The sequence below is a fragment of the Sminthopsis crassicaudata genome, chromosome 1 (assembly GCF_048593235.1).
Source record: "Sminthopsis crassicaudata isolate SCR6 chromosome 1, ASM4859323v1, whole genome shotgun sequence".
In the NCBI taxonomy this organism is placed as follows: domain Eukaryota; kingdom Metazoa; phylum Chordata; class Mammalia; order Dasyuromorphia; family Dasyuridae; genus Sminthopsis; species Sminthopsis crassicaudata.
In genome coordinates this window covers 575,860,390-576,004,568 of record NC_133617.1, presented here as the reverse complement: position 1 = coordinate 576,004,568, position 144,179 = coordinate 575,860,390, and the positions used below count along the sequence as shown (strand labels likewise).

The window sequence follows — 144,179 nt, the reverse complement described above, 5'->3', positions numbered from 1 at the left end:
GTTGGGAAAAATCTATAGAAGGTTAAAATGATATTTTTTAAAGTAACATTACCATTTTCTCAAAGATGAAGGCAGAAATGTGGAAAATCTGTGCCAGAGAATACTTATATTTAAAAGAATCATCTGTTAACCTTAAAGATATTCCTAGGAGAATATTTTTAATGGAAAATAACACACATTTTTGTGCCATCAAAAAAGAAAAATTGGAGATACTGGCAATTACCAGTCTAGATACTTAGTTTATTAAAATTTGGGGAGTATTTTCAATAAAAACATAAGAGAAAACATTAATATATCATTTTTCATAATAGATCTCATCTTTAAGATTACTTGGCTGATTGGAAAATATAAACTCCCTTTACTCATTAATTTTAAGGAAGCATTTAACTTCAGAGATTGAACTGCATCCTTGAAAACTATCCTCAAGAGGTTGTCATATGAGACTCAAAATTACAGAAAATTCCCACTGTGAATATAACAAGATTAAATTTATATTATCTTAGCATTGGCATCAAATAAGGTGCTTAAGAAAGATAGATATATGTTCACTAAAAATATTTCTCAGCATCATGCAAAATATATATTGCATAATGGCCAAATAAATTGTTGATTGTTTTCTAAATATTGCCATTTACAAATGAAATTGTACTTACTGAATCAAGTCCCCAGAACACATAGCAGAACCTCTTTAGTAAAATGAAATCCACAGAGAATGATCCAACTAACCACACTAGTAAAACTAATTAGACAAAAAACTCATTACTCAGATTACGGAATAGAAAGAATAACAAACTTACTGAATTAAATCAATGTATGTATCTTTGATAAATATTTGTTGCTTGTTTTTTGGCAAATTATCTGAGAATAGACTTGAGTAAAAGGGGATATGGGTCTTGCTTTTATTTGGGAAATCATTCAGTGCATTCACTGATTATCAAACTGCTGATGTTTGTAAATGTCCCTCACTTTTAACACCTTTATTTCCTTAGTCATACTATATATCTTTGACTCAGATAATATCAACTTTGGAAAAATTAAAATTATAACTAAAATTTATAAGACAATGAAGTTACATAATAGGTATAAGGTAACTATAGAATGTCATTCGTTATGTTTCAAGAAAATGTTGAAAGAAGAATATCAAGGATATGAATGACCAAAAAATATAGGGTGGTCACTTATCAAGAATGAGAAAAGTTTGAATGGGAATTATATTGATGTTCTCAGAGGAACATTAAAGAACCAGAAGAAAGACTATTTTATATTGGATCACCATGAAGAATTTGTGATAAACCATGAGCAATAATTATAAATGATGAGATGCTATAGAAGAGTTATGATTTTCATTATTATAGGGAGCCCTCAGAATTAAAATTATAGATCCTGAGGATATATTGTATTCTTCCTATTTCCCTCCATTTCTATTAACAAATCTTATCCATCCAACTTTAAAGTTATTTACAATCTTTTGATTCTTTTTTCAAGACCTTTGTCATCTCACACATAGACCATTGCTTTTCTGATTTTAGTTACTGTGTTTTTCCCATAAATACTCTATTAATAAAATTTTTTAAATTAAATTGAACTTCCATCAGATCACTCAAATAGACCTATCATCTAATTAGTATAGATATGCCCTCATGTAAGTTCACATTAAGTGATTTGCCCAATATGCTTACTTTCTTGCTTTCTCTTGATATTATGAGGATACTGTTGGAGTACGCAGGCTGTTCATCAATTATTCCTGTCTTGCAGTGAGACAAACCAGTCTTTTTAACTCATGCCAGGTACTTTTCCAGTGCCTTCTATGTGATAATCATTTTCAATTTTTTAAAGATTCTATTATTCCAAGTTTCACAACTATGCAATATTAGTGCAAAGAAAATGAGATTTCCTTTCAGGAAGAAATTTGTAATCAAGAAATGAACTTTGCAACTTCCCTTCTCCTGTTTATCCTGTCATCTGTTCAGAATACATAAACTGGTAAGCTCCATGAGTTATCCATTAATACATGTTACATTCCAGACAATGAGTATTTTTCCTCCACATGACATAGATAATTAGGCCAGTCTTTGGGGTGGTTAAATATCTCTCCCTTTGCAGTGTTCCAAGTAGTGACATCTAAAACTAGGAGCATCTGAAGTACCTAACTCTTTATAAAGAATTCTTCAACTTGAAGTCTGGGCTAGATCTCATTCATGACAGTGGTAAAAACTTTTGACCAAGAACTTTGTCCCATGGTATGCCTTATCTGATATTAATGATTAGAGGCTCATTGGACATGTTTCTTTCTATTGTATCTTTCAGAAATCCTGTATAACCTTGTATTTAGGTGAGGCCACTCCCTGCAGGAAACTGTCAGGATACACTGGAGTCCAGTTATTGGAGGCAGTGTTTAGCATTAATAAATTAAATGCTTTTTTAAAGTCCATAAATAGTAGGTACAGTAGAAGGTTGTGTTCTCTACATCTTTCAGTTAATTTTAGGATATTAAAGAAGTGGGAGATCAGATCCCATGACTGATGAATGAAAAGAGTTGTCAGAATTTTATATGGCTAGGAAAGAAGGATGAAATTTTGGATTTTAGAGCCAGAAGAGACTTGTTAATGTCTGAGACCAGATTTATGTTCAGGTCTCCCTGACTTTAGGCTCAGCACTCTATCCAATGGAGCACCAGCTGCCTGTAGTAGGTGCATAACTGCTACTGTAATAGTACTAATAGTGTTTTCAGGTTTGCAAAGTACCTTACAAATATTATCTCAAGCTACCTATATCTATATAATAATCCTAGGAGGTACTTTTGTCCATTCATATCCAATAGTCTGAAGTTGTTTTGCTTTCATGACATACCTTTATTCTTTATAAGAGAGTCTATGTTCAGTGTATTATACTCTAACAAATCTGTTATCTTCTGATTCCCACAAAATAAGTTTAATTCAGAGCACTTAGATGAGTTCAGTAGATAGAGCACTGGCCCTGGAGTTGGGAGGAAGTGAGTTCAAATTTGACCATAGACACTTAATACTTAATAGCTGTGTGTCCCTGAGCCAAAGAAATAATAATGATTTCAATTTTTTAATATTATTTCATGTTTACTCTGACCATTTCCCCATGATTTTTTCCTTATAGACAGTATTCATGATAGAGAGAATAAAGCATTTGTATAATGCATAAAAGTTTACAATATAAAAGTAAAAATTCTTCAACAATCTGGTACCTATCTGAAATTAGTTGATCAGAGGGATTCAAAGAGTACTGATTAATATAATCAGTGTTGACCTAAGTGTCAAGCTCTGTCAGAGGCAAGAAGGTCACACATTGTGAAGACCGAGTTAGCACCCTAGATACCTTAGAATCAGATGGAATCAGGATAAGCAAAAGTCTTTGATCTTTATTCTTGTTCTTTTGGAGTAGCATTCCAGGGAATGGACATAGGAATCTCCACTCCTTCTTTCTCTCCACCTCGAAAAAGTAACTCCCCCTTGTCCTACTCCACCCTCTCATCTAATCTTACAATTCTCTATATACACCAACAGATCAAGCCAGCACAGAATAATGGGCAGGGCCATTCTCCAAGCATATGCTAATAGAGTATTGTCCAATTGGTAATTAGCCTTAAGTGCTCCTTTATCCTACCTCAGTGTATCAACTCAGTTTCAGCCCTTTACAACAGATGACTAAAACAATTCATGGGTGCTGTTCTTTAAAATGTAAAATGTAAAATGATGTTTAACAAAATAAATAAAAATACAACAGGACATAGGTAATATAAATTTGTGGTTTCCTAAGTCAGTCCCTGACGGGACCATGTTCTCTTCACCATTTTTAATCAATGACCTGAAGAAGATATAAATGGTATGTTTGTCTTCATCATTTTTAATCAATGACCTGAAGAAGACATAAATGGTATGTTTGTCTAAATGACATATTAGATAACAATAAGTATTTCATAAAAATTTCACTTACCTGGAATGATGAAATTTAATAAAATCCTTCACTTGATTTTCTCTTAATCACCAAATGTAATAGTCTTTTCTCATTCCTTAGCCTTTTTTACTTATTTGCCACTTTTGACCAACTTCTCCTCCTGGGAGCTCTTTCTTCTCTAAGTTTTGGTTACCAGGGAAAAGCTATATTTTACCTACATTTTTCTGGTCTGTGTCATTTGGGTTCTTATCTTCCTTTCCCATTTCCCAGCCCCCAACATGTTTAATAATATTCAAGTCATTATCTAAGAATGGGTCTCAAAATTTTTGACTTAATGAATCATTAAAAATTATAGAGTTTATTACTTTTTATAACATTTAACTGAGAGCTTCCCATGATCTACTGCATACCTAAAAAAGTTATTTATTCTCATTCCTGCCTTTTAGAGCCTAATGAGTACCAGATGTTTTTTCCCAACAGGTTGTCCTTCTCTACTGAACAACAAAAAGCTTATATCCATACAGTAATATATGCTGGTAAATTCTTTGAGACTCTTCATCTTTTTGCTCTAGCTCTATCTTTCTATTAGCTTTGTGACCTTGAATAAATCTTTTCTGAGACTCATCTTTAAAATATACTTCACCAAATTGTTGTAAACAAATGATTAGAATTAAGTTAATGGCCTTATTTCTCCTCATACCCTACTCTACATTTCCCATCTTTATGCTTTTGTACTAGATGTCATTCCCCACCCCCAATTATTTAGAATATACTTCCTCCTCAAATCCATCTCTTAGAAACCTTGATCTCCTTCAAAATTCAATGCAAATGCCAGCTTTATAGGAGGCCTTATCTTATTGCCCTCTCCCTACTACATAGGATCAGCTAGGTGGTACAGTGGATGGAAAGCCAGAGTCAGAAAGACTGAGTTCAAATCTGGCCTCAGATACTTACTAGCTGGGTGATCTAGATAGCAAATCCTGTTTACCTCAGCTTCATCTGTAAAATGAGCCGGAAAAGGAAATAACAAATTATTCCTCTATTTTTGCCAAGAAAATCCCAAATAGGATCATGAAAAATTGGATACAAACTGAAATTACTTGACAACAATGACATATATACATAGGGTCTTTCTTATAGAATATAAGTAACTTGAGGGCAGGAACTGTTTCATTTTCTCTATCCCCTGCACTTAGCATAGTGTCACAAAAGCACATACTAAGCTCTTACTAAAGGTTGATTGATTGCTTTCTGTAAAGGCAAACTTGTCTGTAGAACTGGTATATAGTATATAGCAAGTTTTAACAAATGTTCATTGAAAACATAACCCCAAAGTAGAAATATGAGAAGACGCCCCCACACTATTTCTTTGATGAAGTGGAACATTCATGGATATGGAACATTACATGCATGTTAAGACTTTTTCAATGTATGGATTGGTATTTGCTCATATTTTTTTCTCTTTTTCTTAATAAAATATTTGTTGAAAAGGATGATTCTCTGAGAGTGGGGAAGGGGAGTGATACTGTGAGAAATTTTAGTGATGTAAAAAATCAATAAAAAATTGTTTTAAAAACCAAATGTTGATGTCCAAGAAATACTTAGGAGTTGATTGTATTGTGTACAATATTCTTCCTCTTCCCCATTAGAAAGCTTTTTGAGAACATGGAATGAATGAATGAAAAATATTTACTAAGCACTTATTGAGTGCCAGGAATTAGGCTAAATGTTGTGGCTACAAATACAAAAATGAGAGCCTGCTGCCCTCAGAGAGTTTATATTCTAAAGGGAAGAGTCCACACATATATAAGGAGGTGATGGCCAAGAAAAGATGGATTTCTCCAGGAAGTCACTGGCATGGGAAATAAAACCATAGGGTTGCTAAATGACACCCCTGTTCCATAAGCAGTTGATAGTATTGATTTGAACTCAGTTTCCAGTAAAAAGTGCAGAGAGGGTTATTAGAATGATTGGCAAGAATTCTATGTCCTGAGCACATATCAAGAAACATGAATTTTGCCTTATCTAAGTTGTGTACTCTGTACAGGATGCACACTTTATAAAAATTTACAGGTTTCTCACATGTTGCCAGATTCTGACCAATCTTCAGTCTTTCTTCAGAGTTGATGATTGTTTTCAGAAGGACTTCCCTCAGATGTTTAGTTCCTTCTCAGTAATCTCTGATGAATCACTGAGATTAGGAGGTTGGATTGCTGCAGAGATATGTTGCTTAAAAGAATTCCATGGATCCTAGATATAGGTTGTTAGTACTGAGTACCTTGACATTTGGGGACCTTAAGGTTTCATACAATCTTACATTTGATAGAGTATGAAGCAGATGTGGGGAAATCCCCAAGAAATATTTCTTTACAAAGAAATTTCGCTAAATCTATGTCCACTTCTTCTCAAAGGATAATCAGGAACCATAAATTAAATGGTTCCAACAAATGTATTTTTTTAAACAACTTTTTTTTTTTACAAATCCAAAAGACTGATTTAAATTCTCTTATCATTGTTTAAAATTAGGCTAATAGTTGTATCAGCTGGGTTCAACAGAAATCTGTCTTCTTGAGAAACTATTCTTAATCTAAAGACCATCTATGCTGAGGTTAAACATAGCATTCAGGGGTGCTGCTCTAATGACTTTAGGATCATCCCTTTTTTCCCCTGGAGGATGAATGTTTCTGTTGCCAAGTGTACAAAACATATTCTAATGCCTATTTCAGTTCCTCAACAGGAAAAGAAATTAGGCAATATTATTACCATGAATAATAATGTACCTTAAATCTGACCTGTTAATTTTTAAATTCCAGCCTCTATGATGTTATTAGAGTTCAGTAGCATTTTAATTATATTCATGAAATGTCAAGCCCATGTTGCAACAAAAGACAGTCCTGCTAAAAATCCTTAGTTCCCTAAAATGAAGCTATCTCACAAAGATAACGTTTTTAAGCTAAGGAAGGAAAATCCATTTGAGTCTTGCTAATAGCTTATGTTCTGATTCCTCCTCCTTTCCTGTAATTTATCTTTGGAAGCTTTTCACTTGGATAATTTTTTCATATCTGTTTCTAAAGGAGTAGGTTTTCCTAACTCCAATCATTCTTTCAGCATGGATCCTAAAAGAAATCACTGCAGTTAATTCCAGTGACCAATCCTGGTTTAAGACTGAAGCATTCCTTTTCTCTCTAAGCAGAGGCAATGAATTTGTAACAGCCTTTTATAATAAGATGATCATTTTAAGGCTACCAGTATAGATGACTCTCTAAAGTCTACTTGGTTCTTTCATCTTTGGTTTGGGGGGTAAAGGGTGTTTTTGTTATTTTTAGATGAGAAGTTCTAAATTCAGTTACAGTTGCTCTGAATCCTCATTTAGGAAAATTCCTAACACATATGCAGAGATTGGGCTTCTGCCTTAAACTGAATTTATCTCTAATTAGAGTTCTTTGTGAATGAGGCCAAAATTAACTTTACTGGAAATATTTGGGTAATTAAAGCTGATAATATTTAATATTTGTGGCTAGATAGGCATCAAGAGATGAAGTTTGGGAAAGAACTGACTGGAGAGGACTTCACTAAGCTACAGTTCTCTAAGCTACCTATAGAGACACTGACTTTCAATATATGTTCTGGACCACATCTCAGTTTTCCCTTTTTTCAACCCTTCGGGTCCAGAAGCTCAGAATTTCTTAATTTGAATAAAAGGGAACTGGGGCTTATTTATAAAGTGACCTATTCTCTCAGAAGCACACAGTTACTTTAATTGATTCAAAGTAGTTCTGATGGATTAGTTCAGTCAAAAAGTGTCACATCTAATCAAAGCACCAGAACCAAAGTTATCTATCTCCACCCTTACAAATTATAAGTAAAGAATGGCATTTTTAGACAGGTCACAAAAAGAGGAGTCTGGGGAGATTTTTTTAAAAAAAGCATTAACATAACTTTAAAATATTTACTATTCGAAATGAAAAAGAAAATCAAAAACAAGAAACTGGAAATAGTTCATAAAGTACCACAAACAAGGCAGTTTTGTTACTATGTTAATTTAATATATACTTTAAAACTATGATGTAACAACGTCAGGAGTTCACATACTTTGTGATGTTTGCTGGATATTGTTACGTTCATTAAAAAAAAATTAGAAAAGAATTAGATTTAAAAGAGCAAGTACTAAAGGTCTTTGGGAAGAAAGCAAGACTAAGAAGAAGAGCACTCTCAGGACACAAATTTACCCTTAACGAGGGTTCATCTTTAACGCATGCGCCTTAGCAACCGCTGTTTCCATCGAACAGCGGCGAATGTTTTTCTCGTTGCTGTGGGTGGAGTCTGGTGACGACACAGACACCTGGGCCTATTTAAGGCCGGGTGCAGCAACGGTTGCTGTCCAGATCGGTCCTGTGGCGGTGGTGGTGGGACGTTTGCGTGAACGGTTGATTTTCGGAGTTGTTGGTTCCCGTCAAGACTCCTACGGTCGCGATGGCCCGTAAGTGTTAGCGGATCGGTTGCAGAAACCCTGAATACAACATGCCGAGGTGGCCCCTTCCCCGGGCCGCTGCCCCGTCGTTAGCATCCTTAAGAGACTGCCCTTCGGAGCTGGGGGAAAGGACCTTACCGACTCGGTGACCCCGAGCCGACCCTGGGCTATACCTCTCTTATCCCTAAGGGCTCGGTCGGGTTTCGAGGCAGGATGCAGACCCAACTCTGCAGTCTTACGCTCCTGGGGGAAGGAGAGTAGCTAGCTGGGAGGGAAGGAAAGCTGGGCTGGCCCAGAGCATCCATCAGAATGCAGGACCCATCAGCCCCGGTTTCAAAAAGCGACAGTTCCAGTTTCCTCCGGTTCTCCCTGGTCCCCATCCCCTTTACTTACGGACTTAAGAGGTCCAACTTGTCATTTTCAGCTTCAGCTCTTTGAAATCCTCTGTGGTGCGTCAGTCCTTTCCCTGGTTTCCCATTCATTTTAGATGTAAACATTTAATAAACCGTTCCCTCTAAGGTAGTATATTGTCTGAGCCTCACCTAGACAAGGGAATGAAGCAAGAGCGATGGGATGAAAGAAGAGAAATGTGGCCCTATTGTATATGGTGATCTGTTTATAGATTATGCCTTTCTAAAGCCATGATGTAACCAATAGTAAGAATAAAGAACCAGGCTTGTTTCTCTCCCACGATCTTTTTCTCACCTTTAAGAATTAGAAGGACTTTTTTTTTTTTTTTTTTTTTTTTTTTTTGGCGCAAGCCAAAATGTAAAACATTCTATGTACAAGTTAAAAATCTTAAACATTTTCGTGGGAGCACTGACCTCGTAATAGGACCTTTTCTAATTAATTTATCATACTTAAAAGTATGTCTTGACTCCTGCCCACTGCAATCAGGATGCATACAGAGTATGGGGTTTGGTCAGAGGACCTGGACTTGAGTCTTTTCTCTGACATTTAATTATTGTGTAATAATGAACAAGTCACCTAATTTCTCTGGGCCTTAGGAAGTAAGGAAGGAAAGAAGCATTTATTAAGTACCTGAAGTGTGCCAAGCACTGTATTATCTCATTTGATCCTCACACAGGTAGGTGCTATTTTTACCCCCATTTTATAATTGAGGAAACTTGAGGCAAATGGCAAGATTAGTGACTTGCCAAGGTTATAAATTGCTAGTAAATGTCTGAGGCAAGATTTGAATTCTGATCTTCCTGATTCCAGGTAATGGGCTGTAGTCACTGCATCACTTACAGTGAAATGTTACATTAAACTAGATAACTTCTAAAGTCTGTTCCAGTCCTCAATCTATGATGAACTTTGAATCATTATGAATCATTTTAAGAAAGGATATTGTAGCAGTAAATGTTAATATTGTTTATAGTCCAGTACTCTTATGTTATGTTTTCATATGTGTCTACTAATTTTTTCATATCTGAAAGACCTGCTGGCAATTCATACTAAAGATTCACATAAATGTCCTTTAAACAGAACTAAGAATATAGTGGGGGTTGAAAGTATGAGTCTTACTTTTTTTGTAGGTGGGAACCAGCGGGAACTTGCCCGTCAGAAAAACATGAAGAAAACACAGGAGATTAGCAAGGGAAAAAGAAAAGAAGATAGCTTGTCTGCCTCCCAGAGAAAGCAAAGGTAAGTTTTTGTTTTTTAATGGGGGTTATCAAATTAACTGTGTATTCATTTCACTCTTGCCTATTTGTCATATCCCTTTATCTAAACCCTTTATGGCTGTAATAGGGGAAATGCCAGGTCAAGTCCTTTTTCATTGCAGATTGAGGCTATGACTTGCTTGTCCACTTGGAATATTGAAACTGAAAATCAGAAGTGTTACACTTCTTTTCTAAATAGATGTTTAGATTGGTTTGTTTTGGTGGGAAATCAATTGAGAGTTAAGTGACTTGCCCTTTAGTCACATAGCTAGTAAGTGTCTGAGGCTGCATATTAACAAATCCTCCTGATTCCAAGGACAAAGCTTCTATCCACTGTTTCACTTAGGTATTTTCACTTGAAATCAAATAGATTTCATTAATATGTTTTGTAATCACTTAGATTTCTTCTTGTATTTCTTCCCTCTTCCCACGTAGATAGCTGTCCCTTATAATAGAGACGTTTTTAAAGAGGAAGAAACAAAATCAAATATATGAAAAATTATATAAGCAATGTACCTATATAATTGCAAAGAAGTGAAGGGAGTTGTCTTTTCATATGTCCCCTTTGTGAGGCAAATTTATTATTTTTAATTTCACTACATTTCATTTATACTTTTGTGGTGGTAGTGGTTCTTTTCATTTACATTTTTCTTGTTACATTTTGGCATGGCTTATTGGCTCTGTTTACTTCTTTGCAGTGCAATTATGTCATGTTCTCTGCATTTATGATATTTTTTCTTACAAGCATAGTAATCCATCAGGTTTATGTATGCAATTTAAGTATTGTTCAGTCAATGGACATATATTTAAAGTTTTTTGCTACCACATGGATTCTTCTAAATAAAATTAGCAAAAATGATTATCCATTGATTAAAAAGATTTTACAAAATAGCTCACAATTGTTCATTATTAAATGGGCCATACTATTATGCTTTTCTTCAGGCACTTTGTACCCCATATAAGATATTTGCACTCCATACATAGCTAATTTGTGTGCACAGATTATCTGTTAAGAGCAATAAATATCTTATGCAGTAAGTTCCAGGATTAATCACAATGTTAGGATGACTCTTCCATGACAGCACTGAATTAACAAATTCAGATAAGGTGGATTTGTTTTAAAATGTTTTAAGTATATCTGAGTCTTAAGTAATAGTGAGAAAAGAGTGGTCAGAATTAGGATTAAATTGTCCAAGAGATATTTCCTAAATGGATTTATCTTGATGGAGATTTTTAGGCACAGGCTAGAGGGAACAATTTGTCAAGTGAACAGGTTTTTTGGGAGAGTATGAATTGAACTTTTGATGATCAAATGAGGTTCCTGTCAGTACAAAAATTTTGTGATTGCATAACATTGACTATTGTAGCATGGAGCCCATTGGTTTAGACAGTATAATTTTTAACACATTATCTTGTGACATTTCATTTATATGACATTACTCATCAAATTAACACTTGAGTTTCTAATTAGTGCAAGCTCTTTAAGATAAAGTGGAAATAAGCACTTAATATAAAATAAACAAGTTAATAAGTTATGTATTTTAGGAATACAAAGTGAAGCACTCCATTCTCATAGGGAGTTTACAATCTACTAAAAGATTGAAATGAAAAATAAAGGAGAGGGGCAGTTAGGTGGCTCAGAGAATAGAGGACCAGCCCTGAAATTTGACCTCAAGACACGTAACACTTCCTAGCTCTGTGACTCTGGACAAGTCACTTAATCCCAATTGCCTCAGAAAAAAAAAAAAAAAAAAAAAAAAGAGCTTGCATGAAACTGTCATTTATTGCTGGCTAGAAAATATATTAACTTCAGTGGAAATTATAGTAATATCTTGTTGACTTCATTGTCCCTTCTGAACTCTTTTCTTTTGTGTCTGGACCTCGTGCTGCAATTTGATTTTTATATGGATGCTGCTACTGTCAATATGTTCTGGTTAATCATCTTCATTGTTTTACAACCATCACGTTACCACATGCTTAGTCACCCTCTAGTCACATTATATCCTTGGATGTTTTTTACAATTAGCAGATAAGAATTCACCTATCTTTATGGATTTCTTTATGGAAATGTGATTGTGTTCCTAATATCCACTTGCAAAAATAAAGGGATACATATTTTGGATTAACAAATTTAACTTTTGACATCTTTTTAAGAACTTGGGCTCATTTCCTGGCCTATTCATGAATGATGAGTTTAATCTAAAAGTGAAACCTAGTAAGGGGACAATGTTCTCAGGACATTAGTGAAACAAAATCTAATAAGAATTATAGTTGCATTAGCAAAGCAGTATATTTCCATTCTCATCTATTCTTTCTTATCAAGAACAACAAATGGGGAGAAAATTGAAATGTAGTTGCTTGTTAGTATTTGTTTTACAAATACCTCATGCTTTTAAAAAATGCATAAGAGAAAGGATATCTATGGAAAATAGCAAAATGTTTTTTTGTTTTTGTTTTTGTTTTTTTTTAATGGCAACCCATGTTTTTGTCTTTCATAGGGATTCTGAAATCATGCAACAAAAGCAGAAGGCTGCTAATGAGAAGAAATCTCTGCAGACAGGTGAAAAATGATCCACAGTAATTCGAAGAACCAGGTGGATCACAGGATCTGAAATCAAGAGTTTGTAGAATGACCAGCCATTAAATATCTAGCAGTTTATCATATCCTTAGACTCGTTTACTTCCTACTTATTTCTTTTTAGTTCATGATAACTTAAGATGCATGGTATAGAATAGTCTTCTAAGAAGTAGAACATTTCTTCATGCTTATAAAAATGATAAAAAAAATTAATGAATCCTGTGGTTCATATTAATAGCTAAATTATGTAGATAAGTAATTTGATACCAAAATTTAAGCTTTAAATCTTAAGCTTCAAATCTTTATTTCTGTAGTATCCTCATATTAACTTTTTGTTGGAAGTAAATTAAGATCCATTACAACTCTCCATTACAACTCTTATTATTGAATTTATAAAAATCAAGTTTCCATGTAAGAGCATGTTTGCATGAAATATTACCTAAATATGAGACTTCTCTGATTAGTAAACAAATGTTTTCACATCAATCTAAATTGGCATCTTCATATTTTCCATTTAACTTTTTAAAAGTTGGTAAGGTATGCTGACTACCATCTTTCAATCTAGTATTGACCTCGCCTATAAAATGTTACTTTCTGGAGAGAACAGGATACAGATCTAAGAGAGTCAGCATATATTAATAGATAGTGAAAATATAATTCTGGAGGAAGGAGTAAAATGCCATTCAGTGACATTTTTATTAAATTACACATGACCTTCCTCCTTTTTTACAACTGAAGAAATTGAGACCCAAGACACAAAGTTAATACAACCAGTAAATGCATAAGTTCCATCCCAGATTTGAGACTTTTTATAAGAATCCCATCTGATTCAATAATGAAAAGTTAATTTTTTTTTAAATGGACTTGTGATTTCATCTGTGTAGGGAATTCAATGTAAATATGCACCTGCTCTGCAATTTATAAGTCTCAGATTTGTATGAGGCACCTGAGATCTTAAGTCCAAAGTCACAAAAGCATGTATGTCAAAGGAGGACCTTGAATGTAGTCCATCCTGACTCTTAAGGCAAATCAGTAATCTATTCTACCATACTACCTCTCAGATTTATGATGGATAAAAAAAGAAAGCCATAACATGGCTACAGTAACTATTTGTGGTACAGTAACTATGTTCTAGAAATAGCTCAAATTATCATTTGTTCAAAATTAGACTGGTTGAGCATTAGAGCAAGAAAGAACTTCTGGCTTTCATATTAATATATGTAGTATATTGTCTCCTTCACTAACAAAATTTCTTTTTAAATGACTAGTCCACTATATTTCTGATAACAGTAAATGAAAACATGTGAAGTTAATACTTTAAAAGATGGCCACATAACAATAAGTTTACTGCAAAAACCCATTTTTAAAAAAAACATAACTTTTTTTTTTGTTATATGCAACCAAATTAGTGGGATGATAAAGTAACACTTATCTAGTTTACAAATATATATATATTTTTAATTCTCAGAGCTTTAGCTTTACTACAAGTAGGACACTGTTTGAGAATTGTGGAAACTGAGGCTGAGAGTACACAACTAATATATGTCAGACATAGGATTCAAACCTAGACCACCTCAGTCCCAAGTTCAGCATTCTATTATATATCATATTGCCTACCCCATAACCCAAAAAGCATATAGTAACATTTCAGCCTAAAATAGGTTGTGACATTCAACATAGGATAATTAGAAAAGGTAGAGGACTTTGTTAAAAGTATAGAAAAATAAGATTGGTGGAGCATTAGCAATACAAAATAGTCTTAATTTTTAATAAATTCAATGTCATGAATGGGAAACAACAGAAAGAGTGGTGGGTATATCTGAAGATAGTACAGGTTAGTGGAGGACTTCTATAGAAGACCTGAAATAGTTGTAACAGAATACAACATAAATTGACAAACATCAGCCTTTCTCTATAGTACTAACAGACCCCCAAAAGAAATAAGAAATTGCTTTCAAAATGAATATAAAATGCAAAAAGCATATGGAAGTTAATCTTCCAACTCCAGAAATATTCTTTAGAAAAGTAAATGAAGGCAAATAATTGGAAGGCTATGCCAATAAAATAATAATAAAAAAAATTATACCTAAATTTAGGGAGAGGTTCTTTATAGAATCAAGACAAAAATTCTTAAGGAAAGTGTGATAAAGGAAATAGAGCACTTGACTGGAGCCATGACCTGGGTTCAGCTCCCACTTTGACACACACTACATACTCTTTGTGTGACCTTGGCCATATTACCTCACTGGACATTAGCTTCCTCTTCTGAAAAAATAAGGGGGTTACATTGATGGCTTCTAAGGGCCTTTCTAATACTAAAACAAGGTTCTTTGTTTTTATGGAAATGAGATGCATCTTTAACTCAGTAAATAGATGTAAAGGTTTGGGAGAGAAAAAAAGGTGTAGATTGCCAAAGAAAATAAGAAAAAGTACAACGGGGACAGAGAAGTATTTCCAGTCTTTATTTTAAAGTAGTTGGTTACCAAAAGTACTTGAGTACTAAAAAAAAAATTGATGGAATAGTAGCAATAGAAAATATTAATCTAGTTATTCTTTTTGTTTTTTATAAATTTAAGATATTACTGGGAGAAGGGCTCCTATTTTGATTGGGAAGACTGGGAAGCAGATGAGAATAAATTATTTAAATCAATATTTTATATACCATAAGCTGAAAATAGATATTTGAACTGAATAAAAAAGAGATGGTTGAGGGGAAATTATAAACAAATAGAAAAGAAATCATAAAAGGCAAACTGTTAATCTTGATTTATCTAAAATTTTAAAAGATGCATTTGGATTCATCAATCAAGATGAAAACAAAACTTAAAAAAAATTTTAATAAGTCTTATGTATCCAACATTATTAGGAAACTAATGCAAATACATAGAAACACCAAGATACACCTTTACATGAATAAGTTTCTAAAGAACTGCAGCTTATAATCATTTCAAAAATTTCAAATTACTGATTCAAATTGAAACAACTTGAGATTTCATTTATTACTCTGTAGCATAAGATGATTAGATAGGAACAATCAATGTTGCAAGGGTTAGGGGAACATGGACACATAAATACATTTTCAAAAATACATTTTCTTGACATTTTTTTTCTCACATTTTTTCTCTCACATTTCATATTATCCTTTTATAATTCCTCAGTAAGCGAATCCCTTCTGATGAAGAAAATGATTAAAATTAGTTATATCAGCACAGCCTGATACTATATATTTTCTTCCATAGAGTTCCCCACCTCTGCAAAGAAACCAGAAAGGTTCCTTGTATTGTCTTTAGTTGTTATATAATTTTGCAACATTCAGACTTAGTAGGTTTTTTGTTCTTTGTATTTATATTTGAGTCATCATGAATATTTTCCTGGTTCTAAGCTGCTTACTCTTTTGTATCCATATAAATCTTCCTATGCTCTGTATTTCTTTTCTTACAGCACAGTAATAATCTGTCACATTCATGTACCAAAATTTTAGTCATACTCCAAATGGGCACCCATTTTGTTTACAATTCTTAATACTACTATAAAAGAATGTTAATGATTGATGAGCAATTCAAATGATGTGTCTTAGGAGAGCAATTTCTGCACCAAATGAGATTGTTGTTGGCATCAAATGTTGGGGTTTGGTTATGTAAAGAATTCACAATGGCCATTCTCTTTGGCAAAAGGTAGGTTGGTTTAGAAGAAAGGGGTAACATAGATACCAGGAATGGTAAATATGAAATAGTTGGGAAAGCATATAGTTAGCAAGGAAAGGGGACAAAATCCCCAGTGGAACTTATAATTAACCAGGAGAAAGGGTATATTCCATAAAGTTGGAATATGCCCTCAGCAGGCAAGGCTAAATCCTTAAGAGGATTTAGCACTCTTGATGAGAGAAAAGACACCATGAGGCATGGTGGGGTAAAATGAGATACCAAATAGCATAGAGTGAGAAGACACCATCTATAAAATTCTATATTTAAACTTAGCAGTATAATTTAGCTTCAAAAAAATTGCACGGGAAGAGATTTATATAAACAAAGATGAAATGGTCAAAACAGTAAGTTGCACAATGGCAATGTATCACTGGAAGTTGGTGCTTTTTAATGTGATGGTCCTGGAAAACATGATAAAACACATATACCTCCTTTCCTATGGTTAAAAATTGGCAAATTCCTGGTAGAATATTGTGTAGTTTGATGCAGTTACTGGGTATTTTTGCTTAATTGGTTTTCTTTGTTAATATGAAGGGTTGGCCTGTGGGGAGGCTAGAAATTAAGAAAATGGTATTTTTCTAGAAATGACTTATGTAAAGCAATCAATAAAATTTTTTTTCTTAAAGTGTGTTTGGTATAAGAATTTGGGGAAAATCAAATCTGAAATTTACAAAAAAAAAAAAAATGACTTATGTACTCTTTGACCCAGAGATTCAACTGATAAGCATAAACCCTCAAGGAGGACAATGATAAAAGGCTCCATGTATACCAAAATACTTAACAGCATCACACTTTCTAGTACCAAAACCTGGAAAAACAAGGGATCCATCTCATCAATTGGAGAATGGTTAAACATGATGGTACATGAAATGTAATGGATTATTAACACTGCTGTGAGAAATGAACAAGATGAATTCAGAGGGGTACAAAATGGCTTTTATTGTTGGAAAATCAAGTAGAACCAGGAAAACGAGGAAAGATCAAAAGATTGAATGCTGTACAATATAATGAATTCGTTGGCTCCAAGAAGGACACAATAGATCTTTGCAGAGATGGAGTACTTTTAGTACGCAACATTGTAATAAAAGTGTTTTCCCCAAAATTTTTAGGTTTATTGAACTTTGTTCCTCTTAGAGATACTCTCAAAAGTTCATTATGATTCAATATTTTTTAAAAGATAAGTTGAAAAAACATGAACTTTTAATTACAATGACCAATTTGGGTCCCAGATTAAAGTGGTCACTTTGTGGCATACAACTTAATTTCAAATTTCCTTATATATAAAATGAAATGGGACTAGAGATGGTCTTTGAGGTCCTTAAAGAGTTGTACACCTATGATCAGTTCGTTTAAACAAGCTTGGCATAGGTGTTTCCTGTCTCCTGTGCTAATTGCTCCAACAAAGAAAAGTAGATGAAATATAAATTCCCATGAAACCCAAAAACTTTTTGGAGTGATCCTGGATTGAATAAAAAAAAAAAAATCTTAGAAAAAAAAATTGCTTCTTTGAAATAATTGGAATCACCTTAATAGCAACAGCCTCTGATAAAAAAAAAAAAAGCAGTAAATACAACTGCCCAAGGTTAATAACCAGGAGATTAGCACAAGTCCCTTTATCTGATAAAGAACTCAGCAATGATAAATTGTAAAAACAAGCTTCTCCAAGTCCAGAACTACACAAAAAGCCTGATAATGGACTGGCAATTGACTTAAGAAACCAGTTTGAACTCTTAAACACATCTAAAGCTAGGCAGTATTCTATGCTCTATAAAATCCAGTTTTGCCCTTGATAACATCTGCAAAAGCCCTTTCCAGTCTTTTTACTCATTGCCCACCACTTTGATTCAGTGACACTGGCCTCAGTTGTTCTTGAGCTTTCCATCGCTCCAGGCATTTTTTTTTTTTTGGCTGTCCCTTTTTCTGGAATTTCCTCCATCTCTACTTGCTTCCCTGGCTTCAAGTTTGAGTTCAGTCTTCTACAGAAAGCTTTTTCCATCCCCTTTTGTTACTTTTTTTATTCCCAGTTTTTCATTTTCTATATATAGTTTGCTTGCACATATTTGTCTCCATTAGATTGTGAGCTGCTTGACGGCAGGATTTGTCTTTAACTGTATTCTGAGAACTTAGTGTTCGGCATAAAGGTAGTGCTTCATGTTTTCTGACTTAACTCCAATAAAGTGCTGGCAGTAGAGAAAAGGAGCAGGACTGAGGATTCTTAGAAACATAATTGAGGGGAGGGTATTGCAGGCATGGGGAAGGGATAAAATATCTTGTGTGAAGGAAAATAAAGTAGCCAATTTGTATTCTATAGGGTATGATAAGGAATAATGTATCCTAAATCTAAAAAGGTATATTGGAACCAAATTGTCCAAGGATTTAAATTCTAAACAGTGTTTATATTGATAACTAGATAATATAACAAGGAACATCTGAGTATCTTGAAATGGTCAGACTCTAGAAATATCATTTTGGCAATTATGTGGAGAATAAATAGGATGGGAAATTCAGGTGACATATAACTGTTAGGGTTAAAAAGCCTCTAGAAGCAAGGAATATGCAGTTCAAGGCATGTGGGAGGACCTGAGGGAGGAGAGGTTCTGAGGCGCAGGCAAGTCCTACATGGAGGTGGGGCACAGCCCTATGAGGCGGTGTCTGATTCCAGGTACCACGCCTCCCTCCTCCTTCTCGGGCCAATCCCATTATGCCAGGTTCCTAGAGGACCTCCCCCTTCTAACCACTTATGGGTTTTCAAGTCAAGAGGTGAAGAAAGCTTTATGGTAATTATAGGTAGAATTTTTAAGAGTTAATTGTTCGAATATGGAAGAAGGGAGAAAGGAAAGAGTTGGAGAATGAAAAAAGAAGGATGATTACAAGCTGTGGTGCTTTCAATCATGAAATCTGGAAAGTTAAAAGAGTTGAGAAAAAGTTACTTCGGCTAAGTTGACAAGTGACCCCATTTGGATTTTTTTGGCAAAGATACATAGGAGTAGTTAAATGGGGAAAACAGGTGATTTTGAAAATATGTCTGAGGCTCATGATTCCAAGCCTAATTCGCCTAGACGCCACCTAGGGCTCCCAATAATGATGGCCGATAGCTGCCACAGTAGTTGAATGGTTTTATAGATCGAGAGAGCTCTGGAACCTTAATCCGCAGGGCCACAATTGCAGTTACTCGAGTGAAAATGATAACTGGGCCCAGAATTGGACGAGGTCACCAGGAAACACAGTATTGGAGGAAAGAATGGGGCCGAAGAACCCCGAGGGACCCCAATTGTGAGGTGATCCAGCAAAGTAGCAATAACAAGGATAACAAGGGAGCGGTTTAACAACCACGGAGGGAAGTATGCAAGTATGACTGGGAAAGGCCTTTTTTGGGACCTTGGGGAGAGTAGGTGGAGTCGAGTTGGATGCTAGAAGCAAGGGACCGAGAAATGTGAGAAGGAAGAAAGCGGAGACAGAGTAAAGCTTTTGTGTTTGTTTTCTAAGCAGTTTGGCTGTAAAAAAGAGAATGACTTCGGGGACGGTGGGATCTACTGAAGACTTTAAGGATAGGAAAGTCAGGGTCAAGGTGAAGGACTGAAGAACAAGGAGGTAATGAGTTCATGGCGAGGGTGGGGGTGGGGGGGCGCGTAGGGAGGCAGGGAAGGAAATGGAATAGAAGACAAATTGAGGGTATAGGAAGAGTGGTTAGGTTACTCCATGGTTAAACTCAGTTCCAAGAAGAGATGAAGTTAAATACGAATTAGAGAACCTGGACAGTTAACAGTGGGACAGGATCGGTCGACGGGTTTACCTTCCTTAGCCTCCCCTTCTCTGACCTCTCAGCTCTTCTCCCACACCCACCAATGCCGCCCGTCTCCCTTCAAGTCCTACTGTTTTGTTTCCGCCGTACTCGACAGCGTACTTCCGCTTTCACGGAAGCCGGAAGCCGCGTGTCCTATCCCTATCCGGTCCGCGTTCCTCATCCTCTCCCAACAGCCTTAGGGGCGGGAGGAAACTGTCACAACCGGAAGTCTTCCAGAGGCGGAGCTGAGCCGTGGAGCCTGCCCCTCGAGTCACTCGCCATGGCCGCGTTGGGCAGCGGCGTCCGGGAGCACGAGGAGCCGGTATTGTTCCGCAGAGGTACCGGGCAGGTAAGGGAACCCGAGGCGGGGGTGGGTGGGGGTGGGGTTGTCCCGGGCGGGGGTGGCCGAAGGGTGGGACCGTGCCCCTGGCACAGGCTTCCCCCTCGGGGACCAACGTGCTCCATCTTCTTCCCGCTTCTCGAGGCCGCGGTCGTCTAGAGGCGAACGAGCCCGGAGCTTCAGGCTCGCGGCGGAGCCGGGATTCCTCGGCGAGGGTCTGGAGCTCACCCGGGCCACCCTCCCGGGGAGCGCAGCACGCACGAACGCTCCGGCGGCAGAGAGCAGTTCCTGAAGGGCTGCTCAGACGGAGTTAGATCTGGAATCACGCATGACCCCCCCCTACACTCCCCCGGAAAGTGACACTCAAGGACTTTCTGCCCCTTGTCAGCTTCGGGCATTCTCTGTCTTCTAACCTTCCCCCCCTCCGGTGCTCCTCGAGCTGAAATCTTATCTTCTGCAAGAGGGTGCTCCCCCTCTCCCGCTCCCCGCGGCCTTCTGCGAGATACCCCTCCCACGTAATCTTCCCTCGGCCTTCCCTCTTTAGAGTGAGAGCTCGGTGAGGACCCAGGCCCTTCCTTACGGTGCCTGGCGCCGAGCCGCTTAGTAAGAATGTTTGCAGATTGCAGCGGGGGGAAACGGGGGCAGCCTTATTTGGCTCCTGTTCCTTGCTCATTCCGATATGTTAGTTTGAACAGTTTCCTCAACTTTTAAATGAGAGTTGAAAGAAGCTACAGTTTTAAGGTTCTGTTCAACTGGAAATCTTAGGATCTTAAGCTGCCCGCTGGTTACTGATCTCTTAGTGACAATGAATTGGTAATTAATTGTATGTGTTGGAGATAAGTTCTAGAAAAAGTAAAAATTCTTCTATTTACTCGTGTGGTAGCATTTCTCCTTTCTATGTGGAGGAGAACCTTGTGGATTACATCTGTGGCCTTCCTGAGAAACTGCTTCTCTCCCAGGCCATACAGGGAGCAAACCGCAGAGCATCTTCCCTAACCCCATCCCGTTGCCTTCACTGAAATTTTACTCCATCTAATCATTTCTTTTCTCTCATGCATATTTCTAATGCACATTGCTTCTATCCTGAGACTGATTATGGAAATTTCCCCATCATTCATTTCTTCAACCCGTGGATTTGAGTTTCTGCCACCACTGTCTCAGATTATTTCTTACCTTCTATATATTTCTACAGCATCTGATGCTGTAGGTCACCTCATTCTTAATTTTTCTCTCATTCCTTGATGTCTCACTTCTGCCACCTTTTTAAAGCTTACTTTCTTTTTTGTTTCCTTCAGAATGCTTTACATTCTTCCCACTCTTTCATTTAAATTCAACAATCAGTTTATTAAAACACCTACTTTGAGCCTAGCTCCCTATCCTGGTCTCTGAAATTCAAAGCCAAACATGTTATGATCTCCTGGGAGGAAATAATATGTACACAGAAAAGTAAATACCAAATAAGTACAAAGTAATTGAACTAAACAGAACTCATATTCCACATGTGATTTGGCAAAGATAGTGCACAGCTGGACTGTGTCATTTGCATGTAACTGGAACTATGCTTCTATCAGTGCATCTTAAGATCCCATTAGCTCTTTGGCTGTCCAATCACACAGTTGACTTTAAATTAAGCTTTCAAGTTTTCCACCAACATCTTCATATCTCTTTTATGAAATACTTTCTAGCCGTATCTACTCTGTCTTTGTGAAGCATTGTATTGTTGTAAAACCCAAATACAAGGTTTTTACATTATCTTTGTTACATTTCCTCTTGATTTGACCTTTAAGAATATCTCTGAATTCAGATTCTGTACCTAGTGTTAACTGTCCCTCTTGGCTTTGAATCATCTGAAAATCATCCTGTCCTGTCTGTCCTTTTATCCAAATCATTGAAAAAAATCTTATTGCAAATTCATCACAAATTTTAGGGGCACTCTTCTGAAGATCTTCCAAGTTGATAATGAACATTGACAACTACAGTGAGGGGCCAGCTAGGTAGTGTAGTGGATAAAGCATTAGCCCTGAATTCAGGAGGACTGAAGTTCAAATCTGGTCTCAGACACTTAACACTTTCTAGCTGTGTGACCCTGGGCGAGTCACTTAATCCCAGCCTCAGAAAAAAAAAATACAGTGAGCAACTCCACAAGCTCTAAATACTTAATTGTATAAATTCCCACAATGTTAGTATGAAAAACTTTCTATGGAATGCTTTTCTCTGCCTCCTGGCTTCCTTCAAGTTCCAGCTTAAATCTCATTTTCTAAAAGAAGCTTTCTCAAATTCCAGTGCCTTCCCTCTGTTGATCATTTCCTACTTATTTCTGTATTTAGTTTATTTTGTAAATAATTATTTGCATTTTTTTCCTGTTACATTGTGCACTTGTCAAGGACAGGGCCTGTCTTGCCTTTCTTTTTTCTTTCTTTCTTTTTTTTTTTTTTTTTAAATATATCCCCTAAACAGTGCCTGGCAGGTACAGAGTAAGTACTTATTATGTTTATTGGATAATTTTGCTAAAATAAGGATTTCTTCACATGATGACTGGATAGTTAGGTGGCTCATTGGTTGGATTGATTGCTAATTGATATTGGAATTGAAAAGACCAAGTTCAAATTCTTCCTGCCTCAGAAACTTATTGGCAGTGTGACCCTGGGCAAATTCATTTAAAACCTCTCTCAGCAGTCTCTTCCTCTGTAAAAATGGGACTGATAATGAGCACCTAAACTCAGAGGATCATTGTGAGAATCAAATGACCTAATATATGTAAAGGGCTTAGCAACCTTGGAGTCACTATAAATGTGAATTGCAACTTGTTACTTTCCCCCCTTCTTTTTAACTGGACTGTTTCTCTTAAGATACACCCTTTTAGAATGATAATTCTTGAATTCATGAGGCTTCTCACTTCTCTGTTGCAATTATTGAGCATCTACTTAATTATTGGTTATTGAGTAGAACTCTTGGGGATCATTTTACTTAGTAGCAAATGTTTATTAAAACAAGATATGGACACAGGCAACATAATATGTAATTTGGCAGAGAAGAAAAAAGGAATACAAAACTTAAGTCAGATCTTTTGCCCTTTCTGAAGCTACTTTTGTATTCTTTCCTCTTAGTCACTCATGGTGTTCTATTGATGCTCCTAAAAAAGATCAGGATTTTTCTTCCCCTTTCTTCTTATTTCTAACTAAACTAGTTCAAGTCCTCAACATTTTTTGGCTATCCTTTCTAGATCCAGTATCACCTGTGCTTAGGCAGTAAATGTAGGCAGTTTAAAAAGCTTGACGGGAAAAAGAATACAGAATGATAGCATTAAATAGTATGATCAAGATAAATGTTTAAGGATTGAGGAGCTTCTGAATATGTTATGCAATAATCAGTCAGCAAGCATTTATTAAGAGTTTACAGTGTGCTGGGAAATAACAATGAAAAAAACAAAAAACAAAAACAATCTGTACCTTTAAAGAGTTTATAAAAATGTAGGAATTGGTCAATTGGGGGAAAAAAAAAAAACCTGAAGAATAAATGATTGATAGGGCTTAACTCCTGAAGGAAAAGGTATAGGATTGAGATTAACCCTAATAGGGGCAGCTAGATGGTGTAGTGGATAGAGCATCAGCCATGAAGTCAGGAGGACCTGAGTTCAAATGTGGTCTCAGACACTTAACATTGTGTGACCCTGGGCAAGTCACTTAACCCCAATTGCCTCAGCCCCCCCAAAAAAAGAGAGAGATTAACCTTAATAGATTACCTTTATCTTTGTGACTAAGGCCACATAGAAAGACTAGGAAAAGGTGTAGAGAGAGAGAGGTTGTGGAAGGAGGAGTAATAAAATTGAAGGCTCTAATCTTACTTAGTCTTTATTTTGAGAATTCTCACAAGAGATTGCCTCAACTTTTGTAGGAGGTAGATTTATTTGCTTGGGAAATAGGGTAGAAATTTTAGTAGAGAGTTACTCCCTGGAATAAGGGATAATAAAAAAATTTTATGTCTACATTTTCCAGTATATTTCTTCCCTCTTTTTTTCTTTCTTTTTTTTTTTTTCCTTTTTTTGACATTTTAATTGTTTTTTTTGTTTTTGTTTTTAACTTTCCCTAGTAGTTTAGCAATAGAAACTAGAAATAGCTGTGGTAGAGTTAGCCCAGATGATTTAAAAATTAACATGGTATGATCATCAGGAGATGAAGAAGGGATGAGAGGTTCCAAATTGGATAGTACTATCTTTTCAAACTGGTGTAACTCTGGGGTTAAGACTAAAGGAAGAAAAAGAATGGGACTGATTGAACTGAGACCAGGAAGGATAAAGGAACCAATATTTTGGTGGAGAAAGCTGGGAAGGAAATGGAAAGGTGAAAGGCTAGGAATTTGCGATAGCCCCAAACTAAGCCATTTCCAAATCATATCACCATGTTTACATATTACCTTACCTATCCAGCTTCCCCCAAGATCATCCCTGGAACCCTCCTACCCTGGCACCCTTTTTATATGTTTTTTCATATTAATTATGTAATTTCCTTGAGAGCAGAAACTATGTTGCTTGCTTATATTTATATCCCCAGCACTTAGCTCAGTAAATGCTATTTCCTTCATTATTTGAAAGCCTGTTAACAGAAGAAAAAGTAGGATTTAAACCTACAGCTGATAATCCCATAAAATCAGGGAAGACCTCAGGATATTTGTCATAGGGCTACATCTTGGGAAATATAGTTTTAAGCCAAATTTCACTTCTACTTAGTAATTATGTTGATTTTTAATATTTATTTTCAGTTTTGGTTTTGAAGGCAATATAATTCACGCTTTAGTAATTTGTACTGTTTTTTTCCCTTAGAGTGATGATTCTGATATATGGGATGATACAGCATTGATAAAAGCATATGACAAAGCTGTGGCATCATTTAAGGTATTAAATGCTTGTGTCTTTTTTTTCTTATTTAAGCTTGAATGTGTATTTATAAATTTAAATAGAAATCTTTATTTAACATTTTATTGTACATGCTCCACCCCCATTCCTACACCTCCAACTCTTCCTTATAACAAAAGAAAAAAAGTGTGTGTAACATTAAGTATCTATACTCAATTTCCTTTCTAGAAGTGAGTTTCCTCATCTCTTCTCCAAGCTAAAGATTGATCATTACAGTTCATTTTGATCCAGTTTTGGTTTGGACATTATTATAATTAGTGGTCCTGCAGGTACTTTTCATTTTTTCCCCCACTATTATTATATACATGTCTTCCCATTTTTCTGTTTTCATTAAATTAAATTAAAATCTATTTCTTAAAGCACAGTATCTTTCCACTACACTTATAAATCCTGCTTTGTTTAGCCAGTCCCCAATTCAATAGGGTTTGTTTTGTTTTTGTTTTTTGTTTTTTTCATCCCCCCCCCCCATCTCTGTTTTTGTTCTCCTTGAGTATATATACCCATTTAGGATCTCTGATGAAAAAGACAATTTGATGAGTTTTCCTGAATAATTTCCAATTGTTTCCATAATTGGTCCAATTTATAACTCCATGACTGTTTATATAGCCTCTCTAGTAAATTGTTTCCTTATCATCCCTGCCAATCTGGTGGGTGTAAAGTGAAACCCCACTGTTTTGATTTGCATTTCTCTTGGTGATTTAATTAAGGACACCACCGATCCTGAGTGCCTGGTTGCCATAGAATCTAGCAAGGGAATCCCTCAGCACCCAGAATTTTCAGGGTATTCTGTGTTACTGTACTTTGTCTTCTTTATAGGCATTGATTTCTTACCTTCAATATTTGGCATCTTTAACAGTGCTACAAAATTTCAGTATTTTCAACCTCTTCAGGGTCACTAAACCAGTTCAAACTTCATCTCTACTCCCTTTATGAAGAAGTCTGTTGGCCAGTGTAGTTTTTACATACTTTTGTATAATGTTGGTGGTGGTGGTTGGCATTTATATAGTGTGTACTATATGCCAGACACAGTGCTAAGCGTTTTTACAAATGTTATGTCATGTGATCATCATAAAAACTCTAGGAGGTAGTGCTATTATTATCCCCACTTTTTTCTTTTTCTTTTTTTTTTTTTTTAAACAGATGAGGAAACTGAGGCAGACAGAGGTTAAGGGACTTTCCCCAGATTCATGCAGCTAGTAAGTGTCTGAGGCTAGATTTGAACTCAGGTCTTCGTGATTCTAGACTTGGAACTCTTCCAATTGCACCTAGGTACCCCTTCCTCAGATTTTGTTTAAGACCCATCATTAATGTCATTTCCATTTGAAAGCTGAAAAATTATGACTCCCAACAACCAATTCAAAGCACATTTATTGAATTTTGCATTAACCTATCAGTAAAACTTGTACAAATGTATTTTTTCTTTAGAGTCTTTATTTTGCTTCAAGGTCCAACTCAGGTCCCTCTTTGTTTTGCATGTTCTTTTCTCCCATATGCACGAGCTCTCCCCCCACCCCCCCTATTTTTCTCTCCCCTTAGATTCTCTGCATATCTATTCTATAACCCAGCCCAGACCAACATGCATATAATGTGTATCCAGCATTTATATGGCCCAATAAAAAAGTAGCTCAAGGTCAAAAACTTTTTTCACTTTGGTACCAGTTGTCTTGCATTTAATATACTCCCCTTTTTTTAAATTAGTATTTTATTTTTCTAAATATATGCAAAAATGATTTTCAAATTTTTCTCCTCTTCTTCCCTTCTATAGAAATCAAGTGATCCAATGTAGGTTAAACATGTGCAATTCTTGTAAACATATTTCCATATTTATCAAGCTGTGCATGAAAAATCAGATCAAAAGGGGGGAAAAACAAGCAAACATGACAACAAAAATGAAAATACTATGCTTTGATCCATGTTCAGTCTCCATAGTTCTCTCTCTGGAGAGGATAGCATTTTCTTTTCCAAGTCAATTGGAATTGCCTTGAATTACCTCTTTGTTAAAAAAGAGCCAAGTTCATCACAGTTGATCATCACATAATCTTGTTACTGTGTACTATTGTTCTTTCTGAAATCAGCCTGCTCATCATTTCTTATAGAATAGTAATGGAATTGTAAGCACTAATAATCTCATAAATTATTGCTTGTTCTTTTTTGTCATACTGTGCTACAAGACCTATAACTTTAGTTAGCAATTAAGGGAGACCAGTTTGAATTAGTGAAACGTGGATTAATGAATCTTTTAAAAGAAATATTCTTTACAAACCATTCTCCAGTTGATAAATACTCAAAATATATGAACCTACAAACAGAATTTTCAGATGAAGAAATTAAAACCATTTTAGTCATATGAAAAAATGTTCTACGTCACTATTGATCAGAAAAATGCAAATTAAGGCAACTCTGAGGTACTACTACACACCTCTTAGATTGGCTCAGATGATAGAAAAAGATTTGGAGAAGATGTGGGAAATGGTGGAGTTGTGAGATGATCCAACCATTTTGAAGAGCAGTATGGAAGTATGCCCTAAGGGTTATCAAACAGTGTCTTTGATCCAGTGTCTCTGCTAGGTCTGTATCATAAAAAAGGGGAAAAGACGCACATATGCAAAAATGTTTTATAGCACCACAGTACTGGAAATTGAATGGATGCCCATCACTTGGGGAAATGGTTAAATAATATTGTCTATTAATGTTATATAATATTATTCTATAAGAAATGATCAGCAGGATGATTTCGGAAAGACCTGGAGAGAATTATGTGCACTGATACAAGAGAACATTATACATAGCAACAAGATTATATGATTATCAATTCTGATGGACGTGGGTTTTCTCAACAATGAGGTGATTCAGACCATTTCCAATGGTCTTTGTGATGGAGAGAGCCATCTGCACCCAGGGAGAGGATTGTGGGGACTGAGTGTGGATCACAACATAGTATTTTTACTGTTTTTGTTGTTAATTGCTTGCTTGCTTTTGTTTGTTTCTCAATTTTTTTCTTTTTGATCTGATTTTTCTTGTGCAGCATAATGTGAAAATATGTATAGAAAAATTGAACATATTTAACATATATTGGATTACATGCTGGATAAGGAAAGGGGTGGGAGGAAGGAAGGGAGAAAAATTTGGAACATGACAGGCTAGAAATGAAAAATTTTATGTGTTAAAATACTAAGATATCTACCATTATGCTAGCATGTGAAACCCAATGTTCTTATAATGCAGTAATAATTCCGTTTCAATTCATATTTCACAATTTTTCAACCATTAAGTGTGTCCACTTTATTGTTGATTGTTAGAAACAACAAAAATGCTGTTTTATTTTTCATATAAAGTTGGTCTTTGCATATGAAATAATAAGTTTTTAAATAGTCTAAAATATTTATAAATGTTCTTAAAAACTCATTCCTGATGCTCTTTGCTATGTCATCTATCTTAACAGCAAAGTGAGGGGGAGAAGTAGGTTAAAAATTGTGTTCTTTATTTCACTGGTTAAATGAGGAAAAGGATTCATAATCTGCTTGTCAATCTCCTGGTAATTAGCTGCTTTCTTTTAGTTAAGCTGTTCTTCAGATAACAAAACCAGGCTGTCCTTAAGAAAGGACTTGGTGCCATAATTCCTTGGTAGAGGCTGCCAGACTTTGCACTCCATTTTCATGATCTTCAAGAACACACAATTGCCTTTCATACTCAGGATTGTGACATGAAGGGAGAATTACTCCAAGTACAGAGCTAAAGAGAAAGGGAAAAAGAATTCATAGAGAAAGTAGCTCCAGAGATGAGTCTCAGTATAGGGGAAGAATTTCAGCAGGCAGAGTTGAGGTGAAGCAATAAAGCAGACAGAAGTAAACTATTGGGAGGAGAGGGGGAGTTCACATTGCCTGGAGAGAGGATGCTTGTATGTACATGCACATATGCTTGCATGAAATAATTAGGGGTTAGATTGGAAAAATAAGAATTTAGACTTTTTTGATTGACAGTGGAAAATCATAAGAGTTTTTAATAAAGATCTTGAAAAGGAACAATGAGAAAGATATCCGAACCAGGATAGAGTATTGGCATCAATAAATCAGGGAAACAGGAATGCTAAGCAATGTGAAATGGTTGTAACGTTTAACCAGAACAGAAGCATACCTAAGTAAAAGGCCAGTAGATATGACAAACAGACTGATAATTTAAAGGTTGGGAAAAGGGCCTTTATAGATCCTTCTCTTTGTATCCAAAGTCTAAAGTCATGCAGGGAGTAGAAAAAATTCATCTCACTGCTTATTCAGGTAGGGATCTTTATGCCACATTGCTTGCCTTCAAGAGTTAAAAAAGTTAACAGTTAATTTTGCTGTAGAATGGGCAAAATTGTCTGTTTTGTGCTTTAGACTTTGCCCTTCTGTGGGAAAGTATGTGTGCAAACCTGTTTGTGTGTGTGAGAATGTGTGGGTATATACCTCTGGAAGTTTTATACATATAAATCTTTGCTAGCGTAAAACTGCAATAAGACTTAGAAAAACATCTTTGAATTTCATAATGTCCCTTTTTTAAAACTTATTTTAATTTTTTAAGATTCCTTACTGACTTTGTAAATTACCTCCTAGATTCTTAGAAAATTAGAAGTAACTGGGCCTATATCCCAAAGAGATCTTAAAGGAGGGAAACAGACCCTCATTTACAAAAATGTTTGTGGCAGCCCTTTTTGGAGTGGCAAGAAACTGGAAACCGAATGGATACCCATCATTTGCAGAATGGCTGAATAAATTATGGTATATGAGTGTTATGGAAAATACTTGTTAATTGTAGGAATTGATCAGCGGGATGATTTTAGAGAAGCCTGGAGAGACTTACAAGAACTGATGTTAAATGAAATGAGCAGAACCAGGAGATCATTGTGCATAGTAACAACAATATTATATGATGATCAATTCTGATGGACATGACTCAACAATCAAATGATTCAGGCCAGTTTCAATGATCTTGTGATGAAGAGCATATACACCCAGAGAGAGGACTGCAGGAACTGAGTGTGGATCATAAGATAACATCCTCACTCTTTCTGTTGTTATTTTGTGGTGTTTTTTTTTTCTTATTATTAATTTTCTTTCCTTTTTGATCTGACCTTGTGCAGCAAGATAATTGTATAAATATGTTTACTTATATTGAATTACTTGCTATCTAGGGGAGGGAGTAGAGGGAAGGATGGGAAAATTCAGGTTTTGTAAGAGTCAATGTTGAAAAATTATCTGTGCATAGATTTTGAAAATTTAAAAGCTTTAATAATAATAATAAAAAGAAAAAAATTAGAAGTAGATGATGTCTTATAGATCCTGTAGTCCAATTCCCTGAAGGCAAATCACTTGCTCAGGGTGAAACAACTTGTTTCAGTGCCAACAAATCAAGATTTGTTGAGATGTTTGAAAGAACAGTTTCAATAGAGTGTAGGGTAAAGAATATTTTATAATAAGTTTATTAATGTAGTTTATTTTGTCCTGTTAATGAATGGAATGATAAAGATGTGGAAACCTTGTGCTTTGGAGTGTGACTTAGTAACCTGTTTGTAAGAGATGAATGGTAATCTAAATGTTTATAAGTAAAAGTAACATCTATGTTTACTTTGATAGAATGCTTTAAAGAATGGTGAAATTTCTGAAACCTCAGACAAACAAAAAAGTGCTGGACCCAAAAGAAAAAATATTAAGAACAGAAACAAGAAAAAAACTAATCCAGCACCATTGAAACAGGTATTTAAAAACATAAAGTTGGCTTTTTTAATGTATTAAGTAAAATGAAATTGTCGATTGAAAAAGTAATGCTTTTTTTAGCTCAACATAATTTCTGGCATTTATATAGTGATTTAGGATTAACAAAGCATATTTTATATACATTGTCTAATTTGAGCTTCACACTAATACTGTTTGTGTAAAAGTAATACTCTTATTTGAGATCACTGAAGCTTTTAATTTAAGCATAAAATTGCTTGCTCCTTTAGGAGGTATGTGTACATAAAACTCATGTGAGATTTATTTATCAAACTCAGCTTCAGGAAATAAATTTTTAATTTTATTGATTGCTCCTAATTAAAATTATAGCAGGCTAATTGTTTTGATGATTTCTTGATGATATCATAGATAAGGATATATAATATGTAAATAAAAGTTTTTAAAAGGTGTTGGTTTGTTGCAGTGGAAAGTTGGTGATGCTTGTTGTGCAGTTTGGTCTGAAGATGGCAACATATATCCAGCTACTATTGCGTCAGCTGATCTGAAGAGAGGGACATGTGTTGTAGTTTATACTGGCTATGGAAATAAAGAAGAACAGAATTTGTCCGATCTTCTTCTTCCAAATAGTGAAGGAGTTCATGATGAAGAAACTCTTCATGAAGTAAGAACATAAATATATAATTGCCTTAGCGATAGACTATTAAATTAAGAATAAAACTTGGTTCTATGTCTTTTAAAATCATCGTTTGAGGGGTAGCTAGATGGCACAGTGGATAAAGCAGTGGTCCTCAGACTTTTTAAATAGGGTGCCAGTTCACTGTCCCTCAGACTGTTGGAGGGCCAGACTATAGTAAAAATAAAAACTCACACTGTCTTTGCCCCTCAGCCCATTTGCCATAACACGGCAGGCCTCATCTGGCTCGAGGGCCGTAGTCTGAGAACCCCTGGGATAGAGCATCAGCCCTGAAGTCAGGAGGATCTGACTTCAAATCTGACCTTAGACACTTAATACTTCCTAGCTGTGTGACCCCCTTGGCAAGTCACTTAAACCCAATTGCCTCATTACAAAACATATATGTCACTTTTTGGTAAATTCAATTGATTGAGGTATACTGAAAGTTTTGTGAAGAATTAGAGCAATATAAATTAATATTTTTAAATGTCAAAGATATGTAGTATTTTTGTATGAATATACATTGCATTTCTAAAATGAAGTCTATTTATATAGACAGATGTAAAAAGATAAAAGTATAGAAAAAAACAGGATCTGTATTCTTGATACAAGCTATTTTGCATTTAGGTCAGTGTGGTGTTTAAATCTATATTGCATGTTTACTTTTTTTTAATAGTACTTTATTTTTCTAAATATATGTAAACATAGTTTTCAATATTCATTTTGTAAAACTTTGTGTTCTAAATTTTTCTTCCTCCTTACTTTACCTTCTCCTTCCCCAAAGCAGCAAGCAATCTGACATAAGTTAAATATGTGCAATTCTTTTAAATATATCCCCATATTTGTCATGTTGTGCAGGAAAAATCAGATCAACGGGAAGGAAAAAAACATAAATAAAAACCTGAAAATACTATGCTTTTGATCAACAATAACAATGAGTCTCCATAGTTCTTTCTCTGAATGTTGATGGCACTTTACTTCCCAAATTTATTGGAATTACTTTGAATCAACTGAATTGTGATCACAGTTGACCATCACATAATCATCTTGTTAACTATGTTCAGTGTTCTAGTACTATTCATTTTACTCAGCATCAATTCACGGAAGTCTTTCCAGGCTTTTCTGAAATCATCTTGCTCATCATTTCTCATACTACGATAATAATCCATTACTTTTATATACCATAACTTTTTCAGCCATTCCCTAACTGATGAGCATCCACACAACTTCCATTTCTTTGCCATTACAAAAAGAGCTGCTTCAAACATTTTTGCATACAAAAGGTTCTTTTTTATCTTTTGGGGGTACGGGTCTAGTAGTGAGACTATTCAGCAGATCAAAGGGCGTGCAGAGTTTTACAGTCTTTTATATTGCAGATTTTTAGAAGCTATAATTACCATAAAATATGCTTTAATACAGCACTACAATTTACCAAGTTGCCAGTTTGAAACAAGGTGTTGGCATTAAGGTCTTGTGGCCATTATGTTAATTAGTAATTTTTCCATAACTGGTAAAACTAATCTTTTTTTTTTTTTTCCCCAAGAATGAAAATGAAAGTCAAAGTCAGTATTCAACAGATGAAAGTGAAAAGTCCTCCAGATCACCTGGAAGCAAACAGAATCGAATCAAATCCAAAGCTGCTCATTGGAATTCTTATTTCCCTCCTCCACCACCACTTCCTCTCCCAGTGCCAGGGCTGGGCAAGGTAAGCATTGGAAAGTTGCTTAGTTATATTTGAAATAATGAAACTTTAGAAGATAGAGAATTTTCCTTTGAAATATGACGCTAGGTTATTTGAATATGAGTTGGGCCGCTTTAACCTGCTGGGTGAGTCTACTGTGAAATTAATGAATTCAGAGAATAAAAAAGAGATTGAACAAGGTTGTATCCCTGGAAACTAAGAAAGATGAGTTAATGAAGAAGTGACCACTTAAGAATTATGAAGTCTAACTTCATTTGTCCTTTCCTGAAGGCTGTGGACAAATAACACCCTTTAGAGGATTATTGTGAAGATGAAATTTATAAAGTGCTTTGTAAACTGTTAAGTACTATATGAAAACTAGCAGTTATTATTGTAAAACAACAGATCCTTTTATTGTAGTTGAACAGTGTACATTAATAGTCATGACAGGTCGATATGATCAAGTGTTATATTCTTTTCTTTAGGTTGAAAAAGCTTAAATATTTGTCATTTTAGTTAAGGCTGTGTAGTCAAAAACAGCTAAATGATTCAATGGCTAGAACACTGGGTCTGGAATCAGGAAAGTTGAATTTGCACTTACTAGCTGTGTGACATTGAGAAAGTTATTTAACTTCTGTTTGACTTAATCCACTGGAGAAAGAAATGACAAATCACTTCATTATCTTTGTCAAGAAAGCACCATGGACAGTATAATCCAAGAGGATATTAAGAGTGGGACATGGCTAAACAGCAATGTAGCCAAAGACTTATGACTGGAAAAAAAGATTTACAGTTATCCAAGCATTTAATCTGAGGAGTTTAGAAAAAAGAAATTATCTACTATTAGATAATTTTAAAGTTTTTGTTTTGCCTTTTAGATCTAGCTAGTATTGCTTTAAGAGTAGCTTTAAGTAGTAAATGCTTAACAAATGATTATTGATAGATAGATTTCCTTACTGGGAGTTCCATCAGTGAAATTTACAAGACCATAATAAACCAAAAACCCTTTTTTGTGACCATTTTTGTGTCATATGAATAGTGCTTACAGTTTGGAAAGGCCCCACCCCCCTTTTTTAAGATAGGCAAATTAAGGCTTAAAACTATTCATCATCTGTGTTATTTGAAATTCATCTTTTATTTTAAGGGCATAAATTGCATTTCTTCTGAAATATAATTAATTGATTATTTTTACATAGTAATTTATTTATTAGGTAAAATCATGAAAATTGTAATCAAGAAGTTAAATACTATGATAGACCATATGTAAAAAGCAAAATAGTTTATTGCTATCCCTTTTTTTGCCCTCTTTGATTTTGAATGAAAACCAAAATAATAATAATAATAATAATAATAATAATAATAATAATAATAAATAAAAATGAAAGTAGCAAAAAAGTTACCTATCTTTTTTGAAGTGTCTCAATGGCATGAAGCTAATTAAATGGGTCTTTTTGAGCCCATATTGCTAATAACTGCCTAGACTTACTGAGATGAATAAATGTCATTTTAGACTTAGGTTGCAATATGGTACTGAACATGGACTCAGGAAGTCCCGAGTTCATATCCAGCTTTATTAGTTGTGTGGCCCTGGTCAAGTCATTCTGCTTTGATTTTCTCATCTGTAAAATGGGTATAATAATAGCATCTATTTTCCAGAGTTAATTTGAAGATTAAAATGAGGTAATATTTGTGAAGTGTTTTTGCAATCTCAAAGAACTAAATACTAATTGTTATTGTTGTTGTTAAGATAGAAATTTCAGATGGTATTATTTCATTTTGTTTTAGGACAGTTAGACCCTTTCATTTTGAAATTGCCATTTACTTTTCTTTTTTTTTTTTAAAAAATACTTCATTGTAGCCTGGACTGAAATTCAGTGGCCCACCACCCTTCCTTACAGGCTGGCCTCCACCATTTCCTTCAGGACCACCAGTAAGTATTGATTTCAAATTAATCTGAACTCTTCAGGAGTCTTCCTAAAAAATTGAGTTTCATAAGTTTTTTTTTTTTTTTTTTCATGAATGAATGAATTTATTAATTCAAGCTTTTAGGTTTGCAAGAAAGGCAGGTTTATATATATTCAAGAGAGATTTAGGGTATCATAGACTTACTAGGTTAAATAATTGGTACAGGATGGCTCTAATATATTGGCTAGGATCTAGGATTGCTAATAACCTAAGCTTTTTCTCCCAAGAAGGGGACAAAGGTCTTAATATTAATTAATTTTTCTAAACATTCATCATTTCTTCAGGCCATAGATACCCTTCTATCTACCTATCTATGCGAGTTTCATAAGTTATATTATTAAGTGAGTTTAGTAGAAAAAGCTATTTGAATTGTTTTGGGGCCAGCTTGGCCTTGAAAACTCATCTCTGCTCTGCATTTCCACCTACCTTAGATCCTTTTTGCTTCCCCAGTAATCTCAAGTAGGTTTGCATTTTAATGTTTCTTTAACCTAAAATAATGAATTTCTAAATGGTGGAGTGTCAGAGACAGACCAAAAGAATTTTGGGACTGGGAAGAACATATTTCTCATATTATGGATTGTGTGAGATTGGGTATGTATGTGGATGTGTATGAGGGGGGTGGGAGGATGGATGCGTAAGTAACTTTCTTCTCAGACCAGCCCTGTGGTACATCTATCTCTGATCATAAGACAGTTTTTTTCCCCCAAGGCAATTGGAGTTAAGTGACTTGCCCAGAGCCACACAGGTTGGAAGTGTTAATTGTCTGAGGTCAGATTTGAACTCAGGTCCTCCTGACTTCAGGGCTGGTGCTCTATCCACTGCACCACCTAGCTGCCTCCACAATTTTTTTAGTAAGAAGAAAATATTCAAGATTCTGTTCTGATTAATTAATTCATAATCTTAGATCATCCTTTTTTAAGAAATCATTTTTATTAGTCTTCGTTCTTTCTATACTTAGAAATAACATTTTTCATTTTAAATTATTCTGTGGGTTTATTTTTAGCTGGTTTCTTTCCTAAATATTCTTTAACTTAATCTTTATTTTATATAAAGAATTGCATACAGCAATAAAGATTAATTATGTAAATGGATTGTCATCTATCACTTTTTGCTTATTGTCTCTAATAATAAGTATTTTACCATTTGCAGTTGATTCCCCCACCTCCTCCCATGTCTCCTGATTCTCCTGAAGATGCTGATGCTTTGGGAAGTATGTTAATAGCCTGGTACATGAGTGGCTATCATACTGGTTACTATCTGGTAGGTGACAAACCTGCTTCTTTACTTGAATGCTTCTGTAGACATAAAGCTTCTTTTCTGCAGCTGCAAAGAGATTTTGGTTATTGTCTATTTTGTAAGTTCCTTTTCTGAAGTTTTGGGACAGCCTAGTTATATGTTTTTAAAACTAAATACTTTCAGGTTATTTTTTTCTTATAAAAGATTTTGTTTATTAAAACTGAAATTAGTATTATAGTTGCCTTATGTTATAACTCATTTAAAAAATGAAAATACCTTTAAATATAAGATTAGCCAATTTTGTTAATATTTAAAGTTGTTTATAATATGTTGGGTTTTTTGTTTGTTTTTAAGTATAGCATATAAAGTCCTTAGAGATCAGAAATGAGCTCCTATGGAGCTATTACAATGTCATATAATGTAATAAAGGAGTATTCAAATGTTGATTGTGTAAAAGAAAAAAGTTACTGCTGTGACAGTGGGATTAAAGGGAGTGCTAAAACAGGTGGCTGAGTAATCATAATGACCAATTTAAACTTCAGAGAAAAATGAGGAAGTTACTTTTCTCCTTTCTAGGAAATGTGGAGGTTTGCAAATGTTTTTCCTTCTTATTAGAGGGGTCTTATTACGGGGTAGGAGAAAAGGGGGTGTGGTGAGATCATGTAGAAATAATGATATATTATTTGTATAATTAAATATATATATCTAGAAATAATTTTCCAGTAATGGAAAAGCAAAAGACACCAACAAATCTGATATATGTAGATGAGGATATACTCCTACAAGTTTGTCACAGGAGATCCATCCTGACATATCAAAGTTATTAGTGGAATCTTTTTTTCCTCTTGCCAGTGCTCTTTGAAGAACCACTTTTAATCCTTTAGGAATTGTGTGTGGTAGTAGGGGAGTGCCTCAACAACTTATGAAAATATGAAATATTTAAAATGGCCTGTCTGTCTTCTATAGTCTTCTTGTACCTATGCAGTGATTAAGGAAGAACAGCAGGGAAATGGATGGAGGGCACTAAGACTCATGCAGTTTTTAGACTGTAAACAAATTTTAATTTGGCTCTTAATACTCTAAATATCAGGGCTTTGTCTCAGAATCGAGGAATAGACTTATAAAGAAATCTAGCTCTGCCTACATTAATCTGTATCATTTTATACATCTTTTTGTGTTTCTCTGAATCCTTCATCATTTTATAGAATTCATTCATTTACCATTACATTTTAGTGGCAGGTTGTTTAGACATTTTCTAGTTTATGTATGCCAACTTTCATTTCCATTTTATTTCTACCACAAAAGACACAACTATGAGTATTTTGGTTTTTATGGTATCTTCCTTTGCTTAACTTACTTGGTGTTTATGTGTAACAATGGGATCATTGGATTAGAAAGTTCTGGTACTTTCATCTTTTGCTTGGATTTTTTCAAATTAATATGCAGAAGAGCTGGACTAGTTCACAGCTTCACCTACAGTATATTATGTGCTTGTATGCCTGAAACCCTTAAAGCTTTTCTTTCCTAGTCCTTGCTGTTTTGTTAGGTGGCTCACAGAGTTTTGTTTTGGGTTTTTTTGCTGAGGCAGTTGGAATTAAGTGACTTGCCCAGGGTCACACAGCCAGGAAGTATGAGGCTGGATTTGAACTCAGGTCCTTCTGACTTGAGGGCTGGTACTCTATCTACTATGTCATCTAGCTGCCCCATCACAGGGTTTTTAAAAGCAAAATTTGAGATAAAGTATTAGGAAAGTATTTTGAAAATTGTTTTGGGAATTGGGGAGGGTATGACCAATGATCTGTCCTTGCAAACCAGCAATAATCCTGCAATTTGGGAGTTTTAGAGGATTAATGATTTTCTTAAGGTCAAACCACAAAGAGTTCTCTGGGATGCAGCTTTTAATCCAAGCTTTCCCTTACCTGTTCTATACTCTCTCATTATAAAATGTTTATGTTTTACTGATAGGGGATCATTTTGGTTTATATCTAAGCACTTATTGAATCTACTCAATTCTGTTTCCTAATTAAAGAGTCAAAATCCAGCAGTTTTTATATGCTTCCAGTTCTATTTTAGCTGCTATATCCCTAAATCAGAATGTAGCAGAATCTCTAGTTTGCTGCCCAATCCCATCAGTAGGGTTGTCCAAAATGTATTAACCATTAACCACATATTTCTAACCCTTGACTAACAGGAAAACCAAAAAGCAAATTGGTCTGGCATGTGTATTAACACTTTCTGTAACACTTGGCTGGGTTGCCAAGTCAATGGATTTGTTTCCCAAACTTTTCTCCTTATCTTCTTCTCCATGGCACGAAGATAAATTAATTCATTTATTAATGTTGAGGTCACTCAGAACACAAGAATGAATAAGGCACAGGTCTGTATTTTAATTGGTTGACAGTATAATTGGGAAATGACCACAAAGCAAATTAGTATCTGAATGTATAGAAGTACAGATAAGTATTTTTGTTGATTACCAAGTTAATAGTTTTATGAAGCTAATGTATATTCCCTTTGTAATATATTTTTCTTCTTTTCTACAGGGCTTAAAACAACATCAGAAAGAAGGAAGGCATCAGCACTTCAATTAAGGAGTAAGTCTGCCACTGCTACAGTAGCTATCATCTCACTTTTCTTAAATAAACCTATTTTTGTTAAGTTGTATTGAAATAAATTTTGAAAAAATCAGATATTTTTCTATTCCTTTTCAAAATGAAAGGTGCATCATAGAGGAAAAGATATGAACCTAACACTAGGGGACAACTGCAACCATTAAGGATGTGACAAAGCCTCTCTTGATTTCTTGTTTGTTGGTTGTGTATTTATGTGTATGTATCCAAGTAAAGCATAAGCACAAATAAAATAAATTAAAATATATTTTAAAAAATAAAAGGTCACAATGGAGAAAAAAGACTGAGGAGGAGAGTACAAAGTGGGCTTATCAGTTGATGTTTTGTTCTCCAGATCCTGTTTCTGAGATTTAAAAATATATATATATATTTAGTTCTATTTTTTTTTAATGTTTCAAATAAGAAAGCTACTTCTGATAACGATAAATGTTTAGTTGGTGAACTAATCCTGTGTATTTATATGAATTTTTTTGTGATAGTTTCTTGAATTTCTGTCTATGGAATCATAAAAAATACACAATTATATACTATTTGTATTACGGGGAGAGGGATATTGTGGAAAGAGCATTGGAACTGTTTTTAAGTTTTTGCTTGTTAGATATTATGACTTTGGATAAGTCACTTAAAGCTTCTCTGGACCTTATTTTCTCATCAGTAAAATGTGGGAGTTGGTCTGGAGGGCCTAAGATGGCCTTTCACCTTGATATCACTTGTGCTATGAGCTTTAAATTTCCTGAAGTAGAAATTACTTCCGAATCTAGTCCTTTCCACTGTACAGCTCCCCACCCACTGTAGAATAAATATTGCACAATTTCATACTTTTTTTAGAATGACTTATACAGAGAGTAGTCAAATTCCCCACCTAAAACATTGAAAGCAACTTTCAACAGAACTCCCAAATAATTTTCCAGACACCAAACTTGAAGGATGTATGAAGCTCTGGATGTCACCAGTAAGACTAATAAACCAGACCTCTGGCAGAGGAATAGAAAAGCTGAAAGCTATGATAGAATAAGAGAAAGTGAAAGAGAAGGAAAATTGAGTTTGGGGAAGTGACCATCAATAAATGGACTTAATGGTCAGTGTACATTAGTGCTGTAGCTTGCTTACTATCCTTCAGGGTTTTTCTTTTCATATCCAGATTGATTACAGAGAGGCTTTGACATCAGCTTTGTTCTGTCTTCAATTCATAAAAGCTAGGAATGAGATTTCCAATGTTTTCATTCAAATATACTACACACACAAAACGTGTTTCTTGGAATTGTAATGGAATTTCTTTTTAACAAGGTTACTACTGTAGGGCTAGTTGCTTCTTTAAAGTGGTTTTCACCTTGAATGGTTGAAGCCGTAAGAAAAAGGCAACATAGTATATTGTGTAGAGAATCTGGCTCTGCTACTTGATGTCAGTGTGATGGTAAGCAAGTTATTTAATTTCTCTGGCCTCCATTGTTCTCCCACAAAGTGAAGAAGTTGGCTACATGATTTATTAGTGATGATGATAATTTGAATCTACCAAAAAAAAAAAATCAGCTCCTTCATCTCATTACACTGGATGACTGGGATGTGAGTCAAGCCAAAGTTAAAAAACTTAAATATTAAAGCTTGACTTAGAGGTCACATTGAATCACTGGATACAATTACCTTAATTTCCTCCAGACAAGAGACACTGAGCAATAAAGATATCAATAAAAGTGTTTCTGAACTTGTTAAGAGACCCACTCGCACCGTGAATCAAAGCTGAATTTGAAGAAGCTACAATACCATGTAGTTTATTTAATTTCACATATCTTGATGTGACATTACATTTGGAATCATGAAATGTTCCATAACAGACATGTAAAGTTGCCTAACAAAAACTCGCACAGTAAAGCTTAAAAAGATGACTATTTTGGGGTCAAAAAGGAGAAAAAGAGGATCAATGTACATTCACAGAGTACATGAAAAAGGGGATTTTAAAAACTTAAGAGAAATACCTCAGAATAAGTAGACATATCTTCACAAAGCAATGGAAGAGATTGTAAGCCAGTTGTACATCATTGGACTTTGTCAGATATAACTGAAAGTAACTATTACATAAACTGCCCAGAAAATTGGAAAGTCGAACTGGGTTTAGACCAACTCCTTATGTTGTATATCCAAATGGCTGATCAATTTCTCTGTTTCTCTCGCTTGCACCCACCCACCCCAACAAAGGATAGAATTGGAGAGGATGAAATGGACAATTCTGGTTATATAAAATTAGAACGTTTTTACACAAACAAAACCAATATAGCTAAGATTAAAAGGAAAAAAGCTAACTGGAGCAGCTAGATGGCACAGTGGATAGAGTGCTAGCCCTGAAGTCAGGAGGACCTGAGTTCTTAAGACATTTAACACTTTCTGGCTGTGTGACCCTGGGGCAAGTCAACCCCAATTGCCTCAGAAAAAAAAAAGTGAAAAAATATTTGCATCATTTCCCTGATGGGAGTTTCAGTTCTAACATAAGGAACTGATCAAATTTATAAAAGAGTTGAGAAATGGACAAACAATAATAGAAGTTCTCAATAGAAGAAATCTAAGCTGTCTATGCATATGAAAAAATTATCAGTGATTAGAAGAAAACAAATCAACTCGAAGTCCTATCTCCCATCAGATTGGCAGAATTGATCAAAAAAAGGAATAAAAGTAGGGGTGGCAGGAAAATGAGCACTGTAGGTGGTACCTGAGTTGTTCTAGCCTTTCCAGAAAATTTGTTAACTAAATTTTATAGATGCTTTTACCCCAAAATACCATTATGATGACTACTGTCCCCCAAGGTAATCAAAGAAGTCTCATCTACAAATACAGTTCGTTTTATAGTGGCAAAGGAGACCAGTTGTAGAATCACAAATCAATGGTGGAATGGCTTAATTACAGCATATGAGTATAATTTAATACAATTGTTCCTGTAAGAAATGAAGAAAGATATCCACAGAAGGAACTGATTGTGTATGAAGCATACTCTATTTTTTGATTTTTTTTTCTAATAGTAATAGCTATTTTTCAAAATGCATGCAAAGATAGTTTTCAACATTCACTCTTAGACAACCTTGTGTGTTACATATTTTTCTCCCTTCACCTAGACAACAAGCAATCCAATACAGGTAAACCCATTTCCATATTCATGCTGCACATAACTTTTATTTTTCTTGAGGGTTTTTTTTTTAGGGTGGGAAATCTTTTTTCTTTGTGGTTTCTTCATGGGTGGGGAATGAGGAAAAGGGGGAGAATCTGGAACTTAAAAGTTTTAAAAATAAATGTAAAAAATTGTTTTAAATGTAACTGGAAAAAATATTAAATTTTAAAAATTAAAAGGGGAGTAATAAGTTTTTAAAGAAATGAAGAAAGAAGTCATTTCAGAGAAACCTGAGAATTATTTGAATTAATTGATGCAGAGGGAAGGTGAGCAGAATGAGAATAGTTTGTAATATTAACAATGACTTTGTAAAGAAAAATAACTGAAAGATACTTCTGATCAATGGAGTGAGGAAGCAAGATTCCAGAGGACAGATGATGTACAAATACTCCCAACTCCTGAAAGAGAAGAGAGAGACTCAAGACTCAGAATAGGCACACTTTTGGACATGGCAATATGGGAATTTGTTTTGCTTCATTAAGTGTGTTTGTTACAAGTATTTTTCCCTCCTAAAGACAAGAAGGCAGGGGAAAGAAAAATACATGCCTATTAACTGAAAATATTTAATTTTAAAAATTTATTCAACTATATAAGTCATTTTATCTACCTGTACAATTGTTCATAAAATATTAAATATAAAAGATGAGCAATTTAATTGTCTCAGAATTTTTTGTATTTAGTTGGGAAAGATAAGAGAAACAAGATGACAAGTGAAAATTGCTGACATTTTGTTAAAAATCTTAGTTCACAGAACATCTTTTAAAATAACTGATGAATTTGATATTGTTGCTTCATAATGGTTTTTGATCTGGTAGGTTTAAAATATATCTTTTGATATTCTTGCTTGTTTATTTATCCTTAAGTTCTAGAAAAATAAAGATTTAAATTAACATGCTAATATAAAGAGCATTATGAACTCATCATTTATGTACTCATCAGCTGCGAAACTTAGCAAGGCTTATATGTCCCATTTATCCATGTCTTTTATTTGTCCCACTAAAGTTTGATAAGAAATGGGACCTTTATAAACAAAAATAATTGATTGCATATTATCTTTTCTTTCTATTAAATTCAGGTACAAATCTCTCCCAAGGAGAGTGGTATTTTTATCCTGTCCTGGTTGTGATGAACAAAATTGGTTTTTCCCCCCTCTAAGAAGATTTGACTGGAGAGCACAATCCTTTGTATAATTGTTGAATATGTTCTAATGTACACAAGTTTTTAATTTCCTAATCAGCAAAGAATATTTAGAAAAAAGGATGTTTGAATAGTTGAATAAAACAGTGAGAATGTGAAAGTCCTTTTTAAATGTTGAAAACTCTTAGTCAACTTTATTACTGATGTCAATAAAAGTTTTACTTTTTAAATTTTGTTTTTTTAAGAACATCACTATATATGTTAAAAATCTAAACCCCATATTTTGAGCAAAATTTGTATTTAATTATGAATGTTAAAAGTGTTTTCTGCCCTATGGTCACCCATGTAAGTGACAGCAGGTTCTCTGACTATCAACATTCTCCCTATACTATGCTTTCTTGTGCACATTCTATTTCCTCCAACATAATGTCTTTGTATCCCTAGCATCTTGGGTTTGGGTTTTTTTTATCCAAGGTTGCAATCAATGAAAATTCTCAAAAACTTGAAAACTTTTCTTTTTTCTTTTATTGATGGAGAAACTTTCAAATACTCGACAATATGCCAAACTTAATTTTGTTTGGAATGTGAACAGGTTCCTCATAAATTTAATTAAAGCTCAAGCAACAGCTGTCAAGTCTTTAATTTTAGTGTGTCAATACTTACCTGCATTTGTAGATTTTGTCATGTATTGATGATTTATTGATAAGGATGTCTAAGTGCTCAGTACTATGAAAGAATAACATCCTCAACATTTGATAATTTTCCTAGAGATGGAAATTGTCACATTATCCAGTCATAGAAAAACAGAATATAATGAAAATTCATTTTATGTCATTCCAAAGAACTAGTTTTTCCAGCAGAAACATATTTTTGAGTATTGTTTCTTAAATTATTTAATACCTTTTAGTCTACAGAACATTTAAGTATATATTTTGCATCACTCTCTTGTGTTCTGTCCCAGTCTCCCCACCAAAGCCATGCTCCTAAAATGGCATTTTTTTTTTTTTTTTTTTTTTTTTTGTCTTAAGAGGTAGGTTTTAGTACATTTCTAAGGAAACAATAAGCATGAGAATCAGCTAGGGAAATTATAAAATCTTTGTTATGGGGTTTTCTGAATTCCAGCTAGTCACAGATAACAACAATGTAGCTTACAGAGAAATCTTTTTAATGCATTTTGCTGCAGGTAATTAGTGAGCTAAACTGTTTCTTATACCAGACTTAAAAATAACAACTTTAAAACTTTTTTTTTTTTTTTTGAGGCTGGGGTTAAGTGACTTGCCCAGGGTCACACAGCTAGGAAGTGTCAAGTGTCTGAGACAAATTTGAACTCAGGTCCTCCTGAATTCAAGTTGGTGCTCTATCCACTGCGCCACCTCGCTGCTCCCAACTTTAAAACGTTATATTAAATTCATTTATTTAAAGATTTTCTTCCTTTTACTTATTACCTAGATCAAAAAGAATATACCAGTAAAAAATGAGATCACTGCTTGATACTTGTTTTCATAGTAAAGGTTTTTAATTTGATATTTAATGGAAAAGCAATATTTATACACTAGGATTGCTGGCTTTTCATGATATAAAAGCTCTTTCAAAATTTAAATTATCATAGCCTCAGCATTTAATCTACTAGAGCTTGGTTTGTGACATTTTGAAATTTCCTATATTTTCCACTAAAAATGAACACGGTTAAGTTATTCAGAAAGTAGGGACCGAGTAACTTGCTCTACACACCCCTTCTCCAGGTGTCACATCTCTTCTTCTTGTTAATGTTTGATGCAAATTATTTTTCTCATTGCCTCAATGAAATGTAATTATGTCCAGTGGAAAGATGAATTTTTATTTCACTCACCAAAAGGATCTTGATCCCTAAAATATACCACCATTAAATACCACGCTTACTGTCCTTATACCATACAAGTTTATTTAGTATTTTTTACTTTGCTTTGTTCTTTGTGCCCAGACTTTCGCTCCTGTAAGCGAACTGGTTGTATATTTCTTGGATGACCCAGGAATGTAATTCATTTCATGGTATCAATGATGAAATTTTAAAAAGTCTGCTACTGAAATTTGCTCAAATAATTTAAACATACTAATTTTGCCAAGTAAAAATAAATTCGCAAATAGCATTTTTTTCCCACAAAAAAATCTTTGATGGATTTATTCATACTTTTCCTATCTGATACCATGGTATCAAGCTCCATGACTTTACTATGGAAAAACCCATAGGTCATAATAACCTTTCTTCTTTACCAGAAAAGATTGAAAGTTTGGAGAGAGAAATGGTTTTCCTACAGACTATAGAATTTTATTTCTGCACTGTGTAAACTGGAAGCACTACTTCACATTTTGTCTAGCAGAGCAAGTTTAAAGAAAAAAATGATTTCCACTAGTCCATCATTATTCAGACTTCAGGAAGAAAAGGACTTGGGGATGAAAATACTTTGAGGGCTTTTGACCAATGTTTTGCTGTATGGTGTATTCCCTGCCTGTAAGGTAGGATGAATTCCTCTAAATTATTTTTTAAAATTAAAGTTTGCTAAAACAAATTTTTCTTAGTGTGCTTCCTCTCTTTTCTCTAACATCTGCTACCTCAATTATACATAGTGTCTCCTTTCTCCCCACTCTGAAGTTCAACAGTGCTTGTGTTCATGGCATGACTGATGACCAGGTCAGTAATGGAAGCCAATAGGAAATGGCATCAAATGGGATGCCATTAGCCATTTATCTTCAGTGGTAATTGATCTTTTTACAAATACACTTGATCATATCATCACATATCCCTGTCCTCAATAAAATGTAGCGTCACTCATCTCCAGGGTCAAATATTAAAATCCTCTGGTGTTCAAAGTCCTTCATAATTGACCCTTCCTTTTCTTCTCTGTTCAGTTTTCTTATACATATTTATATCCCCCCACTACATATTGCAAAATGGGAGATAATCATTTTGCTTTTCTTCAAAGGGGATTTCTCTCATCCTACTCCCCATTTATTGGTTCCATTTTCACCAGCTCTCCCTGAATGCTGTCATCTCTTCTGGCTTCCTTGAAAATCCCAACTTTTAGAAGAAGTTTTCCCCCATTTTCTCAATTCTTGTGCCTTCTCTCTGTTGTTTCCAATTCATTCTAGATGCGACTTGTTTGCCCAGTCACTCACATTAGACAATAAGCTCTTTGAGAAACAAGATTTTTTTTTGTCTGCCTTTGTATCTACAGTGTAGCAGTGTAGATGTCTGGCACATAACTAATAGTACATGCTTATTGACTGATTGACTAAATGATCTTGACAATACCTGGAGTAGATGTTGACCAAGATTTCTTTATGTTATAATATTTCTTGTTACAGTATGGATACTTCACTTTACTCTTCTCCTCTCCAACCAAAGAACAATGTGACCTAAAAGAACAAAGCTTGCCCTTCCAACATTCATAAAGCTGGTTACAGACAAAGTAGATCAGGGAGAAGAGGCCATATGGTAAAGTGCAAAGCTCCAGAATTGGAATCAGAGAACCTCGGTTTGAATGCAAATTATGTTATTCACTATCTTGGGCAACTAATTTCACTTCTGGGCTAATTAATTTCCTCATGTGTGATATGAGGTGAAATTCAATAACCCTTAAGATCCTTTCTAGCCCTAAATAGCATCAGGGTCTGAGAGTTATAAATGATGAGAATAGGTGCCACTAAAGAGAAATGAAGAGACAGGTTCTAGGCCACTAAAGGTGGAAGAGGATTTTGTAGAGGATCTCACATCGGTTCATGTAACTCTTCCCATACTACCTCTATATGCATCATATTTGTTATAGTATACTTGTTTCAGTAATATTCCCTTTCATTCATCAACCACTATTTTCATTCTTTCTTTGCTACCACATTTTGAGGTCTATAAAACCTTCCAACTACTTCTTTAGAGTAGAGCCTTTGCCATAGAATCTCCAGATCAGAGGGTAGTTTTCATTTCCATAATCCCAAATTGCTTTCCAGAATAGTTGTTTAGTTCAGTCATCTCCTACTCTTCGTGATTCCATTTGGGAATGTTTCCTTCTCCAGCTCGTTACAGATGAGGAAACTGAGGCAAACAATGACTTGTCCAGTATCACACAGCTAGTTTCTGAGGCCAGATTTGAACTTAGGAATCTTAATTCTTCCTGACTTCAGAGCTGGCACTTTACCCACTGTACCACCCAGCTGCCCAACACCAAAGCTGTCCTTTTTGTATGGAATTAAGTTCCTTGTCGGGGAACCAGCTCAGTAAGTGGAACACCAATGTCATTCTTATGGTTTAAATTTTGCACGAGGCAAATAAGGATGTTCTAGTGGCTTCATGCTGCACTACATCCCAGAAACCAGAAAAGAGCTTTTTCTTTTTGGCCTTAACATAATTCTCTGTGGGTGGCAAAGTGAATGCCATTGATGGACCTGTGCTAATGAGAAATTATTGGCAGCAGTGTGTATAACTGAAAAGGAAAGCTACTAGAGGCAGACACAGTTTAGGTTCTTAAAGCTCAAGAGATGAAGGAAAAAAGGGGAAGTGATGTTCAACAGGATATATTGACTTATTAGATGCCATCGACATGTGAAATACAAAGGTCAGAGAATCACAGTACCGCAAGGGACCTAAGCAGTCATCTAGTCTGACTTTTACCCATAAAAGAATACACTGATGTGGTTATCCAGCCTTTGCTGGAGTAGGTCCCTCAGCAATAGAAAACCAATTTATTCCCAAGGCAACCAGCAATCTGCTCCTTATATCAAACCCTAAATTTTGCCTCCTTGAAAAGTTTGTCCTTAGACTAAGGTTAATGGAGCAGTAAGGATTAAAATAAAAAAGCAAAAAAAATAAATTAAAAATATTTAAAAAATTAAAAAAAAATTTAAAAAGCAAAAAAATAAAAAAACAAAAGAAAAAATTTTTTTACCTAGCTAAAAAACTTCCAATCTGTTTCAATTAAAAAAAAAAAAAAAAAAAAAAAAAAAGCCAAATTCCTCCCCCAGTCTTTCATATAGCTAAGAAACATCATATCTACTTATAAGTCTGCTTTCCTAGCCAAACATCCCAGAATCTTTTCTGATAAGGGATATGGCATCAACTTAAAGCCTTAACCATGTTGGTTTTCCTCTTTCTTCTGCTTCCTTCCTCTGGCATTCTCTGAGCTGATCAATCTTTGGAAAGAATGTGTTGTCCAGATATGAAACCAATAGTCCAGGTGAGGTCTGACCAGAGCACAGGATGATCCCATCACCTCCTTGTTCCTGGAAGACTCAATGTATGTAGCACAAAACCTTTGGCTACCACATATATCACACTGTTGACTTGTGTTGAGTTTGTAGTCCATTAGGAAAAAAACCAACAATCCAGGCCTTTCCCAACTTATTAGAATTCAATTTCCTAACATGATCTTAACCTTTATCCAGCATATTAGCTATTTCTCCTCACAGTCATTTGCAAAGAGGATTATCTGTCTTTAATAGCTAATACAATGCTTATGGCAGATCCTGGGCTAAGCACTTCACAATATATCATTTTATCCTCAAAATCATAAATCAAACTCAAGTCTTCCTAAGTCTTAAGCCTTGAGTTCTATATTACCTGCCTATCCAAGTTTCTGATAAAAATATTCAACACAAGACCCAGAAGAAATTTCTCTGCCAATCTACAAGACAGAGGAGACATCCTTCTAAGCTGAAAACAAACACTAATAAATTCCTGTGTCACCATAAATAGATTACAATTGGCAAGTTCAGTTCTTGCATGTGCATAAAGGCCATGTTTCTACTAGGGACATTAATCATAAGGTCGAGTTTTGCACAATTTTCTAGTGGGATATATGATAAAGAGAAGCAAAGTTTATTGTCATAAAGTAAGCGCAACTTTAGAAAGTATGATTCAGAATGGAAATGAAAAACTTTGTACAAGATATTGATGTTCTCATCCCACTGTCAGGTATAGTCAACAGGATCTATAAAATGTATTTCAGGAACAGTTTTACACCTGTTTTGAATTGTTCCACTTTCTTCCCTGGTTACCTCACAAGTAAGAGGTGACAGAAAATCCACCACTGGCTCATTAGAGTGATGAACATCAGCCTCAAGGAGAGTAGTATATTCCAAATGAATTTTAAAAATTTTAAAAACTGGAAATCGATTACAAGTTAAGAGGTTAGGACATTAAATTTCATTTTGCAAATTTATCAGCTAATTCTCAATTTACCATCCAAAGAATCAGGTTCTTATGTAAAAAGAAAGCCAGTAAGACACACTACAATGATATAATCGTACATTTTAATTAGTGACATTACAACCATAATCTGCATCTTATTCAGAAATAAACTTAATAATGAGTATAGAGGATCATAAAATTTAGAGCTGAAAGGATTAGAGATAATTTAGTTTATCCCTCTCATTTTACAATAAGCAAACTGATGCCCAGAATGGAGAAGTGACTTGTCCAATATCCTACAGGCTAGTTAGGAATGCAGTTAATATTTGAGCACAGGCCCTGTGATGGCAAATCTAATTTTTTTCCCTTACTTACAACAAGGTCTTCTGTGACTCACAAAAAAATAAATAAATAAATTTAAATGGAGCCAAAGAGATACACAGAAATTACATAACACAAGAAAAAATTTATTAAAAATATGAAAGTTTTTGAAACACAAAACATTTTCTTAAAAAAAAAACCAACCTATTTCAAATTATTCTTCATGTTTTACTACAATCCAGAGAGCTATTTCTCAAGTCACCCTACAATAGGTTGTATTTTTCTTTTTTTTATATAGAAATAGAAGATGTAGGAAAGGATGTAGTTATACACCAGCAGGAATTGGATTCTTATGAATACAACCAGGGCAGCAATGAAGAGAGTCATGAATAAACAAGTCACAGTCCACACAGAATACATTTTGGCACACAGTGCAAATATAAACCTGCAATAAAGAGTGGGAAGAAGAACAAAGAAAAACAAGTTAAAATTAATTGTCAAATGTTAAATTTAACATAAGAATTTAAGAGAGACATGGCTAGCTACGAGTCCCTCGATAGAAGAGTATTAGTTATTTTATTATTTTTATTTATTAACTCTTCTCCCCCTTTCCCCATTTTATAACAGTGAGTTAAATTTTGTTTTGTTTATAGTGATCAAACTAAACAAAATCAACAACACAAAATCAGGAAAATATTTTTAGATGATTTTTCCCCCTCGTTTTTATTTTTGCTTTTCCCCCAGTAAAGCAGTTGAGGTTAAGTGACTTGTCCAAGGTCACATAGCTAGGAAGTGTATGAAGCCAGATTTGAACTCATACAAAGGTTTCTCTGACTCCAAAGCCAGTGCTCTATCCATTGCACCATCTAGCTGCCACCTTTTAAATCATTTTTCAAAAATGTTACTAAATGGTAACAAAATGAAATGGTAAATGGTACTAAACCATTACTAAAATGGTAACAAAGTAAGGCTGATTTTAAAAACAATTTTTAAAAATCTTTATACTTTCAAATCAATTTTGTTATAAAATTAACATTATAAAAAGGTATCTAATGATAGAGAGTGTTTTATGAATATGACCAATATTGAATGTAATAGGCTCATCCAGAAAGTACTTTATATTAATTTTCATTTCCTCCTTATTTACAAGTCAGTATTTTACACCTAGGTGCTAGCTACTGAATTCAAAAGAAGACTGTTTCAGCTGATCAAATTTTCACTTTAAAACTGAGAGAGAGAGAGAGAGAGAGAGAGAGAGAGAGAGAGAGTGTGTGTGTGTGTGTGTGTGTGTGTGTGTGTCTTGTCTGTCTCTCCCCCCCCCCCCCATCTATCTCCCTCCCCTTACCCTCACCAAACATTTTGGTAATTAGAAACCAGTGGACTTACATGTTGATCTTTTAATTCCCCTAGGCATCCCTGACAAAATCTGGGGAGGAAAAAAAGAAATATTCTTAATCATTTTTTAAAAATATAATTATCTTAAAAAGACATTTTATGCTCAGTTCTATTAGGCCAAAATTCTAAGCACTGGAAATAATGCCAGAAAAAAACAGATTATAATAATATATTGGGATTCTCAAACAGATTTTGTCACATTTAGCTTTTAGAACAAAGACATAAATGACGCCATTAGTGAGAGTCAATAAATAATAAGGGCATTTATATTGTTCTTTAAGATTTGCAAAATATCACAAACATATCATTTATCCCTCAATAGTTGCGTGCTATTATCCCCATTTTTCAGATGAGGAAATAGACAGAAGATGCATGATTTACACAGGGTTTTCTAGCTATAAAATGTCTGTGGTGAGATTTGAACCTTAGTCTATGATTCCAAGTCCAGAGCTATACACTGAAGCACCTAGTAATCTCTAACAGTTCTCTCAATCAAGCCAGCACTATGTAGCAACTACTAAATGCCAGGTACTGTGCCAGGACCTAGAAGAAACTAAGACAGAAGAGAAATAGTTTCCAGTCTTAAGAAGCTCACATTTCAGCAGAGGAATCAAATATATAGAAATTGCATAAAGAGGTACAGGGGAACCATAAAAGGAAAGAATATGCTTTCCATGGGGGAAGCATGGACACATGGACCTGCCGAACAAGCTGAGCCTTGAAGGTAGGCAAAGTGCCTAAGAGATGACCCTAAGAAGGAGTGTGTTCCAGGCAGAGGTAACAATACAAGGACATGGAAAAAAGGGAATAGGAAGGGGGAGGTAGAGAGAGAAGGCTTTCTGCGTTGGCTATAGAGTGCACATACAGTATAATTAAGGCTAGAAAGTTATATTGGGACCCAACTGTAAAGGGAGAAGTCTTAAATGCTAAGCAGCTAGGCTTATATCTCACTCTGAAATTTAATGAATAATTCAATCAAAAAAGTCTCCAGGATCAAGAATGTTACCATAAGTACAAAGGCACAACAGAAACTATATAAGGACAGGAAGAAAAGCAGGTAATGCTGAAAAACACATGCAGGAAGGCACCAGCTCTTTTCCCACTGACATGCACTATGGGCAGCACACAAAAAGTAGAGACACCTACCACATCTGGGCCTGGATTCAGAAGAATTAAAACAACTTGATTCTTATAAGGCCAAGACTTTCCTATATTATCCATGCATCATTCTTATCTAAACTTTGCATTTTCTCAGAACCTAGCATAGTATTCTGTACACAGTGGGTACTTAACAAATATTTAATTAAGTAAAATCTTAGTTCTTCTTTAAAGCAGAACCTCTATTATAAACAAGGACTTGGGTACTTTATGTTCAATAGTAAGACTTCTGAAAATAATAAAAATAATAAAATAATAATAAAAAAGTTTCTTTCAAAATACTCTCAAATTCAGATTGATATTCCCCATAATTAGTCAAAATTATTGAGTTTGTAAACTACAAGATCATAAAACATAGTTGTCATGACTCTGATATATGTTCCAAAACGCCAGCCTTGGCAATTGCTATATTTGAATTTTTGAGCTTCACTGTATTACAGCAGAATTCCAACAAGGATAATATATATTTACTTAGTATTTTATGGCACATATCCCCATCCCATGCAACTTTGATAGTACAGAGGAAATGTGAAAGAGAGAGAGAAAAAATGAGAAAGGCAGAGGGAGAGAGCGAAAAGAAGGAAGAGGGAAGGAGAGAGAGGGGTTGAGAGAAAAACACACACACACACACACACACACACACACACACCCTCTCCAGTGACAGAACTCATAAAAAGATTTCCTACTCCCAGATAAGTAATCATTTCACCACACTACAGACATGGAAAGGCTCCTGAGAAAATGTGGTTCTAAACTCTCTTTTTACTGTACATACTCTTTAATCCAGCACTGTTTCTACTGGGTCTATCATAAAGAGATCATAAAAAGATGGAAAAGGACCGACGTATGCAAAAAATGTTTGTAGCTGACCTTTTTGTGGTGGCAAAGAATTGGAAATTGAGTGAATGCCCATCAGTTGGGGAATGTCTGTATAACTTATGGTATATGAAAGTTATGGAATATTATTGTTCTATAAGAAATGATCAGGAGGATGATTTTAGAGACTAAATGAAATGAGTAGAATCAGGAAATCATTGTACACAGTAACAACAAGATAATGAGAAGACCAACTATGATGGACTATGGAGATTGAAAGTGGATCAAAGCATAGTACTTTCACCTTTTTTTTTGTTGTTGTAGTTGTTTGCTTGGTTTTTTTCTTCTTTGTAATAGTTTTTACACTTTTGACATTTTTCTTGCACAGCATGATGAATGTGTAAATACATTTATAAGAATTGTACATGTTTAACCTATATTCGACTGTTTGCTGTCTTAGAGAGGGAGGAAAGGGAAAAGGAAGGAGAAAAATTTAGAACACAAAGTTTTGCAAAAGTGAATGTTGAAAACTATCTTTGTATGTTTCTGGAAAAATAAAACTGTATTTAAAAAAAAACTCTCAAAGCAGCTAGATGGAGCAGTGAGCAGAGCACCTGGAGTCAGAAAGACCTGAGTTCAAATATGATCTCAGATACTACTAGCTGTGTGACCCTGGGTAAGTCACTTACCCCCAACTGCTTCTCCCAAAAAAGAAAACACACACACACACACACACACACACACACACACACACACACACACACACACACACACACACAAAACACCTCTCTTTTCAAAGATGAGGAAAAGGAAGGCCAAAGAGGTTAAATAATATATACCAAAGGACAATCAGGACTTGAATTCACAACCTTTTGATCCAAATATAGCCCTCTTTCCACTGGGCTGCACTTGCTTCCCAAGCAGCATTTTATTTTCCATTCACAAGAATTTAAATAATGTTCACCTTTAGCAGACCAAGACATAGCAATCCTACCAAAAATGAAAAACCTTGCTGTCTTGTTATATTTAGGAATTAACCATTTACCTAAATATTTCTAGATTATTATAACTTGAAGTATATTATAGCTATAAACCAACTTTACCTCTCTCCATTATGTTCTTCCAAAGAAACTTCTTGAAAAGCCTCCAAAGGAAACAGATGATGATAAGACCGTGCCAGATGGGGAGCAGATACCAATGTTAAACCTAACACTCAAAACAAAGAACAATTAATTGCTGAAAATAAAGGACAATTACCAAAAAACAAATTGATAAATCTCAACTAATATCCCTTATCAGTTCCTGGGAATATAAATTTCATACTTCATTATTTAAAATTTTAGCCACATATCATAACAACAAAATCATTCAACTATATACAATTAATATGCAATAGCCAAAACCTCTTTTATTTGACCATCTGCTAGAGTTATCACTTCCTTAGGTAGAGAAGAAAGGCACTCATTTCAAAACCTAATTTACACTTGAGCTCCAGCAGAGTTACCTCCTGTGTCTGGCAGCTTTATTTGAATATTTTTTTAAATCTACCTTACTAATCAATGCACAAAATCATCTATGCAGCAAATCTTTAAGCAAGAGATTCTTCTCTGAAACGATACACAAGGAAATGCTTGATTCCACACAGAATAGCAAATGCATCATACATGCAGCATAGAAAGAAATCCTTTCTACTGGACAACAGTAAACTCAAAAGATAGAGGAAAGACTGGATTTTTAGATTCACTTAAACCAAAAATCACAGAATGGCCTTCAAGTTTATCTAGTCTAGATTCAAGGCCCAAAGACCCAAAAAGCTTACTTATCCAAGGTCATGTAAGTAGTAAATGACAAAACTTATGATTGGAGGCAATCACTCAGATCATCTAAAAGTAAATAAAGTGAAATTATGAGTAATAGTGACTTACCACAGATTTTGCATTCAACTGGAAGTTCGGAGTACTTTGCCCGACACTGTGGACAGAAGTACCCTCCTAATGTAAGGCCTGGCTCAGAACTGCTATCCAAATGCCTTTAGGGGAAAGTTTGAATGATCACTTTTTTGAGTATAATGAACTATTCTGAATAATAATGAATAAGAAAGAGGGGAGATAAGTTCAGTAAAACTAATCAACACATCAAAAAACTCTGACATCATATGTAGTATTCCACAGTCTCTCACCTCTGCAATAAAGAGTGAGGAAATACTTCTCATGAAGTTCTTGGAGTTCAAACTTGGCCACCATAATTTTTCACTTAATTCAGTTTTGACTGTTCTTTGTTATTACTGTTCTTTCCATTCATAGTGTTTTAGTCATTCTCCCCCTGATTCTGATTATACCCTCCTAGGCTCCTCTGAAGTCATCATATTATTATGTCTTATAACAGGATAATATCCCATTAAAGTGAGGTATTATAAGTTGTTTGTCCATTGCCTAATTGATGATAATATTTATTTTGATATAAGATATTAAAAAATTGTTGCCATCCTTAACAAGGGATTTATCCACATCAATTCCAATAGCAGCCAAGTAGTAACAATCTGGCCAAGAAAATATTTTAAATTAAAATCATTTCCTTAAACTTTATTTCTTTTTGTTTGTAATACATTAAATAATGTATTAAGGATTAAATGACAAAATTTTGAAATCTTTACTTACGCCATGCTAAAAGAAGGTTTAGCATCCTGATCAGATAATGAGGCAATAGTGTGCTGAGGAAAACCTTTAAAGGAGAAAAAATATTATTTCTTTTTCTGAATCAAGTGACAATTCTATGATTTAGTATCTGAACTTTTTCAAGTTGCATTACAAAAATAATTTTAGCAAACATCATTTCTCTATCATCTCAATGTCTCCTAGAGATCATCTGTTAGGTAGCTAAATATGAGAAATAGGTCTACAATTCCAATTACAAAGTTGCAAATAAAAATTCAAGACAAAAAAGCAGGGTGATAAAGATTCTATCCTCAAACAGGGGATTACTAACTCCTTGAATTCCAAAGGGGGTAGGGGTAACAAAGTGTAATAAAGAAAGTAGGCAAATAGTTGCTCAATGATGAAAATGAATGGAATGGAACAAAAAGGTATTTATTAAGCATGTATTATGTGTGAAGCATTATGCCAAGTTCTGAGAATACAAACAGAAACAAAGTGAGACAGTTCTTACTCTCAAGGAGTTTTCACTCTAAACAAATGAGATCACAGAGAAAGAGGATTCTTTTTAGGCAAATAAAAAAGTCAAGAAGTACTTCAGGTCTGACTTAAAGAGTAACTAAGAATGGAAAAGTTCCAATGAATTTAAGAAGCAAAGGCTCAGTAGTTGGTCCCCTGACCAACAGTGCGTCCAATAGTCAAAATGGAAGTGGACTCTGGAACATCTCTGGAAAATATGGAGATGGAAGTGGGTGGTGTGTATGTCAGGATCCAGCTGAGAGTAGACAACTAGTAGTTAAGAGAAACTGGAATATGAATTCTATCATATGTATTCTCTAAGGATAGAGGGGATTTAATCCACACATCCAAAGACAATCCATGAGTCATATAAATTATTAAGATGCCTTTACTAATTGAAATAATTCAAACAAAAAATGTTTACTTTTCTTTGAATTGCCTAGTTGTGAGACACTAATATACTACTGGTAGAGCCATGAGCTAATCTAACCATTCTGGAAAACATTTTGAAATCCAAGACCTATAAAACATGTATATCCTTTGATTCAGCAATATCACTGCTAGATCTATATCACAAAGATATCCACAAAAAAGGGAAAAGGACCTATATTTGTAAGAAAATATTTATAGCATCATTTATGTAGTGGTTAAGAATTGGAAATCAAAGTTTTACCCATTAATTAGGAAATGGCTAAACAAGCTGTGGCAAGTGATTGTAATAGAATATTATCAAGCTATAACAAATGACAAACAAGATAATTTCAGAAAATTTGGAAAGATTTACATAAACTGATGCAAAGTGAAGTAAACAGACTCAATATGTACATTGTACACAGTAACAGCAATATTGTTTAATGAGGAACTGTGAAAGCCTTAGCTATTCTCAGCAATGCAATGATCCGAAATAATTCTAAGCACTTACAATAAAAAATGCTATCTCAGAGAAAACTGTTTAAATAAAGACTGAACCATGCTTGTTTTCATCTTTTTTTTTCATTTTTCTTTCATTTTCTTTTGTTTATTTGAATAATAAATGATAATTTATTTGAATAATAAATGATAATGAATCAAAATAATAAATTGAATAATAAATGATAATGAATCAAAAGTGATTATTACTTATCTATAACATTCTCAGAAATGAGAAAATTCTCTCCCCCTTAGACAATTAGAGTTAAATGACTTGCCCAGGGTCACACAGCCACAATTATCATGCTGCATAAGAAAAATCAGATCAAAAAAGAAAAAATGAGAAAGAAGACAAAATGTAAGTAAACAACAAAAAGAGTGAAAACACTCAGTCCCCACAGTGCTCTCTGAGTACTCAGTAAGGTAGATTTCTAAACCCCTACTGAATATGTATATTATTTCCTATTTGAGCCAATTCTGATGAGAGTAAAGTTCAGTCACTCATCCTTTACTCCCCCTCGTCCCCTCCACTGTAAAAGCTTTTTCTTGCTTCTTTTTTAATGGCAGATAATTTGCACCATTTCTCCTTTTCCCTTTCTTCAGTACATTCCTCCCTCACTCATCCTTAATTTCATCATTTAAAGATATTATCCCTTCACGTTCAACTCACACTGGTGCTCTCTGTCTATATATACTCCTTCTAACTGCCATAATAATGAGAACAGCTGAACTACTTTTTAAAAATTCTTTTAAAATTTGTTGGAGGATGGCTCCCTTGGGGAAAAGATAGAGAACCAATTTTGGAAAAGAAGGTACAAAAACAAAATAAATCAATAAAAGAAAAAATTTAAAAGTTAAAACTGATTCTTTTGTTAAAATAAAAACTAAAACTGATTATTTTTAAAATTACTCATTTTGAATAGTTAATATTAGAGGTATTGTGGGCAGATTAGTACATTAATACATTGCAGGTGAAACTGGGAATCAGTGTTAACATTTTGGAAATCAATTTGAAATTATGCAAAGTGAATAAAGCATCTATACTCTCATCTAAGATTCGAACATAAAGATCTGATCTAAAACTTGCACCAATAGGGATACATATCAAGGAAGTACCAGACCCTCATATACATGAAAAATTTTTTTGTAGTAGGAAAACATTGGAAACAAAGTACATATCCACCAACTTGGGTGGGAATGGCTAAACAAAATGTGATATATTAATGCAATGGAATTATTATTGTTCTATAAAAGATGACACAGAGTAACAAAGACAGACTTACATGAACAAGAGAGTAAAGTAAGCAGAGTCAAGAAATCAACATGCACAATAATTATAATAATGTAAATGAAAAGACCAACCACCATAAAATAATCTAAAATTACAAAGAAAAAGTATGGCCTCAAAGAAGAGATATAAGAAGATATCATCACTCCCCTTCTTTACAGAAGTGAGAGGTCTATTCATTTGGAATACTAAACATACTTCCAATTTTTTTCATGTATTTATTGCTTTTTATTTTTTCCCTCTTTTTTTTTTCCTTTAAAAAATATTATTTGCTACATGAAATAGTTCTGCGAGAAAGGTTAGGGAAACTGATAATTTTTGGCAATATAAAGATAGCAATCAAAATTTATTTTTATAAATAAAAATAAACAGAATAAAACTTACCCATACGAATAAGAGAGCATTCAGAACTTGAACTGGCAGGTGGAGGACTAACATGATGTGTTAGGAGTTCTTTATAATGACTTTCATCTAAAATAACATGGTATGTTCCTAAAAATTGGGAAGAAATATAAAAAATTTGGCTTTTAACCATGTAATTAAAACCCAGTTTCTATAAAATTTCATTAGTCATTTTAGCTATAAAAATATAAAATATAAGATTTGAATAAAAAAACTTTAAGGCAAAATAAACTATTATTTTAAAAAGCTTTATTAGGTAGAACAGTGGATAGAGCACCAGACCTGAGGTCAGGAGGGCACGAATTCAAGTCTGGCCTCAGACAATTAAAATTTCCTGGCTATGTGTACCTGGGCAAGTCATTTAACACCAATTGCCTCAGGGGGGAAAAAAAAGAGCTTTACATGGATAACTTTCCCTGAATGACATCAGCTAGGCATAATAAGGATATAATTATAATTTAGAAAGAGTAAACTTATATGGAATCTTTTTCAAGAACATGGAAATTTTTAAAAAATTTTAAAAAAAGAACATAGAAATTTTTCCTTTCATATTCTTGGTTTTGCAAATAGATGATATTTTTTAAAAACAAAAGTAAAAATAAGTTGGCTGCCAGTATTTTGGGCTATAAGATATACACTGTAATCAAGTTAAAAAGCCAAAAAGGACTGAATAACTTAATGTAATTTAAGATTTATACTTCTTAAATGGTAAGAGATATTGAGTATTCTATATACTTACCACCAGTTTCACGGGCAAGTACAGTGCAAACTCGAACTTCAGCAGATAAGCCGATAACAGACACTCTAATTTTAGCTGCCTTTAAATTCTTCATAAGAAACAAGAAAAGCGTGGTACAGACAACACCTTAATAAGTATGTTAAATATAAAGAGTACATAAAAACGATAAGATTATTATCTTTAAAATTGTAATTTTGTTCTCTTTTTCAAACAAATAAGAGTCACCTTGATTAAATCATAGATGTTAGATGGATCACAGGTAGTAAGACTGCCAAAGATGATAAGGACTTCTCTACTTGTGTGCCCTGGCATATGTCTAAAAATAAAACAAAGTACACTATGATGAGGATTAGGAAATTTTATTTACATAATTTACATCTAGCTTAAAAAGAAGGATAGTTTAACATTTCAGGAACATTAAAGAATGAGGTATTTGTATATGGAAACAGGGCAACTAGGTGGCGCAGTGGATAGAGCACCAGCCTTGAATTCAGGAGGACCCGAGTTCAAATCTGATCTCAGACACTGAAGACTTCCTAGCTGTGTGACCCTGGGCAAGTCACTTAACCCTAGCCTCAGGGGGGAAAAAAAAATAATAATATATGGAAACAGTGAGGTGGTTTCAGCTGTTTTACCCCAGCACCAAGGGGTTCCAAATTTATATTTATTCCTTAAAGATTTTCTTTCTAATACTTTGAATTTAGCTATCCTTTTATGTGGTCAATGACAATATTTATTAGATTACTCAAATACATAATTTCTAATTTTCTGTATGCTGAGAAATTAAATAATCACACTTGTTAGAAAAGTTAGAAAAGAAAAGTTAGAAAAGTTCTAAACAATATGTAATAACAATTATAAGGAATTTTGTTTACAAAGCAATTTCCTCACAACAATGCAAGGTATGAAGGGTGTTCTCACCTTCATTTTATGGATGAGAAGGAGGTTCTGAGTGGTCAAATACTTAGTAAATTAAATGCTATAAGCAAGATTAAATCCAGAACTAACTCTCTATGCTATATTGTAATGCCTCTGCAGTAAGGTAAGATGAGTTACATGAGTAAATCTAATTCAATTATATTAAGAGAACAATGATAATAATTGATATGTCTGGGGCACTTTAAAATTTCAAAAATGGTTTGCAGAAATTATTTGTTACAACAACTTGGTATACTATATATTTTAGGTATTATCATCCCCAATTTATGAATGAGAAAACACAGGCCCAGAGACTTTAAATGAGCTGACAATGACCACTTGGCCGGGTCTGTTGTTCCTGAATCCAGGTGCTGTTCTTTTCACTATCAACAAACTCTTCTCACTTGCTTGTTGTCTGCAGAGCACAATGCTGGGCACTGGATACAGGAGATGAACTTGTGAGCAAATTTTGGCTATGCAGGGATATTTTTTACTTCCAGATAAATAGGAGATTGGACTGTTATGGACAGATGAGGCTGCCAGATAAGCCAGGTATATATACGAGCTCTAGGCAAAGATACTAGGCAAAAAATCTTGTCCTACATTTAATCAAAGTGAAATCAAATCACCAATTCTTATATTGAATTTTTTCATGTTCAACAAGCTATTTTTAAATTTTCATTATATTAAATATATTTATTTTGGAATGAAGTTAAAATAGTTAATAGTTGTCCATACACTTCTAAAATTTTGGAGAGAACAAAATACTTGTCTCCTGAAATCTAAAGTGAGGGAAATAAAAATATTTTCTAATATCACCTCCAAATAATATTATACAACATAAATATCCTTCTGGGTCCCCTGGATTAACAATGTTATTACAGCTATGACCCAACATAGCACTTTAACCCCTTTAAATTTATACTAAACCCCTAATTTTTATAATTTATACCCATAAAAATTTATGTTAAAAAATAAAACATATAAAACACTGACTTTAGAGTCTGCATGGCCAGGCTTAAAGAATTGTAGAGAGATGGCTCTCCATGACATGTCATATCTACTGCTTTCTTGAGAGAGGTTATATGCTTCCTTGCATTTCCTAAAATGTAAAATATATAAATAAAATATAAATTGTATACACACATTTATTAATTACACAATCAAATTCTAATAAGATTTTCCCCTAAATATCATTATTAGTTCATATATTGCTAATATGGTAAAATCTTACAATAAAATCCCATTTTTTTTTCTACTCTAAAACTAGTCCTGGACAGAAATTCTATTTGAATACCTGATCACTCTGCATATCTATGCAGCATGTTAACAAATATTTAACACTTTTAAGCTGTTGAAATGATGCCTAAATTGATACTGAGTAGCAGTAATTAGTGCTTCCTTGAGAAGGTACTAAGGATGCTTAAGATGAAAAAAGTTTCATTTGGTCAAGTTAATTCAATGTGTGGCAAGGAAACTTAGTCCTACAAATTTATTACATTTATGATTTTTCTTTCTATTCTCACAATAACCATAATAGTGTTTTGTATTAAAGTCATCTAATAAATATGACTTTTTATTATAAATATTTTTGTGTAAATCGTGTAAATTTGTTACTTTATCATTTCTAGCTTTTTCCAAAACTTCACTCCTCAGAAAAATGTAAATGAAAAGTGTGTCACAACAGAAGAAAATTTAGAAATCATCTAGACCAAGATATCATGGACCTTTCTGGCAGTCTGGTAAAGCCTATAGATATCTTCTCAGAATACTGTCTTTAAAAATGCATAAAGTAAATATAAAGAATTACAAATGAAGTCAATTATATTGAAATATAGTTAGCAAAAAAAAAAATTTTTTTTCTTAATAGATGCCAAGTAAAGAATCTTTGATTTTAGTCCTATGCACTTATTTTATAGATTAAGAAATGAAGACAAGAAGAGTTAAGGGAAGGGACCAGAATGGAATCTAGAACTAGTTTCCTCAATCACAAAACAGTGCATGGCATGAAAGTTACTATCCCAAACTGTTCCTACAAAAGTTTTGCCAAGAATGTACAACAGTTATGTCAGAGAATTTTGCTATTTAAGGGGATGATAGACTTAATCCAAATAAAGTAGCTCATTATGGATCTGCAACGAAATGAGTATGCATATAATGCATAATTTCATCCAGTCAAACATTCAAGACAAATTGAACAGGAGGCCACCTGGTTTTAAATAACCTGTTTATTACATAAATATTCAATTCAGGGTCAACTTTATTACCCAGAAGATTGTTTCCCAAAGATATCAGTATTCTTTTCTTCTTTTTACCAAGAACTGATTGCATTTTTTTTTTCAGAACATTTGCCAGTTTAAAATGTAATTTAATATAAACAGAAATCTTTAAAAAAGACCACGATTAAATATAATGCTTGTAATGTTTTCTTGTGCTCTTTAACTTAAAAGGTATATAGATTATTAAACTTTTAATTAAATATTGAGCAGTTTTACTAAATTTCTTTGTTTTTATTTTAAAAATACTCTTTATTACACAGGAGAGAATCTATACAATGGAATATGTAGGTACTGGAAAAACAAAAGATGCTGATTCAAAATTATACAAAGAAACAAAAAAAATTACTCAATTTCAAAATTAGATAGTTTAATAGTAGTAGCTCAAAATATTCTTTCATATATGCAATAAATATGAAAAAGAAATATCTGAAAATACTTAAATGAACTGATGTGAGAATAACCAAAAACATTGTATACAGTAACAACAGGATTATGTGATGATCAACTATAATGAACTTTACTCTTCTCAACAATCTAGTGATTCTATTGATCCCTGGGATGGAAAATGACATTCATATCCTTAGTGAGAACTATATGGATGGTAATAGTGTTTTCTCCTTTTTTTGTTTGTTTTCTTCTCAAGGCTTTTTTCCTTTTGGTCTGATTTTTCTTATTCAATATGACAAATATGGAAATATTTTTTAAAAGATTGCACATATCTAACTTATATCAGATTGTATGCTGTCCTGGGGAGGGATAAAGTAAACGTGGAAGAGAGATAAATTTGAAAAACAAGTCCTACAAAAATGAATGTTGAAAACTATGTATTTGGAAAAACAAAATACTATTGAGAAAAAAAAGAAAACCTGAAAAAATGCACTTAAAGTCATTATATTATCAGAGTGACCAAAGAGCAGCATTCAATTCACTTAAATATTTTGTTATAAAGTAGTTTCAGATGGTACATTAAGGACATGATCATAGCATCTTAACCAAGATTAGGTAAATAAAGAAGCAGAGATCTTTAAGGCTGAAAAGAATCCTACAAGTCACATAATCTAACCTTATTTTCCAAATGATTACAGTGAAGACTAGGGAAATTAAATATCTTCATTTCTCAAATCATGTAACCAGCACAAAATAGTGCTATTATTTCAATCCCAATCTCTTGCTTTTTAGACCAATAGTCTTTCTACAGTATATGCAAGAGAATGATGTTTAATAGGTATGGCTCCTGATATTTCAAAGCCCACCACCTAATCTAAACAGAATTAATGAATACAAATGTATAACAAGCAGCACATACCTGAGAGTTCTGTCAGCTTTTCAGCTCTCTTACTCTTAGTTACGATTATCCCAATCTCAAAAATAAATCAAAACTTTCTATTATTCTTACATATTAAATTTTTTAATTGTCAAAGAACTCAAATAAAACAAGCAATAAATTACCAAGAAATCATGATTCATAGCTAACTTACTTGCTTATAACACTTTTTAAAAAATAATTTGTCAAAATTAATCCAATTATAAGATATGAACTCTTTAGTTCCTAACATACATAATGTTTTCCTTGTACTGTTCAACTCAAGGCAAAACTTGGAACATTTATTAATCCAGGAAAATACAACCTAAATCATAATTGAATTTTTTAACCTTATCGAATTCTTTTTAAAAAGATACTAAAAACAACTGATAAATATGGAGTTGATTTCATTTTGTCAATTACATTTAGCAACATGAACAGCAATCTACTTTTACTTTAACAGAAGTACCTACCTGACTAATAGGATTCTGATCAAAATATTCCTCCACAAAGTATTCTAGTAACTGTAAAAATTAAAAAATATATATCAAAATTTCCATATTAAACATTTCAAATATTACCCATAAAGACATTATAAAGAACTTCACAAAAGCCTATACTTTTTCTTCTAATGTACAGAATCTCATACCACTACATATTCTTCCAATTCTTTATTTACTACCATATAATCACACATACTAGTATGATTTCTTAGATTTCTAGTAGATTTAAAATACTGAAATATTCAAAACTAAATGCAAAAAAAAAAAAAAATCATGACTACTAGCTACAATATAGCTTTTTTTTTTTTTTTTTTAGCTAATTTAAAAAAAAAATAATCAAAATAAATACTGAAAAATTATGAAAAGGAAGCCTGGCCCAGTAAGATGGAAAAACCACTTCTTTCAATTTCCCTGAAGTGGTTGGTAACCAAAGATATGGACAATTGAATATGGCGTCAGACTTACTTGACACAGTCAATTAATTTTTTGTAGAACTTTGCAGCTAAGTGGCACAGTGGATGGAGCACCAGCCCTGAAGTCAGGAGGACCTAAGTTCAAATCTGGTCTCAGACACATAATATTTCCTAGCAGTGTGACCCTGGGCAAGTCACTTAACTCCAATTGCCTCAGCAAAACAAACAAAAAAAATTCTTATATAACAAAAGACATCAATAAAAATGTGTAGCCGTCCCTAAAGAGCCAACCTCTGAAACAAAGAATAAGAGAGGGGGAAAAAGAAGAAAAACAACTGATATATCGACTGAATCTGACAATATATGTAATATTTCACACCCAGAGCTCCCCACCTCTGGATTCTGCATGTTATAAATTCAGAGCAGCTTCTAAGTCAAAATAACTCATCTTCCAATGTAAATAGGTAGGAATTAATTTTATCAGAAGAAAACCCAACTATTCATAACATAAAGCTTGCTGAAGTGAAATAAATTTGCAAATTAAATAGTTTTTTGGAAAGAGACTTTATTTTCAGAAAGTTATTTCTTCTCATGAAAATGAAAGGCTCTACTATTCTGTGGCTCTGTGTGGTCTACTGTTAACTGATAAATTATAATTTCAATGAAAATTAGATTGCTTAATGACAAAAAGTTTGATGCAAGAGATATTTGTTTGATTAAATGCATATTTTATTAATGAACTTTTTAAAAGTAGGATACATACTAAAACCAGTTATTTAGATATTTGGAGGAAGTATGGTAATGAAAAGAACATTACATGTATTTACGTCATTTCATGACATATACAAGTCATTTCACCTCTTCAGACTTTAGTTTCCTCATCTATAAAGTGATACTAATGATACTTAAACTATCTCACTCCCTGGATTATTTTGAAGAAAGCATTTTGTAACTCCATAAAGCACTACATGTGTTCTCCTTATAAGAACCTACAAATAAACTCAAGAGTTTTAATGATCTGTACTGTCAGACTACTACATCAAGGCATTCACTTCATTTTAAAATGTAGTGCCAACTTTTCTTCAGTTATAGTTATGAGTTTAAAACAAAATTATAAATCCAAAAGATAAGTTTCCTCAGATTTCTTTCTACACACACAATACAGTCCTCTAGTATGTGAATGTCTTCAAAGGTTATTTCCTTAGGTGAATAAAACTTTATTAATTGAGGCTTAGTAAAATTGGAATTCTGGAGAAACTACATAAGGGGCTTACTTAACTTTATCTTTGAACTACCAAATACTTACTATTTGTTACTAAAATGATTACTTTTACATTACAATATTTACTAACCAAGCAATTAAGCAATAATATCAGGTCAGCCTCCTTAAGATAATAAACTACTTTAAATCAGGTTAAGATCACATATTTCTATATTAAAACTGAATGTGCTAATTAAAAGACTAAAACAATCAGGTTGACCTTTACTTAATAATACTGCTAATCATAAATTCATAACCATACTATATATACATAAAACAATAAAAATTACATTAAAAATAGTAAGCAATTAAAGCTACCCTTTAATTAGTTTAAATAAGATATTTTACCTTTAAAGTACATGTCAGTCTATTAGGCTTTAAGTCTTGGTCTTCCATAGTTCTTGATCCATCTACAACTACATAAAGATGTCTCATCTGCAAAAATAAACAATGGAAAAATTTTAAGGATAAATTCTTAATTTCAAAAAAAGCTAGTAATTGTTCATAATAATCCATACAGAAGAAATATGAGAACTATACTTTTAAAAAATATAAACTAAAAAGTGTATGGCCACGTTGCTAATTCTACAGGACTATCTGTATATTTTAGGCAAAATATCTACAACAGTGAAAAAAACAAATTAAAAACATACCATTCCAAGTCGAACTTGTCCATGGTGCTCAAATACTCTGTTAAAATAGGGAAATATTTTAGTACAATACAATGCCATACAATTATCATAATATTAATACTATAACCTTATGAAATCACAAGAAATATGCCGCATTTTAAAATGAAATAATGAACAGTTAACACTTTTATGCCCTCTCAAGTTAGAGGAAAACAAAATATCATAACACAAAGAAATACTGTATATGGTGTCAAAAGAAAAGCTACAAGATCTTCAGCAAGTCACTAAGACACTGAGCTTCAAGTTCACCTATTTGTAAAATATGGATAATATTATACAACCAAGCTACCTACATATCTGATACTGTACCACCTAAAGTTCTTACGAGAGTTAAAAAAAATAATGTACATAAAGTTATTTTATGACCAAAAAATACTATTTCAATGTGAACTATTATGTCCTTGTAATGTCAGGACCACATTCTCATTCTATCCTTGAAGGTTCACGAGATCCTTAATAGGCCCTGGAGTGGCTTCTCTGAAATATAGCAGAGGGGAGAGGAAGAACTTACTTTCGCACATTACTTTGAATTAAAAAATAAATAAAGAGAAAGTAAATCTGAGTTAAATTAATTTTATTTTCTACATGGACTAATTTCTACACTTTTAAATGAAAAAACCAAAATACTTCAGTTATAGTTTCAAAAGAAAGAATAAAAAGAAAACATTAAGAACAATTTGTTAATATTCTTTGGAAAATAAATTCTATCTGTGCATTTACCTTTAGATGCAAAGATAAACATCCCTTTCACAATCTAAAATTGCTTCAGGGGCAGCTAGGTGGCACAGTGGATAGAGCACGCGAGTTCAAATCTGGTCTCAGACACTTAACACTTCCTAGCTGTGTGACTTAACCCCAGCCTCAAAAGTAAAATAAAATAAAATAAAATGAAATTGCTTCAGCATTATACTAACAGCTGAAGGGTCAATTTTAGTAAAATATAGGAACATTCAGCCTAAAGTTCAGGGGGCTTTTTGGAGATTGACTGTCTAGATTCTAAGACTTGCCACAAAAGGCTGAAAAGAGAAAAAGAGTTCTAGGGGGAAAAAAAAAAAGAACAAACACAAGAACAAAGGTTTTATGAGGAAAATCTTCTTTTTGTAATTGTTCAATGTAGAGTTTTTAAAAAGTTTAATCACAACACTGGGAAGTGAATGTAAACTGTTAGAACTACTGTCTATCTACCCAGGTTACTTATACCTTCGGAATCTAATACTTAATGCGTAACAAGAAAATGGTATTTACACACATATATTGTATCTAGGTTATATTGTTAACACATGTAAAATATATGGGATTGCCTGTCATCAAGGGGAGGGAGTAGAGGGAGGGAGGGGATAATTTGGAAAAATGAATACAAGGAATAATGTTATAAAAAAAAAATTACTCATGCATATATAATGTCAAAAAATTTATAAATAAAATTTTTAAAAAATTTAATCACATGTAATTATGTTATAAAGTTACTGGGCTTTTTTGTTTTGTTTTGTTTTCATTTTCTTATAGGGGTTCAAATTGTGTAATAATATAATAAAGAAAGCATGTATTTAAATATTTTAGATTATTTTCTTTTTTTTTATTCTAGCTTTTGATTTACAAGATATATGCATGGGTAATTTTTCAGCACTGACCCTTGCAAAACCTTCTGTTCCAACTTTTCCCCTCCTTCCCCTCACACCTTCCCCTAGATGGCAAGTAGACCAATACATGTTAAATATGTTAAAGTATATGTTAAACACAATACATGTATACATATCCATACAGTTATTTTGCTTCACAAGAAAAATCAGACTTAGAAATAAGCTAAAATTAAACTGAGAAGGAAATCAAAAATGCAAGTGGACAAAAACAGAGGGAGTAGAAGTGCTATGTTGTGGTTCACATTCATTTCCCAGAGTTCTTTCTCTGGATGTAGCTGGATCTCTTCATTATTGAACAAATGGAACTGACTTGGTTCATCTCGTTGAAGAAAGCCACAGCCATCAGAATTGCTCATCATATAGTACTGTGGCTGAAGTATATAATGATCTCCTGGTCCTGTTCATTTCACTCAGCATCAGGAAAATCTTAAGAGCCCAGAAAAAAACTTAGAGGGATTTCAAAATTCATTCTCTGTTGTTATGGGAGCCACCTGCTAGTGGCTGCTTCCTTTTATGTGAGAGGATGATAAGGATACAAGTAGACTGAGAGGCAGTTGCAATCTATGACCTTTCTCCTCTCCCCTCTAGTCTCATTTACTTCATTTCCAATTCATAAGCAACTTCTTCAATAAAGGCTGTTTTGCAATTCCTTCAAATGTGTTATTTCATAGCTGTGGGGGCTTTGGGAGAACCAATCTGATCCTTAATAGTATAGTCCCTTTAACACTCTACAAGCTTTCTAGGTTTCACACTTAGGCACGGTCCTTAACACTGTGTCCAAAAATAAATCTCAGTGGAAAAATTCATTACAGATATGTCAAGCAGTTCTAATCTATGCAAGGTCACTTTTAAAGAGAAAAAGGCTCACTTCCAAAGTTTTGTAAGGTTTTCTTAGCTATCAATAAAAAGATGATCTAGTAACTAGAGTCTACCTGAAAATTTTTAAGTGAACTCCTAGTTTACCTTTTTCTCTTGGCCTTGAAGAGAATGTCTTCTATGGTAGCTTTAAGTGATCCAGACTCATCTTCTTTAAGAATTTCCCTAAAAGTAATGATTATTTGAGGAAAAAAAAAAAAAAGAGAAAGAAAAAAGTTGAAAAGAACAACAAATGCTTAAAAAAAAAAAAAAAAAGTAGTCACTATTATATTTACCATGTTCTTTCATAGCCCCCTTCCCAGCGTTTTGTTTTTTCAGGTTCTTCATCCATTGTTCCTTTTTTTAGTTCCAGTTATCAAGAAGTAAATACCCTGTAAGACAAAAACATTCAATTTTTATTAGATTTTTCATATCTCAACAGTATTGGTTATCAAGTTCATCCACATGAGGGCAGCTGGTAGAAAACTGGCCCCGAATTCAGGAGGATTTGAGTTCCAAGCTGACCTCAGATGCTTAATACTTTCTAGATGTGTGACCCTGGGCAAGTCACTTAACCCCAATTACCTTAGAACAAAATTATTATCATCATCATCTTCAAGTATATCCACATAAAAAAGATATTAACAAGGAAAAAACCCAGTAACTCACATTTAACTTGAGAAAATTGAGGCCATTTGATAGTAGGTCAACTCTCTTCCTTTATAGCTCAAAAGCTTCTCTATTTTCATTTCCTTCAATCTGCTTTCAGTAGGGGCTCTTCTTTTGTGTAACTGATCCTATCTCCTACTATATTAATCACCAACTTTCTCTCAAGCATATTAAATTTCCTTTTCTCTCTAGCTACAAACTTGCTGAAGTTTTCTGTTGGGAAAAAAAAAAAAAATCTTCCCTTCACTCCTCCATATTCTTATGCTATCATTTTCTTCCCCTTCAAGCCAAACTTCCAGATTACAGAATTAGAGGCCACATAGACAAGAGGTGCTTAAGCTGGGGTGCGGGGAGTGTTCCAGGATACATTTCAATATGACAGATTCAGGGACAAGGCATATAGGGGAAAGGAAGTGAAGAGGAAGAAATGATATCTTTACTTCAATATAATTGGTTTCCTTTGTAGTTCTATGGATTTTATTTTAAGCATTTAGAAGTATTATTATTCCCCTGAGGCAATTGGGGTTAAGTGACTTGTCTAGGGTCATGATACTAGGAAGTGTTAAATGTCTGAGACCAGATTTGAACTCATGCCCTCTTGACTTCAGAGCTGGTGCTCTATCCTCTGCAACAACTAGCTGCCCCTAGAAATATTATTTTGAGAAGTCCATGACACAAAAAAGGCTAAAATTCCCTATCTAGGCCAACTTCATGCCATAGATGAGAAAAATATGGTCCTAAGAATTTAAAGACTTGCTCAAATTCACATAAAGTTATAGTTATGACTGAAACTCAGGTCTTGACTCCAAATTGCAAGTTCTTTTCAAATGCTTTCATTTTCTCATTATTTTTCATTTACTTGACAAGTGAGTTATGTTCTGTTAGGAAAATTTTATTCTTTCTTCTACTCCTTTCTTGTTCAGGCTGCTTTCCTCCTTCATGTCTTTGTATTATTTGATAGTGTTGACCACAAACTACTTCTCAGTTTTTTCCTTTTAAGTCTCTAGTTGTTCTTCTCTCTACCCTAAATAAACACAGATATGTTCTAGAGCTTTGTCCTTGAACTTTTCTTGGGATGATCTAATCTAGTGTAATGGTTTCAATTATCACCTCTATGTAGACAACTCCCAGATCTGTATCTTCAGACTCCTGTTTCAGTTCAGCATTTCTAAATACCTATTAAACATCTTCATCAACGCAACCAGTTCAACCATGAAACTCAGTATGTTCAAAGCAGAATTTAATCATCTTCCATACCTGCCCCTCTAAAAAAAAGAGATAAGGAAAGCCAGAAAGAATCACAAGCAAAGCAGTTTTGAAAATTACATGTTGAATTTATTATATATTTAAAAAGGAAAAGAAACTTCTGCATATTAAAAACTCAACATTTTGTGTCTAATCCATTTCTTCCACTCTATGATATATATGGAATGGGGAATAGATCATTTTCATTTGGTGTTTACATTCTGGATTTTTAAAAGTTTAAGAAAAAAAGGTTAAAAGAAGAATCACCTTGCCCCTTTCCTACTTTCCTGACTGAAAACTTGGCCTCTTCTCTCTTCTATCATCCCTATATAGAATCAACTGCCAAAATCCTGTTAATTTTTGCCTCTTCAGTTTCTCTCTCAATTAAATTCTCTCTTGGCTACTGCCTATTCTCTTATAACATATCCTACACATCAATGCCAAAGCAATTTTCCTAATGTATATGTCTTCCCTAAAACCTTCAACCACTCCCCTGTGGCCAACATGAGCTGCACTGGTTTGTAACATAAACTTCATTATATACCTATAAAGCATACAAAATAATTATTAGCAATATAACCTTAAAAAATAGCAAAGAGCAGGGAAACAGAAAGCAAATCTGCAGAAAACTTGATGTGTGATTCAAATCAACCAATTTATCTCAAAAGTGTTTTACAGATCAAATAGGAAGGACAATAAATGAAAAATATGTAACATTATTGAAAACATTCTTGCAGAAAATGATTTTCATTACTGACAGTAGAAACATAATATTTGTAATCAATCATAAGATAAGGAAGTGGAAATAACTGTCACTAAGATGAAAATTGGATCAATCAATGTGATCTATGTCATAGAAGAAATAAATCCATGCCAGAGTTAAGCCAGTGCATTATCAAGATATATGAATTGTAAAGAAAAAAAGACAGGATGGGCAATATTACCATAGAAAGACATTCAAGAGGACATCAGTAACCTCTTTCTTCTTCACAAGATTTTAAGAAAATCATTTACCTAAACATTGCAGTATCCTTGATAAAAAATTTTAAAAAAAAAGGACATTTTTTTGCTACAATTTTATACATCTCCACTGTTACAGAAATTAACAGAAAAGTATAAGCAATATAGGCTTTTTATTATTTAAAAAAAAAAAACAACCCAAACTGACTACAGAAAAATGCAGTTTTACTTAAAAAGTTTTACTTAAAAGACTCTCCTTTAACAAACTGTCTCCTAGGCAAACAATTAACCTTAAAATTCAGTATCAATCTGTATTCTGATGGAAGTGGATATCTTCAACATAAAGAAGAACCAACTCACTTCCAGTTGATCAGTGATGGACAGAAACAACTACACCCAGAGAAGGAATACTGGGAAGTGAATGTAAATTGTTAGCACTACTGTCTATCTACCCAGGTTACTTATACCTTCGGAATCTAATACTTAATGTGCAACAAGAAAATTTTATCTAGGTTATATTGTAACACATGTAAAATATATGGGATTGCCTGTCATCAAGGGAAGGGAGTAGAGGGAGAGAGGGGATAATCTGGAAAAATGAATACAAGGGATAATGTTATAAAAAAAAATTACTCATGCATATATATTGTCAAAAAATTATAAATAAAAATTTTTTAAAATTCAGTATCAATCTAATTAAACTGAAATTTTAAAATGAATACAATATAGAGGACAATAGGAAAGAAATTAGGTGGGGTCCCCAGGTTAGACATAGACATGGTATCATCAGGGAAATGTAAGATGGGAAGAGAAATAAGCTATTCCTATTACCTGGTGAGAGTAAAGAATGACAAATGGAAGTTGGAGTGTTCTTTTATCTTTGAAAGATTAGGAGAATTCAAAGTTTCTAGCTCATTATCTTCATTATCATTATTACTTCATTATATACTTCAAAGTGGAATCTATGTTAGGACATGAGTAAGAATTTCCTCCAGAATGGGCAGGGAAAGAATTTGATCTACATCTTGGAAAGGGTACCCAAATCATAAGAATATAAAGTCACATAAGAATCTGAATAATGAGTTAAGTGCTTGAGTGCAAAAAGTGTCGGCACTACCCTTTATAGATATCCACTCCTCATAAGTTACCTGTAAAAAATACTTGATTTCACATAAACACCAAACATTGATATTTTATTTCTATTTAGCTCCAATAACATGTGCAGGGAAAATTAGGGGTACGGTTCTACATTTGTTGTACTAAAATTAAAATGAAAAAATACTGAAACAATATGAACATGGAACTAGAGCCAAGGTCTACATTTCCATTGTTTCAAACAGACTTTAAATATCAGAAGACTGAGAAATACTACCAATTAATTGTCGCTTGGGGTGGGAAGAGGAGGGGAGACTGATAATACTATTCCTGGTCAAGAAATGACTTAAGTCACAAGGCAGAGTATAGGAAATTATGTGGATTCTCCAAGTTGGATTCTCTAAGAACTACACAGACTGAAAAGGAATGTACAAGAACAGGATGTGACCTGTACCAAAGAAATGTTGTAAAGAGAATGGCACATTGGACAGAGTACCCAGGCCTGGAGTCAAGAATACTCCTTCCTGAATGCAAATCTGGACTCACACAATTAATAGCTGTATGACCTTGGGGAAATCACATAATCCTGTTTGCCTATATTTCCTCATTTGTAAGAATAGCTGGAGAAAAAAATGGCAAACCATTCCTTGCAAATTTGTCAATGGGGTCATGAAGAGTCAGAAATGACTGAACAACAAGGAGAATGGCACGATCCTCCTAAATATATGTTAAGAAGTTTTTGTGAAAGCAACACCTTACAGGATATTATCAGCAATACTTATTTAAAAGTCTCCAAGAAGCTGCTAATATCAAATCAATGTCAGTTTTCCTTTAACAAACAGAATCATAAGGTTTGGTCAGAAGAGATCATAACTCAAAGTTTTAAGCCTGGAAAGGACCTTAGCTGAAATGAATTCAATCCCCTTCTTTTAGAGATCAGGAAACTATAGCTAAGAAAGGATAAGTGCTTTGCTCAGTCACATAGCCAATGGCACACTGAACTTGATATAATTCTTTGGTCCCTTGATTTTTTGGGGGGGTGGGGGAAAGGGAGGAGGGACTAGGTAAGGAAACATTAAATCTTTTGGCTTTGGAATCTCTCTCAGGAAACTCTCAATCTATCTGATTCAGGAAACTCCTAAACCCACTCACTGCTGACTGAGGATCTGGTCAGTGATAATCAAATTTTAGAGACGACCTTAATTCATCTGGAGATTACTCCTTAGACTTAGGCTATCAGGGACTACATAAAGCTGTTCTCTCAATTCTTTGCTACTTCCAATTTGAAATCTACTCCCCTGAAATCTCAGTTTCAACAAACCCCTCTTGCCAATTTAACTTGGGAGACTGGGACTGCAAATTCTTTTGCAATACCTGCGACACTGACCTGGGGACCCTCTCAAACATTGTGTGAAAAAGGTGAAGAAGAACTTACAGATCAAGCATATGTTGATCAGAGACTGTTAGCTAAATTAATTGAAGACTTAGAGGCCTCAATTTTGGCTTCTCCTGCAGCATGTGATTTTAGATAAGACCTGAACTACATTCCATTATCCAAAGAAGGACACTGGTGAGGAAGCTATACATCACCTTAACTACTGCATTCCACTGACTAAATAGGGGAATAGAGCGTATGTGACTAATCACACCATATAGAGTGGGATTTTGGGGTTCTTTGTCTGAAATGTATAAAAACTGTGAGCATTCTCAAATGAGTGGCCTCTCCTGCTGTGAACTTCGGCTTGCAGAACGGGATGGGATCCACTTCTTGAGATTCTAATAAATAATTCTGCTTTTTATTAGTGATCTCTGAGTAATCAATTTGGGTAGGTATCTTCGTTCCAAATACTAGGAAGGCTTGGGACTGTCAGGAGCTTCACGCTCAGCAGACTTCCTTGACACCTAGACTTGAAAGTTCTTGCATTTCTCAGCAGAAATATCTTTAACCAGGGGACATCTATCACCTATCATCCTTTCTGGGACGCCTGAAGAGGATGGGTGCTATAGAACTAGGAAAAGGAATCCCTAGAGATTCTCTTTTAGGCTGCTTCTTAAAAAACAGACAAATTTGGCCTGAAAGATTTCAAAACTAAGAAACTTAATTTCTTGAAACTCTATCCACTCATATGAAAGAGTGTTCCAAATCACTATTAATCAGAGAAATGCAAATTAAGACACCTCTGTGATACCACTACGCACTTGTCAGATTGGCTAAGATGACAGGAACAAATAATGATGAATGTTGGAGGGGCTGTGGGAAAACTGCGACATTGATGCATTGTTGGTGAAGCTGTGAAAGAATCCAACCATTCTGGAGAGCAATCTGGAATTATGCCCAAAAAGTTATCAAACTGTGCATCCCCTTTGATCCAGCCATACTACTACTAGGCTTATATCCCAAGGAAATACTAAAGAAGGGAAAGGGACCTGCATGTGCCAAAATGTTTGTGGCAGCTCTTTTTGTAGTGGCTAGAAACTGGAAAATAAATGGATGCCCATCAATTGGAGAATGGTTGGGTAAATTATGGTATATGAATGTTATGGAATATTATTGCTCTATAAGAAATGACCAGCAGGAGGAATACAGAGAGGCCTGGAGAGACTTACATCAACTGATGCTGAGTGAACTGAGCAGAACCAGGAGATCACTATACACTTCAACAATACTGTATGAAGATGTATTCTGATGGAAGTGGATATCTTCAACATAGAGAAGATATAATTCAGTTCCAGTTGATCAATGATGGACAGAATCAGCTACACCCAGAGAAGGAACACTGGGAAATGAATGTAAACTGTTTGCATTTTTGTTTTTTTGTTTTTCTTCCTAGGATATTTTTACCTTCTGAATCCATTTCTTCCTATGCAACAAGAGAACTGTTTGGTTCTGCACACACATATTGTATCTAGGATATATAACACATTTAACATGTATGGGATCCCTGCCATCTAGGGGAGGGGGTGGAGGGAAGGAGGGAAAATTCAGAATAGATGTGAGTGCAAGGGATAATGTTGTAAAAAAAAAAAATACCCATACATATGTACTGTCGAAAAAAAAAGTTACAATTATAAAATTAATAAAAAATTTAAATGTAAATTAAAAAAAAAAAGAAATTTAATTTCTTTTGCAATACTGTCTAGTTTATATCTTGGGGAACCAGGAAAAATGGCCCATTAATGGATTAATTAACTACAGCACCCTCCAGAAGCTCAACTTGTTTCGCCACAGAGAAGCCAAGTGGACTGAAGTTCCCTATGTCCAAGCCTTTCTGGCCTTGTCTCAAGATCCTGGAAAGCATTCTGGAAAGTGGTCATTCTGACCACTCCAATGTCAAACGGGACTCCAGTTCCCCAGCTGCGCTCATTTCTAGGATTAAAAATGCTGCTTCTGTTACTTCTCCCTCAGATATTTCTGAATATTCCTGTCCTGAAGCTACTTTTCCACAGGACCCCTGAAAATACTCTGGAGAAAGAAGGGTGAAATTGTCCATGGACAACCTTCTTCTATTCACGTCAGGGCCATTTCCAATACACGACACTAGAAAATTCTTGCCTTCTCCTTCCAGGAGTCCCAACCCGACCTCTGTCATGCGGCTTGGGGCAACAGCTGACAGACAGGAAGAAAAGGTTTACAATAACAACACTAACTTTTATGTGATGCTTTCACAGCAGCAAAGCACTAGGATAACCTAGTGAGGGAGCACAGAAGTGTGTGCACGCGCCCGCACGACCATTATCCCCACTTTACAGATGAGAAAACTGAGGCTTCGAGCCGCACTACTCCTAAATGACTGCGGGGGGATTTCCTGACTTCCAAGCCCATTCATTCGCGTCCATCATACATACTTATTTGGGCCAGAGACCAACATTCTTCACCCCCGTATTGTGGATTCTGCCCCAGTCGTACTCCTCCCCTCAGTCAGCCTCATTCCCCGGATTTAAAGACTCCGACGCCTTCCTCTCCAAGCCACACATAACTCCCTTTCGGTTCTGGTAGCAGCGCCCCTCACTCCTCCCCCTACCAAATAAACCTCCCATCCCCCACCGCGTCTCAGTCCCTTCCCCTACGCGACGCCCGGGCAGCCTCCTCCCAGGCGCCCCCTCCCGCTTCCCTCTCGGGAATCTTGTTCCTCTTCCTTCAAAGAGTTCCCCAGGCCCCAGGCGGAATACTCACCGCGATCCCCCGGAAGGTGACGGGTCCCGGCACCGCACGGGCCACTACAACCACCACCGAGTACAACTCAGAGCGCGCCCAGTGCACACGGCGCACGGTGCCCAGCCCAAAACCTTCCCCCGCCAGCCGGGAGCGCCGCGCCGGCGAAAAAACGTTCCGGCGCGCGGAAGGTTCGGAACGCGCAGCGTCTGTTCGCCGCCGGGTGGCGCTAGATGCTGAGCGACGCTGAGCTCTCCGAGGGGGCGCCGCTGGGAGCGGATGCTAGCCGGCTCCTCGGGAACCTACACAGCAGAAAGCAAGGAGTTTGCTCGCAAATGTTGTGCAGTAGCTAATAGTGGCTCGCAGATAGCGCGCACTCTGGTTTACACGACGCTCTACAACTATTATGCTTCGTTATTGTTCAGTGGCGTTTTCATGACTGGGCCCTTCTTCAGAGCAAATTGCAGACGAGGAAAGTGAGACAAATCGGGTTAAATGACTCGCCAAGAGTCACAGCGTCCAAAAAAATCCCTTGCTTTTCTCGCCTTACCGAAAAGGAAACGGAAGGAGCCGTAAGTGTCTGAGACTTCATCTGAACTCGGTGATTTTTTTTTAAATTAATTTTGTTATTATAACTTTTGGGGGGGTAATTTTTTTTTACAACATTGTCCCTTGTACTCCTTCTGTTCCGAATTTTCCCTCCTTCCCTCCACCCCCTCCCCTAGATGGCAGGCTTTCTCATACATATTAAATGTGTTATAGTATATCCTAGATACAATATATGTGTGCAGAACCGAATTTCTTGCTGTTGTTGTTGCAAAGTAAGAATTGGATTCAGAAGGTAAAAATAAGAACTCAGTGCTTTTGAATTCTTAAAGCCAAGATCAAGTAAATCTGGAACTTTCCAGTATGACAGCTCTGGAAAGATCCTTTCTTTTTAAATGTGGGTTGTGTGTTTATTTATTTTTAATACACCTTGCTTTCCATACCTTGGGAAAGAAAAATCAGAACAAAAGGGAAAAACCATGGGAGAGGGGGAAAAAAAACCAAAAAAAAGTCAACATCCCATGTGCTGATTTACATTCAATCTCCATAACTCTTATGGATGCAGATGCCATTTTCTATCCAAAGTCTATTAGAATTGCCTTGGACCGCTTAACTGCTGAGAAGTCTTCCGTAGTTGGTCATGGCACATTCTTGCTGTAATTGCCTACGAACCTGGTTCTGCTTGTTTCGCTCAGCATCAGTGGAAAGATTCACAGGCCTTTCTAAAATCAGCTTGTTCATTATTTTTATACAACAATAATATTTCATTCCCATATACCACAACTTGTTCAGCCATTCCCTAATTGATGGGTGTAAGGTTCTCTTTAGCTTTCTGGAGAGCTTGGGAGCAGCCTTGTTTCAGCAGAATAATCACCATGAGAATAACCGGGGATAAAGTCCAAAGTCTTTATTATCTCCTTTACAGTCTGTCTCCTTGCCTGGGCCCTGGTTAGCTTTCTGGAGGTCCTTCAGAAGCCCTTGTCTTAGTGGGGAAGCAGGTAAGCCATCATGAGACTGGTGAAGATGGAATGTCTCTCTGAGTCCGAGAGCTTGAGCTCCAGCCTCCAGTCCAGTGGGAGTCTGTCTCTGGCTGAGTTTGTCCCAGTTTATATGCTCTATTACAATTACATCATTACAGTGTACTGAGTATAAACCAATCGTTATATCACTAGGGCAATCGTACTGAACTAGAGAACTCACATGCTAAACCATAGTCTTATCAATTTCACTGAGTTAACACTTTATTGAAATCAATCATACTGAGCCGTAAGTGTATTTCTCCAAAGTTCCTGACCTTTAGAGATGGGCATCTACTAATTTTCCAGTTCTTTGTTACCACAAAAAAAAAACCAGCTACATTTTTGCACACACAAGTCCTTTTCCCTCCTTTAAGATTTCCTTGGGATACACACCCAATAATGACACTGCTGGGTCCATGGGTATGTACGGTTTTATAGGCCTTTGGGCATAGTTCCAAATTGCTTTCCAGAATGGCTGGATCATTTCACAATTCCACCAACAATGTATCAGTGTCCCAGCTTCCCCACATCCCCTCCATCATTTATTATCTGTTCATATCCTTTGAATGGCTCCTGAGATCTTTAACCACAAAAGCAGTATTACAAATAATAGCATTTAGCACAGTGCCCTGGACATTAGTGAATCAAGAAACATTTCTTAAATGCTTACTATATATCAGTCACTTTACTTGATGACAAGGAATCAAATACAAAATTCAGATAATTTGCTCTCAAAAAGTTTATATGATACTAGGAAGCTAGGTGGTGCAGTGGACAGATAGCCAAGCCCAGTCAATAAGACCTCTCTCAGACAATAACTTTGTGATGCAGAGCAAATCATTTAATCTTGTATGTCTGTTCCTGATATGTAAAATGAGCTGGGGGAGGATATGGCAAACCATTCTAGTGTCTTTGCCAAGAAAACCTTGCATGGAGTCACAAAGATTTAGACACAACTGAAGAACAAGGAGCTACATGCTTAGTTAAATAAATAGAATTCTTATAAGGTGCTAAGTCAGTGGAATTGATAGAGACAATGGTTGCTTAGCAGGGTGCTTAACAGTTCTCTAGATGTATTTAGTGCTTACTGCAATTCCAGAAGATTTACAAATCTTTAAGAGGCTAGGAGCCTCAAGGAGGATTGACTCTGAGAGGGATATTCAGAGGCAGGATTCAGTCAAACAGATTCACAAGCAGAACTAAGAAAGACAGAGAAGTGGTGGCAGGCTGTCCTGTGGAGAACATTGAAACCAAGATCCGGAAGGCCTCCAGAAAACTAGCCGAGCCCCAAGTGAAGAAGTTAAGATTTTGATGGAGACAATAAAGCATTTGAACTTTTAACTCCTGGCTGCATTTGGGGTTATTATGCTGAACTGAAAGGAAGGCTGCTCCCAGAAGCCCCTCAAGAAACCTACTCCCAGAGAATATTATATTTTAGAGAAGAACATTACATTTATATAAGATATTATATTAAATATAAGATTTTATATATAAAAAATATATAAAGTAACATGAAATTATGGGGATTGGGGGGGGCACAATTGAGAGAATAAGGAAACGCCTCTAAATGAAATGAAGTTAAACTCTAGTTAAATCTTAAAGAGAACTAGCAGTTTTCTTTCAACGGTCCTCAAACTTTTTGAATAGGGGGCCAGTTCACCTTCCCTCAGACTGTTGGAGGGCCGGACTATAGTAAAAACAAAAACTCACTCTGGCTCCGCCTCTCAGCCCATTTGCCATAACTGGGCGGGCTACATAAACGTCCTCAGCAGCCCATAGTTTTGAGAACCCCTGTCACAATTTTTTGAAGTAATGGGGGTCACATAGCTAATACATATTTCTGGTCATATTTGAACTCAGATCCTCCCAATATGACTGGTATTTTATCTACTGAGCCACCTAACAGTTCTGAGCAGTTTTTAAGAGACCAATATAGAGACAAAGCTTTCTAGACCCCTGCAGCCTGTGCAAAGGCAGGGGAACAATCATTAAAAAATTATTTTATGCTATATTGTATTTTTACTTAATTTGTTAAACATTTCTGTTACATTTTATTTTTTCCATTTTTTAAACAGAACTTTTATTTTTCCAAATACATGTAAAAGTAGTTTATTTTTGTAAGACTTTGTGTTGCAAATTTTTCTCCCTCTCTACCTTATCTCCCCCTTTCCCAAGACAGCAAGCAATTTAATATAGGTTAAATATGTGCAGTTCTTTTAAACATATTTCCATATTGTCATGTTTGCAAGAAAAATCAGACCAAAAGAGAAAAAAACCATGAAAAAGAAAAAAAAAAAAGTACAAGATGAAAAAACTCTGCTTTGGTCCTCATTCAGTCTCCCCAATGCTCTCTCTGGATGCAAATGGCATTTTCCATCCCTGAGTCTATTAGAATTGCTTTGAATCACCTCATTTTTGAGAAGAGCCAAGTGTGGATAAAAGTCTTTCAAGGGGAAAAATAACTTAAAGGTCCAACGATGTCTTTTCCAGTTTGGTACCTTCCCTCAGAATCTTTCCAGTTTATCTTGTCTTTCCGTAGTTGTTTTCATTCGATCTCCTTCCTTAGCTCCTTCTGAGCTCCTGGAGAGCAAGGGGACTGACTGGGTTTTGTTTGGTTGTTTTTTGCCTTTCTTTGTATTGTCAGTGCTTAGCACAGTGCATGTGTGCACTTGTTGTCAAGGATCCTTTCAGTTGCATCCCACTTTGTGATGCCTTCTGGGCTTTTCTTGGCTTGGTCCATAATAGACACTTAATAACTGCTAGTTGACTGACTATCCAAACCAAATTTATAAATGAAGTTGTTAAGTTAAAGACTAGCTATATAGCAAAGCTTACTTCCCTTGGAATGCCTGATACCTCTCCCCACCCCTTCCTTGTGATTATCACCATATGATCCAATACAAGCCTCACCTAGGAGGAAGTCCTTCCTGACTAACATTGTCTCACATCTGTCACTCCTAAGTAATTGTGCTTAAAATGGATACAATCAAGTCATGAAAAATATGATTCAGTCAAAAGGACTTTCAACTTGTGAAATGATTCAAAGTTTGGAAAAGAAAATATATTAGTACTTTATCCAAGAGACCCAGCCCAAGAAGTTGAGAAACTTCAGATCCCAGTATCACAACAGCCACCACCCAAGTTCAGTCTTTCATGACATCTGGACTATTTGCAATAATATGGTTACTCTGCCTTGGGCCTCTCTCCACTCCAGTCAATTATACAAACATCAAAGTTTTTTTATTTTATTTTTTATAAAATGCAGGTCTGAGCATATTATTTCCTTCTTCAAGAAATTCCAGCGATTCCCTTTTTTTCTACAAGAACAAATATAAAGCCATCTGTTTATATTTTAAAGCCCTTCACAAACTTGTCCCTTATGTTATTCAGTAATTTCAATCGTGTCCAATTCTTTTGTGAGTCCATTTAGGATTTTCTTGGAAGATTTTATTGGAATGGTTTATTGTTTCCTTCTCTAGATCATTTTACAGATGAGGAAACTGAGGCAAATAGACTTAAGTGACTTGTGCAGGGCCACACAGCTAGTAAGGGTCTGAGGCCAGATTTTAACTCAGATCATTTTTACTCCAGGCCCTGCGCTCTCTCCACTGGGCCATCTTGCCCTTTTTATCTCTTTATTCTTCTTACACATTATTGCCTTCCATGAAACTGCTCACTGTTCTAGCTTCTTGCCATAATGGCCTACTTGCTGATTCTCCTAAAGGATACCTTTTTTTCCTTCCATGCTGTTGCAGTGGCTACCCTTCTTCCCCAAACCTCCCTTTGGTACCCCAGGTTTCCTTTGATTTCCCCAAATGCTAGTGCCTTGCCCTCTGAGTTGCCATGTGTTCACTTTGTACAAACGTTGCATGTTGCACACACAGACATGTATCTCGTCATAACGCAATCTCCTTGAAGGTAAAGACTGTTTTTGCAGGATCATTACTTGGTACTGTGGCTGGTACATGGTTAATGCTTAATGAATGCTTGTCAATTGATTGATGATTTCACCATCTTCCCAATCATCTAACTTGAATACTCAGTCACCTTTAACTTTTCCTTCTTCCTCATTGCCAACATCCAGTCATTCTCAAAATAATCTTTCTAATGCACAGTTCTCTCCATGTAATTTAAAACCTTCATTGGTTTACTCCCTATCACCTATAAAATGAAACAGAATTCTCATTCTATCATTTTAAGACTCTTTACAGTCAGACCCCAACTAAATGATCCCAGTCCACCAGTTCTGTGCATAGACATATTTACTTGTTCAAAGCGTCCAGTATCCAGATAAATTCTCCATCATTCATGCCAGTTCAACAATTCAAATTAACACATATTAGCCCTCATTATGCATAAGACATCATCATAGAAAAAAAATTAACAGAATCATAGAATTTTAATTAGAAGGGCACCTTGATGGTCCTCTAATCCAACCCATACACAAAAGAAAACTTTACTTTAATATGGGAATGACATGGCCCAATCTGTGATTATTTTCATAAGACAAACCTAAAAGGGGAGAACCAGTTGGATCAATTGAAATCTGACACAGTTCAGATGCCCCTCCTCCATGAAAGAGGGTTGATTTTTTTCCTTTTTCAATTGAAAGTGAACTTTCCTATCTATACATTGTAATCAGACTATCTAGACCAGAGCTACTTAACCTAAGGTGTGTCATCTTGTTTTTGAATAGTTTAGTGATAGTATTTTAAGAGGATTGATTACCTTTAATGCTATGCATTTTAGACATTTAAAAAATTCTATTCTGATAAGAATATGGCATTTACTCTTGGAACTTTCAGTGTCATGGACCTTTTTGTTATTCTGAAGAAAAATTCCAATCCCTTGACTTTAACTTCAGCAAAGTACCTGTACCATATTTCACTTTTGTATATCTCATATCCTCTCAATCACATTAATTTTTTTCCCCCTGAGGCTAGGGTTAAGTGACTTGCCCAGGGTCACACAGCTAAGTGTAAGTGTCTGAGACCAGATTTGAACTCAGGTCCTCCTGAATTCAAGGCTGATGCTCTATCCACTGCACCACCTAGCTACCCCTATCACATCATTTCTTAAAGTTGAATAGGGAAACAGTGTTCCAAATTTTTCTCCCTCTTCTCAAGTCAGCAAGCAATTTAATATAGGATTAAAGTGCTATTCTTCTAAGCACATTTCTATATTTTTCATGCTGAACAAAAATATATTAAAACGGGGAAAAAAAACCACCAAGAAATCAAACAGTAACAAAAAAGGTGAAAATACTAAGTTTATTCACTTCATGTGGATCAGTTTGGGTTCTGTACTTCCCTGTCTCCATAATAGTTATCTTTAGTCAGAGTTCTTTTTTGCTTTTTAAAGGTTTAAAGGTTGAGGTCTTTTCTTAGGGCACTCCAGAGCTTCCTCTACAGGGTGACAGGGGCTTCAAGCTGCCCACACAGAAGCAGTGCTTCTACAGTGCTCTGGGTGGGCCTGGGTAAGTCCTGAGTATTATGTGGGGATTCATGAGCTCACTATTTCCTTTCTGCAGTGGGGATGTGTGTGTGTATCTCACCAGGGCAGAGTAGCCAACACTGTTATATTTTAGCTAAGAGACTCTTGCTAGATTCCTTGTACTGGGGGAATCTCCACTTTGGGCTTCCCATGCTGTGCCACCCTGGGCCATGATCCCCCCTGCCCAATTGAGAGACCTTTCCTAAAGTCCTTTCAAGGCATATGCCGGAAAATTATTATACTCTAAATATTTATGGGTTTTGTCATTCCAAAATCTGTTCAGAGGTTTGATCTACTGTTGAAGCAATGTCCTGTCCTCTCTGCTACCTTGGCTCTGTCCCCTGGTAAATCTCTTTAAGAGAAATTTCTCACATTGACTGACTTCTGGATGAAATAGAAAAGGGGAAAAACTTGGGCCTAATATAATAGTTATTAAATATAACAGAAATATACATTTCTCACACAGTTCTCATAATATGTGATCTCTAGAGCCCTCATCATTACAGTTGATTTCTAAAATGAGGTGCTTATAAATGTCCTCCAGATGCTATCAAATTTCTTATTCTGATCCCTAACTCTCTCAAAGTAGTCACAGTTGCTTTGAGCTGGTTTCCTCAACCATTCTTCAAGGCTATTGAGAGGAAGAAAAGAAGGGAATTATTAAGTGCTTACTTACAGTGTGTTAAGCACAAATTTGAGAAAACAAATATAAGCAAAAAAGACAGTTCTTCCCCTCAAGGAGAGACAACATACAACAGAGCAGAAATGAAATGAGGAACAGAACTGGGAGGCTAAAAAAAAGCCAGATGGTCTGGGCTTTTTCACAAGCTACAGGAGGAACCCACACATGGTAGAAGGAAGTGATCTTTGCAGAGAGATATTTTGGAATAAGCACTGTGTTACGTGATGTTTAAAGTGGTTTAATGTCTGTGGATCAGGAGATCTCAGGTGCTAAGGGAAGTTTAAGATAAGATTACAGTAGAGATTTGGTTTCGAAACCTATGGAGTCAGAGCCAGGTCAAGAGAGAAATGAAAAATCTGGTCTGAGCTTCTTTACAAAATGGAGTTCTAGGAGGAACTCGCCATTGGAAGAAGGTAGAAGCTTTACAGAGGAGTCTTTCAGAATGAGCAGACCCCAGAGATAATTGGGGGTTTCATGGTAAGAAGACCCTAGATATTGATGGAACAAGGATGAGACACCAATAGGAACATGGTTTTGATGGGGCATAGAAATTAATCTCCAAAATATATTGTATTGCAAGCATACAGACCACCAAATAATGAGGTATGGGGTCAAACTTCTAAATATATTGGGATTTGGGGCTTCTGTCTTGAGATGTCTCAAAAGAATTTGAAGGCTTAGACCATCTCCAAATCAAGACGCAGATTTTTTGTTAGGCAGTGGTGAAAGTTCCAAAAGGGAGTTTAGTGATTAACAAGGGGAAAGACTGGGCTAACTTTCCTAGTGGAACCATGCTTTAAGGCAGCTAAGTTTCTAATGAACTAGGAATACCATGAGATAGTCAGAGCTCTTAATAAACTCACTATAGTGATGCTTTTAGTAAGCAGGCTAAGTTCCTAAAAGGAATTAAGAAAGAAAGGAGGTATCAGTGCATTGTTTTATAGGAGAAAAATAGCCTAGGGACTGACATCTATAGCCTTCTGATTAGGCACACAAACTGTGTGGTCTTGATAAATTTTGTCAATGCAAAGAAATCAATAAAGACCTCTTAAAAACAAGATAAGAACAAAGGAAGGAAGTCATCCTGGGAATTCAACTAGGGCCCACTTAAATCGCAAAAAAGCCTTTTTTAGTTAATATCCCTCCAATGGTCCACCTACTTAACCAAAGACTTGGGTCTTATTCATCAATCAGTTTAAAAGTCAGTAATTAAGAAAAAGGCCAGGAGAAGAATGAAGGCTCAATTGAGATTAAAATGTGCTACCAGAAGATCTAGCAAGACTAGAAGAACTAGTCTTGTGACTCCTAGATTGGAAAGGAACACTGTCCATAAAAAGGGCCATCCTAGGAATGTTTCATGCTAAGGCAGGTCCAGTATTAAGATGCTATGATTAACCAAACAGAAACCTTCTAAATGAAAATTGAGCTTCAGTTAACATTTTGCACTAGTTAAGGATAATACATTTCCCCAAGAATAGAGAAGCTTTCAGGAAAAAATTCAACAGGAATCTTGAATAATAAGTGTTTCCTTTATAGGGAACTCACTCCTATTTCAAGTGTGGCTGCATTTTCTTGGATTTAATTTTTATTTAAAAAAAAAAAAAAAGGTATTGGGGCACCTAGGTGGCACAGTGGATAGAGCACCAGCCTTGAATTCAGGAGGACCCGAGTTCAAATCTGGTCTCAGACACTTAACACTTCCTAGCTGTGTGATCTTGGGCAAGTCACTTAACCCCAGCCTCAGGGAAAAAAAAAAAAAAAAAAAAAGTATTACATTTTCTATTTGTTTTTTTTTTTTTCTTTATATCATCAAGGTGATCCCATGTTTCCTTCCTTCTTTCTTTCCTTCCTAGAGAAACAGCCCATATGACAAATTGTATTTTTTAGAAGGGAAGAAAAAGTCAGCACAACTGATTAATATATATTGAAAAGTCTGAAAATATAAGATCTGTGCACCTCCTCTCCTTTGTGAAGGGAAGGGTCAGCTTCTTATATCTCCTCATTTGAGTGCTCTCATTTATAATTACTATGTGGGGGCAACTAGGTGGCCCAGTGTTTAGAGAACCAGCCCTGTTGTCAGAAAGATTCATCTTCCTTCCAAATGTGGTCTCAGACATTAGTTGTGTGACTCTATGCAAGTCACTGTTTATTTAACTGTTTCCCTCATTTATAAATCAGCAGGAGGAGGAAATGACAAATCACTCTAGTATTTTTGCCAAGAACTCCCCTCTCAAAAAAACAACATAAAAGTAGGGTTACAAAGAGACATGAATAAAAAATACTAAACAACAAAAATAAAACTAATTATAGATAATACTAGAAAAATCCACTTTCAGAACTCAAATACCACATGTCAAAAGTGTATTCTTTTTAAAAATTCATTAAAATTTAAAAGAGAAAACTAAAATAACTCCTTAAAAAAAAAGTAAAAATGAATTCAAGAGAAGCAATATCCAGTACAGTAATTCCTTTTAATTAATGAAGTTTAAGGTATGAATAATCTGTTCTTTCAGGTTAATAGACTAAGCTCTTTCATGTATACAGCACACAAAAAAATATAAATTTCTTCAATTTGAAGAAATTATTTAATAACCAATATAACAGGATACATTCATCCTTTTTCCAATGACTTATGTCTTTGGAAATGATACTTCATCATTATCATTATTAAGTCATACTTGGTAACTTTCTTGAATGCACTTAAGATTCTATTACTAAATTAAAGCTGAATACTTGAGTCTTAAGAACAGTTTTATAAAAGCACAACACAGCTTTTTATGAAAACCTTTCTAATGGTAAGACGAACAGCAGTCAGCACCAGGTGAGCTAAATTTATTTCGACTACTCATAACTTAATAACAAATGTAACACACTTAGTCTGAATGACATCACTGGAAATTACATGAACTACCATGTTATCCCCAGTTTTCACATGAATCTACTGCCATATCCAAAACCAACCTAATGATCAACACAATGTGAATAAACCACTTCATACCATTACTGCCAAAATTACTTCCATTGTAATTTTTTCCCACAAGCTAACACGGTCAACATTTACACAACTCAAAAAAGGGTGTGCCATTAATTAACCAGGTAGATTCATCAATAAAACTATGTAAAGGGCTTAAAAGTTCCAGTAATATATAGTTCAAGTTATAACTGTATTACAAAAGTAAATTTTTGTTTTATTATACAGACCATCTAATTGTTAAAAAAAAAAAAAAAAAAAAAACAAACTTGTAAACCATCACAGGTGAACAACAGTCATTCAAAAATACATGACAAAATCTACATAATTATGAGTCTAAATGCCCTGATTAAAAAAGTAAAATATATACATTTTTAAAATTTTATACATTTGATAATTTTGCATGATTTTGGTAAGGTAGCATCAGCTCAGAAAAATTGTTTACTTATAAACAATTTTCAAGCCATTCAGAAGAAATCAGTGGGGCTGTGATTTAGAATGCAGCATACAGAGTAGACAGGCCTATATTTAAGGAAAATAACTTCATTTTTAATATATTCAGAGTTTCTATATGGAATTCTCTATTTCAGAGAGAGCTTTTGTATGAGGTTACATGGTCATTTGAGAAAACAAAGGACCCTGGAGTGTAAAAGTCATAGCACTGGTGATATATGAAGTAGTCATTAAGGTTTAATGCTTCAAAACATAGTTGGTTCTTAATACTAGTACCCAGATTTAAAAGACTAAAACCCTTAATGTCAGAATGTAAAGCTGAGTTACCAAAAAGCATTATATAAAGTATCAACACTGATGCCATTGAATTGACTTAGCTGTAGCTACCAAAACTCTATAAAGGCCACAGAGAGATATCTTCTCATTGATTACAACACTAGAGATATTTTGTCTTCAGATAACATCAGTTAAGTCATTTGCAGAGAAGGCAAGTATACAGTCCAAAGTTTCTCAAAACTTCCAGTCACTGACTATGTTTTTTGTCTATCATAGTCCGCAACCATTTTTTTGATATGAGACAATTTGCTTTTCAGCTGCTTGCAATATTTCTTCTTATTCTTGTAATCTGCAGACTAAAAAAAAAAAAAAAGAAAAAGAAAAAAAGATGGAAGAATTAGAGAAAAATTATCCAATGATTTCTGTGAATTCTCTTTTTAGAAATCTCACATTACAAAATGAATAGCTCCAATAGGCAAATGTGGATAAACATTTTCTTTCTTTCTATACACTGAAAAAAACAAAACAAAAAAGAAGCAAAAACACCTTAAATGTTCTGGTAAATCAGAATCTATCAATTGTGACAAGGAAATTTTAGCTATCCTTGAATATTAATTATCTCCATTCTAGAGAAATGAGAAACTCTTCCTTTATCTCTCAACTATAAAGATAGGAAATACACATGCTATACTGTCAGACAGGGTAGAGCTGCTTAAGTCTGTCATCTGGCTAGGCTCAATTTTTTTCTTCATATTTTGTCTATTTCTCTTATCTTCCTGCTCCCCATCAACTCTTCAAGTGAGACTAACTTCTCAGGACCTATGATGCCGCCAGTGAGTACAGTTTGTGGTCCATTATCAGCCACCTATATCATGTTTGAAATTTCCAATCAAAATTTTGTTTTGCTAGAACTCTGTGTGTGTGTGTGTGTGTGTGTGTGTCTCCCTATCCTTCCTTCCAACCACACTCACTCAAATCACTACAATCAATAAAAGCACCAGTTGTGAAAAGCAAGGAAGAAAAGAGTGGAGGGTGGGAGAAGGGGACAGGGAAGAGATAAAATACTAAAGACTTCAAGAAGTACCTTTTCATTTGATGAGTCTAATCAAATAGAAAATCAGGAGAGCATCAAAAAAGCAAAACAAGTAGGCAGATTTATTAGATAACTGAATTTTAGTCTATGTCCTTATGTCTTATTTTGTATCCTAAATAAAACAATTTTCATACTCTACGTGGGAAGAGAGAGCCTAGCATTTAGGGAAGTGAAGGGAGCTTTTGAGGATAAGTGGCAAAGTAAAATGAGGTCAATATGGTTCATAGCATTCCCATCTTGAGTTTTACATCTTGAAAATAGAAAATATGATCTCAGTAACCATTCATAGGCATTAATTGAGAACTATCATCACCACAATAAAGTTCCATAGAATTTTATTCCTCCAAGTTTCAAAACAGGATAATTTTACTGTGACCTGCAAATTGTGTCCTATGTGTTCCTGCCAGCAACTACATTACTTTTCCATATGTACAAAGCAAAAAAAAGTTGGAAGGATATAGTTCTGCTCTTCAGGTTATCAGAGACAATGAAGTGCTGCTTGGGAAAAAAATATGGAAGTAGTATTTTAGGGAAAAAACAAAAGAAAAAAAGGATTTACATATAGAGAGGGAACATTTTATCATTCTTAAATAGTCATTTAAAAATGACAAAAGAAAGAACAATGATTTGAAGTTATAATAGGAATGAAACTTTTTTTTTGAAACTCTTCCTATAAAGGAAATCTGACTAAGAAATCAGCTTCTTGTGCTTCAAAGAATGACGATGATATGGATCCATAGATGTCATCAGATGAGAGTTCTACCAAAAATGCTCTTAGGAAAAGGACAGTTAGTGGAAATTGGTAACTACTTGCAAGGAGAATCAAAGGAACTATTAATTACATTGACAGTCAGGCTTAAGATATCTATTGTCTTTTATCTTTTTTGGTCATGTACATTGCCAAAAATTAAACAAACACTTCTGATGATTCATGTAAGAACAAATGAAACTATCTGCAATAACCTAGATGCCTTTTTAAAGATCTGGAAGTCAAGGGAAAGAAAAATTAATATTTTGAAAATAAGACAAGGTGAAAAAAAAAAAAAGAAAGAAAGAAAATAATTCAAGGTGGATAAAACTTCATTACCACTATGGATTGAAGGTAAGGAATTCAAAGAAAATAATCAGATTTTAGAAGTCAGCTATTAACTAAAAAGATGGTACCTGAAATTTGGAGCTATAGGATTTGCATTTCTGTATCATTATCTAGGAATAGTTGATTCTTAAAAGAGATAGAACATATTTAACAGGGCAAATAAGTCATATTTCCCCAGAATCTTGCAGATATAATCAAAAGAAAGGAGGCAGAGGGAATTGCTCAAAGAGACATTCACTCATTAGACTTCACATCCAACCTATGATATAAGTGCTATAGATATTATCACCATTTTATAGATGAGTCTCAGAAAAGATAATGACTTCTCAAGAAGCATACAAAAGCCAAAGATCTGACACAAGATTCAATCCCAACACTCCTTAACTCCAAGTCCAAAGATATAGCTATTAAGCTATGTTGTTTCTTATCCAAATGGGTTTAAATGTGATAAAGTTTGTAGCAGCCCTTTTTGTAGTGGCAAGGAACTGGAAGATCTGGAAGTCAAAGGACTCAGTTGGAGTATGGCTGAATAACTTGTGGTATATGAATATCATGGAACACTATTGTTCTATAAGAAATGATGAGCAGGCTGAAAGACTTCCATGAACTGATGCTAAGCAAAGTGAATAGAACCAAGAGATCACTGTACACAGCAGCAACAAAATTATGTGGTGATCAATTGTGATGACTTGGCTCTTTTCTACAATGAAGTGATCCAAGACAATTCCAATAGACTTATGATTTAAAATGCCATCTACATACATCCAAAGAAAGAATGATGGAGACTGGATATGGATTAAAGCACAGTATTTTCACCTTTTGGTGGTGGTGGTGGTGCTGTTTTCTTGTGATTTTTCTTTCCAAAACTAATATAGAAATATATTAAAAATTGATTATATCACAGCAATGCAGTGATTCAAGGCAATTCCAATAGACTTGAAATAGAAAATGCCATATTCACATCCAAAGAGAGAAGTATGGAGACTGAATATGGAGCAAAGAATAGTATTTTAACTTTCTGTTTCTTTTTTGTTTTTTTTTCCCCCCTTTTTTCTAATTTTTCTGGCACAACATGACAAATATGGAAATAGATATCAGACACTTAACACTTCCTAGCTGTGTGATTTTGGTCAAATCTCTTAACTCCAATTGCCTCAGCAAAAAACAAAACATAAAAACCAAAAATGAATGCTGAAAGCCTTTTTTACTTGTAATTAGAAAAATAATATGCCATTAAAATTTTTAAAAAATTAAAACAAAAAACAAAAACAAAAAAAAAACCAAATGGTAAAAAGAGAGCACAAATTCAAGATAATGGAAAAAAAATATTAAGTTAATATCTTAGTTTTCAAAAAAAACCTGGAAAAACTTACATGAACTGATACAAAATGAAATGAACAGAACCAAGAGAACACTGTACATCATAATAATATTGTATGATTAAAATTATTAAAAGCTTCTCTAAAGTGAAGTAAACAGATGCTGGCAAGACTGATGCTCATCCTCTACTTGCAGCCTCTGCCTAATTCTGAAGAAGCTTCCAAATCCTATGTTCCATTGCAGAGTCATCAGAATAAGGTTTTATCATATGCTTCTGCTAACATGCAAATTAAAAAAAAAAAAAAATCATTCCTACTTAATTGCAAGCTGCCTGAGGACTGGTATGCTATACAATTTATCTCTGTATCACCCCCAAAGTCTGACAGTGCTTTGTAATTAAGACACTTCATAAAATAAGATTATAGAAAAATTAAGAAATTAATTATACTTACTGCTTTCACTTCCTTTAGTCGATTATATTCATCAGCAGCAGCCTATTAAGGAAAAAATAAGCAAATGAATGTTTATTGTAGTATTTACCTTGAGCATAATTATAATTATGCCCTTGAGCATAATTATAATTATGCTCGAGCCCTCTAATTTATTCTGAGGCTTAAAACTCTGAGTTATGTTAAAAAGAAAAACATTATTTATATTTAATGACATTTCTTAGATTTCATCCACACAGGTAAAGAGAAGCTAAAATGATACAAATTCCTGCTCCCTTATTAATTCTAATAGCACCGTTTACTTTAGTCTTCATTATGACCATGTTTTCAGAGAGAACCACCAATTTTTCCATGTCAAAGCCTCAGATTCTTTGACAAGATAAAAGAAAGATTCCCAAAGTTCTGAATTGGATTAATACAAGAATAATAGTGGTTTTACTAGTGCATGAGTATAAATGATACTGATACCATCACAAACCAATTAGAATTTCCATAACCTGATTTTCATCAAACTAATCTTTATTCCCCTTAGTTTTTGTGGAGGGATTTTTATTCTATGGAAACTCACCATGTATTCCTCACTTTCTTCTCGATAGTCATCTAGCTCTTTATCCAAGCGGGAGAGCTCTTTGTTGATTTCATCTATTTCTGCTTGTAAACTCTTGTATTCCTGTAAGCCAGTGTCAAAATTCTTCTTATAAAGCTGTCTCTGTTGGTCTGAAGTTATTGGTGGATATTCCCTAAGTATTAAGGGGAGAAGATTATCATCTATTTTTATGGTTGTTCAATGCTTTTTCAATCATGTCCCACTCTTTGTAACCCCATTTACTTCCCCTGAACCCTCAAGACTATATCACCTTCAATAAGATGGACCAGTCTAGGTGCCAGATAACACTGGGACTGTGAAGAGAATAGTGAGATAATGCCTGCTCTCAAGGAGTTTACAGTTTACAACATGCTCACAGACAATTAAATTTTGGAGATATAAAAGAAAAATCCAGGAATATTTTAACCTTATGGTCAAAGAGAAGATCACTGAAACTTTCTTGGAAAGAGTAAAAGTTCATAGCTGAACTTTAGGAATATCAATTTGGGGGCTGTATAGATGATAGACAGTGAAGGGAGAAGTTGTATTAAGGGACATTTCCAAGATGGTTCTTGTTGTAGTCTAAGCAAAAGATAAGGAAGTGTCTGGACTAAAGTGTAAGTATAGAGAAGAGAACAAAAGAGGGGAAAAATGAAGAGATTACTGACCAGATGTTGGGAAGAAGGCAAGGGAAATAAAGAATGATTCCTAACTTTACAACCAAGAGAACTGAAAGAATGATGCTATCCTTGGGGGAAAAAATTTTAAAAAAGGGTAAATTCCAAGATAATTCCATAGGACTCATAATGAAAAATGGTATTTGTCTCCAGAGAAAAGAACTGATGGCATCAAACACAGAACAAAGCATGCATTTGTTTTCTTCCACAAAATGATGAATATGGAAATGTTTTACATGATTGTACACCCCAATTGCCTCATGAGGGAAAAATTAATGTTATCTTCTCAGCACACTGCAATATAAGATAATTCCAATAGAAATTCTCATACAGAAAAAGGAATCATGGAGACTGTGCAGATCAAAGCATACTATTTTCACCTTTTTTGTTTTTTTTTTTTTTCCTTGTGATTTTCCACTTTTGTTTTGATTTCCCCCCCCCCCACAACATGACTAATGTGGAATATGTTTAAAATGATTATACATGTATAATTATATCAGACTGCTTGCTCTCAGGGAGGAGGAAGAGAAAAATTTGGCACTCAAAATCTTATAAAAATTAATGCTGAACACTAAATGAATAAAAATAAGTTAATATTTAAAATTTTTCTTTACATGTAATTGGGGGTAAATACTATTTTAAAAAAACATTTTAAAAATGTGAAATGAAATGACTTTTCTAAGATCACCTAAATCTTAAGAATACCAGTGTCTTTTCTGACCACACATGAGCTCTTACATTTATTTGTACAATTTCTCCCCCCAGTTTATCAATACTTAATGAATGTTTGCTGGGTTGTTTTATGTGTATTTTTTTTTTTCTGGAAGTAAGACAGTGGAAGTAAGGACCCAGATCGCTGATTTCTTTGCTGTAGTGAACTTCTTGAACTTGGGCAAACTTCTCAAAGCTTACAAGTGCATATGAAAATAGCAGTGATCTCAGCTCAGTAGCACTTCCCATTTGCATCTTGGGAAGATTTTCAGAAATCTTTTAAGTATTGCCTTAGTCAACATTAAGAAAGGTTGCTCTGGAAAAACTCAAAGCAGGTAACTAATTATTAAGTTTCTTTCAACATACTTGTGGTATCTCAAAGTAAAAGAACCCAGGGCACTTAGCCAATAGCAAAAAATGACAGCATTGTTTTGGTCATCCACAATGGTCTGTGTACTACAAATGCTATCTCTGTACCTGTCCCAGTCCTCATCCAGTTCTTCACAAGATTCCCCACCAGTGGTATAATCGGTTTCATAGTGGTCCTGATCAACTCTTCTTGACGTCCTTCCTTTCCCATAAGATTTCTTTGTAGACGTCACTAAGTTACCATTGCTGCTATACCGAGGTTGCCTGAAATCATCCACAGGTGAAGTCACTGGAAGCACTTTAACTACTTCTGGTATCCTAGAGGAAACAACATCATTATATATCATTGGTCAACTTGTAATCCAAAATCAGAAACACTACACAGAATGAATGATCTTTTCAACAAATGCAATACTATTCAACTCTTTACCCTCCCCCACAATCCAAATAACAGCAAGAATAAAAGCCAAGAGACCTCCAAAATCCTGTGTGCTCACTCAATCAAGAAATTTATGTACAGTCCATTGAGCAGATCCCTTAGGTTTGGTATGCCCAACTCTGCAGCCCTTAGAACTTTTTAATGCACGGTTTCTGATTTAAAAGGAACTTCTCTTCAGCCTTTCTAAATTAAATAAGGGCATGTAATCTTAGAGAAAAACTTTGTTTCACTTAATTTCAATGTCAATATTAATTAATTTCAATGTCAATAATTTACCTTATAGTAATCCAGTTGAGAGAAATCTTAGTGAACTTTTAAGTCCCCCAAAATGATTTTCTTTTAAATTCAAATTAGGGAAGGGGAATATGTACATATGCCTACCAGTGAATACTTAAAAATTCACATAAAATGTCTGTGTATTTAATGTAAAAGTATAATTATTCACACCTCAAAGCAAATTTTTTTAAAAGCTGGAGATTTTTAAGTTTTATAGCATAATTAAAGATCATTTCAAACTTTTGGTCATGTATTGGAAAGAATGAAAGGGGAACATATGTATTTTTTCCAAGACCATTGATTGTTTTTGCTGAAGTATTTGACTTCCCCATCCTAACCTACCAAAAAGTAAACCTACTAAGAGATAAACAGTAAAATGAGGCTCCTTAATATGAATGCAAGCCAGAAGCTGAATTGGGAAAAAATGACAGAGAATATGGAAGGAAGGAGGATGCATAAGAAGGGAAAGGGAAATTTTAAAATGTCCCAGAGAGAGGAAGTTAACTGATTCCCTTCATGAAAAGGTTTCCAATTCAAAGAAAGCTCAGAAATTGGCAGAAGGAAACAAAACATTCAGCAAAAGAACTCAGGGGCAAATTTACATTTTAATCAGCCTCCTAAAACCTCATTACCTTAACAATATCCCTTGTTTATTACAATAAGTACAATAACTAGAAAAGTTCTAATTTTAGGGGTTTTGTGTAATAAAGGATTTATATTCTTCCACTTAGGGTTACTCAGCTTTCTCCAAAGAAGTGCCTCCTTCTAGCATTATCATCAAGGGCTCAAAAGGCCCCAACTTTCCAAAGGCTATTCTGTAAGGAAGAAGGACCAACCTAAGAAAATTCTCATCCCCCAGGAAGAGGGCCAACAAAACTTTTTTTTTTTTTTTCTTCTTCATGTCAAAGCATGAAAATCCTAGAGACTCTCCAGGAGTTATGACTAGCTTCAGTGGAGAATTCTTCATGGATTAAATATATGTTCTTTCATAAAAAGTCAAAAATAATGTATACTTTATATTTTTATCATGCTTTTAAAAAAAGTTTGTTGAGACTATTCAATCATTTTTTTAGTTGTATCTCACTTTGTGATTGCTTTTAGGGTTTTCTGGGCAAAGATACTGAAGTGGTTTGCCATTTCCTTCTTCATCACATATTCCAAATGAGGACAGGGAGGGAAAAAGGGTTAAATGACTTGCCCAGAATCATACAGCTACTAAGTGTTTGAGGACAGATTTGACCTTAGGAAAATGAATTTTCCTGAATCCAGACCCAGTGATCTATCCACTTCACTGGTGATTTAATATGAATGATCAAATTTACTCAATAAAATAATTTATGTTAGTGATATCAGAAATGCCATTAAAGATGACATTAAAAAAAATTTCAATTAAGTTTAAAAAAAAAATAACAAAAGCACAAAACAAATACGGAAGGAAAGATCTGAAGCTGATAATCTGTAAATATTACTTGTTTCATCTCTTCTCAGAGATGAATAGTAGACTTAATATTTATATTTGGATGAATTTCCTTTCTAAGATGAACAAAAGAAAACCTTAGCTTCCTCTCAGTCCTCTGAAATCTTCAAAATCTTATTTTAAGAGTCAAAGTAAGTTTTAAATCAGGCTTTTTAAAAGGATGGGTTTCTGGGTGTGTTTGGGTTGAAAATGGATATGATATGGCAGTTCCTCTCCATTCTAGTTTGTCACCAAGCTTGAATGTCTCCTAAGCTTGCTTCACAACTGAATTCCTGCACATTTTAATCACTGGCTGTAGGAAGACAGAAGCCAGATTTTGTCCCATGAGTCATGAGAAAATAAACTTCTCAGATGCTCTGTCCAAAACTTTGTTAAAGTAATATGATACACCCAAACTCTTGCTTTGGACACAGGTTTAAGTGACAAGAATAACAATATAAAACCTTCAAAACAGGCTACAATCTTTAAGGGAAATGCAATAGAAAAGAAACTAAATCAATCCTATTCACTCTTACTGTGTGATCCTGGGAAGGTCATTTAACCTCTTTGAGCATCAGTTTCACTATTTATAAAATGGGTATAATTCCTCCCAGGATTGTAAAAATCAATTATGATAATACAAATAAAGCCAACTATTGCATTTTAATAATGAATCCCAATAGATATGAACCTAACACTTATTCTTGGAATAGTATAATGGAAGAACAAAAAAGTGTGGTGATATTAAAGCTATGAGGAAGAATACTGTATTATCCAAATATTTGTTAATTAAAACAAGGATATTTTCCTAGATGAAGTACTATACAAAATCACCACCACTATTAACTTAATAAAATACAGAATTAAACTTAATTCTCTTTTAGTGATCCCAATTTTACAAACCACTATTTTTTCTCACTTTCTTGGTATATTTTAGTAGAACTTCTGTCAGACACATTTTTCAGAAGGAGTTTGACAAAAAATACATTTGAAAACAGATACAAAGGGATGGGTGCTGATTAACTGGAAAGTGGGAGCAATTCCACTTTTGGCATTCAAAGCCCTCCACAGTGATAGCAACATATATAAAACCTTTGTAACAAAGGTTTTATATATGTTGCTGTTACTGTGGAGGGCCAAAACCTTGTGAAGTAGATACAATAGTGATCCTATTTTACAGATCTAGTTTGGTAGAAGAAATACAAGATGGGAAATGAGGAGCTGAAAAGGTGGATTGAAGCCAATTTATAGAGAACCTTGAATGGCAGCATCAGGCATTTAATAACTTTATTTTGTTAAGTAATGGAAATTAAATGAAGGTTTTTAGAGGTGACAATAGTAGTGAGAACCATCATAATAGCGGTATATTTTATTAGGAAGGGCAGATTGAAACAAACCAAAAAAGGAAGACTGGAAAAGAAATTGGACTAGATTCAGGGAAGACTAGTCAGATGACCACATTTTATAACATTTCTCATTTACAATATCAGCTTTCCAATGTTGCAAGATAATGCCATCATTCACATCTTCACCTCTCACATGTCTAGGAAAAAGAGACTAGGGACTATCAGTACTCTGCTACCCATGGAAATTTTATAGAGTAGTCCAGCACCATTTACCTTTCCCTATCCAGCTTTATTCAAACCTGGATGTGGGTGGGAGAAATAACTGGGAGTGAGACCTATTTAAAAAACTCCTAGATCCACTCAGCAAAGGTGGAGGAGTCTTCATTTTTAGCTAAATATCTTCCGGTCTCCTAATCTTACCTTGAACAGAGTTTTTATTTACTTACCACATTGAGTCCTTGGGTACCTAAATCCTAGTCTTATATTAACAAGAAATACAATTGTAGATTGTGTGGCTGAGCAAATCACTTAATCTTGTTTGCCTCAGTTCTTTCATTTGGAAAATAAACTGGATGAAGTGATTCAAGGCAGTTCCAATGGTCTCATGATGGAGAAAGCCATTTGTTCCCAGAGAGAGGACTGTGAGTACTAAATGTGGATCACAACATGCTATTTTTTTGTTATTTATTTGCTTTCTTTCTCATTTTTTTTCTTTTTTGATTTTTTTTTGGTGTAGTCTAATTGTGTAAATATGTATAGAAGAATTATACATGTTTACCATGTATAAAAGACAGATACAAAGAGATGAGTGCTGATTAACTGGAAAGTGGGAGTCATTCCACCTTTGGCATTCAAAACCCTTCACAGTAATAGCAACATATATAAAAATCTTTGCAACAATAATTATAACCGAAACCTTGAGAGGTAGATAACGTATACTGGAGGGAAGGGAGAAAAAAATTGGAACAAGGTTTTGCAAAGGTGAATGTTGAAAACTATGCATGTGTTTTGAAAATAAAAAGTTTTTTTTTGATTTTTCTTGTGTGGCAAGATAATTGTATAAACACATATGCATATATTGGATTTAACATATATTTCTACCATGTTTAACATTTACTGGACTACTTGCCATCTAGGGAAGGGTGTGGGGAAAGAGGAGAAAAATTAGAAACACAAGGTTTTGCAAAGGCTAATGTTGAAGAACTGTCCATTTAATATGTTTTGAAAAATAAAAAGCTTTAAGAAAAAAAAAAAAAAAAAAAACTTTGTAAAAAATTCCCCCAATCTGAAATCACTTCTTCCTTTGAATCCAAGGCACTTTGTGCACTCATTACTTATTAGCAACTGGTAAACATCTCAGCTCTGCCACTAGACTAGGAAAGAGGCAATTCTTCACCTTTGTAACCCCCTCAAAGATTAGCACAATACTTTATACTCCCCTCCTACACAAAACCCTACCTGGTAACCTTCCCAAGAGGCAACTAGATGGACCATTACACAGAGTGCAAAATCAGGAAGACTTGAATTCGAATCCAGCCTCACTCAGTCACAAACTATGTGATTCCAGCCAAGTATGGAATTAATAGCAAATTAATAGTACCCACTTCACAGGACTGTTTTGGGGATTGAAAGAGACATCATTTGTCAGTATAGATGTTACATAAATGTAAGGTCCCTGAGGTCAGGGGCTTTCTTTTATCCTTGTATCCTTAGCATTTAGTACAGTGCCTAGTAGATAAGGGCTTAATAAATTTATGTGGGTATACACACAAAATATACATATAATATACATGCTAATATGTATGTATACATGTGTATGAAATTATGCTGAAGATAATAATTTATTCCATATTGCTTTGCTTGACAGAATCTCTTAAGGGACATAGCTTTTTTTTTTTTTTTTTTTTTTTTTTTTTTAAATCTTTGAATCGCCAATACTTAGCACAGTGCCTAGAAAACAATAGGCACTTAATGAATTCCTATTTCCCCTTAAAATCTGGGGAAAGTAATGGTGTCTTAAATGCCCACGCAGCTTAACAGAACAGCTGAGAAGCAATAATGGTTACATGATGCAAAATAAACTAGTTTTACAAGCTTGAAAAGTCATGCAAATAATAGTTTGTAATTTTTGAAAAGAAGACCTCAACTTGACTCTTTTCAGCAAGGAGGTGATTCAAGGCAATTCTAATAGACTTGTGATGGAAAGTGAAAAGGAAAAAAGAGAGCGATTGTATGTAGATTGAATGTGGATCAAAGCATAGTATTTTCACCTTTGCTTGCTTCTTTTTTTCCCTTTTGATCTGATTTTTTTTTTTTTTTTTTGCACAGCACGATGAACATGTAAATATTTTTAGAAAATTGCACATTTAATCCATATCAGACTGCTTTTTGTCTTGGGGAGGGGGTCAGGGGAAGGAGGAAGAAAAATTTGGAATACAAAAGGTTTTGCAAAGGTGAATGGTGAAAACTATCCTTGCATGTATTTGGGAAAATGCAATTACAATTTTTTTTTAAATAAAAAATAAAACAAGACTATATATCTCTAGCACATTATGAACTGTTCTATCTCAATTGCCCCTATGCTTGGTATTAGGCAGTGAGGCCAAAAGGGGGGTCTGAAAACTTTTCTCAAAATATACCTAGTTTTAATCAATATAGAGGTAGCTACTGAGCAGTCAAATAGAAAATTATTAAGCTCTGTTTGGTTTCCAAATTCCATTCCTTTCATTATAATAAAGTTCATTGTTTCCAATTGGATCCCATAATTAAAATCAGCTTGCCAGTGTAGGATTAACGGTTTCAGCTCCTTCTATGTTCTGTGAATGGCCTTTTACATGATCCCTCTCTCTGTTAAATGTAAGACAAGCAGAATTGTGTCTAGGAAAGAGTGCTGTATCTGGAACCAGCTCCAGAATCAAATTCCACTTGTACTATTTACTTGTGACATTGAAAACAAAAATCAATTTTACTTTTTCAAATAGCAATTTTTTCATCTGCAAAATGATGGTGCCAGACTAGGCAAACTCTAAAGCTCTCTCCAGTTCTAAATCTATTCATGGATAATTCTGCTGGAAAATTCAAACTGGGAGGTGTCAAATATGATTTTTCCAAAGTAAAAGGAGGAAATGCTGACCAGTGGGTGGGTATCCTTAAGAATCAATGCAATAAGCCATCTTGTCTTCCCTATAACATGGTAACAAGTTCCCCAAGTATGTTTTTGCACCTTTTACTAAGGTGCTACACAAGAAATAGGTAACAAAGAACAAAGTAAAATAAAGTTCCTGGACCAAATGGGAGGAGTAATATAGAATCATTGGATTTGTATCTGGGATGTCTAATTCAGACCTGTATTTTCAAGATATCAAGTGAGTGGCTCTAAGTTCACACATAAGAGTTAAGAAAAAGATAGAACTAGAGCCCAGTTTTCCTGACTGTCAGGCCAGTGATCCCTATTCTGGAAAATTCAGCATCAATCAATTCAGCTACAAACAAGGGTTTCCTTATCTACAAAATTAAGAGATCTCTTTCTCTCTAAATTCTGTTAAATCTGTGAAACTCCAAAGGGATGGAAGAATGAAAAAGAACCTATTTCTACATATGTGACAAATTAACATGTTACAAATAATAATTTCTAAGTCAATTTTATGTTTAAAATTTTTTTTTAAGAATAGTTGACAAGCAAATTTCTCAATCTCACTTTCTTCATCTAAAAAATGAAAGTTTTAAGATTAGATAAATCTTTAAGGTACCTTCCTTCTTAAAATCTTGTAAAAGATATAAATCAACAAGTTTATCACTTTCAAGTAACCTCACAATGAGAAATACTACCAACAACAAGAATTTATAACTCAAAAGGATTTCAGAGAAACTATCTGATGTAATCATCACAAAAACTTTGTGAGGAGGGTAACAATAAGCATAATCTCATTTGTTTTAACAAAGAAAGGATTGAGGCTTAAGAGGTTAAAAGGGATCTAACAAGGTATAGCTGAGAGAACAGCCTATTTGACAGCAAAGCACCCAGGTTCAAATGCTCTCTCTACTATTTCCTCCCAATGTGACCTCTATGGTCACAAGAACCTCAACAATAAAATAAGAGGTTAATAGGAAGGATTTCTAAAGTTTAATTTCTAGTTCTTTCATTATGAGAACCTATAAATTCTCTGAGGTCACTGGTCCGGGGAACTGGAATCTAAGTCTTATGTTTCCAAGTGCTCTTTTTTCCTGTTCTATAGTGCCACTCAATAAAAAATACATTGATCTGGTGATGAAGAGAGCCATCTATACCCAGAGAGAGGACTGTGAGAAATGAGTTTGGATCACAACATAGCATTTTCACTCTTTTTGTTCTCATTTGCTTGCATTTTATTCTTTCTCATTTTTTTTCCTATTTGATCAGATTTTTCTTGTGATCATAACTGTAGAAATATGTATGCATATTTTTACTATGTTTAACATATAATGGACTGCTTGCCATCTACGGGAGGGGGGGGGTAGGAAGGAGAAATTGGAACAAGGTTTTGCAAGAGTTAATGCTGAATAATTACTAAATGTATGTTTTTGAAAATAAAAAAAAAGTTTTAATAATAATAATTAAAAAAAAAACATTGAAATTCATGAAAGCCAACATGGATATCTTGCGTCTTTGCAGCAACTATATATGTCAGAATTAATTTTAAACCAAAACATCACAATAGTGTGGCACAATGGCACAACAGTTACCGAATCAAAGTTGTGTGCAGAGAATGCTGGTTACTTACGGTGTTGATTTGTATGAAGAGTCTGGATACGGACGTTTGTCATTCATTCTGCCATAAGAGGAATATGCCATGGAACTGTCAACTCTATCCACATAGTCAGATGGAGCTGGGGGTACTTCTTGTGCATCTGCAGACACATTCTTCACCTAAGGAGACGACAACCCCATCAAGAAGCAACAGCTTTAAGAAAGTCATCTGAGACCACAGAGCAGAAAATTCTATAATGTAAGGTTTTCTCCCTAATGAGATATTTTGGACAATCAAAAATGGAAAAAAATGGAAAAAAGCCCATCATATATACATATCACTGACTGTTCTGGCCTATATTGGTATAATAAGCCACTGTGAACCAAGAGTCACTCTGCCTTCAGTTGTCAGAGTCCTATAGGAAGGGATGGCTGGAAAACGGGGGTCAGACTCAGCAAAACCGAGTTCTAATAATGCTTGGACCTTGTGAGTCTGGTTAAGTTTCTTAACTTTAAAGTCTTAGTTTCCTCGTTTGTAAAAGGAAAGAGATCATCTAAATCTCCTTGGAACCCCTTCCAATCCATGATTCTGTTTTGCTTTCTTGGCTTCATACTAGCTGTTTCCATTCTGAATAAGTCATTCAATTTCTAAGACTTTAAGATTTTTCAGGCGTAAAATGGAGATGGTATTTGTATTAGTGACCTCTAAACTGCTATGAGGGAAATAATAATACACTTACTATAAGATAGGTATTACATCAAGTGCTTTATAATTATTATCTCATTTGATCCTCACAACAACCTCATTTTATAGATGAAGAAACTGACAGCTAATGTCTGAGGTCCCATTTGAACCCTGGTCTTCCTGACTCTAAGTCAAGAACTCTATTTATTGCCCTATCTAGCTGTTCCCTTTAAAGTATTATTTAGATGATCAGGTTCACTATTAAGTTTGGGTACTCACATAAAATTAAATCTAAAGGCATTTTTTAAAGGATTTAACAATATAGGAATCAGGAGGAAAAATTTAAAATTCAGCTTCTTTAGACAAAGTCTCAATAACTTTGTACAGTAGGCCTATAAAAATGGTCAGAGTTTAAAATTTTTCTTTCTTTCCTCTCCATAATCAGGGAGTAAATTCCCCCAATAGAAAAGGCTTCATTATTATGAAAATGGGCTTAGACAGCACAGAAAGAAGATATTTACATGTAAAAAGTATGGAGAACTGGATCCCCAATAAGGACTGTTAACATATGGGTAAAGGAATTTTCATGAGCTTTTGAAGACCAGTATTTTCTTCATTATAAGTCTAAGTAAGCTACTGGGTTTAATACTCAAAGCACATAAGGAGGTACCTGGTGTCCCAAACTGAATTTTCCACTCCACAACGTAAAAAAGTGACATTCTCACTACATTGTATAGATCATGTACAGATATGTCAAAGGATATTTGTACTGCTTATTACAGGAGTGGAGGGGAGGGGGAAACCCTTTATAGTTTACTGTTTTTATGAGTCAAAAAGTAATGAAATATTTCTCCTGTGAAGGTGAATTTTTGGCAGTATTTGGGAAACCAGTGGGTGAGGGTTGCCAGGGAGTATTCTTAGACCCTGCAGCAAGGGAGGAGGGATGGGAACCATTCTTGGCTCCTAGTGAATGTCTTAGTATACCCCAGATCACATGTTCCTTCCTCAGGGATAATGATCAAAGCCAGAAATCTGCTCTTTCTCTGGAGGCCTACTCAGGGGTCAGGAAAGTATCCCACTTGATATAAAACAAAAGCCATATTTTTCCAAATGTTTTTACTGTACCAAAGCTATATCTTTACAACTTTATGACAGATGAATTTTTTGGTAGGTCTATAATTTTAGAAATCGATGCCTCAAATGTCTAGTTCCACAGAGAACAAAATGTCCTTAACACTGCTTAGAGTACTTTGACTCTTTGCCAGTCAGAATTTTCTTGGCAGAAATAATGGAGTAGTTTGCCATTTCCTTCTCTGCTCATTTTACAGATGAGGAAACTGAGGCAAAAGGGTTAAGTGACTTGCCCAAGGTCACACAGTATTTCAAGCCAGACTTGAATTTAGAAAGATGAGTCTTCTTGACTCCAAGCTCAACACTCTAGACACTGTGCCATCTAGCTGTCCTAGATATGTGATAAAAGATAGCTCTCTCAAGCCATTTTGATTTTGAGGAAAATAATTTTTGATTTCTTGCTAGATCACTCATAATTGCATCGTTCCTATAACAAAGTGAGAAGGAGGTAGGGAAGTTAAATAGGAAGGGAAAACAGAAATGAAATCTGGCTGTGGTACAATTTTCCATTTTTATTATCAGTATAGATAGATAGCTGCTACAGTGGAAAGGAGTACACTAACTGTATTGGAAAAGTTCATTTATCAGTCCCAGGCAATTCTCCATGACAAAGTTATAGATAATCTCTTCACTCAGGCAGTTTCCACATTAAGAATTCCCCCTTTCTAACGAAACCATAAGCAGAGCACTGAAGGAAAAGAATAGAAATTGTTTTCTTAAGAAAGATAATTTCTTCCTTTGCAGTCCTCAGTATAGTTTCAGGGAAGAACAGATTTATTTTTTTAAACATGTTCAAAGGAACCTAAACCATTCTTGTCTTGCCCTTTTTGTTGGAAAAATTAAAACATTTTGTTTTTCTACTGTATTCATTTCAGACTTTATCTCTACCTTATCTAAGAACCCATCCCATGAGACAAAGAATTAAAAAAAAAAAAAGGGGGGGGGAGAAAGACTTGTACTATTTAACAAAACCAAACAATAGCAAACAAATGTGAGAGTAGCTATGACATTCCATCACACAGTCCCTCATTTCCTCAATTCTTTGGGACTGTTTGGTCATCATATTTATACAGCATGAGGACATTTTTTGTCTGTTTCTTTTTTGTTTTATACTATGTACATTGTAGTTATCATCTATACTGTTTCCTTCAACCCTTTTTCTGAAAAAGTAAATCAATTTATTGATATATCCCTCGCTAAGAGCCATCTCTTATAAAGGAAAAAAAGTTTAATAAAATTATCACTTAAAAATCCCTGTCATTCTACATAAAAATCCACATCTTACCCCCCCCTCCCCTAATAAACTTCCAAAAGGAGGAAATAATTTTTTCTCATCTCTTTTCCAAAGTTAAGCTTCTTGGTCATTTTAATTATTCAGCATTCAGTTACTGGTTGTTTTTTGTTATTGTGGCTGTGGATCATTCTGCTTATATACTTGTAGTCATTTACCTAACCTGTTTTCCTCAAATCCTTCATTTTCACTAAGAAAGAAATGGAAAGTCACATGTTTCTAAGAAATTATTTAGATTAGTTCAGGAGGGTGAATGAAGGGTCTTAAAGAGTCATACATCTCTTGATCTCTAGTTTAAGTTAGGAAAACAAAGAGAACAGAGAGAACCATAATAATTATCATACTGAAAGAAGATTCAGACAAGACTGAAGTGACAACAGACACTCCAAAATATTACCATGAATTAACTGATATTGCAACAATATGGTCTTTGTGTTACATTTCCGTTCTTAAACTTAAGGCTGAATCTTTTTTCTTTATATTCCATCCTCCCTTGGGTATGTAAATTATCTTACATACGTGCATGTGTATGCATACATGTATGTATTGCCTTGGATTTACTCAGCTTTTCTTAAACACACTCCTTCTTTGTTTCCTAATTTTCTCCCTAAGAAGCAGCTAATTATCCCAGGCTTTTGCCTTAGTCTCTCTCTTTGTCTAATTTCTGTCCCAGGACATTCTCATTCACTGCTGTAACTCAGCCATCACCTCTATGCAAACCCCTCCCCAAACTAACTCCATCCCTAGCCAGATGGCTGAGCTATAGACCCCCATCTTCCTCCCCTTGAATAGCTTGCCAGTGCCTGAAATGCAACATGTCTAAACAGAGCTTGTTATTTCTCTAAACCTTCTCCTCCTTTTAAATTTTTCATGCTATAGTATTATTATTTCTCAGTTCCTCTTCTTCAGAACCAAGGGTTCTCTTTAATCTTTTTTTTTTTTTTTAAATTTCTCATATCCTCAAGACATCAACGAAGGACAAACAACAATTTCTTATACCCAAGTACAAATTCAGCCCTGGGATAGTTAATAAATAGCTTTGTGACCTTAGGCAAGTCACTTAACCCTGTTTGCTTCCGTTTCCTCAGCTGAAGAAGGAAATAGCAAACCATACTAGTATCTTTGTGAAGAAAACCCAGGACTGATAAGACTGAACAGCAATCACACACCAATGCATATCTTTTCTGGATGCCATAGAGTCCTATTTCAAAAGTAATTTTTTACCTACTTAGCTTTGGGTCATAGAATCATAGATTAATAAATTGGAGTTGGATGACATTCCAGAGCTTATCTACAGCAGACATTTACAGATGAGGCCTAGAGAATGAAGGTAATTTTTCCATTTTCCAATGTCCCACAGGAAAAAAGTAGAAGTTAGTATCTGATTGCAGGTTTTTGCCTTTCAAATTCAACAAATACCCTATTCCACTATAACAGTATGTACAGATTGAATCTATACCATACCCAAGCTATGAAAACACTCACTTAAGTGGAGACATCTAGTAAAATCTTATTGCCTAGATGTCTACCTTTTGGATGAAAAATTTTCTCCATACAAAATTACTACTCATATTTGTTTCAAACATTACATGCCTTTGTTTAGTCTCCTAGGAAGGGCAATAGGAAAATTAGGATGAGCTTTGTAGCTTGGCAATTAAAATAGCTGAGTTTATGGGATGCTGGAGGGTGGAGCATTTTAATCTTAAAAGTATCATCTCTAATTTTATAACCTGAATGCCCCAACTGCCTGCTATGTCCTTTTAGCACAAGGTTTCCAACTACTAAGTCGTTGGGCTAGTTTTTCCAGTTTATCTGATACTTTACACCCACAGATGCTCAACCACTAAAGGCCTGCAGTCCAAATTCATTCAATATTGCCTTCTGATTTTTCTTTTCATAACATCATCTCTGGTCAAATAACAAAGTGGTTTTCAAGTTTCTTAAGGAAAAAAATATGCAAATGACAGCTATTACTGATATTACTTGCTTTGAAAAGTTAGCTGTCTTCCAAGGTCTGCTAACACCTGCTCAGATACCAGCTTTCTGAGTAACAATTAACTGCACACTGTCCCGTAGAGAACAGTGTGTTTTTGAGTGGATATATCAATTTCAGTGATATAGGGAACTTCACCACCCATGAAGATATATATTTTCTCTTGAAAGTCTCAGAAAACTGCTAGGGGCCATTGATAGATTAACTCATTTATGGAGAATCACAGACAGCATATATTAAAAGAAAAACTAGACTCAGTTTGTTCTGAATCTGAGATTGGTTCTCTAGCCACTATATTTCAAAGTTACTGCTAACTAATCAAAGTCAAGTTGGAACCAAGAAAAAGTTCTTGAAACTATGGGGAGAACTGCCGGCAGATTTAATGGTCACAGTTAAAAACAAATACCCTTTGATCAAGCAGTGTACTACTGGGCTGATATCCCAAATCTTCAAGGAGGGGAAGGAACCTATATGTGCAATAATGTTTGTGGCAGCCCTCTTTGTAGTGGCAAGAAACCAGAAACTGAGTAGATGCCTAACAATTGGAGAATGGCTGAATAAACTGTGATATATGAATATTATGCAATATTATTGTTCTGTAAGAAATGACCAGCAGGATGGATACAGAGAGGAGGGACTTACATGAACTGATGCTAAGTGAAGTGAGCAGAATCAGATCATTATACCCTGTAACAAACAAGACTATAGGATGATCAATTCTGATGGATGTGGCCATCTTCAATAATGAATTGATTCAGATCAGTTCCAGCTGTTCAGTAATGAAGACAGCCATCTACACCCAGGGAGAGAACTGTGGGAACTGAGTGTGGACCACAACATAGCATTTTCACTCTTTCTATTGTTGTTTGCTTGCAGTTTTGTTTTCCTTCTCAGGTTTTTTTTTTTTCTTTCTAGATCCAATTTTTCGTGTGCAGCAAGATAATGTATGGATATGGATACATATATTGTATTTAACATATATTTTAACTTAGATTACCTGCCATTTGGGGGAGGGGATGGGGAGAAGGAGGGGAAAATATAGAACAGATTTTTCTTCAAGAGTCAGTGTTGAAAAATTACCCATGCATATGTTTTGCAAATAAAAAGCTGCTTTACGAAAGAACTCTGAGAGATGACTATGAGCAAAATAACTGTTTGGACATGTATACATATATTGTATTTAATATATACTTTAACATATTTAATATGTACTGGTCAACCTGCCATCTGGGGGAAGGGGTGGGGGGAAGGAAGGGAAAAGTTGGAACAAAAGGTTTGGCAATTGTATCCATGCATATATCTTGTAAATGAAGCTATTTTTTAAAAAAGCTGCTTTAAAAAAATGCCAAATTTGGACAAAAATCAGAAGAATAGAATCGATTTTTATCTTCTCCAACCCAGGGAGCTAGGAGTACCTGCCCCATAGTTAGGAAGACTATCACTTTCTTGAGTTCAAATCTGGCCTCAGACTCTTACTAGCAGTGGGATCCTGGGCAAGTCACTGAAATGTTTACCTGAGTTTCCTCAGCTGTAAAATGAGCTAGAGAAGGAAATAGCAAACCACTCTTGTTTCTGGGCCAAGAAAACCCAAATAGAGTCAAGAAGTGTTGAACACAATTGAAAAACTACTGAACAAACAACAAACTCCCAACTGTATCTGTTTAAACAGTTTACTCTGAAGCAAACTAGCAAAAGCAGACAATGAATCTAACAACATCTTTAAAAATTTAACTATGCAAAATAGAACCACAATGAATAGATAGGAAGATCTCAAAAAACAACTGAGCTAAACATACCTGATCTCTCTAGCAAGCAGAGGGATATGGCAGCCAAGGACTAAGATAGTTTAGAATACAAGCTAATTTACAAAATAGTAATAATGATAACAGTTAAACAGGAAGGCTTTACCCCCCCCCCAGACTGTATTAATTAGTAGCAGTGGTGCTGAAATCTAGAAAACAGATCAAGACATAGATACAACTATTTAAAAGTCTGATTCTTTTTGCACAGCAAAATAACTGTATGGACATGTATACATATATTGTATTTAATTTATACTTTAACATATTTAACATGTATTGGTCAACCTGCCATCTGGGGGAGGGGGGGAGGGGAAGGAGGGGAAAAATTAAAACAAAAGGTTTGGCACTTGTCAGTATTGTAAAATTACCCATGCATGTATCTGGTAAATAAAAAGCTATTAAAAAAAAAAAAAAAAGGACATAGGTACAGGGTCTTCCCACAATCCCATACTGACTGTGACCCAAGTTTAAATGTTTAAAAGTTTTGGTCTATAACCATTAAAATGGTTCCAATTAATGGAATTTCCAATGGAAGATGTTCCAATCAATGCCCCTCCCTGTTTATAATTGCAACTATGACCACATTTCTACAGATTGTTTAGGTTTATAAAATCCTTTCAACAGTTTTGAGAAAGGGTCAAAACCAGAGCCATTATCATGATTATACAACTAAATAACCTAGAGCTAAGTAATTAAGTAAACAAGTAAATCAAATGACTGAATCATGGGTATACAGCAAGTCTGGATTAAAATTTGAACCCCTGATTCTTATGCTTGGCAACTCAGGAGTATCGTGGGGATCGAGTCAGGAAGACTAAGTTCAAATCTAGTTTTAGGCTTTCTAGCTGTGTGACCTTGAGCAAGTTAAATTAAATGTTTGTCTCAGTTTCCTCATCTGAAAAATAAACTAGAGAAGGAAATAGCAAATCACTCCAGTATATCTACGAAGAAAACCCTAAATTAGGGTCACCTTAAAGTGGGACACAACTGAAATGATTGAATAACTTTCAAATGTTCCCGATTTTGATTCCTATTTTGAGTGGTGGACACTTCAAATGATTTGTTTTATGTAAAATTCTTTAATATGACAATGGCATATTCTCTCCTTTTTCTCAAAACTTGATTTTTTTGAGTGGATAAGATCTTGTGTACTTTAACTGTGGCTATCGGACAAAACAAACTAAATAAATTCTTCACTCTTTTATTTGTGATCTACACATGGATGTCAGCTAGCTTTTTTTTTTTTCCTTAAAAGAAGTGATATGCTAATGCACTGGGAGGCCATGCCCCAGGAGACCTTTTAAAAAGAACATTCACTGGGGAATGGTTTGTACTGGTTACAAAACAAAAAGCCAGTCCTTCTTCCAGCTGATGTCTCCTGCAGATAGTCTCCATTCCCCATTCCACCCAACAACCTACTCCACCCCTCCCCTGCTGGCCCTGCCCACTCCACCCTCCTCCACTTTGGAGTTTGGACAAGAATTTACTATACCTTAAGTTCCTGCATAGGTTTCAAGATGAGATAATGGGGGGAGGAGTTGAGAAAAGACTCAGCCATTAACTTTTATTACAATTTGTACCAATCTAGAAAAAGGAGAAGGGGAGGGGAGAGGAGAAAACAAGTGGAAAGTGGAAGAGGGAGAGATGAAGAGACTTGAAAGAAATATGGACAGAGATTGTTAAAAATGCCTTTGTTTTAATTTTGCTTTCCTTCCCCCTTCCCTTTCAAATTCAAAACTAATGTGTAAATAGCACCTTGTTTCAAAGGTAAAAAACAACATTTCCAATGAGATAATATAGGTAAAACATTAAATAAATGGTTGCAAAACTGAACATGACTACTTGTAAAACAATAATAAATTAAACATTTTAATGTGCTCATCACATCAAGCTTGCACACATCTTTGCTTTCTACCAATCTCCCTTTTTTATAGAGAAAGGTCAGAGTTCCTGTAGTTTCATGACCAGGATTCTTTAAGCCCTGGGGGCAGCAACCAGGTAAATGTTGTTCCATACTAATAACAAAGATTTTGAACTTTCTGGAATGAATTTACTTTGTTGGAGAAGCAATTAAGTTGGCCACTTGCCACGTACTCAAAAAAAAACAAAAAAAAAAATCCAACAACAAAAAACAAGAGGAGCACGTTTTACTACTTTTCTTCATGTGGGTCTAGCAATCCATGGGCCAAGGAAGTACAAGTTAGTCATTCCTCTTTCCTCCAAATGCTATTTCATTTCTCTAGCTATTTTTCTTTGTTTGTGTGTGTGTCCAAATAAACTATAAAGAGTAACCAGAAAGAAGGGAGTGGAAAGGGGAAAATATGAGACTTAACAAAGAGCTCTGGAGTTGTAACTAAGAGGCTAGATAATTATCTGTGACCCTGGGCAAAAGAGTTTTCCTTTCTAAATTTGTTTTTTTCCCTGTCAAAACCAGAGTTAGACTAATTCATCTTTAAGCTCCCCCTACACTGCTGGTATTCTGGAATTCCATTATACTATGTGGATGGATTGAGAAATCACCAAACAAAACCAAAAAGTTGTTGCCACTGGAATGTACATATTTTCCAGCCTACTACCTACCTACCTACCTACCTACACACACACACACACACACACACACACACACACACACACACACACACACACACACAATTGCTGAGTATATCTAATGTTTTAAGGATAGTGCAATAAAATTTAATTGAGTCCTTTCACATATTTCATCATCTCATTTAGTCAACCATAGATGAAGAGATAGGCAGAACAAATAAAATGTATTATTCCGGTTCCATACAGCAAGAAACTGAGTCTAAAGGAAGTGATTACCTATGGCTAACATATATTAGAAATTAAAACCTACATTTAATATCTAACCAGTACTTTTTCCATCATATCACCATACTGTTTTTAAAATGTTAAATTCCATATTTTTTCCCTCCCCCTTCTCTCTCACTCATCAATAAGGTAGACAATCAATTATATATGTGAAGTCAAGCAAAACATTTCCTTACTTGCTATGTTGGGGGGGGGGGGAAATCAGGAAAAATAAAATTAAAAAGTATACTTTAATGTGTAATCAGAGTCCATCAGTGCTCTCTATGGAAATAGATAGCATTTTTATGTCTTTTACAGCTGATCACTGTACAACTTTGCTATAGTACAATATATGTACAACTGATTCTGCTCACTTCATTTTGTATCAGTTCACATTAGTCTTTCCAGGTTTTTCTAAAACCCTTCTGCTGGTCATTTCTTATACCACAATAGTATTTCGTCACAATCACATACCACAATTTGTTCAGATTCCCCAAGTGATTGACCCAAAGAGCTTTTATGTTTTTTTACATATGTCATTCCCCACCTCTTTTTAATCTCTTTGGAATACAGACTTAGTAGTGGTATTGCTGGGTCAAAGGGCATTATGAACAGTTTTATAGACCTCTGGGCATAGTTCCAAATTATCTTCCAGAACAGCTGGATAAGTTTACAACTCCAACATAACATTAGTCATATCACCTTTCTTAAAAAGAAACCTGCATGACAGGAAAAGATAATGATGAATGTGTGGAGGGGATGTGGAAAAATTGTTGGTGGAGTTGTGAACTGACCCAACCATGCTGGAGAGCAATTTGTAACTATGCCCAAAGAGCAATCAAAATGTACATACCCTCTGATCCAGCAGTGTTACTACTGGGCTTATATCCCAAAGAGATCTTAAAGGAGGGAGAGGGACCTGTATGTGCAAGAATGCTTGTGGCAGCCCTCTTTGTGGTGGCCAGAAACTGGAAACTATGTGGATGCCCCTCAATTGGAGAATGACTGAATAAAATGTGATATGAATGTTATGGAATATTATTGTGCTGTAAGAAACGACCAACAGGATAAAGAGGGAGATAATAAATAGATTAGAGGAACAGAGGATAATCTACCTCTCAGACTAGTGGAGGAGGAAGGAATTTATGACCAGAGGAGAACTAGAGATCATTATTGATCACAAAATAGAAGATTTTGATTACATCAAACTAAAAAGTTTCTGTACAAATAATACTAATGCAAACAAGATTAGAAGGGAAGTAACAAATTGGGAAAATATTTTTAAAAACAAAGGTTCTGACAAAGGTCTCATTTCCAAAATATGTAGAGAACTGACCATAATTTATAAGAAACCGAACCATTCTCCAATTGATAAATGGTCAAAGGATATGAACAGACAATTCTCAGAGGAAGAAATTGAAACTATATCCACTCACATGAAAGAGTGTTCCAAATCACTACTGATCAGAGAAATGCAAATTAAGACCACTCTGAGATACCACTACACACCTGTCAGATTGGCTAAGATGACAGGAACAAATAATGATAAATGTTGGAGGGGATGTGGGGAAATTGGGACACTAATACATTGCTGGTGGAGTTGCGAAAGAATCCAGCCATTCTGGAGAGCAATCTGGAATTATGCCCAAAAAGTTATCAAACTGTGCATACCCTTTGACCCAGCAGCGCTACTACTGGGATTATATCCCAAAGAAATACTAAAGAGCGGAAAGAGTCATATATGTGCCAAAATGTTTGTGGCAGCTCTTTTTGTTGTAGCTAGAAACTGGAAGATGAATGGATGTCCATCAGTTGGAGAATGGTTGGGTAAATTGTGGTATATGAAGGTTATGGAATATTATTGCTCTGTAAGAAATGACCAGCAGGAGGAATACAGAGAGGCCTGGAGAGACTTACATCAACTGATGCTGAGTGAAATGAGCAGAACCAGAAGATCACTGTACACTTCAACAACAATACTGTATGAGGATGTATTCTGATGGAAGTGGAAATCTTCAACATAAAGAAGATCCAACTCACTTCCAGTTGATCAATGATGGACAGAGGTAGATACACCCAGAGAAGAAACACTGGGAAGTGAATGTAAATTGTTAGCACTAATATCTGTCTGCCCAGGTTGCATGTACCTTCGGATTCTAATGTTTATTGTGTAACAAGAAAATAATATTCACACACATGTATTGTACCTAGACTATATTGTAACACATGTGAAATGTATGGGATTGCCTGTCATCGGGGGGAGGGAATAGAGGGAGGGGGGGTAATTTGGAAAAATGAATACAAGGGATAATATTATAAAAAATATATATATATTAAAAAAAATAAAATTAAATTAAATTAAAAAAAAAAAAAAAAAGAAATGACCAACAGGAGAAATACAGAGAGGCTTGGAGAGACTTACATCAACTGATGCTGAGTGAAACGAGCAGAACCAGAAGATCATTATACACTTCAACAATGATACTGTACGAGGATGTATGCTGATGGAAGTGGATTTCTTCAACATAGAGAAGAGCTAATCCAATTCCAATTGATTAATGATGGACAGAACCAGCTACATCCAGAAAAGGAACACTGGGAAATGAATGTAAACTGTTATTTTTACCTTCTGAATCCAATTCTTCCTGTGCAACAAAAAATTCGGTTCTACACATATATATTGTATCTAGAATATACTGTATTATATATATATATATATATATATATATATATATATATATATATATATATATATATATATATATATATATAATATAATATAATATATATATATAATATAATATACTTGCCATCTGGGGGAGGGGGTTGGGGGAGGAAGGGAAAAATTCTGAATAGAAGTAAGTGCAAGGGATAATGTAAAAAATTACCCATGCATATGTACTGTCAAAAAAATGTTATAATTATAAAATAAAATAAAAATTAAAATAAAAAAAGCAGTGTTAAGTAATTTCAACAGACATTCTCCAGTTCTTCAAAGCAACTTTGACTAATGTATCATTTTAAAATTTATTTTTTCACAACTTTCCTCAAACTAATTTGTGCTTTCTAAGTTTTTCACTTCCATGATCCTTCGCTTCCTCATTTGTGAAATTAGAAACTACAAAATGAGAAAAAAGAAAAAAAAAAAGTTCAGTTCTCTTCTAATGGGTGCTAGTGCCTAACTACCAAAGTATATGTCTAAAAAAAAAAAAAAACTGTGAAAGTATTGTCTATATCACATACAAGTCTGTATATACTATCATATAGCCAATGAATTTTTCATACAAGTCATTAAGTATCAAAAGAAAGCTGTTTTGTGAAGTTTTAGCTACTTGTTCCTTTCTCTTCTGAGGAAGAAATAGTTGGTAAGAAGTTTCATGGAAGGTAACAGTATATCAGTTATCAATTAAAAGTCCTCTAGGACAAGCCCTAGTTCTGTCAGCAACTGTATGGTCTTTGAAAAGTCACTGAGAAGTGCTTTGAAAAGCATATGATAATGTACAATCAAGGTCAATGGATTAGAAAGGAAATAGTTAACTAGGGAAAAAAAATCTTTGTAACAAATTCTTCTGATAAAGGTCTGATATATCCAAGATACCAGGAGTGAATAGAAATAAAACAGAAGCCATCTCCCATTAGATAAGTAGTGAAAAATCCAAAAAGGTGGTTTGCAACTCACAAATAAGAAAAATGCAAGTTAAAACAATTCAGGCTCTACCTCATACTTATTGTATTGGACAAAAATAACAAGCAAGATTTTTGCTGATAAATGCTGAAAGGGCACACTGATTCCTTGTTGGTAGAGTTTTGAACTGGTCTAGCCATTCCAGGAAGCAATTGGAATTATAAGACCCCAAAGTCACTAAACTATGCATTTCCGTTTGACTCAGAAATTCCATAGCTGGACTTATACACCAAAGTGATCAAACACTTGATGTATGTATGTAGAAAACATTTGTAATCTGATCATGGCATCAGCTATTCATTTAACTTCAATGGCTCCCAATTAACTTCACCATGAGATATGGAATGCTCTTTGGCCTTTAAAGCTCCTTGTCTTTCTTTTCTGGTCTCCTTACTCTTTTAATACTATTTTACACTTTTTATAATCTACAATCTAGCAACACTGGCCTTATTGTCATTCCTTGCAAAGGACATTCACCATCCAACTCCACGCCTTTTCAATGGTTGTCCCCGCTTCCTACAATGTTCTCCTTTCTCATCTCTATCTCCTGACTTTTTTCAAGCCTCAGATCCAATCCATCTTCTGCCAAGAGGCCACTGGGTACATTCTCATCCCCTCCCTACAAAGGTTATTACTGTCTTCCTACTAGGATTAACTCTCATTTTCAGTTTATATATGCCTTTATTCATAATTTTTATATGTTGTTTCTCCCATTAAAATGCAAATTCCTTGGAGGTAGGGATTATGTTTTTAAATTTTTTTCTTTATATCTCTAGTTTTTAGCACATTGACTAGAATACAAGCACTTAAATGCTTGCTGATTGACTAATTAACTGATAAACTAATTATCTTTTGTATAGGATAGGTATCTAATTGGAGAATTGAGATAGATCAATTAGGAACTTTCTGGAAAGGAATCAGTATAGAGGATCAAAACCTAAACTAAGGTGATGGCTATGAATGTGAAATGTGTGGTCAATCCCCCCCAATAAAATTTATTAATTATGTATAAACAATTATGTAAATTACATAAAACAGTGTCATGTAATATATACAAAGACTACAATGATGTAATTAAGAAAAAGAGAAAACAAAACTGGTCGATAACAATGGAAACTTGACCATATTGTTGAAGTTAAAGGACATAGTCCCCTAGTTCTGCATTCCCTCCCCTCTCAATAACATGGATAAATCAATTATTCTGTCAGGAGCCTTTATCTGATATTTATTTATCTGGTAATGTTTCAAAGCAAAAAATCCTCTCGCTCAATATGAGATTTTTTTGGAGGAGATGGGAAGAATAGTGGATTTAACAGGAGATTTGAGGCAATGTTGAGAACCAGGTAGGACATGTAAAATTAGTTGTTTTATACAAAATAAATGACCGTCTGCCATTCTTGCCATTGGCAATAATCCAGAATTTGGGAAAACTTCCTTAGTTAGTACCTACAAAACCAGGTCTAAGAGGCTTTTCCTCTTTTGCAATGGAAAGAGAAACCTTTCTTACCTTCCTCTCTTTCTACCATCTCGCAGGGCAGAAATCTCCCCAAATCACTGAGCAGATAGTCTGATGTACTTCATAGCTTCCTGGTTAGGTAATCAGAGCTAGCAAGGTGAGGGAAATAACTTCTCTCAGATAAAGACAGCCTACAAAATTGTCTGAAGCCCACAGAAATGCAGAAGCCAAGCTCATTTGATGTTTTGTTTTTTTTTGGGGGGAGGAAGGGTTGCTTATACTAAAAAGTTTTTAAAATAAGTTTTCAAAACAGAATTTGAGTGAGATGGTAATTTCCAGGCTAACTATAGATTGAATCTGTGTTCACCTCTTATGGAAAACAATTATTTCCCTGTATCTGGTCCCTCTTCTCTTTGATCCATCCTAAAACAGATTCTAGGAAGTCATGGATCATATACCCTCCCTGGATCTTGGGTTCCCTTTTTTGTAAAATAGGAAATGGATCATTTGACTTCTAAGGCCCCTTTCAGTTTTGGATACTACAATTCTATTATCTTCATTTTCAAGATTCTATAACATTTGTCTTTATTCTTCATAGTTTAGCACTAGAGATGAATTTTCAATAGCGCCCCAATATAGGGGAAAGAGTGCTGAATTTAGACTTTAAGTAGAACTGGTTCTGATACTAGTTGTGTAGCCATTAACAATTTATTTAATCTGAGCTTTAGTATCCTCATCTGAAAATTTTGAATAATTATTTTTTCCTCAAAGAACTGTTTTAAGGAGAATACTTGGTGAATCATCAAAGATCACATAAATAAGCAATTACACTTATTAAAGTAAAAAATTAATACTTTTTCCTTCACAAACATTCAAACACTTTGCTACATTTCATTCATTTCCAGTTAATGAATGTATTTCTCTATAGTTCCTGTTTCAAAACTTTTCAAATCTCCTCAAGGCCCCAAGTCCACCTCCACCTTACCAATACTACTCATTCTCTTTCTTTCTTTCTTTCTTTCTTTTTTTTTTTTTTTTGAGGCTGGGGTTAAGTGACTTGCGCAGGGTCACCACACAGCTAGGAAGTGTTAAGTGTCTGAGACCAGATTTGAACTCAGGTTCTCCTGAATTCAAGGCTGGTGCTCTATCCACTGCACTACCTAGCTGCCCCCTACTCATTCTCAAGATATAGTTTTGTCTTTCACTTTAGTAAAATACTGAACTTGACCCATGTTTTCACATAAAATTTCTCTCCCTCATCAACTTTAAAATCTCATATTCTCCCCCCATGATTTCAATGATCATTTCTATATATATATCTTCATTTTCAAGATTCTATAACATTTGTCCCTCTCTCACTTCCTAACTTCCTTCAAGATTCAGTGAAAGCACCACTTTTGGTAGGCAGTCTTCCCAGCTTCTAATGCCTTTCCTCTAAGGTTACCTACTTTTTAAACTATACTTAGAGTTATACTATATATATATATATATATATATATATATATATATATATATATATATATATATATATATATATATATATATATATATATATGGAGAGAGAGAGAGAGAGAGAGAGAGTTTTCTCTGATAGAACACAAGATCCTCAAGGACAGGAACTGTTCTAACTTTGTGTCCCCAGCACCTTGTCTAGTATCTTGCAGACAAAAAGTGTTTAGTAAATGTTTGCTGATTTACTGGTTCTACTCAAAACCAGTTGTCTTTAATTCTCAGATAATGAAATTGAAACTATATCCACTCATATGAAAAAGTGTTTCAAATCACTACTGATCAGAGAAATGCAAATTAAGACAACTCTGAGATACCACTACACACCTGTCAGATTGGCTAAGATGACAGGAACAAATAATGATGAATGTTGGAGGGGCTGTGGGAAAACTGGGACACTGATGCATTGTTGGTGGAGTTGTGAAAGAATTCGGCCATTCTGGAGAGCAATCTGGAATTATGCCCAAAAAGTTATCAAACTGTGCATATCCTTTGATCCTGCAGTGCTGCTATTGGGCTTATATCCCAAAGAAATACTAAAGAAGGGAAAGGGACTTGTATGTGCCAAAATGTTTGTAGCAGCTCTTTTTGTAGTGGCTAGAAACTGGAAGTTGAATGGATGTCCATCAACTGGAGAATGGTTGGGTAAATTATGGTATATGAAGGTTATGGAATATTATTGTTCTGTAAGAAACGACCAGCAGGAGGAATACAGAGAGGCTTGGAGAGACTTATATCAACTGATGCTGTGTGAAACGAGCAGAACTAGGGGATCATTATACACTTCAACAACAACACTGTATGAGGATGTATTCTGATGGAAGTGGATATCTTCAACATAAAGAAGATCCAACTCACTTCCAGCTGATCAATGATGGACAGAAACAACTACACCCAGAGAAGGAACACTGGGAAGTGAATGTAAATTGTTAGCACTACTGTCTATCTACCCAGGTTACTTATACCTTTGGAATCCAATACTTAACGTGCAACAAGAAAATTGGATTTACACACATATATTGTATCTAGGTTATACTGTAACACATGTAAAATGTATGGGATTGCCTGTCATCTAGGGGAGGGATAGACAGAGGGAGAGGAAAATCTGGAAAAATGAATACAAGGGATAATGTTATAAAAAAAAAATTACTCATGCATATATATTGTCAAAAAAATTTTATAATTATAAAATTAATTTAAAAAAACCAGTTGTCTTTAATTTTGCCTATTTTTATTTATATGATACTATCTTATCACATGCAGAGAACAATGGAGTCACCTTTGACTCTGCTTGCCCTAATTTTCATAGCCATTTAGTGATAATTTGGGTACACTCAGCCTCTGTAATACCTTTCCATTCCCTCAACTTTCCCTAAGGCAATTATTACTACCTGCCAGAACTATTTAAGAGAGTGCTAGACTGGAAGCAAGAAAAATCAAAGGTCACATCAAACCAGATAGTGTAATCTTTAACAACTCCCTTACACCTCTCTTGAAGCTCAGTGCCATCATTTGTAAGATAGGTAAATCACTATTAATAACCAACTGCTAGGGTTGTGAGACTCCAATGAGAAAATTTATGTAAAATATTTTGAAAATCTGAAGACACTATTTAAATGTCATTATTTATTTTTTCTATAGTGTCAGTATTCTTTTTCCTTTCCAATTACACTCTATACCTTACTGATAGCTTTCTCTTTTAAAAAAATAACTGCTTCTCATTTTCAAAGCACATGTAAAGATAGTTTTCAGCATTCATCCCTAAACCCCGAGTTCCAAACTTCTTCCCTACTTTTCCCCTCACTATCTCTCCCAGACAGTAACAATCTAATATATGTTAAACGTGTACAACTCTTCCACACATATCTCCACATCTACCATGTGGCATAAGAAAAATCAGACCAAACTAGGAAAAAAATTGAGAAAGCAAACAACAAAAAAAGGTGAAAGCAGTATGCTGTGAGCCACATCCAATCCCTAAGTCCTCCCCCACCCATGCAGATGGCTCTCTCCACAAGTGCACTGGAATTGGCCTGAATCATGACATTGTGGAAAAGAACCATGTCTATCATAGTTGATCACACAATCTTCTTGTTACTGTGTACAATGTTCTCTTGGTTCTACTCACTTCACCCAGCATCTGACTTACTCTTAAAGCAAAGGTCCCAAGTCACAATGATCACTTCTCCACACCTCAGCCACCAAAAAAGTGCCCATTTAAAGGGTCCCATGCCCAATGAATAATATTTAAATTCAAAATCCTTTATAATTTTATTCCAATTTGCTAATTTACCTTTATCTCCCCTTCATATGTTGTATGAGACAAAACATCTAATTCAAGTTCCTTAACTACAGTTTTCCATTTCCATATTTTTGCTTATTCTGTTCCTTTAGTTTAGAATAGTTTCCCCTCCTGGACTATTCATTAGTTTATTGTAATCAATGCTATCTTCTCCATCAGGCTTTCTTTGACTATTACCCTCAAAACTCTCATAGAATTTAAAAACTTTTTACTGCATTATACTCTGATATTAAAATCGTGTGTGTGTGTGTGTGTGTGTGTGTGTGTGTGTGTGTGTGTGTGTGTGTGTTATACACAAACTCTTTATCTGATGCTCATAACAATCCTTCTTTTAGGACAATTATCATCCCCAGTTCACAGATGAGAAAACAGATTTAAAAAAATTAAATGACTGGCTCAGCATTACACAGCCAGTAAATATCTGAAATGGAACCAAGTCATCTTGATTTCTAATTCAGTACACTATGTATCTATCTCTCTTGGGAACATAGGGATTTCTATCTTTTTTTTTTTTTAATAGTAATTACAAATAATATGACCAATAATATTACCAATATGACCAATTAAACTTATTTTACAATGATTTTAATTTAAATGAATAAATTTAAACATTTAAATTTTCCTAACATTTCAATAATTTTCTAAATTTCCAACACTGTAATCTGCCCATTCATTTGCATTCACCTTTTCCTCTTCTGCAACATATTAATGAATATTCTTATTTCATTAAGGTTTTCTTATAAATCTTTTTTATTTCTTAATATTCCTATACTTAATTTTAACTGCATTAAAGTATTTTATTAAATTAAAATACCACAATTTAAATATTCCTCCCATTTTGAACATTTAGTTTGCTTCCACATGTTTTCTTATTAAAGCTTTTTATTTTCAAAACATATGCATAGATAATTTTCAACATTGCAAAATCTTGTGTTCCACATTTTTTCCATCCCCATCCCTAGACGTCAAGTAATCCAATAGATGTTAAACATGTGCAATTCTTTTATACATATTTCCACAATTATCATGCTGTACAAGAAAAACTAGATCAAAAAGGAAAAAAATGAGAAAGAAAACAAAATTCAAGCAACCAACAACAAAAGTTAAAATACTACATAGCTCCTGACTTTCATTTTTAATGTTTAAAATGAGAATTATCAGCGTCTACACCACAAATCTATTGTTTGAAGACACTGCTTTGTAAAACTGAGTTTTAAGCTCCATACCAATTTATTTCCTGATAGTTAGGAACTCTGCAGCACACCTTAGCACATCCTCTGTAATAGCACATACAAATCTGTTAAAAGTAATCTATCATTTATATCTTACTTCTGCCATCTCTCACAGTGTTTATAAAAAGTGTTTATCTTAAACACTTATATTTGATTAAACCCTCATGACAGCAAAGCCAGGTGAAAGCACAAAGTTCACTGGGACTTCCATGCCGCTCATTTGGAACTTGTCTCCCATCCCTCCAGAAACCAACCACCAGTAAACAAATACAAGACACACCCAGAAACTCTCACAGAAACATTTACTTCATGGGCTCACAAGCTGCAGTTCACAATAGCTGGTCCTATTCCACTTATGGGTGGCCTAGCCTAGAGCTAAAGGTCCAAAGAAAACACTCCCTAGTATCTATAAACTAGTTTCTCTATAAAACATGATGACTTTTTATAACAGATAAGAAAATTGTAAGGTAGGAAAAAAACAACAAAGGATTTTCAAGTGCTTAACAGAGGGATGAAACTACAGTGCTCTAATAAAAGATAGATTATTTTTTTTTTTTAAGGGGATGTATGTGGAAGGTCAGCAGGGGAGAAAGAGTAAGGAAAAGGCCACACACAGGCAGGCTTTAGTCTTCCTTATTCATGCTGGACTACTAACTAGCAAAGTCTCCACTTAGGTTTCAGTCTCCCTTTACTTAAGCTCAACTTTCTAATTAAAGGCGGAAACAAGTCCCAGAATGGTAAAATAACTTCTTCAAAGTTATACAAAGAGTTAATAGGAGGGATGGACAAGACTCCTGACCTAGAATGTTCCCTCTTTCTAATGGATCATGTCATCTTCCTCAGCCCAGTTTCTAAGCTCCATTACTTTCCCCTTCATTAACTCTCTCAACTCTTGCCTCCTCAAAATACCGTTTTCCTGGGATTTACTAAGGTTCCACCTAGATCTTTACTCTTTGGGAATTACCCTTTAAACTTTCCTTCCTTTTTTACAAAACTGATCTACCCCAAAAGCCTAAAGATAGCAATCTTTTTTTTTTCCCCTGAGGCTGGGGTTAAGTGACTTGCTCAGGGTCACACAGCCAGGAAGTGTTAAGTGTCTGAGACTAGATTTGAACTCGGGTCCTCCTGAATTCAGGGCTGGTGTTCTATCCACTGAGCCACCTAGCTGCCCCAAGATAACAATCTTAACTAGTTATGATAAGAAACACTTCTATGTACTTATCTCAAGACATCTATTTTTTTAGCTTACTGATTTGAACATCTAAGCTGAAGTCTAAAGTGTCTAAAGGTGAAATATCCATCCATAAACAAATAAATAAAAATAAAATGTCATGAATCAAAAGAAATGTGGTGTTGGGGAAAAAGAATACTGTCAACACACATACTACAAGGTAGCACCACTGGTAAGACTAGCATTACTGTCTTTCCCTTCACCTAGAGGAAAATAACAAAGCCCTATCAAAATTCATCCTCTGAAATTTTTCCCCTCTCAAATCACAATCAAATACATTATAGCAGTACTTTTTACCCTGCTATGATTTTGTGTGAAATGTTCTATAAGCTGGCAAACATTTTTGCAAATAAAAGAGAAAAGAGAAAAAAATGAAGTTTTCTGCAATGCTCAGATAAATTGAATTTATTTTCTGTTTCATGTGGACGCTTTTTTCCTAATCATTTATAGCTATTTCTTTATAATAGGAAAAAGAGAATCTGGATTTGCATATCACAAGGCAGTTGCCACTGATACAAATAATTTATTTTTCAAATGATAAAAATTTACTTATGCTTATAAGATACACTGATCTGAATTTTGAGATCAAAAAATCAAATAGAATACCAAAGCCAATAAGGTCACCAAAGTGTAAAAAAGTGTTGATTTTCTTTACACTTACCCATTCCTCTACATTAGGAGGCTGCTCTTCATAGACACTTTTCTTGTCCCATAAAATATTGGATTTGTCATATCTCGCCATCTTACTTCGGGTTTTCACAGCAAAGAATATTATTAAAGCAAAAGCTGCAATGACTAGAAACCCCAGCACAATAGCAATGGCCTATAAAGAGTTTAAAAGAAAAAAAAAAAGTCAAACATTAACTGTTTTGCTGTTTGTGAATCTAAAATAAGCTATTTACTTAAATCCATCTTTATGTTCTAAGTCTCTAATTCATAATTACTAATTTGTGTTAATTTCATTTACATGCAATAATACATAGGACCTGCTTTACTAAATGCATAAAACTATGAGTAGCCTGGTCATTTGTAAATAATCAATTGCATATTTACTTCCAAAATTGATTTTCCCAGATAAAGTGTGCATCCCTCCTTTATAACTTTGCTTAATAAAGTCTTTCATCATAAATGACATAAAGGATCAGCCAATCTTTGAATGATCAAAAATTCTTCAACACTATAGAATCATTTGGTCTTACTACTTTAGTGATTATATTATTATATGAAGATTCAAATTTACAGAATAGGAAGAGCGAATCTACCTAACTTTTTTTAATGGTAGGACTTTTCAGTTCTCCCTAATGGGAAGAGAGTATTCAATTAGGATAATTAGATGAGTAACACATTGTTCCGATCAAAATTCAGCATCACAGAAAGGTGGCTTCTTACTGGGAAAGTACCAGCTCACTCCTCTAAGATGTAACCAATTGGTGTATTTTTCAGTGACTAAGTAGTTAGGTGGCACAATGGATAGAGTGCCAGGACTAGAGTCAGGAACTCTCATCTTCATGAGTTCAAATCTAGCCCCAGACACTTAACTAGTTGGATGACTCTAGGCAAGTTACTTAACTTTGTAAACCTCAGTTTTACTCATCTGGAAAATGAGCTGGAGAAAGAAATAGCAAACACTCCATTACCTTTGCCCCCCCCCCCCCCCCGCAAAAAAAAAACAACTAGGTTCACAGAGTCAGACATAACTGAAAAATGACCAAATGGATAAAGTGGCTATAATCAATATTTTTATAACATGTCTGATTTATAATATGATCAAAGATTTACCTAATTGAATCCCCTCTTTTTGCAACTGAGAAAACTGAAGGCTAGAAAGGTTGAATTTGCCTGCAGAGGTGGTTAAGCATCAAAGCCAGAATTCAAAGAGTCAGGGTTGTCTAGAGGAAAGGGAACTGCCCTCTAAAACATGAAAGCTTAGGTTCAAGACCTATCTATGACAAATACTAGGCATGTTACTTAAAATAGTCAGCACTCTAGCTTCCTCTCTAAAACCTTAAGTTAAAGAAAAGGTGTGCTGATTGGTCTTGGTAGTTTTCCTACCCTAAGAATTCATCTTATCATGAAAATCAAAGGTCCAGACCCTATCCTTTTCCATTCTACCATGTATCTGTCAAATAGAAGGGACTACAGATCTTATAAGTAGAGGGTTCAAGCATAAGAACCCTTGGCCAGAAGGAAGGAATATTGAGATGCTTCTAGGACATCCAATGCTCTGCAGTAGCAGAGCTATTCCTGTCTCTTAAGTAACAGGATTAAAACCCACACTTGGACAAACATTCTACTTTTGAAAACAATAGGCTTATACTGTAGAAAGCTTTACAGGTTCATATTCTCCCCCTTCCTTAAAACCCCAAATAAATAAAAGAGTGAACTATTTAAGTGAGAGGAAAGATAGGAAATTTCTAACTAAAAATAAAAATACTATACATCACCCCCAAATCATGCATGTTAATTTTGTTTGTTAATAATGAATGATTCATGCAGAAAAAATCCCCCACTATACCTTCATTTATATTCATACCTCTTGGGGATCCACCACACAGAAGTGATAGAGATATTGATCCACAAAGAGTCCACTTGTTGTAGGTGAATAATACTGATTGCAGAGAGCATATATCTGAGCTGCGTAGATTGACCCAGAAGCTTGTGCTGTTGGATTGACTCCCATTATGTAGACAATGGTAGCAATGAATACCATAATGCCTAGGATGGCACTCGTGATGATCACCACTAAGAAGTATGTTCTTGATCTGGATATTCCTGATCTGATAACACTGGTCACAAATATCACCAATGAAGCAATGAATGAAAATGCCGTCATAGCCAGTAAGAAGCCTTTTGCAGCCCTTGGGTCAGTATAAGTTCCTCCATAGCCATAGTTGTAGCCATATCCATAGGAACTACCGAAGCCTCCAAAGCCACTACTTCCTCCATAAGGGTAGCCTATACCACCTCCCAGAAAAGGGCTTCCATAGCCACTGTCCCAGGCAAGTGTGGAAGCCACACAGGCAAAGATGGCAATGCACATCACAACTATGATCACAGACAAAATCCTTATCACTCCTGGAGGGGAAGTCCACTTGTAGAAATGAAGTATTTCATCCTCTGGATAGTAAGAGTAGGCTGGCTGAGAAAGCATTGGTCGACCATGCATCTCTCCATTGTATAAGTCATTGCTGGGTGCATAATGAGATGGCTTGCTGCAATGATTTTTTAAAAAAAACTTTTTCAGTTAAAAGATTTATGGCAAGATCCCAGTTAAATCACACAGGATAAAAAGAGACTAAAAGGAATAACTACACAAAAATCCAGATCCAAAGCTATTAAAGGAAGATTTTTACTATGCTCTTCAAGAATATAAACTTGCCCAGAAACAATTTGCAGTTTGCAAAATATCAAAGAATAAACAAATTTCTAATGTTCAGAAAAAAACAGGTATTTTTATATCTGTATAACCCAGTTGATTAGCACATGATCCTATGGAATTCTATATATTATCATATCTCAAATTTTTATAGCATCTTGTCTTTATAAAAAATTCAGTATAATTAATTATGTTATATATTCTTCTAAATAGCCTTATCTGCACTGGTCATACATTAGAAGTCCATATTACCCCAAAGGAAAAAAAGGACATATATTTTTTTTAGATGTAGGGTTTTTTGCAGCTCTTTTTGTGGTGGCAAAGAACTGAAAACTAAAGGATGCCAGTCAACTGAGGAATGATTAAGCAATTATAGTATATAATTACAGTGGAATAGTATTTTGGTGTAAGAAATGGTTTAAGAGAATGGTTTTACAGAAACCTGGGAAGACTTGTAAAAAGTGATTCAGAATGAAATGAACAGAACTAGCAGAACAATTTATACAATATCAACATTGTAAAGCCAAATAACCTTGAAAACTTAAGAAATGATAGATGCACTTACTAACCATGATTTTGCAAGACCCATGAAGAAATACACATTACATATCCTGAAAGACAGGTGACATATTTGAGGTGTTGATTTACATATATAATTTTTGGAAACAGCCAATGAAGAAGTCTGTTTCACTTGACTATGCATATTTGCTACAAGGGGTTTGTTTTTCTTTTTCCAGTAAGGGAGTAGGAGAAGAGGAAATGAATTTTTAATTCTTTTTTTTCCAAATTTCCATTTTAAAAATAAGAAAACTGAGGCTCACTATGGTCATAGAGCTATTAAATGGTAAAGCCAGAATTAGAACTCAAGTCTCAAGACAAGTTTAAAACCCATTACTACCCTCAATCAAGTTTAATTTTCAAACAAATCAGTTTGGATAGTAGCCTTTCCAAAGCCTGTACTCCTAAATCCACAACTATGTCTATCATAAACAAATGCCAGTAGTTAAATAAGTAAGGAGAATCTGGAGAAAATGTGTAGCCAAAGTCACCTCACATCTCTGGACCTGTCAGTTTCTGTAAAATGAGGGGCTTAGTCTAGATGATCAGAGATGCCTCTTCCAATTCTAAATCCAAATGCTATGACCTTTCCATGAATCAACCCAAATGAAAAACAAAACTAGCAGAAGCAAGGAAACCTTAGAAAAACTCATACATGTTAAATGGTCAGTACAAATCACCAATTATCTACTCTCTGAAATAATTTAAGCATTATAAGTCCTGTTGTCATTCCAGTTTACATTATGAAAATTATGTAACAGTTCAATCTGACTAAATGAATAATGACACAAACACAATTAAGGAAATTCATATCAACCTTTAAATAGAAAAATTAATAAAAATATTACATTGTGCCAATTGCCAAAAATCTAAGTGCAAGAGCCATACTCTATTGAAAAACTATTGTTAAATAGGTAACTACATATTCTCACTACCAGTGGAGAACTAAATATTAGGAAAAATATCAGGATATTTACAATTCATCTGGCCTGTATGGAGGAGGACTTTCAAATGGTCGAGATGACATAGTTGATATCAATGGTCTTGGTTTATTTCAAAATGAATTCCTCTTAGCTTCCTCCAAAACAAACAACCTGGGAAGAAAAATAAAGATTGAGTGAGTAAACAAACAACTTTTAAGAAATTGGATTGTCTTTGGTTTACCCTATTGTTAATACTAAAAGCTTAGCTACATATCCAATCTCTAAAACTAAGAACTAAATCAATATTTTAGATCTAAGTTTCTCAAAAATGGAATTTATCACTTCCTTTCCTCAACCACTATCAAAGATACAAATGGCAAATTCTAAACGAGCTACTTTACCTCACGTCTTGCAAATGATTTCACATTAATAACGAAAACAAAAACAGTACAGCTTTATACCTCACTTCCCCAGAAACATCCCAGAGATTAGATTATCATTTTCTATTTAGCAAAAGGGTGGGACCTTGAATCCATCAATAAGCATGCTATAGGCCAGGCCCAGTGAATTCAAAAAATCCCACATCTCTTATCCTCAAGTAACTAACTTACAGTTTAACATAACTATAAGCATTGTTTTGAAAAATAAACAAGAAAATTCAATAAAACTTTTATTTTTTTACTTTATTTTTAAATTAATTTTATAATTATAACTTTTTTTTTTTGACAGTACATATGCATTGGTATTTTTTCTTACAACATTATCCCTTGCACTCACTTCTGTTCCGAATTTTACCCTCCTTTCCTCCACCCTTTTTCCTAGATAGCAGGCAGTCCCATACATGTTAAATATGTTAGTCAATAAAATTTTTAAAGCTTCCAATAGATTAAATGCAGTTTTATGCATATATTTTTCTTCAAATCCATTTGTTTGAAAAACTATATACTCCTTTAAAAAGTGCTTTACTTAATCCTAAAAATCTCTATAGCATAAATCCTCAGTAAAACGAATTTTCTTCTAAGCAAATGAAAGTGTCTGATTTTAAAAAAAGGACAATTAAATCTTTCTCCATAAACCTGAGGAATTTATCACAAATATACACAGGTAGCATTCATGGGCAATGTATAAAAAGAGAGTATATGTACAAATAATAAAAGGAATATTTAATTATCATTAAAGTATAGAATGTGACCTAATCAAGTGCTAAGGTCACTAGGTCTCCTACCCATAAAAGGACTTCAATTCCACTTTCAAAGATTAACTCAACATATGAAAGAGGAACAGACAATACAGTATGGAATTCCAGAATACTTAAAGAACATCTCGTCTAACCCCAACCTAAGAAGTCCTTTCTATAACATCCCAAAAGAGTAGTCTTTTCTTGAAGATCCCAATTCTGTATAACCAAGAACCAGAAACAATTTCAGTCCAGTCAATGTTCAATAAACCCAACAATCCAAATCACTGAGAGAATGACACAATACCAGACTTCTTCAAATAAAAACTGATAGGAAAATGAGAAAGCAGTACATAATTAAGTATTTAAATGGTATGATACAGATTCTAGGATTTTTGAAGTCACAAAATATGTAAATGAAGTTTAGAGTCACCAAAGAAAGCTTCTTGAAAGAAACAGAACTATGGCTTGGTCTAAAAAATTGGGGATTTAGCAAAATCTCAAGATGAGAGAAGATTCCGGACAGGATAAACAGGAAGTATGATTTGTTTGTGAAGCAATGAGAGACTAATCTGAAAGAGGCAAAGATACATACTGGGAATAGTAAGAAGTTAAGTTTGGACAGAGAAGGAGAACTAAGGAAGTCAAATATGATGCAATAAGAAATAAAGAAACACAAAAGGTTTTTATGCAAGGGAAGGGCATGAAGAAAGTAGTGATTAAGGAAGATTAGCATGACACGATATGACGAAATCATTGAAATTAGGATAGAAAGAGCCTAGATTCAGGGTTAAGAAGGTCAAGTATTAAAAGATCCTAGGTACAAGGAGAACAAAGTACTAGCAATGGGAAGATGTACCTACCAGAAACTTTTTTGGGAAAACAATTGAGGGCCAGCTAGGTGACAGTGGATAGAGCACCAGCCTTGAATTCAGGAGTACCTGAGTTCAAATCTGGTCTCAGACACTTAACACTTCCTAGCTGTGTGACCCTGGGCAAGTCACTTAACCCCAGCCACAGGGGGGGGGGAAATTGATAAAATTTGGTACTTAGATGGACACAAAGGATGAAAAGTTCATTTATTTGTTTTGCAAAGCAAATGGAGTTAAGTTTAAATCAAGGATGACAATGAGGAACAAGGAACTGGGAGAATGCTAGAGTCATGGAGAGAACCCAAATGACCAGAAGGAAAAAAATTAGCTTAGTTGGAGGGAAACAAGTTTAATTTTAAACAATGAATTAAAATGAGAGCCAAGGGATTCAAGTGAAAATGTCAAAAGCAGGTGAGTACAAGAATTCAGGAACATTTTAGTAGCAATAGATATGAAAACTAAACATGAAAATAAACTGTCTTGTAGAAAAAGTATAAAAAGAACAAAGCTGGGAAAGTGGAGAAAGAAGAACCAGTTTAGGAGACAAAAGAATAGATAAGAGCAGAATTTTTTAAAATGTAGTTACAGAAATGAGAATTGAATACAAGTAAATTAGTCACAATGCTAGCCTTTTCAATGACTCCAAATATCAGGTCACCAAAAATGGTGGAACTATCACTGGTCTTTAAATTTTCAGAATCATTCATCCAAAAAAAAATCATTAATTGCTGCTGCTCTATCTTATATCTTGACCAAAAAGATCAGAGCCAAGACAAATATGTTGACCTCTGACTTGTGGAAGTAGTACTTTCAATGCCTCTATTACCACCATTGAAAATAAAATTGAGATCAAAATCACAGTTGAGGCTACCCATTTGGATGGGGATTCCTTTGACAACCACAATGTCAACCATTTCATTGATGAATTAAAGCCGGAGCATCTGAAATCAATGACAACAAGAGGGCTCTGGGAACTTGCAATGTATATCCTTTCTTCCCTTAGATTGACCCTCTCTATAAAGGTAACAACTTCTATATTCTTATCACGTGTGCCTATTTTGAGGAACTAAATCCTTCCATGGCACATTAGAAAAAGCTCTAAAGAATGCCTAGGCAGATTAAGTCATAGATCTATGACATCATCTTTAGTGGATAGTTATATTCATACCCCCAGGATTTAGAAACTTCTATAAAACATCTTCAATGGCAAATGAGAATATCCCTCCTGAAGAGACTATTGTTTACAAGGCAGCTATCCAGAACTTCTTGTAGTTGGATGTCACTCTTCTTAGTTTTGAAACAGCTGGCAGAAACTGAATACCACCATCCTGGGGTGTTCTAGTAAATGATTAACAACTAGCTCTTCGTGGAAAAAAAAAAGAATATGCTCACAACATATTTCTAAGCATGAACTGCATATTAACATTTTCTTGAGGACATTCTTAAATTCAGGAGATGAACAAAACAATGAGTCAAGCCATAATCAGTAGTATTTATTGCTTTAATAATTGGTACTGAAATGCAGTACAGCCCAGCCATCAATCCAAAGTGGATACAGATTTTTATACCAGCCAGCCTGGTGTGCTTATTCAGAGAACAAGTACCAAGGATACAACCTACAGTGAATTTGGGCTCACAAAAATTTCCCTGCCCTCAGGGGTGTTTCTCAGATTGAAATAATCAATGGCACCTTCCAAGTATCACCAAAGATAAGAGCATTATCCATGACAAAGACATCATCTGACCAAAGAGTATTTATAGTCAAGAAAGTTGAGGAATACAAAGGTGAAGGGGAAAAGTAGAGAAACAGAGCAGATGGTATAAAAAGTGAACTTGAGGGGTTTTTGTTGGTTGTTGGTTTTTTTTTTTTTTTGATCCTAAACGTAAGAGAGTCACTGGTGTTTTCTGAATAGAGAGAATTGCTTATGTTTTCAATATGAAGGAAGAATCTGAACAGCAATAGGGTAAAATCAGAAAATGTCTTCAATCATATCATAACTAAGTTATACCAGAATTCAGAGAGCATTCCAGGAGAAGAGGCATGCTTGGCAGACACTCAAAATGGTTTTGTTGTTGCTATGTGAAGTTGTGCCTGATTCTTCGTGACCCCATTTAGGGTTTTCTTGACAAAAATACTGGAGTAATTTGCTATTTCCTTTTCCAGCTCATTTTTCAGATGAGGAAACTGAGGCAAACAGGTTACATGATTTGCCCAGGGTCACACAGCTTGTGTCTGAGGCTAGATTTGAACTCATATCTTCCTCTCCAGGCCCGGAACACTATGCACTATGGTACCACTTAGCTACCCCAACTGCTCAGGTAAAGAGTAGTCTATATATCCACTTCCTCGATCTGCCACTGAAGAGGCTGACTAAATGAACCAGAAGAGACAGCATTTCAAGCAACTTTTTAAAAACAGAAAAACTCAAATCTATACACAAGACCATTGTACTTTATCAGTATTATAGATAGGTAGAAATGCAAATCTTTCCTGAAGAATAAAAAATGATTTAAAGTGAATACCACTTAAAAAAGAAGAAAACAGGTGGAGTTGAAAGATGTGATATTCCGTCATAGGAATAGCAAGGAGGCCAGTGCCACTGGTTCAAATAGTTTTTAATTGTTTTGTTTTGTATTTTTTTTGCTGAGGCCACTGGGGTTAAGTGATTACCCATGAACCAGAGTAAAGAATTAAGAATCGTGAAAAGAAAACAAGGAAACAAAGTGGTAAAAGGGTTTTAAAAGTGAAACTGAATTGGAGAATGGCTGAATAAGTTATGATATATAAATGTAATGGAATATTATTGTTCTATGAGAAATGATGAACAGACTCATTTCAGAAAAGCTTGGCTTTCAAGAACTGATGGCCAAGCAAAGTGAGTAGAACCAAGAGAACAGCAACAACATGATTATGTGATCATCAACTCTAATGGATTTAACTCTTCAGCAATAAGGTAATTCAAGGCAATTTCAATAGTCTTGTAATAGAAAGAGCCATCAGCATCCAGAGAAAACTATGGACACTGAATGTGGATCAAAGCATAATATTTTCACTTTGGTGGTAGTGGTGGTGGTGATGGTTTGCTTTTATTTTTTTTTTCCCTTTTGATCTGATTTTTTCTTAGAATCATGACAAATATGGAAACATGATTAGAAAAATCATATATGCTTTACCAATAGTAGATTGCTTGTTATCTAAGGGACAAGGTAAGGATGGAGGAAAGGAGAAAAATTTGGAACAAAAGATATGAATGGTGAAAAATATCTTTGCATGTATTTTGGAAATAAGCTTTTATTTTTTAAAATAAAAAAAATTAAGATGTTGAAAACTATCTCTGCATGTTATTTGGAAAAATAAAAAGCTATTATAAAAAAAACCCTTTTTTTAAAAGATGAAACTGAGGATTTGGGAAGTTTTTTAATCCTAAAAGTAAAGGAGAGTGATAGGAATTTATTGAATAGGGAGAAAAGATTGACATGGTCAAACACATGGGTATTAAGAGCTCTTTAACAGCTTACTGAAAGAGATAAGAAAAAGTATTTGGCTAACCTTTATGATTTCAAGTCACCTGGTCCAAACGAACTACATTCTTGCTTCTGAAACAGCTTACCTACAATGACAGCTGAATCACTGCCAGAGAAAACTCGAAGAAAAAGGAGAGACATCACAGGACTAGAGAAGCCCACATGTGCTTCTTTAAATTGAAGTTAATTAATTTTATTTTAATTCCTAACAAAATTGTAGAACATATTATTAGAGAATTGGTTAGTTATCATCTAGAAGAGGAAGCAGTGATCATTAAAAGTCTATGTTGCTTTTACTCACATCTCATGCTGGATCAACATTTTTTGATACTGTTGCTAAACTGGTAGATCTTGACATGCTTTTGAGAGAATTTAGGTTCTAGATTTCAGCAAAGCTTTTAATAAACTACATTACAATAAAGCTTATGGAAAACTGGAAAGATTCAGGCTACAGAAGTACAATTAGATGGAATTGGTTGAAGAGCTGGATCAAAGAGTAGTAAAAGTAATGGTTTATTACATCTCCAGTAGACTGTCAAGTATCAATGCCTGATTCTTATATTTAATATTTCTATCAATGGTTTGAATACAATTTGATAAATAAACTTGCTGAATTTATAGATGACACAAAACTAAGAGAGATGGCTAAAAAAAAAAAAGTCAGGCTAGAAGAGTGGGCTGAATTTAAGATATTTACTCAGATACAAAGGAATTAGTTAATGATTTATTTATTTAAGAAAAAAAAGATTCCTGCTTGAAAGAATTCTTTTCTGTTTTACCCTGTGGGATCACTTCTGTTCCTCTCTCTTTCCCAACTCAAAGTCTTGTTACTTTAACTTCACACTGATGCCAAAATCCAATTAATTGTCCAATATTGTTTCAACCATTTCATGCCTAATTTTTATCTTCCTAGTTCAGACCCTCATCATCTTCCCACCCAGAATATAGAAATTGCTTTCTCTTCACTCCAATTAATTTTTCATTCAGTTGCCAAAATGACTTTCCTACAGTATAAGTCTCTGGCACTCAGATACTGCCCCCTATCCTTAGCTCTAAAATCAATTATAAAGTCCGAAGGCATTTAAAGATCTTCCCTTCTTGACCCATTCTCTATTTCTAATCTTCTTAGACTTCCCTCTCTTCCATATTCTCTACAATCCAGCCACAATGACTGACTAGCTGTTCCCAGAGAGGACACACCTATCTCCCTCCCATTTCTACCTTTACACAGAATATCTGCCAGGTCTGGAATGTTCTCCTTATTCACTTCCATCTCTTGGTTTTTCAGACTTAGTAAAATTGTCACCTTTTGCAGAATGCCTTTTCTGTTGTGGCAACCATTCCTCCTCCTCTGAGATTATCTTTTATATCACATCAATATATTGATCCATCTCTTAAAAGTCATTTGCATTTGTCTCTCCAATAGCAATTGTGAGTTCCTAGAGAACAGCAACTGTTTTTGTCTTTCTTTGTATCCCAAAGTTCCTGACATATAGTGGGTGCTCAATAAATGCTTGTTGAGTGATCAATAAGGGGGTTTCTTGATTCGGCCATAAACCATGGTACTTAGGGGCTGGAGGTTGTTTCTTTTATCTAGTGCTTTTTAAATGGTAATTTAAATCTTCGGTTAAATTACAATGAAAACATACCATAGGGTCTTTGTGTGCATATTTAACATGCACTACTAAATACTACTACTAAACATTGGCTACACCTTTAAATTTTAAAAAATGCATGTGAATATGCTGAAAAATTAACAGATTTTGTAGCAGATTGTTAATAACTCATTATTAAATTTAGGTTTTATAAGCTATACATTTGGGGCCTTAAGTTTCTGCCAATGCAGATATTTCTATGTCATTTTGATTTTGATTTATAAGAATTCTCTCTATCATACTTATGAGTATCTCGGATTTACAGATTTGTTGTAGAGATAGACTTCTCAATCTTGAGAAACTTAGTGCTCCCAAAATGTTGGGCAAAACGTCTTTCCGATTTCCCCCCTGCTAAGTGTCTTCCCTTGATTACCAACTTAGCCAGCTATTTACCTAATATATACACTAGTTTGCATGTTCTCTTTTAAAAATATGAACTTCCAGGGAGTAGGTACAATGCCGCTGCTTTTCTTTGTATACCATAACTTGGCACAGTGCCCAACAGATGGTAAACAATAAATGCTAGAAGACAGTCGGGAGGGGGAAGGGTAACCCCCCTCCCCCATCACATTAACAGAGAAGTACTTGAGTTTTCCAAGACTTTCAAACATCATGCCTTAAGGGGTAAGAGAACCCATGAGCCAAGAAAATATCTTTTCTGTCCTCATTCAATTCTGCATGAACATTTACCTAGAAAAGACCATTTAACAGAGAATAGAAGGATTACTATGTGAGTGAAGAAGCCATTTTAGTTAGAACTTAGCCCCTCAACCCATTTCTCCAAACTTCTCTGAAAACAGATAATATCGGATGTTTGGCTTGGGGTCCTGACTTAGAAGTCATGTAAAAAAAAAAAAAAACCAACCTCTCAGCAAATCCAACCAACCTACCTATAAAAACTGGCCAAAATAGAGACATTTCTAATACTAGTCCTTCCATGTGTTTTCAGAACTCTAACTCTAGTCACACAGAGAAACATAATCCTAACCCTACTTTGTACAAATAGAGAAAAGAAAGGGTAACAGTCTAATATAAAATCATCTTGCTAATCAGTGACGGTCACATCCATATTATGTCCCCTCTACACTCTCCAAGCAATCGGACCTTTATTAAGCATTTTCTGTAAGTCAGGTGCTGAGGACACAAAATCTACACTCTCAAAACGAAGCAGTATCTACACACGTTATTAACTAGCTATGTAAACATAAATTAAATCTCCTTTCGCACAAGTAAAACCAAACTATAATCACAGTTATACTCGGCCGCGCCGCCACCTCCACTACTACGCTTCCCCAAGACAAAAAACCAGACCAAACGTCTAAGACCTCATTCAGGCTCTCCACACCTCTCCCGGTCTCCTTTCCACAGGTTTCGTCTGAACACCAACCAGAAGGGCTGCAAAGAGAACGGGACGCCCCCCAATTCAACCCTGCTCCCCATTAGTCCCACACGGCACCGTGGGCACCGCGGCCCCGAGCGAGCGCAGCTCGAATTTCCTGAGAAGACTCCCAAACTAGACTTACTGTGACAAGAAAACCATAACAATCACCCAGGAAAAATGAAAAGTTTTTGCTGAAAGACTGGGAGTGGCTTTAAATATTTCAGCTGAAGAGAGCAGGCAGCAGGTTTTACACACTAACGAAAACTCACACTCACCCAAAGCGCCCTCGGATCACCACAGAGGTCCAAGTGGGTTGTAGGTGGAGTCGGGTAAGGGGGCTCCAGATCCCGATCCCCTCCTCTCGACTTCCCAGAGTCCCTCCGCCGCTTTCCTTTTCAAGCCCCAACCTCTTCAAGCAACCCAATACCCGCTCCTCCGGAGTTTTAGTCTAGTACTGAAACTAGGCGCCCAAGGCACCCCCCCACACACACACACATACTCCTTTCTTCAGCCGACCGAGCTCCCCAGGGGAAGCAGGTTTAGTCCCTCCAGCCTCCCAGAAGGAGAAGCGCACGGAAGACCCTTCCCACCCCCACTCACTGTCCCCGCGCCGGGCGTACTAGGGGCGCACTAGGAGAGCATGTTCACTTGCCCCAGCGCACCTGACTCTGGCTGTCCCCGGCTCCTCCGCGAGAGCAGGCGGCGGGAGAATGGATTTCTCCTGGCCACCGCCTCCTTCTTCCCACTCCCCACAACCTAGCCCCCGGGCATGCGCAGCACCAGTTCCTAAACTGGGGTTCCCCCAGGGCAGTAGCCCAGCCAGCCCCTTCCCAGCAAAGCGCCGTTCCTACCTGTGACCTTCCACACGCGCGCTGGAGCCTCCGGAGAGCTCCGCTGCTAATTTTGCAAAGGGAAGAAGGAAGGGAAGGGAAAGGGGAGGGGGCGAGAAGGAGCAGGTGTGGCGCCGCCGCCTCCAGTGACCCATTCACCTGAAACTCGAGGGAGGGGGGAGGAGGAGAAGAAGGAGGCGGGCGGAGACAGACTGGTAGCTCTCTCTGCACATCAATTCCGCGAGCTTAAAGAGACAGGATTTCGTTTCGCCGGGCTGAGTGAATACCCTCGGGCTTTGCGCGCTTTGATTAGGTTCTGAGCTGAGGAAGCTCCTTACCTAAAGGCGAAGTCGTGTGCTCCAGTAAGGGTCTGGATGAGTTGCGTAATCGCCCCAAAGCCCTAGTTTTCTGGAAGGGTGTGAGCCTCCAAAACCCTCCCAGGTCAAATTTGGTATGCGCTTTAGTAGGAAAAGAGTTGCTCTCCCAAGGCATTTTCGAAGTGTGATCCGAGAATTGTTGGCAAACTGAAGGCCCAACTGTGTGAAAGTGACGCACGGAATGGTAGAAGAATCTTGAAAGGCGATTATTATTCTTAAAAATAAGGACACAGTCGTTGTGAAAAGTATCACTTTTCTGACACTTTCTGTGCGACTTTAGGCAAGTCACTTGATTTATTTGTAACCCAGTTTAACAATCTGTAAACCGAGGGGATTAAATTAAATTTTCTCAGGTTTTCTTTTCTGAATCTAAAAGCTTGTAGTGATTGGCTATACCGTCTACTGAATTGAAGATGGAGGTTTGTAGGTACTCGGAACGTGGGAAATTTTAGAAAAGAGCGGTGGTAGACTATTGCTAATGCAAACAGTGAAATAAGTACCATGGATGCACCTCCTTCCATCTCCCCAGTTTTTGTGGATAACACCATGTTTCTTCTTAGGCTGGAAACCTAGTAATCGATGATTTGTCCCGTGCTGTAGATTTCCATTTTCACAACTCTTTCCCTTCTATACCCTCTTTACTTAGCCAGCTTTCGCTCTGACTCAGACCTCGCATTACTGCTTTTCTGGGCTATTCTCATGTTCTGCTAAATGCATAAAACATAAGATTTGGAACTGGAAGGAATCTTAGAAATTATCTAGTGACCAATCAGCTTATTTATAGGTGAAGAAACAGTTTCCAGAGCCATTTGTCTGGTACCACACATAGTCAAAGCAAACAAACAATAACCCAAAAAAAGGAGCCAGAATTCAAAACCATGTCTTTTAACCCTAAATCTGAGGATCTTTTCATTATACTTTCTTTCCAATTTAGGATATTGTTTTCTTTCCTCAACTCTCCACTCCATCCTTCACTCTCCTCATAAATTTATCTTCCTAATTAGAGACTGCTTTTGATATACAGTTGGCTTCCCATTACTCTGTCTGGCTTTAAAGGCCCTTTACAATCTGGCTCCACCCTACTCTTCCAATATTATTTCACTTACTCCTCATTCATACACTTTGTGACCCTAAGAATTGGTCCTGATTCCTTCCAGCAGTCTTCCACATCAATTTAACAATAACAACAACAAAACAAACGCTTTCCCTGTCCCAACAGATCCTAATTCACTCTTCCTGTCTTATGTTGGTGAAAAAATGAGAGGGAAAACTTCCAAATCACAGGATCTGGATTTAGATCCTTCTCAACCTGCAACTAACTATCTTTGTGACTTTGGAAGTCACTTAAATTCTGGAACTAAGGATCTCAATCTAGATGGGGATTGGACTAGATCAAGTCACTTTGATAAGAGTTCTGCTCAGATACCTCTCTCCAGGTGAAAGTGATTTATCTCTGTCTTTTGCTCCTGTTCTAGTGGAACTTTTCTTATTCTTCTCCCTATATGTGCCATATTACCCCTCATAGACTGTACACTTCTAGACAACAGGTATTTTGCATTTTTGTATCAGACCTCTTATAGTCGTGAGCTCACTGTTCATAGATTTGGAATGATATAGGAGAACTGGCACTTGTTGAATTTAATAAAAACAAGGAAATTGTATTGAATTGCTTTAAGCAGACCTCCCATCCAAAAAGATTTGATGCCTCCTACTTGCATTACTACTAATCACTGATGTAACTGAGAGATCTGAAGTCCTTTTTCTTATCCTATATGACTTTACATGTTCAATAGCTGTTAGGGTGAGGTGAGGAGAACTTGGTTTATTACAATTCAAGGTGTTTTGTCTGCACACATTGAGTCTGGAACTTAAATTTCATAAATTGAGTTTCATTTCTTTCTTTTCATATTTTAATGGCCTATGTGGCTAAGAATTAAGTCTGTCTTCTAATACCACTCAGAAGTATCCACATTTTGAGAATTAGAGAGGAAACTCTACTCTGCCTTAAATCTTTATGGCATATTTGGAACTATGCCCAAAAAATTATCAAACTGTGCATACCCTTTGATCCATCATTGCTGCTATCGGGCTTATATCCCAAAGAAATACTGAGGAGGGAAAAGGGACCTGTATGTGCCAAAATGTTTGTGGCAGCCCTTTTCGTAGTGGCTAGAAACTGGAAGATGAATGGATGCCCATCAATTGGAGAATGGTTGAGTAAATTATGGTATATGAAGGTTATGGAATATTATTGCTCTGTAAGAAATGACCAGCAGGAGGAATACAGAGAGGCTTGGAGAGACATCTGAGTGAAATGAATAGACCCGGAAGATCGCTGTACACTTCAATGTTGTATGAAGAAGTATTCTGATGGAAGTGGATATCTTCAACATAAAGAAGAACCAACTCACTTCCAGCTGATCAATGATGGACAGAAACAACTACACCCAGAGAAGGAACACTGGGAAGTGAATGTAAATTGTTAGCACTACTGTCTATCTACCCAGGTTACTTACACCTTCGGAATCTAATACTTAATGTGCAACAAGAAAATGGGATTTACACACATATATTGTATCTAGGTTATACTGTAACATATGTAAAATGTATGGGATTGCCTGTCATCAAGGGGAGGGAGTAGAGGGAGGGAGGGGATAATTTGGAAAAATGAATACAAGGGAGAATGTTATAAAAAAAAATTACTCATACATATATACTGTCAAAAAAATTATAAATAAATAAAATTTAAAAAAATCTTTATGGCATGTTGTGATCTTAAGTACCATATTATATAAAAATATATATGAGGTAATTTAAATGATGATAGTGTTATTGTATAATTGATTTCACTGAAAACCTTTTTCATTAAAGTCATTACTGCAATTATAGTTTAATGCAGGTGTATATTTTTCTGGATAATGCAGGTTTAATTAATTGGAAACTATAAAATTAATCCTTTAAATGTTAGCTTTAAGATTCCTTTAATCAGGGGCAGCTAGGTGGGGTAGTGGATAGAGCACTAGCCCTGACATCAGGACCTGAATTCAAATCTCATTTCAGATACTTAATACTTCCTAGCTGTGTGATCCTGGGCAATTCACTTAACCCCAATAGCCTCAGGGCAAAAAAAAAAAAGATTCCTTTAATCTTTTCCTAATATCTACTATTTGTATAATTAAGCAATTGTCCCAGATTTATCACTGTCTTTTTAAAATCTTAAACTTTAACATTGTAAATGCATATGCTGCAAAGAGAATAACTAAAGAAACTAAGCTGGTTAAAAAAAATTACTTTGTATCATTTTAGAAACAAAAGAACAGTTTGTGAATAGTTAGCTTATCTGTTCTTCTAACATGTTCTATTAATATTATAATTCAATAACCAAAACTGAATTGGTTTATGCCATTTTAGGAAGAGGTCACACACACCTGTCATTGTTCCTGTTGTTTTAAAAATTTTTATAAATGACTTAAAAGTGTAGGTATTTCATGTCATCCTTATCAAACTGACAAGAATGTTGGGAAACAGAATTAGGACACAAAAGGTATTAAGCTAAGAATGAGGAACTGAACCTAATAAAATAAAATTTAATAGAGTTAAATATAAAATTATATTTGGGTTCAAAAAATCAACCTCGTAAAGAAGCTGTGATTAAAAACCACATACACAATGACTAAAACAGTATAAATGAAAAGAATGGAAATGTCAACCAAATACTATGTAATTATAATAACCAAACAACCTTGGAAAAGAATTGAAAAAAATATATACCTCCTTCCTTTCTTTGAATGTGAGACCCTTCATGTGGAATACTGTTTATATAAATCTAGATATCAGATTTTTTTTGGTTTTGCTAAATTATTTTCTTTTTTTATGCATGCAGTGACTTGCAAGAGAAGATCAAAGGATGTATCAGTAATAGAAAAACCAAAAGACAAACAAAAATTTTAAGGTTTTTCTGTCTGTGCATCTCTTTGTAACCTTTTAATTGAGGAAAGCAGAAGATTTTTAGAGGAAAATGGAAATGTGTTAGTAAATACTATATTTCTCTACATTATTATAGTATAAAGTCAGGAAGAAGAAAAAGAGAAAGAGCTCTCCACTATACCATCTCCCATAGTGAATACAGTGACTGGTCATCTCAGGTCATGTATATCTTTGGAAGTCATGAAACACTCTTGATGAAATTTTCATTTCTCCTCATATAATAATTAGTAGGAAGGTTTCCTGAAATTATCACAGAGTTTTGTGTGTCTGTATGTGGGAAGGCCAGAGGAAATAATTTCTAAGAAAGGTTGATGAAATGTGATGAGTAAAGTTAGTTACTCTTATGCTTAGAGTAACCAGAAGTTACATACATACAAGAAATGGTATATAGTTAATGTAAGGATTAGGATGCATTTGTAGCATATTTCCCATTTATTTTTGTATTCACATATATTAGGGTTCAATTCAAAGAAGAATTTTGGGTAAGCACATCATTTGTTT

The 144,179-nt window shown here is 35.0% G+C and overlaps 3 protein-coding genes and 1 long non-coding RNA gene across 13 annotated transcripts; 2 read left to right on the top strand and 2 right to left on the bottom strand.

Annotated features, from left to right (window-relative positions):
• The first annotated feature begins 19,076 nt into the window (after positions 1-19,076).
• Positions 19,077-43,794, top strand: LOC141551015 (survival motor neuron protein-like). 3 transcript variants are annotated; one of them, XM_074282226.1, is made up of 9 exons: positions 19,077-20,477; positions 25,288-25,359; positions 30,990-31,109; positions 31,552-31,749; positions 33,305-33,466; positions 35,301-35,372; positions 36,557-36,667; positions 39,187-39,237; positions 43,503-43,794. In XM_074282226.1, the coding sequence occupies exons 1-8, from the start codon at positions 20,190-20,192 to the stop codon at positions 39,232-39,234; spliced, it is 1,071 nt and encodes a 356-aa protein (XP_074138327.1). In that variant the 5' UTR covers positions 19,077-20,189; the 3' UTR covers positions 39,235-39,237; positions 43,503-43,794. The 3 variants fall into 3 exon arrangements, with proteins under 3 accessions (XP_074138327.1, XP_074138328.1, XP_074138326.1); XM_074282227.1 differs by lacking the exon at positions 43,503-43,794 and adding an exon at positions 39,363-39,891; XM_074282225.1 differs by lacking the exon at positions 43,503-43,794 and having other exon boundaries at positions 39,187-39,331.
• A 6,373-nt stretch (positions 43,795-50,167) lies between these two features.
• GTF2H2 (general transcription factor IIH subunit 2) lies at positions 50,168-78,060 on the bottom strand. 5 transcript variants are annotated; one of them, XM_074282221.1, is made up of 17 exons: positions 77,927-78,033; positions 76,360-76,529; positions 70,080-70,175; positions 69,892-69,969; positions 67,250-67,286; positions 66,945-67,031; positions 64,893-64,943; positions 64,423-64,477; positions 61,834-61,939; positions 60,145-60,235; positions 59,920-60,007; positions 59,163-59,270; positions 56,069-56,132; positions 55,337-55,440; positions 54,515-54,617; positions 51,429-51,468; positions 50,168-50,487 (listed from the first exon to the last, which is right to left on the bottom strand). In XM_074282221.1, the coding sequence occupies exons 3-17, from the start codon at positions 70,133-70,135 to the stop codon at positions 50,368-50,370; spliced, it is 1,188 nt and encodes a 395-aa protein (XP_074138322.1). In that variant the 5' UTR covers positions 70,136-70,175; positions 76,360-76,529; positions 77,927-78,033; the 3' UTR covers positions 50,168-50,367. The 5 variants fall into 5 exon arrangements, with proteins under 5 accessions (XP_074138322.1, XP_074138321.1, XP_074138323.1 ...); XM_074282220.1 differs by lacking the exon at positions 76,360-76,529 and having other exon boundaries at positions 77,927-78,060; XM_074282222.1 differs by lacking the exons at positions 76,360-76,529; positions 77,927-78,033 and adding an exon at positions 71,563-71,717.
• A 93-nt stretch (positions 78,061-78,153) lies between these two features.
• On the top strand, positions 78,154-97,367 carry LOC141551016 (uncharacterized). The gene is made up of 2 exons (XR_012484766.1): positions 78,154-78,506; positions 97,093-97,367. It is a non-coding gene; the product is annotated as an uncharacterized LOC141551016 (long non-coding RNA).
• OCLN (occludin) lies at positions 88,098-139,596 on the bottom strand. 4 transcript variants are annotated; one of them, XM_074282219.1, is made up of 9 exons: positions 139,474-139,596; positions 129,929-130,045; positions 127,551-128,229; positions 125,679-125,840; positions 103,924-104,069; positions 95,755-95,964; positions 93,872-94,043; positions 93,307-93,348; positions 88,098-89,701 (listed from the first exon to the last, which is right to left on the bottom strand). In XM_074282219.1, exons 2-9 carry the CDS (start codon positions 129,976-129,978, stop codon positions 89,600-89,602), a joined length of 1,563 nt encoding a protein of 520 aa, XP_074138320.1. In that variant the 5' UTR covers positions 129,979-130,045; positions 139,474-139,596; the 3' UTR covers positions 88,098-89,599. The 4 variants fall into 4 exon arrangements, with proteins under 4 accessions (XP_074138320.1, XP_074138317.1, XP_074138319.1 ...); XM_074282216.1 differs by having other exon boundaries at positions 139,336-139,482; XM_074282218.1 differs by lacking the exon at positions 139,474-139,596 and adding an exon at positions 139,147-139,240.
• Between the last annotated feature and the right edge of the window lie 4,583 nt (positions 139,597-144,179).

Coding starts and splice junctions, on each gene's coding strand:
- OCLN (XM_074282219.1), bottom strand. CDS start 129,978: ATGTCATCTCGACCATTTGAAAGTCCTCCTCCATACAGGCCAGATGAA. Junction 93,349..93,871: donor AAGAAAGTGAGGAATACATG/GTGAGTTTCCAT, acceptor TTTCCTTAATAG/GCTGCTGCTGATGAATATAA. Junction 89,702..93,306: donor GACTAAAGGAAGTGAAAGCA/GTAAGTATAATT, acceptor TTTTTTTTTTAG/TCTGCAGATTACAAGAATAA.
- LOC141551015 (XM_074282226.1), top strand. CDS start 20,190: ATGCCGCCCGTCTCCCTTCAAGTCCTACTGTTTTGTTTCCGCCGTACT. Junction 20,478..25,287: donor TCCGCAGAGGTACCGGGCAG/GTAAGGGAACCC, acceptor TTTTTCCCTTAG/AGTGATGATTCTGATATATG. Junction 33,467..35,300: donor CAGTGCCAGGGCTGGGCAAG/GTAAGCATTGGA, acceptor ACTTCATTGTAG/CCTGGACTGAAATTCAGTGG.
- GTF2H2 (XM_074282220.1), bottom strand. CDS start 70,135: ATGGATGAAGAACCTGAAAAAACAAAACGCTGGGAAGGGGGCTATGAA. Junction 60,236..61,833: donor CTGGCCATGCAGACTCTAAA/GTCAGTGTTTTA, acceptor TTTTATTTTTAG/ACATATGCCAGGGCACACAA. Junction 59,271..59,919: donor ACTTGCCCGTGAAACTGGTG/GTAAGTATATAG, acceptor CCCAATTTTTAG/GAACATACCATGTTATTTTA.